General features: G+C 38.6%; 2 protein-coding genes and 1 non-coding gene across 5 annotated transcripts; 1 reads left to right on the top strand and 2 right to left on the bottom strand.

The window, feature by feature from the left end:
* Nucleotides 1–11,178: 11,178 nt before the first annotated feature.
* On the bottom strand, nucleotides 11,179–93,165 carry IQUB (IQ motif and ubiquitin domain containing). 2 transcript variants are annotated; one of them, NM_001206949.1, is made up of 14 exons: nucleotides 93,033–93,156; nucleotides 90,994–91,097; nucleotides 86,064–86,476; nucleotides 82,447–82,581; nucleotides 77,940–78,101; nucleotides 77,681–77,853; nucleotides 77,323–77,478; nucleotides 65,804–66,014; nucleotides 47,888–48,063; nucleotides 36,670–36,840; nucleotides 31,769–31,945; nucleotides 21,734–21,982; nucleotides 20,273–20,458; nucleotides 14,137–14,544 (listed from the first exon to the last, which is right to left on the bottom strand). In NM_001206949.1, the coding sequence occupies exons 3-14, from the start codon at nucleotides 86,470–86,472 to the stop codon at nucleotides 14,362–14,364; spliced, it is 2,388 nt and encodes a 795-aa protein (NP_001193878.1). In that variant the 5' UTR covers nucleotides 86,473–86,476; nucleotides 90,994–91,097; nucleotides 93,033–93,156; the 3' UTR covers nucleotides 14,137–14,361. The 2 variants fall into 2 exon arrangements, with proteins under 2 accessions (XP_005205701.1, NP_001193878.1); XM_005205644.5 differs by lacking the exon at nucleotides 90,994–91,097 and having other exon boundaries at nucleotides 11,179–14,544; nucleotides 93,033–93,165.
* Nucleotides 67,410–67,472, top strand: LOC112446488 (U7 small nuclear RNA). Its single transcript, XR_003034498.1, has one exon. It is a non-coding gene; the product is annotated as a U7 small nuclear RNA (small nuclear RNA).
* A 5,708-nt stretch (nucleotides 93,166–98,873) lies between the features above and the next one.
* Nucleotides 98,874–117,072, bottom strand: NDUFA5 (NADH:ubiquinone oxidoreductase subunit A5). Of its 2 annotated transcripts, NM_175829.2 has the most exons (5): nucleotides 117,043–117,066; nucleotides 116,695–116,739; nucleotides 114,442–114,558; nucleotides 107,094–107,159; nucleotides 101,115–101,414 (listed from the first exon to the last, which is right to left on the bottom strand). In NM_175829.2, exons 1-5 carry the CDS (start codon nucleotides 117,061–117,063, stop codon nucleotides 101,313–101,315), a joined length of 351 nt encoding a protein of 116 aa, NP_787023.1. In that variant the 5' UTR covers nucleotides 117,064–117,066; the 3' UTR covers nucleotides 101,115–101,312. The 2 variants fall into 2 exon arrangements, with proteins under 2 accessions (XP_059741398.1, NP_787023.1); XM_059885415.1 differs by lacking the exon at nucleotides 116,695–116,739 and having other exon boundaries at nucleotides 98,874–101,414; nucleotides 117,043–117,072.
* Nucleotides 117,073–120,358: the final 3,286 nt, after the last annotated feature.

Below are 120,358 nucleotides of genomic sequence, written 5' to 3' on the forward strand. Positions count from 1 at the left end.
CTACAGGCCAATATCACTGATGAACATAGATGCAAAAATCCTTAACAAAATTCTAGCAAACAGAATCCAACAAGACATTAAAAAGATCATATATCATGACCAAATGGGCTTTATCCCAGGGATGCAAGGATTCTCCAATATCCACAAATCAATCAATGTAATACACCACATTAACAAACTGAAAAATAAAACCCATATGATTATCTTAATAGATGCAGAGAAAGCCTTTGACAATATTCAACATCCATTTATGATTAAAAAAAAAAAAAAAAAAAAAACACAACCCTCCAGAAAACAGGAATAGAAGGAACATACCTCAACATAATAAAAGCTATATATGACAAACCCACAGCAAACATTATCCTCAATGGTGAAAAATTGAAAGCATTTCCCCTAAAGTCAGGAACAAGGCAAGGGTGCCCACTCTCACCACTACTATTCAACATAGTTTGGAAGTTTTGGCCACAGCAATCAGAGCAGAAAAAGAAATAAAAGGAATCCAAACTTTAAAAGAAGTAAAACTCGCACTGTTAGCAGATGACATGATCCTCTACATAGAAAACCCTAAAGACTCCACCAGAAAAATTACTAGAGCTAATCAATGAATATAGTAAAGTTGCAGGATATAAAATCAACACACAGAAATCCCTTGCATTCCTATATACTAATAATGAGAAAATAGAAAGAGAAATTAAGGAAACAATTCCATTCACCATTGCAATGAAAAAGAATAAACTACTGAGGAATATATCTACCTAAAGAAACTAAAGACCTATATATAGAAAACTATAAAACACTGGTGAAAGAAATAAAAGAAGACACTAATAGATGGAGAAATATACCATGTTCATGGATCGGAAGAATCAATATAGTGAAAATGAGTATACTACCCAAAGTAATCTATAGATTCAATGCAATCCCTATCAAGCTACCAATGGTATTTTTTACAGAGCTAGAACACATAATTTCACAATTTGTATGGAAATACAAAAAACCTCAAATAGCCAAAGCAATCTTGAGAAAGAAGAATGGAACTGGAGGAATCAACCTGCCGGACTTCAGGCTCTACTACAAAGCCACAGTCATCAAGACAGTATGGTACCAGCACAAAGACAGAAATATAGATCAATGGAACAAAATAGAAAGCCCAGAGATAAATCCATGCACCTACGGACACCTTATCTTCGACAAAGGAGGCAAGAATATACAATGGAGAAAAGACAATCTTTTTAACAAGTGGTGCTGGGAAATCTGGTCAACCACTTGTAAAAGAATGAAACTAGAACACTTTCTAACACCATACACAAAAGTAAACTCAAAATGTATTAAAGATCTAAACATAAGACCAGAAACTATAAAACTCCTAGAGGAGAACATAGGCAAAACACTCTCTGACATAAATCACAGCAGGATCCTCTATGATCCACCTCCCAGAATATTGGAAATAAAAGCAAAAATAAACAAATGGGACCTAATTAAAATTAAAAGCTTCTGCACAACAAAGGGAACTATAAGCAAGGTAAAAAGACAGCCTTCAGAATGGGAGAAAATAATAGCAAATGAAGCAACTGACAAAGAATTAATCTCAAAACTACACAAGCAACTCCTGCAGATCAATTCCAGAAAAATAAATGACCCAATCAAAAAGTGGGCCAAAGAACTAAACAGACATTTCTCCAAAGAAGACATACAGATGGCTAACAAACACATGAAAAGATGCTCAACATCACTCATTATCAGAGAAATGCAAATCAAAACCACAATAAGGTATCATTTCATGCCAGTCAGAATGGCTGCTATCCAAAAGTCTACAAGCAATAAATGCTGGAGAGGGTGTAGAGAAAAGGGAACCCTCTGACACTGTTGGTGGGAATGCAAACTAGTACAGCCACTATGGAGAACAGTGTGGAGATTCCTTAAAAAAACTGGAAATAGAACTGCCATACGACCCAGCAATCCCACTTCTGGGCATACACTCCAAGGAAACCAGAATTGAAAGAGACACGTGTACCCCAATGTTCATCGCAGCACTGTTTATAATAGCCAGGATATGGAAGCAACCTAGATGTCCATCAGCAGATGAATGGATAAGAAGGCTGTGGTACATATACACAATGGAGTGTTACTCAGCCATTAAAAAGAATACATTTGAATCACTTCTAATGAGGTGGATGAAACTGGAGCCTATTAAACAGAGTGAAGTAAGCCAGAAAGAAAAACACCAATACAGTATACTAACGCATATATATGGAATTTAGAAAGATGGTAACGATAACCCTGTATGCAAGATAGCAAAAGAGACACAGATGTATAGAACAGTCTTTTGGACTCTGGGAGAGGGCAAGGGTGGGATGATTTGGGAGAATGGTATTGAAACATGTATATTATCATATGTGAAATGAATTGCCAGCCCAGGTTTGATGCATGATACAGGATGCTCGGGGCTGGTGCACTGGAATGACCCAGAAGGATGGTATGGGGATGGGGGTGGGAGGAGGGTTCAGGATGGGTAACACATGTACACCTGTGGCGGATTCATGTCAATGTATGGTAAAATCAATACAATATTTTAAAGTAAAGAAAAAATATATATATAATTCATGGGACCAAATCATCAGAGATATCCACATTTTTGTTAAGTTTTATTTCCTGGAGCTTTACAAGATTCTCACAATGAACACCAGAGAAAAATCCCCTCATGCTTCTAGAAAGCTGCATGGGGAAATGAATCATTTCACAATATGCCAGATTATTCTGTTCTTCTGAACATAGTCTGCCCTGTGGAGAAACTAACTGAGACAAATCTACTAGGACTTTATCAGAGCCTAACTGACCAGGGAGAAGGGAGATGCCCAATTTCGTCTCACTCTAGTCCATCCTGTCCCACTAAGTGAAAAAGAAAAACAGAAACCAGTGAGTACCTGTGAAGTCACAAACCAGACTCACTAAAAGATTGACACTCAATCGTGGAACTAGAGAACACTTCCCCTCCCCCCACACCTTATCACCACATTACTGAAGTCTTACATTACAGCAGTTCTTTTTACCCAATTAGTGCCCCGTTACTTAAAAAAAAAAAAAAAAAATTACAACACACACTAAAAGACAAAAAACACAGTTTGAAGAGATACAGCAAGCATCAAGACCAGACCCAGATATGGCAGGGATATTGAAATTATGAGACCAGGAACCTAACACAGCTCTAAATAATATGCTAAGGGCTCTAGTGGATAAAGTAGACAATACGCACAAATAGATGGGCAATGTAAGGAGAGAGATGGAAATCCTAACAGAACCAAAACAAAATGCTAGAGGTAAAAACACTATAATAAGTGCAGATAAAATCAAAACTTTTGTTTTTCTTGTTCTTAATCTAACAGATAAATTTGTTAGATTAGTTAAGATTAATTAATTAGCAAAATGTATTAACTATACACACATATATATGCTTATGTGTACTTATATACATAATACCTACTACTTATATACATAATACCTAGATACATTATATCTACTACTGTGGGCAGGAATCCCTTGAAGAAATGGAGTAGCCATCATGGTCAACAAAAGAGTCTGAAACGCAGTACTTGGATGCAGTCTCAAAAACAACAGAATAATCTTTGCTCATTTCCAAGGCAAACCATTCAATATCACAGTAATCCAAGCCTATGCCCCAACCAGTAATGCTGAAGAAGCAGAAGTTGAAAGGTTCTATGAAAACCTATAAGACCTTTTAGAACTAACACCCAAAAAAGGATGTCCTTTTCATTATAGGGGACTGGAATGCAAAAGCAGGAAGTCAAGAAACACCTGGAGTACGGAATGAAGCAGGGCAAAGACTAACAGAGTTTTGCCAAGGAAATGCACTGGTCATAGCAAATACCCTCTTCCAACAACACAAGAGAAGACTCTGCACATGGATATCACCAGACGGTCAACAATGAAATCAGATTGATTATATTCTTTGCAGCCAAACATGGAGAATCTCTATACAGTCAGCAAAACAAGACCGGGAGCTGGTTGTGGCTCAGATCATGAACTCCTTATTACAAAATTTAGACTTAAATTGAAGAAAGTAGGAGAAACCACTAGACCATTCAGGTATGACCTAAATCAAATCCCTTATGATTATACAGTGGAAGTGAGAAATAGATTTAAGGGACTAGATATGATAGACAGAGTGCCTGATGAACTATGGACGGAAGTTTGTGACATTGTACAGGAGACAGGGATCAAGAGCATCCCCATGGAAAAGAAATGCAAAAAAGCAAAATGGCTGTCTGGGAAGGCCTTACAAATAGCTGTGAAAAGAAGAGAAGTTAAAAGCGAAAGAGATAAGGAAAGATACAAGCATCTGAATGCAGAGTTCCAAAGAACTGCAAGGAGAGATAAGAAAGCCTTCCTCAGCAATCAATGCAAAGAAATAGAGGAAAACAACAGAATGGGAAAGACTAGAGATCTCTTCAAGAAAATTAGAGATACCAAGGGAACATTTCATGCAAAGATGGGCTCAATAAAGGACAGAAATGGTATAGACCTAACAGAAGCAGAAGATATTAAGAAGATGTGGCAAGAATACACAGAAGAACTGTACAAAAAAGAGCTTCACGACCCAGATAATCATGATGGTGTGATCACTCACCTAGAGCCAGACATCCTGGAATGTGAAGTCAAGTGGGCCTTAGAAAGCATCACTATGAACAAAGTTAGTGGAGGTGATGGAATTCCAGTTGAGCTATTTCAAAACCTGAAAGATGATGCTGTGAAAGTGCTGCACTCAATATGCCAGCACATTTGGAAAACTCAGCAGTGGCCACAGGACTGGAAAAGGTCAGTTTTCATTCCAATCCCAAAGGAAGGCAATGTCAAAGAATGCTCAAACTACTGCACAATTGGACTCATCACACATGATAGTAAAGTCATGCTCAAAATTCTCTAAGCCAGGCTTCAGCAATGCATGAACCGTGGACTTCCAGATGTTGAAGCTGGTTTTAGAAAAGGCAGAGGAACCAGAGATCAAATTGCCAACATCCACTGGATCATCAAAAAAGCAAGAGAGTTCCAGAAAAACATCTATTTCTGCTTTATTGACTATGCCAAAGCCTTTGACTGTCTGGAAAATTCTGAAAGAGATGGGAATACCAGACCACCCGACCTGCCTCTTGAGAAACCTATATGCAGGTCAGAAAGCAACAGTTAGAACTGGACATGGAACCACAGACTGGTTCCAAATAGGAAAAGAGTGCATCAAGGCTGTATATTGTTACCCTGCTTATTTAACTTATATGCAGAGTACTTCATGAGAAACGCTGGGCTGGAAGAAGCACAAGCTGGAATCAAGATTGCCAGGAGAAATATCAATAACCTCAGATATGCAGATGACACCACCCTTATGGCAGAAAGTGAAGAGGAACTAAAGAGCCTCTTGATGAAAGTGAAAGAGGAGAGTGAAAAAGTTGGCTTAAAGCTCAACATTCAGAAAACGAAGATCATGGCATCCGGTCCCATCACTTCATGGGAAATAGATGGGGAAACAATGGACACAGTGTCAGACTTTATTTTTCTGGGCTCCAAAATCACTGCAGATGGTGATTTCAGCCATGAAATTGAAAGACGCGTACTTCTTGGTAGGAAAGTTATGACCAACCTAGATAGCATATTCAAAAGTAGAGACATTACTTTGCCCACAAAGGTCCATCTAATCAAGGCTATGGTATTTGCAGTGGTCATGTATGGATGTGAGAGTTGGACTGTGAAGAAAGCTGAGTGCCGAAGAATTGATGCTTTTGAACTGTGGTGTTGGAGAAGACTCTTGGGAGTCCCTTGGACTGCAAGGAGATCCAACCGGTCCATTCTAAAGGAGATCAGTTCTGGGTGTTCATTGGAAGGACTGATGCTAAGACTGAAACTCCAATACTTTAGCCACCTCATGCGAAGAGTTGACTCATTGGAAAAGACCCTGACTCTGGGAGGGATTCGGGGCAGGAGGAGAAGGGGACGACAGAGGATGAGATGGCTGGATGGTATCACCAACTTGATGGACATGGGTTTGGGTAGACTCCGGGAGTTGGTGATGGACAGGGAGTCCTGGCATGCTGCAATTCATGGGGTTGCAAAGAGTCGGACACAACTGAGCGACTGAAATGAACTGAACTGAACTGATACTTATATAAGGGAAACAAATGACAGCTGCAATACACGGGATGGAAGGGAGGAAATAGGATTATTTTGTTGTTATAAGTCACTACGACTACCTGTGAAGTGGTACAGTGGTATTTGAAAGTGGCCTCAAATTAGTTGTAAAGGTATATTGCCAACTCTAGGGTAATCACTAAAGTGTGAAAAGGTTAGTTACTCAGTCATGTCTGACTCTTTGCAGTCCCATGGAATGTAGCCCATCCAGCTCCTCTTGTATATGAAATTTTCCAGGTAGGAATACTGGAGTGGGTAGCCTTTCCCTTCTCCAGGGGATCTTCCCAACCCAGGGATCAAACCTGGGTTCCCTGCATTGAAGGCAGAATCTTTGCTGCTAAATAGGGAAGTCAACAACTAAATAATATGGGAACTATGAGAAAATTTAAAAAACAAGTATATCTGATGAGACCATAAGAATATTAGAGTAAATATAACTAAGAAAGGAGATACAATAGATTCATATAAAATACTAAATTAAAACCAAAAATAGCAGAAAAAGAACAGAAAACAGAGTAAGAACAAAGAACTTATGTAACAGAAAGAAGGTAGTAACAAACATGAAAGATATTAAAATTATTCCAGCTATATTAACCATCACTTTGAAAGTCACTGTTTTAAATGCACCAATTAAAAAACAGAGATTGTCAATGTGTATCGTCAAACAATACCTACCTGTATGTTGCCTCCATAAAGTGAAAGTGAAAGCTGCTCAGTTATGTCCAACTCTTTGCGACCCCATGGTCTGGCTCCTCTGTCCCTGGAATTCTCTAGTCCAGAATACTGGAGTTGGTAGCCATTCCCTTCTCCAGAGGATCTTCCCAACACAGGGATTGCAGGTCTCCTGCATTGCAGGTAGATTCATAAAACTCACCTCCATAAAACTCACTTTAAATACAAAGACAATTTTAATACAGATGAAAAGTAAATGAGTGGAAAGAGATACTCTATGCTAATACTAATCAAAAGAGAGCATGAGTAGCTACATTAATTTCAGATCAAGCAGACATCAGAACAAGGAAAGCTCAGGGATAAAGAGCGGAATTGTGTGTGTGTGCATGCATAATATATGCTCAGTTGTGTCTGACTCTTTGCGACCGTATGGACTGCAGCCTTCCAGGCTCTTCTGTCCATGGGTTTCAGGCAAGAATACTGGAGTGGGTTGCCGTTTCCTACTTCAAGGGATCTTCCTGGCCCAAGGATAGGACCCTTGTCTGCCTGCGTCTCCTGCGTTGCAGGCAGATTCTTTAGCACTGCACCACCTGGGAAGCCCCATAATGAGTGGCGTTACATAATGATAAAGGGGTCAGTTATCCAGGAGGACATAACAGTCCTTAACGTGTATGCACCTAACAACAGAGCCTCAAATTGCATGAGTCAAAAACTGATAGAACTGCAAGAAATAGATGAATCCACTTTCACAGTTGGAGACTTCAATACCCCTCTATTATAAATAGATCCAGTAGGCAGCAATTCAGTAAAGGACGTAACTGAATTCAACAACACCCTCAATCACCTGAATATAATGGATATCTACAGACTATTTTCTCCAACAGGATATACATTTTTCTCAAGCCAAGAACATCCACTACATTATTTTCTTTTCTTTTCTTTTTTTTTTTTGCTAAACTCTTAAAATTTTTAATATGCTACTTTAACTGTGAAATAGTTTAAGTCTGAGAACTCTGTAAGAGTCCATGATGCCTCAGTACTGTACCTTAAATTTTTTTCTGCCCTTCAGAACTAGAATTTTTCTGCTTGTATATGTCAAATGGAACCATAGTAGGCTGCTATAGTGGATTGAATGGTGGTTCCTAAAACCAAGTAAATGTGACTTTATTTGAGCAAAGAATATTTCCAGATGTGATCATGTGCTGATGTGAAGGATCTTGAGATGAGATCATCCCAGATTAGCCAGGTAGGATCTTAATCCAATGACAGGTGTCCTGATAAGAGACAGAAGAGAAGACACAGACACACAAAGAGGAGAAGACAAGGTGACAACAGAGGTATAAATTGGAGTAATGTGGTCAAAACAGCCGAAGAATGCCTGGAGCCAGCAGAAGCCAGAGGAATTCTCCCACAGGACATAGAGAGAGAAAGAGGCTCAGCTTACACCTTGATTTCAGGCCTCTGGCCTCCAGAACTGTGAAAGAAGAAATCCCTGTTGCTTTAAACCACCTAATTCATGATAATTTGTTACAGACTCCCTAAGAAACTATTCAGTAATACAGCTGTCCATTTCATGCCTGTAGATCTGACTGATTACCAATTAACCGTTGTTAATGAATCCTTGCAGGGACTCTGCCCCTAGGGTTCTTATTATAACTCTGCCCACTGTTTTCCTGATGGTTAAGTTTCAACCTGGCTTCTAGCACTGGGGATTGCATTATTCCCTTTAAATCAGGCTGTCAGATATCACTGCAGCCACCACTGTCATCTCCAGTTTTCATGGAACAGCCACCACAAATTTTTCAAGGATGCTAGTAATCCACTTATGCTCATATTTGTTAAAGCCTTGGTGAAGATCCTTTTTTTGTGCAGTGTAGACACCATTAAGACATGTCTGAGAAAGCTGCACATAACACTGCAACAACTCATCTTCCTGAGTAATGTTTTCCAGTGAAGTTCAGGCATTTCAAACTCACTGATACAGGCTGAGTTTTGAGTTTGCTGCTACTGCTGCTAAGTCGCTTCAGTCGTGTCCGACTCTGTGCGACCCCATAGATGACAGCCCACCAGGCTCTGCCATCCCTGGGATTCTGCAGGCAAGAATGCTGGAGTGGGTTGCCATTGAGTTTAGGCTCCAGGTAACATATCCAGCAATTCTCACAGCTTCAAGCCGACACATTAAATCCTGAATTCTAGGCAAGAACTTCAATTTGGCTTGATACAATCTTGTGTTTTACCCCTTTTAGTCTCATACCTTTACAAAAATTCTTGCATGGACACCCCTGGCTCTAAGTAAGAATAAACACAATCCTGCAACTCTTTCGGTATACAGTACAGGCTAACTCATACCAGACTGTACCTTTTTCTTCCTCACTAGTATACTTACCTTAGCAGGAAATCTAACCTAGGTGTACATCTAAGTGACAACTCTACACACCTTACAGTTAGGTTCCAGGCTTAATCCTTACCATCTCTTCTCTCTATAAACAGGAGATAATTTCTTTAAAGTTTTCTTAAGGGCTTTCCAAATTTCTCTCTGGATCTGTGTTGGACATTCAAGATTTTCAATATATCCTTTTCTTTATGGATTCTCTCTAGTGTAAGAAAGACCATCTTATGACACAATCTTTGTTATCAAACTAATTGCCTCAGCCCTTTGACCTCCCTAAGCTTATCTTCCATCTTCACCCCATTCCATGCCTCCACTGGTGATGCACTGAGAAATCATGATGTTATTGCACTCTCCATATTCAGTTCAGTTCAGTCGCTCAGCTGTGTTCAACTATTTGTGACCCCATGGACTGCAGCATGCCAGGCCTCCCTGTCCATCACCAACTCTTGGAGTTTACTCAAACTCCATGTCCATTGAGTCGGTGATGCCATCCAGCCATCTCATCCTCTGTCATCCCCTTATTCTCCCACCTTCAATCTTTCCCAGCATCAGGGTCTTTTCAAATGAGTTAGTTCTTCGCATCAGGTGGCCAAAATAATGGAGTTTCAGCTTCAGCCTCAGTCCTTCCAATGAATATTCAGGACCGATTTCCTTTAGGATTGACTGGTTGGATCTCCTTGCAGTCCAAGGGACTCTCAAGAGTCTTCTCCAACACCACAGTTCAAAAGCATCAATTCTTTGGTGCTCAGCTTTATAGTCTGCATATTCTATATGTTCTATATACTCTGCATATATTCTATATATTCCACATATTACTAGTGTACCATTTCCTGGATGAAGGGTACCTTCATGCTCCTTAAACCTGTGAGCAGCTCAAGCCTAGGATTACATTTTAAAATCCATTTGCTGGGACTACAACTGGTACCAATTACTGTTTTGTTCAGGGTTCAGAAGGAACCTGTTAGCAGACTCAAACTGGCTAATTTGAGAAGTACTTAGTAAAAGGACTATTTACAAAGATGACATGGTTTAAGGAAATAAAAACATGAAGCATCTTAACCTAGCTACAAAAGAATGTCATTATGACCCGTAAGCTGAAGAAGTAAAAAGAAGGAATGATCCCCAGAACTCAGAGAGTTGTAGAATAGGAGGGTTGGCCATCCAACTAGAGCTGGCATCTGGGGGCGATAAAAGAAGTCACTTGCCAACAACTGACCAAAAGCCAGGGGAATAAATATCCCAACCTCTTTCTCTCAGACCTCAAACTTCTTTCTGATGCTTCCTATTGATCAAATCCTACTAAGTGATATTATGTACTCATTGGGGCAGTGCGTAAAGATCAGCATCCGAGGGCACAAAGCTGAGAAGGGAAGGAAGGAGGGAAGAGCTGAAAAGGCACATGAAGACTATCCAGGGAAACCAAATACTATTAAATTTTTTTGGATTTGGTTTGTTAATGTTTTATTTAGGATTTTTGCATCTATATTCAGAGAGAAATTGGCCTATCGTTTTCTTTCTCGTGTTATCCTTGTCCAATTTTGATATCAGGGATACGCTGGTCTCATGAGGTGGGGAGTATTCATTCTTTTTATATATATTAGAAGAATATCTCTTAGAATCAGAATCTTTCATTCCTTCGTTGCTCAAAAGTGACACGAGATGATCTACCTAAATTACATAGAGCAAAAGCATTGTTACATAATCCTGCCTCACTTCAAATGGCTGGAGAATTGCCATCACCCACCCAGTGTTCCTGGAAAGACAAGAGAAACAGTATTTTCTATTTCTTGACTCATTTCTCTCTTTTTTCATTTTGAAGGTTTTCTGAGTCAAGAACTGTGAAGTATCTGAAATGTTACCCTAACCACAAGCTAACAAGGTTGGTGCCGCATGTTCATAAACGATAGGAGAAGACATGAAACTCCTGGGTCAGAGATAAAGCACAATTTATTGTTCACAGAAACAACAGCAGCCAGAATATCAGCATTTTGCCCTAATTCCCTCAGGGTGACACAGGCACACAGTGAGCTGCTTTACAGGTTGAGAAATATAGGGAACGGTAAACAGTATCTCTGTCTTCTAAGACTGTTTGTTTTACAAGTATCCTTGGAAAAAAAGAACTAAGTACTTCTACTCAAAAGACATGCAGAAACGTTAAAAACCTGTGGAGAACTGTTTCCTAATTGACTTTTTGTTTTAAACCTACTTTCATACCTAATGTAGAGATTATTAATTTATATTGTGAAAAGCAATTTACCAAAATAACTTCTTTTGCTCTGTTATTTTTCTTCTCAATTTCATCCTTGATATGAATATTGCCAATTATTTTGGAGTTATCAATTCAGTTCAGTCACTCAGTCGTGTCCGACTCTTTGCGACCACATGAATCGTAGCACGCCAAGCCTCCCTGTCCATCACCAACTCCTGGAGTTCACTCAAACTCATGTCCATCGAGTCGGTGATGCCATCCAGCCATCTCATCCTCTGTTGTCCCCTTCTCCTGCCGCCAATCCCTCCCAGCATCAGGGTCTTTTCCAATGAGTCAACTCTTCGCATGAGGTGGCCAGAGTATTGGAGTTGCAGCTTTAGCATCAGTCCTTCCAGTGAACACCTAGGACTGGAGTTATAGGAGGTGTCTATTTCCATATGACTGATATAGTGTTGCTAAATATCCTTAAATGTCATTTTATTGGGGATACATATCTGGCACACAGCTTGTAATTCACTCCTTTGATACCACATGAGAATAACTGTCCTTTACTAGAATTTTAACCCATTCAAATTTATGCACTGTGATATTTTTAATCTTGTTTTTCTCTCATGTATACCTCCTTCCTCTTAACCTAAAAGACAAACATACACACAAAACCTCTTTATTTCACAATAGTTCTCCTCTTTGCTGCTATTCCCTTGTCTCTCTAGAAATGTGGGGTTTATAATTCCATTTTCATTCTGCTAGGAGTTGCCTTTAAATATTTTAACTACATATTTGAGTATCTTCTTTCCTACCTACTTATCTATTTGCTCATCTCCCCTTGAAAAGATCTGGAACACTTTATCCCCCTGGATCTTCCTACAACAGAATTTAGTTAGAACACTCAGGGTATTTCTGTTGTTTTTGATTCAGATTTTTGTTTTTTGCAGTAGAGACATTTTTTGAAAAATTATTTGTGTTCATTACATTGTTCCATAACCATTTAAGTGATGATCCTTTAGAAAGAATCTTGAAATTTTAATGCTCACCGCCATTTCTCAAACAGACTATCATGCCCAGGTCATTCCTCCACAGTGTCGAGGTCAGCTGGAGCACAGAATGAGTCCATACAGACGGATGACATGCCTCTTGCCTAACAGTGTCTTTCTGTTGTTTTCATCCCCCCGCCCCCCCAAAAAAATTGCCTGAAAGTAAAACTCTCAATTCATTTTTTCACACTCAAAATTCAAAATTCTTCAATAGAAATGTTCCTCCTTTACCTTCTGGTATTTAGCACTGGGGAAGATAAATCTAATGCTATTGTTACTGACTTTGTGTGTGTGTCTGTGGTTTTTCCTCTCCAACTTGAATGTTTATAGAATTTGTCCAAAATTTTTGAAATCCAGAAATGTCATGAAGTTGTGTCTATGTATGTCTCTATATTAATTTTCCCAGTTCTTGGTAGACACTTTATACAGTTAAGGATATATGTCTTTTTAGTTAGGGAAATCAGTTTTAAATCTTCATTAATTGTTTCTCCTTCTATACTCCATTTTAGGCTTATGCTATTTCTGGGGTGGACAAAAAAATCTGTTAAACTTATTGTTTTGCTCATTTACCTCATTTCTCGAAATTTTCCTCTGAATTCCAGGGGACTATCTTATGCTAAATCACCCAATCTCCATGTTAGTTTTAGCTTTCAAGTACCAGATCTGTTCTTCATTGCCATCCGTGTGTTTTTGTGATTCAGCAACTATTTATTTATTATTTAAATAAATAATAAATATTTATCTATTTATTTATTGTAATTATTTAAGTAATAGTAATTTTTCCTAGTGTTTTTCCCAAAGGATGAAAAATGCTATTAAATGTCCTTAACATAGTTAAGAGATTTGTTAAATAAATATGTATTTTCACTCCTCAAAAGGATCTCTTTGATTTTTGAATCTTTGCGCATATGGTGACTCTCCTTTCTTTATCAGCTTGTTTTTGTGATACTGGGATATATCTTTGCTCTGTTCTGTTGTTTAGGCCTTTATCCATATAATACAGTCCTCATAAAGGAGAAGGAAGGAAACCCCTTCTGTGGTTTTTCATTTGTTAGTGGGCTAGGGGAGGCATGCTCATCAGGTAATAAACTAGAAGAATGCAGATACTTTACTTCAAAGGCAGGGGAATTAACTTCTTAGCTAGTTGCTTTCAGGTATCCTGAGACCAGGGTTCTGTAATAGCAGGCCACAAGTGAACTTCTTCCCTGCTGATTGCCCTCCAGCCTGACACCATCTCCCACCCCTTCTGCTGTGGATATTTGGAGATTTGTATAAAAAGACAGCTGTAGTTTTAGCGAGATGAAAAAGAATTTACCAGAAGACCTGACTTTATCAAGGAAAGTCTCTCTGCTGTTGAGCCTATCTTTTTCACTCTTTGTGGTTATTTTCCTAGCCCTAAATTGAGGTGCTGCCCTTTTTCATGTATGATCCAACAGCTCTGGTTGCTCCCCCACCTCAGTTGTACTCCACCATTCTCCCATCACTGTGAGCAAGAGCTATATAGTCAGATGCCTTACTCCAGGGCAACAGAGGAATGCTCACAGTCTTCTACTTGCCCTTCTCTGATTGTTTGTACATTGATTTTACCTTTAATATGATGTACATGAAATTTTAAATAAATTAATGTAGAAAAAGTAAAAATAAAATGTTCTCTTTGAAATATTAATTTCAGTAACAAAATTATATTTAAATTTCACACTAACAATAAAGCAATGGGGATGTTTTCTCCATAAAACTTATGACAGTATAACAATTAAAATCAATAAAAGGATAAAATTCTACTTCTGTATTGTGTGACCTCTGTATTACTCTATTAGCAGTGGACAAAAATTCTGATCATCAAACAAAGAGTCCTGGATCTTCTAAGGACCAGGCCTGTGGACTTCTAAAATCTTAGTTGTTGGTTCTGACTGATGCTTCTTTCTGATTTCCTCTACTTCACCATCATCAAGTAAAAATGAAGCCAGTAGCGGAATTTGAGAAAAATAGTTCTTAGCCAGGAAGTGTTTGTGTTTGATCTTGTGAATAAACAAGGGTTCATATCCCTGAAAAGAAAAAAAGTCAGATTGTATTAAATGTCATTGATAAATCTTGCCAAACGAAAACACGTTTATGCCTCAGTGCCTTTGCTTGTCAGTTCTTTCAGCTCAGGAAACTTTTTTTCCCTCACTTTGTCCATCATTTTACAGGGCTCAGCTTTTGATACTTAAACCTGGAAGTCTTTCTAGATTTTCTCTCTGACCTGAGTCCAAACTAACCCCTCCTTCTTCCATACCTGCAAGCACTTTCATATATTTTTAAATGTATATTTAATTCATTCTGCCTTGGACTTCACTATCTACTTGCAAGTCTCTTCCATGATAATAAAGAAGACTCCTTAAAGATTCAAACTGGGTCTTATTCATACATGTGTCTCTGGTCACCTTAGGTAAACAATCAATATTTTTGTGTGAATGTTCTTGTCACCTTGGTTCTCTTTAAATCTATTTCAATACTGATACAATTACCAACTTGAATTTTTTTCTAAAATTAGTCCTTCCCCTTATATCTCCAGAGTTCAAAATAAAGATCACAATGTACAGCAGAAACTAATACAACATTGTAAAGCAATTATTCTCCAATAATAAAATAAAAATTAAATAAATAAACAATGGTGCTGTGACCATGTAAACTTCTTTTCTGTCACCCTTTTTACTACCACAGATGTGAGTGTCTGCACTATTTCTCTTCTGTCTTCTAAACAGAAAATAATCTTCCTGCCTTTTAACAAATTTTTGTGCGTTTCCATTTTTCTTTGTTACTAACATTTAACACTCCCTGTCTCTCCACAGCTGTAACAGCACTTTGAACGTTCTCTGTTAGGTAGCTTTGCCACATTACAGACAAAGAAAACATCTGTTTTCTAATAAAAGGGGCACACTGCAAGTTGCCAATCCAATATTCATTCTCTCTTCAATTCATATTTAGAGGCCTGATTTTACAGAGGGGCCCGATTGTGTATTCTGTGACATGCTCAGCTTTCTTAGCCTTTATTATAGCTAGGGTTGATCATATGACAAGTTTCTGGCATTCCTTGAGAGCTCAGTTGGTAAAGAATCTGCCTGCAATGCAGGAGACCCAGGTTGGATTCCTGGGTTGGGAAGATCCCCTGGACAAGGGAAAGGCTACCCATTCCAGTATTCTAGCCTAGAGAATGGTGCAAAGAGTCGGACATGGCTGAGCGACTTTCACTTTCATGTATGTGTGTATGTGTATATATATATATATATATATATACACATATATATGCATATATATACACACACATATATCACACACATATATATACATGGCAGAAATATATATATGTGAATATATATACACACACATATGTATATGTGTATATTTTTTAAAAAGAAGTCACTGGATAAAGCTTACAGGGAAGCTCTTCGGGAGTGGGAAGCCTCACCTGTTAAGTACCTTTAGGCTTTTGCTGTATCTAGGAGGTGGGTATAATGCAGGAGGTAAAGCAGCTATCTATCTCTAAGAGTGCACAATCATTAGGATTAAAGCCAAAGTTTAAATATGGCTGTGAAAGACGTCAGAGGGCCTGGATTTTTGAGAACATTGTAGAGCTACCATACAACCACCCTGTCGTTGCCAAACTCTGGATTCCTGTTATATAAGAAAAGCAGCCCCATATTTGGTTAATTTGTTAAGTTAACTTGCTGGCAAATTGCTTAATTTGTTATTTACAGCTAAGCTCAAATGCAACTGAGATGATTAAGAATTGTATCCATTAGATTTCTCTGTTTTTCCTCAAGCACTCATCATAGTAACCCTCAGATTCAAAAGCAAATTATGGTTGAATTAACAAACACCACTTATTTTCTTTATTAATTTTACCTGACTCTTCTTTTCAACCAAATCACAAAGACTACCTGTACCTCCTTCTAAAATTTGTTTTCTGAAAGGTCAGATTATCTCCTTCCTAAAGATGCTTCCACAGTGTTAGGGTAAAGAAAGCCCTGGAGAAAAGGAGCCAGAGGACATGGCATTCTTACAGAAAACATTACATAGAAGTATCCTGGGCTTATTTTAAGGTTTCCTCTCTGGGATATATATACATATACACAATGGAATAATACTCAATTAAAAAAGAAAGAAAAGCTGCCATTAGCAACACAGATGGACGTAGAAAGTATCATGCTTAGAGAAATAAGTCAAAAAGAGAAAGACAAATGCTTTATATTATCACTTACATGTGCAATCCAAAAAATAAAGCAAATATATATAACAAAACAAAACAGAAACAAGTCATAGATACAGAGAACAAACTAGTAACTACTAGTGGGAAAAAGGAAGGTGTGGGGGCAAGATAGGATTAAGCAACACAAACTACTTTGTATAAATAGATAAGCAACAAGAATATATCGTACAGCATAGGTAAATATAGCCATTGTTTTATAATGACTTTAAATAGAATATAATCTATAAAACTATTGAAACATGTTTTACACTTGAAACTAACTATAATGTTATAAATCAACTATACTTTAATAAAAAAAAAATTCTTCTCTACAGACAAATTCACCTAGGGAGTTCACTGGCATTCCAAGGAGGCACAGGTTCAATCCCTGGTCAGGAAACTAAGATCTCACATGATGCACAGTGCGACAAAAAAAAGAAAACAAAAAAACCCTGATCTAACCTCCTCCCAACACTTCTTAGTCCATATTTCATTCAAGGAATACTGACACATTTATGTTATATTAATATTAATACAACATTAAACAATACACATAGATAACCTTATAGATTTTCAAAGTGCATAAACAAAGCCAAATCAATCATTAAAGATGAGAATATCACATTATGTTATATACAATAAAAGGAACAATAAGTAACTCTTAAAGAATAATATAATATGGAAAAATATCTAATATTCATTATCCCCATGTTATATATGAGAAAACTGGGGTATTGAGACAGTAACAAACTTGCCCAACTTCTTGCAACTCATAAGTGATAGAGTCAGAATTCAAGCTAAGGCTACTCTTACCCTCTGTGACTTGCCTGGTGGCTTAGACAGTAAAGAGTCCACCTGCAATGAGGGAGACGTGGGTTCGATCCCTGGGTTAGGTAAATCCCCTGGAGGAGGAAATGGCAATCCACTCCAGCATTCTTGCCTGGAGAATCCCATGGATAGAGGAACCTGACAGGCTACAGTCCATGGGGTCACAAAGAGTCAGACCCGACTGAGCGATTAAGCATAGCACTCTAATCCTCTATACCAGATTCATGTTTTTAGCTAATGTTTATAAAATTTTACAAAGCAAAGAAGGCAGGTCCTAATGTCCTATGGATCCTCAGTGACAGATGGGGAAATACTGGGTCAGGTCTCCTGACTTTAAATCCACCATTTTCCTACTTTGGCCAGTGTACACACTGTGAGAAACTGATCTGCCTCATATACAGTTCAGAGAACAGAAGCCTTTCTCCATGCTTTCCCTACAATTTGTGTCATGACTGACTGTAGGAGTCAAGATTATTTTAATGGTTAAGTATTTTTTTTCTCAATGAGATAGCAAATGTGTGTTAAGCCACTTCAGTAGTGTCCGACTCTTTGCGACCCTAGGGACTGTAGCTCACCAGGCTCTGTCCGTGGGATCCTCCAGGCAGGAATACTGGAGTGGGTTGCCATTTTCTCCTGCAGAGGACTTTCCCAACCCAGGGATCAAACCTGCCTTTCCTATGTCTCCTGGACTGGCAGGCAGGTTCTTTACCACTAGTGCCACCTGGGAAGCCCTTTGATAGCAAATAGCTCTGTGTATCTAGGAAATTCTGGAAATGCTTTACTTTGCCACAAGACATAAACTGTTCTTTAACTAGGATGAATATTAATACTTAAAAATTACACCAGTCCCAAACCATAAAACATCAATTTATTTTGGTTTGTCTGAAATAACAATTATGTTTGAAGTCACTTCTTTATTTACAATAGGCTTACTTAGTGTAAATGGAGCTCTATTTACAGAAATTCAATAAGATCCTGAAATTAGAAACGCATGTGAATAAAACATTTAATTTGATACTGCAGTAACTTGATTAAATACACAAAGGGAGCTTGCGCATTAATTGTAGAAGCAGTGGAATATCACCTTTGGGAATGAACTTCAATTCCACTATGGTTCCTATATGAAATGATTCTGCTAGCATTGGCTAGGCTTCCAGTAATTGAATATTTATGGGGCAGCTTAGTTCACTAAATATAATATTTAACACGGCTTCAGTTTGTTACCCTTTCCTCCAGTCCCTAGAGTGAAATTTTTCTTATCCTGGCATCTACTGGAAAATTATTCAAAAAAGTGAACAATTTAATTACTTCCTCCTCTTTATACCTTCCCCCTCCCCAGTAAAAACACCTACAGGGAAGAGCACGATTCAAAATGACTATTATGTTTGAAGTCATTTCTTTATTTTCCCTTAGCTGACATCTTGCATCAAATAAGTACAGCAATTTAATCAGTGGGAAGCAGAGATTCAGTATCAGCTGTTGGGATCGAAGGTTTACTTAGTGCAAACGGAGCTTTCTGAGAACTCATCAGGGACCCCTCAATTCTGTTCATCAAAACGTTTTACAGATTGCATCTTGTAAGTTACTGAAATTAAATGGTGTTTAATTTTTATAGCACTTTCCCCACTCCTAGCTAGTTGGAAGCAAATGAAAAATTAAGCCTCAGAACTACACCCCATCGGTAGGATTGCCATTTAGGACACAAAATTATGAACAGAATTTATCTGAGAAGTTAGTGTGCTTTTAGGCAGACCTGTAAAGAATAATCAAAGGACAGATTCTAGGTTCCATAATACCTATCTGGTGATAGTATTCATCTATTCACTCAACAAATACATATTAATTATCTACTCTGTGACACTGTTGTAAGTATTAGAGATATAGACACAAAAAAAACTAAATAATATCCCTGGCTCTTGTGAAATTTACTGTGGTACTAATGTGCTTGAACTTGCTATTATTAGGAGGGAGTGGTTTCATGTTAGGTACTTGTAAGACTTCCAAATGTCTTATCTTTATCTCTTATGTGCCTTGCTGCCAAGCTGCTGCCAAGTCACTTCAGTCATGTCCGACTCTGTGTGACCCCATAGACGGCAGCCCACCAGGCTCCCCCGTCCCTGGGATTCTCCAGGCAAGAATACTGGAGTGGGTTGCCATTTCCTTCTCCAATGAATGAAAGTGAAAAGTGAAAGTGAAGTCGCTCAGTCATGTCTGACTCCCAGCAACCCCATGGACTGCAGCCCACCAGGCTCCCCCATCCATGGGATTCTCCAGGCAAGAGCACTGGAGTGGGGTGCCATTGCCTTCTCCCTTTTGTGCCTTAACCTCCTTTAAATTTCAATCTCTGCCATACATACCATCCAGGTATTTGTTACTGTTATCCATGGGTTCTCTGTTGCTTAATCCAATGAAACTATTCAAATTATGCATGGAATGTAGTAAAAGGCAGTCAAGTGAAAGTGAAAGTTGCTCAGTCATGTCCAACCCTTTGCGACCCCGTGGACTATACAGTCTATGAAATTCTCCAGGCCAGAATAGTGGAGTGGGTAACCTTTCCCTTCTCCAGGGGATCTTCCCAACCGAGGGATCAAACCCAGATCTCCTGCATTGTGGGTAGATTCTTTACCAGCTAAGCTATCAGGGAAACCCTAAAAGGCAGTCAAGTTACTTCTAATAATTCCAGTGATCAAACTAAGGTCACAGATTGATTTTCTTACCTCTTCAATACTCTTTAGCTTGAGATGAGTAGCGCCTTCATCTTTGGTAAGAAGAATGCAGTTCCAGGGAGACCATTCCACAGACTTATCCCATCTAACCATGACCAGATCATTGAGATCCTTCCAAGCACTGAGCACAGACTGGGATGCCCAGATATTCTCTGTCAGGTACTGTATATCTTGTAGCTGCATGTCAAAACATATTTTTAAGATAAAAATATTCTAAACATAAAATTTTATTCTAACCATAAAATTTCTTTAAGATTATTATATTCCTTGAAAAAACAAATTGAGTGTATTTTTTAAAGGGAAACAGTATTCATGAGGTTTTCAGCACACATGGTGGTGGTTGTGGTTTAGTCACTAAGTTGTGTCTAACTCTTGGGACTCCATGGACTTAGCCCACCAGGCTCCTCTGTCCATGGAAATTTTCAGGCAACAGTACTGGAGTGGGTCACCATTTTCTTCTCCAGGGGATCTTCCTGATCCAGGGATCAAACCTGGGTCTGCTACATTGCAGGAGATCTTCTGCATTGTAGGCAGATTCTGTACCAACTGAGCCACCAGGGAAGCCTTTCAGTCCCCATGTGTGTGTGCTGTGCTTAGTCGCTCGGTTGTGTCTGGCTCTTTGTGACCTCATGGACTGTAGCCCACCAGGATCCTCTGTCCATGGGGATTCTCTAGGCAAGAATACTGGAGTAGGTTGCCATGCCCTCCTCCAGGGGATCTTCCCAACCCAGGGATCGAACCCAGGCCTCCCGCATTGCAGGCGGATTCCTTACCAGCTGAGCCACCAAGGAAGCCCAAGAATACTAGAGTGGGTAGCCTATCCTTTCTCCAGGGGATCTTCCCAACCAGAGAATTGAACCGGGGTATCCAACAATGCAGATGGATTCTTTACCAACTGAGCTACCTGGGAAGCCCAATCTCTGCTCACTCTGCCGAAACTATGTTACCAATCTCACAGTCATGACTGCATCCAGAGAAAGCAGTGTGTATTTCTTCCAACATGCTAGTTGTACCTTACATTTATATGGTATTAAGTACTTTCTAAAATTCATTAGTAACTTTCAGCTTATCCTCAGGGTTATTTGCAGATCATTTTATTCCCATTTTAGAAATTAGGAAATTAAGATGTGAAAAAGAATAAGCAATTCAGTTAGTGTTATTAAAAACATCATTGTTTTAGTGAAAAAAAAAAAAGAGGGAAAGGGGGGAAATGAAATAACTGCTTATAAACTTTTTAAAAATTTAAAGCATATTAGCTACAGCTCTTGAAATGACTTTTTATCAAGAGGACTGCATATATAAACTTAGGACTGCCAGAGGGGCAAGCTTCAGAAAGCATAAACACAGGAAGAAGAACCATTATTTTAAAGGCTTGGATGGGAAAGAAGAAATCTTTTCTGTAAAATCAATGAACAGGTTTCATCCATGACTGGCAACATTTACTCATCATACCTGTATCAGGAAAGCAATTTCAGAACCATCTTCATAATCAGCTTCTGAACAGTAGAGCCGTTGAAGTAAACATTTGTACTTCAAATATGATTCTCGTTTTCGACTCTCATTGTCAAGGTTAATGCACTGACGACAGTGGTAAATGCGGTGTGAGGTGGATGATACAGCAAACTCTGTAGAAGGCAAATAGAGCTGGCAACTGTGGCAAAAGTAAATTTTCTTATAGAACTTCAATGGGTCCTGAGGGACCTAAACAATAAAAAAAGAGAAAGAAAGAGAAGTTTAATAGCCAGGCAAAATGTTAAGAGCTAACTTATCTTCAGTTCAGTTCAGTTGCTAAGTCGTGTCCGACTCTTTGTGACCCCAAGAATCGCAGCACACCAGGGCTCCCTGTCCATCACCAACTCCCGGAGTTCACTCAGACTCATGACCATCAAGTCAGTGATGCCATCCAGCCATCTCATCCTCTGTCGTCCCCTTCTCCTCCTGCCCCCAATCCCTCCCAGCATCAGAGTCTTTTCCAATGAGTCAACTCTTCGAATGAGGTGGCCAAAGAACTGGACTTTCAGCTTTAGCATCATTCCTTCCAAAGAAATCCCAGGGCTGATCTCCTTCACAATGGAGTGGTTGGATCTCCTTGCAGTCCAAGGGACTCTCAAGAGTCTTCTCCAACACCACAGTTCAAAAGCATCAATTCTTCAGCGCTCAGCCTTCTTCACAGTACAACTCTCACATCCATACATGACCACAGGAAAAACCATAGCCTTGACTAGACGAACCTTTGTTGGCAAAGTAATGTCTCTGCTTTTGAATATGCTATCTAGGTTGGTCATAACTTTCCTTCCAAGGAGTAAGCGTCTTTTAATTTCATGGCTGCAGTCACCATCTGCAGTGATTTTGGAGCCCCCAAAAATAAAGTCTGACACTGTTTCCACTGTTTCCCCATCTGTTTCCCATGAAGTGATGGCACCGGATGCCATGATCTTCATTTTCTGAATGTTGAGCTTTAAGCCAACTTTTTCACTCTCCTCTTTCACTTTCATCAAGAGGCTTTTTAGTTCCTCTTCACTTTCTGCCATAAGGGTGGTGTCATCTGCATATCTGAGGTTATTGATATTTTTCCCAGCAATCTTGATTCCAGCTTGTGCTTCTTCCAGCCCAGAGTTTCTCATGATGTACTCTGCATATAAATTAAATTAAAAAGGGTGACAATATACAGCCTTGATGTACTCCTTTTCCTATTTGTAACCAGTCTGTTGTTCCATGTCCAGTTCTAACTGTTGCTTCCTGATCTGCATACAAATTTCTCAAGAGGCAGGTCAGGTGGTGTGGTATTCCCATCTGTTTCAGAATTTTCCACAGTTTATTGTGATCCACACAGTCAAAGGCTTTGGCATAGTCAATAAAGCAGAAATAGATGTTTTTCTGGAACTCTCTTGCTTTTTCCATGATCCAGCAGATGTTGGCAATTTGATCTCTGGTTCCTCTGCCTTTTCTAAAACCAGCTTGAACATCAGGAAGTTCACAGTTCACATATTACTGAAGCCTGGCTTGGAGAATTTTGAGCATTACTTTACTAGCGTGTGAGATGAGTGCCTCATGTGTGAGACCACCCAACCTGCCTCTTGAGAAATCTGTATGCAGGTCGGGAAGCAACAGTTAGAACTGGACATGGAACAACAGACTGGTTACAAATAGGAAAAGGAGTACATCAAGGCTGTATATTGTTACCCTGTTTATTTAACTTATATGCGGAGTACATCATGAGAAACGCTGGACTGGAAGAAGCACAAGCTGGAATCAAGATTGCTGGGAGAAATATCAATAACCTCAGATATGCAGATGACACCACCCTTATGGCAGAAAGTGAAGAGGAACTAAAAAGCCTCTTGATGAAAGTGAAAGAGGAGAGTGAAAAAGTTGGCTTAAAGCTCAACATTCAGAAAATGAAGATCATGGCATCCGGTGCCATCACTTCATGGGAAACAGATGGGGAAACAGTGGAAACAGTGTCAGACTTTATTTTTGGGGGCTCCAAAATCACTGCAGATGGTGACTGCAGCCATGAAATTAAAAGACGCTTACTCCTTGGAAGGAAAGCTATGACCAACCTAGATAGCATATTCAAAAGCAGAGACATTACTTTGCCAACAAAGGTTCGTCTAGTCAAGGCTATGGTTTTTCCTGTGGTCATGTATGGATGTGAGAGTTGTACTGTGAAGAAGGCTGAGCGCTGAAGAATTGATGCCTTTGAACTGTGGTGTTGGAGAAGACTCTTGAGAGTCCCTTGGACTGCGAGGAGATTCAACCAGTCCATTCTGAAGGAGATCAGCCCTGGGATTTCTTTGGAAGGAATGATGCTAAAGCTGAAACTCCAGTACTTTGGCCACCTCATGCAAAGAGTTGACTCATTGGAAAAGACTCTGATGCTGGGAGGGATTGGGGGCAGGAGGAGAAGGGGACGACAGAGGATGAGATGGCTGGATGGCATCACTGACTTGATGGTCATGAGTCTGAGTGAACTCCGGGAGTTGGTGATGGACAGGGAGCCCTGGTGTGCTGCGATTCTTGGGGTCGCAAAGAGTCGGACATGACTGAGCAACTGATCTGATCTGAGATGAGTGCAATTATGCGGTAGTTTGAGCATTCTTTGGCATTGCCTTTCTTTGGGATTGGATTGAAAACTGACCTTTTCCAGCCCTGTGGCCACTGCTGAGTTTTCCAAATTTGCTGGCATATTGAGTGCAGCACTTTCACAGCATCATCTTTCAGGATTTGAAATAGCTCAACTGGAATTCCATCACCTCCACTAGCTTTGTTCGTAGTGATGCTTTCTAAGGCCCACTTGACCTGACCGGCACACTAAGTGCAGGCAAAGCGCGGCCGAGTGGAGATACCCAACATCCGAGGTCAGGGGCAGAAGCCGGGAGGACCCCATGCCCGAAAGGCGGTGGCCAAGAGGAGTTACCCCATGTCCAAGGTCAGGGGCAGTGGCTGAGAGTGCCAGGCTGCGACAGTGCAGAAATGGTGGAGGTGAGCTACCCCATGTCTGAGGTTGGGGGGTGGCTGAGAGGAGCTACCCCGCGTCCGAGGTCAGGGGCAGCGGCCGAGAGGAGCTTCCCCACGCCGGAGGCCAGGGGTGGCGGCCGGGAGGACCAGCCCCACTTCTAAGGAGCCGTGGCTGCACGGGCGCAGGAGGGCCTAGAGGAGCTATCCCACGTTGAAGATCAGGAAGGGCGGCGGTGAGGAGATACCCCTTGTCCAAGGTAAGGTGCAGCGGCTGTGCTTTGCTGGAGCAGCCATGAAGAGATAGCCCACGCCCAAGGTAAGAGAAACCCAAGTAAGACTGTAGGTGTTGCAAGAGGGCATCAGAGGGCAGACACACTGAAACCATACTCACAGAAAACTAGTCAATCTAATCACACTAGGACCACAGCCTTGTCTAACTTATCTTAGAATGAGATAAATAGTTGGTTAATCTTAAAGTTATATTTTTCCCTAACTTTCTATTCTACGAAAAATTTAAATTTCAAGTCATATTCATTCGCTCTGTCAAAATGTTAAAACTCTATTGTTCATCAACTTTTAGATACATGTGGTAAAATCACCTAGAAAATTAACTTGCTGAAAAAAATGAGTAGGTAGAGGCTTTGAGTTGCAATAGCAAGAAAACTTTCCAAAAAGAAGGGGGAAAAAAGTCCTTTGACACTTATTTTTAAGAAGAATTTAGATTTTTGGTGCTATTCTGTATTAATTTTTCTTACAGGCAATAGATAAATTCATATATAAATAAAAGCCCACTAAAACAAGTGTTCTCATTTCATTCCAACTTCACACTAAATTTGGGTTGGCTCATTCATCAGTGTTCAAATTCTGAAATTCTGCATTTTTATATAGTAGTTCTATTTCTAATTTTTTGAGGAACCTCCATAATGGCAGTATGAATTTCCATTTCCACTAACAGTACACAAGGATTCCCTTTTTTTCACATCCTTGCCAATACTTGTTATCTTCTGTTATTTTAATAACAGACATTTTAACATTGAGGGGGTGATATTTCATTGTGGTTTTGATTTGCATTTCTCTGATGATTAGTGATAATGAGTGACAACTTTTCATATACATGTTAACTATTTGTATGCCTTCTTCAGGAAAGTGTTTGTTCAGGTCCTTTGCCCATTTTTAAATTGGATTAAAATTATTTTGCTATTGAGTTGTATAAGTTGTTTTGGATATTACCTCATCTGATACATTAATTAAAAGTACTCTTACTCAAAGATGCTATCATCTGAGTCTTCTTTTTTCTGGTGGGAGGACTTGTATTTATTATATTTTTTAAGTATTGAAATATATTACTTGATGTACAATATTATGTTAGTTTCAGATGTTCTACACAATGATTTGACAAAATGATTTGGTGAGAACTGCCAATACCATGTTGAATAAAAGTGGCAAGAGTGGGCATCCTTTTTTTGTTCCTGATCATAGAGAAAATGCTTTCAGCTGTATACTATTGAGTATTATGTTGGCTGTAGGTTTGTCATATATGGCCTTTATTATGTTGAAGTGTGTTCCCTCTATATCCACTTTGTTGAGAAATTTTAATCACAAATAAACATTGAAGACTGTCAAAACTTTACCTGCATCTATTGAAATGATCATATAATTTTCATTCTTCAATTTGTTAATGTGGTATATGATACTGAATTGCAGTGTTGAAACATTCTTGCATCCCAGAGATGTCTCTCTTGATCATGGTGCATGATCCTTTTAGTGTGTTGTTGAATTCAGTTTGCTAACCTTTTGTTGAGTACTTAAGCATGTATGTTCATCAGTGATATTTGTATGTAATTTTCTGTGTTGTCTTTGGTTTCAGTATCATGGTGATGCTGTCCTCAAAGAGTGAGTTTGAAAATATTCTTTCCCCTTCAGCTTTTTGGAGTAGTTTGGGAAGGATAAATGCTAATTCTTCTTTAAATGTTTAATACCATTTCCTGTGAAGCAGTCTGGTCATGAGCTTTTGTTTGTTGGGAATTTTTGATTACTGATTCAATTTCATTACTGGTAATTGGTCTGTTCACTATTTCTATTTCTTCCAGATTCATTCTGGGAGACTGTATATTTGTAAGATTTTATCTATCTCTTGTAGTTTGTCTACTTTATTGGTATATAAACTGTTCATAGTAAAATCTCTTATAATCCTCTGTATTTCTGTAGTGTTGGTTGTAACTTTATTTCCTTTTTTATTTCTGATTTTATTGACTTGGTACCTCTATTTTTCTTGATGAGTCTGTCTAATTTTGTTTATCTTTTCAAAGAACCAGCTCTTAGATTTATTATTAATCTCTATTTTATTTATTTCTGCTCTGATTTGTATTATTTCTTTCCTTCTACTAATTTTGTGTTTTGTTTGTTCTTCTTTTTCTAATTTGCATAGGTGTAATGTTAGGTGGCTTATTCTTTTCTTATTTCCTGAAGTAGGTTTGTATCACTATCAACTGTCCTCTTAGAACTGCTTTTACTGCATCTCATTAGTTTTGGATCATTGTCTTTTCATTTTTATTTGTCACCAGGTATTTTTTTAATTTTCTGTTTGATTTATTCAGTGAACCATTGGTCATTTAGTGCACATTGCTTAACCTCCCAATGTTTGTGTTTTTTGCAGTTTTTTTTTTTTTCTTGTAGCTGATTTCTATTCTTAAATGGTTTGAAAAGATGACTGATAGATTTCAGTCTTCTTAAATTTATTGAGACTTGTTTTGTGGCCTAGCATGAGATCTATACTGGAGAATGTTCCATGAGCACTTGAAAGGATTGTGTATTTCACTGCTTTTGGAGGGGATGTTTCATATACAATATCTATTAAGTCATTTGGTCTACAATGTCATTTAAGGCCACTGTTTCCTTATTGATTTTCTGTTTCAATGATCTGTCCATTGATGAAAGTGGGGTGTTAAAATTCCCTACTATTATTGTGTTACTGTCAATTTTTTCCTTTATGTTTGTTGCATTTCCTTTGTATATTTAGCTAATCCTGGTTTGGTACATATATATTCACAGTTGCTATCTTCTTGTTGGATTGATCACTTTATAATTATGTAATGTCCTTCTTTGTCTTAGCACAGTCTTTGTTTTAAAGTCTATCTTTTCCCTGGTGGTTCAGACATTAAAGAATCCACCTGCAATGGAGGAGACCTGGGTTTGATCCCTGGGTTGGGAAGGTCCCCTGGAGGAGGGCATGGCAACACACTCCAGTATTCTTGCCTGGAGAATCCCCATGGACAGAGGAGCCTGGTGGGCTACAGTCCATGGAGTCACAAAGAGTCAGACATGACTGAGCAAATAAGCACAACTAAGCATGCACTCCAGTTTTCTTTTTGCTTTCATTTGCATGGAATACCTTTTTCCATCCCTTCACTCTCAGTCTGTCTGTTTCTTTAGATCTGAAGAAAGTCTCCTGTAGGCAACATATACATGGCTCTTGTATTTTTTTTATCCATTCAGCCATTCTATATCTTTTATTTGGAGCATTTAGTCCATTTACATTTAAAGAAATTATTGATAGGGATGTACTTATAACCATTTTGTTTATTGTTTTCTGGTTGGTTTATGGTTTTTTATTATTGTTTTTGTTGCTCCTTTCTTCTTTTGTTCTCTTCCTCTTATGATTTGATGACTTTCTTTAGTGTTATGTTTGGATTTTCTCTTTTGTGTGTATATCTATTACAGGTTTTGGCTTGTGGTTACCATGAGGTTAATATACAACAACATATATTATTTTTAAGTTGATGTTCCCTTAAGTTCAAACATGTTCTAATATCCCTGTATCTTTATTCCACCAGCCACCAATGCCATTTTTAATATTTCTGACATTATATTTTACATCTTTTGTTTTTTGTATCCTTTAATTACTTATTGTGGATAGATGATTTTACTACTTTTGTCTTTTAACCTTCCTACTAGTTGTCTAAGTGGTTGATCTACTATCTTTACTGTATGTTTGCCTTTACTAATAAGATCTTTGCTTTCATAACTTTCTTATTTCTAGCTGTAGTCTTTTCTGCTTAGAGTAGTCCTTTAAAATTTCTTGTACAGGTGGTTTAGTGATGCTGAATTATTTAAGCTTTGGTTGTTAGTAAAACTCTATCTCCCTTTCAAATCTGAATGATAGCCTTGCTAGGTAGAATATTCTTGATGGTAGTTTTTTTTTTCCCCCTTTTCTCACTTTGAATATATTATGCCAATCGTTTTCAGCCTGCAAAGTTTCTGTTGAAAAGTCAGCTGATAGTCTTAAGAGTTTCCTTATATGCTACTAGTTGCTTTTCTCTTTTTGTTTTGAATGGAATCTTTTTTTTTTTTTTTTTGAGCAGTAAGTCTCAACAGTGTGCTTAAAATATTAACATTAACTAAACCATGGTTGGAAAAAGATGTGCTGTTATATAAACTTTTGTTTTTCCATTTACAGAGCACAAGCAGAACAGCTTGGTAATAAATCTTAAGGGACCCTAGTATTTTCAGAATAGTAAATGAGCACTGGCTTAAACTTAAAGTCACCAGCTGCATTAGCTGAGAGAGTCAGTCTGTCCTTTAAGGCTTTGAAGTTAGGAATTTGACTTCTTTCTAGCTATGAAAGTCCTAGATATCATCTTCTTCCAGTATAAGGCCATTTCATCTATACTAAAAATCTGTTGTGTAGTGTAGCCATCTTCATTAATTATCTTGGCAAGATCTTCTGGATAACTTGTTGCTTCTACGTTTATGTTATGGAGGGCTCTTTTCCCTAAATCTCATGAACCAACTGCTGTGAGCTTCAAACTTTTCTACTGCAGCTTTCTTACCTCTCTCAGCCTTCAAGAAAATGAAGAGCATTAGAGCCTTGCTCTGGACCAGGCTTTGGCTTATGGAAATGTTATGGTAGGTCTGATCTTCTATCCAGACGACTCAAACTCTCTCCACACCAGCAACAGGGCTGTTTCAATTTCTTATCACTCATGTGGTCACTGGAGTAGCACTTTTAATTTCCTTCAAGAACTTGTCCTTTGCATTCACAAGTTGGCTAACTGGTGCAAGAGGCTTAGCTTTTGGCCTATTCTCATTAAGTTTAATCATTTCCAGCTTTTGATTTAAAGGTAGAGGTGTGCAACTCTTCTTTTCATTTAAACCATTAGAGGCTTTTCTAAGGTTATTAACTTGCCTAATTTCAATAATGTGTCTCAAGGAATAGGGGTTGTCTGAGGAGGAGGCCTGGTGTGCTGCAATTCATGGGGTCACAAAGAATTGGACACGACTGAGCAACTGAACTGAACTGAGAAGAGGAAGAGAGAAGGAAGCACCACCAGTTGGTAGAGCAGTCAGAACACACACATCAGTTAAATTTGCTGTCTTATATGGGCAAAGTTTATGATGTCCCAAAACAATTATAATAGCAACATCAAAGATCAACAACCACAAATCACTGTAAGAAACTTAATAAACATGAGAAAGTGTGAAACATTCTAAGAATTACCAAAATGTGACACAGAGACACAAAGTGAGCAAAAGCTGTTGGAAAAATTGTGCCAATAGATTTGCTCAATGAAGGGTTGCCACAATCTTCAACTTATTTAAAAAAAGGAAGAAAGAAAAACAGCATCTGCAAAGTTCAATAAAGTGAAGTGCAATAAAACATGGTATGCTTGTACATATCATATGATTCCATTTATATGACAGGGTTAGGTATAACTACAGAAATAAAATGCTGAACAGTGTTTACCAAGGGTTAGGCATCCTGGGGGACTGATTATAAAGTAGCATAATGAGGGAATTTCAGGGAGGTGAAAGACTATTTTATCTTGATTGTGCTATTGGCTGTTGATTACACAACACTGTATTTGTCAAAACTTATCAAAAACATTGGATTTTACCAAAGATAAATTTAAAAAGTGAATAAAATGGTATAATGTTATGTGAATGTATAGAACACTGAATTCTATTATACTGCCACGAGCATATGAAAATTGTGTAAGTCCATAGAAGACTAAAAAGTAGTTTGGAAAAATAGAACAATGATAAATAATTTGATGGTCAACTTTTCTCTTGGGCTTTTGTTATATTTTAAAGTTCTCCTGCAATATAATTAAGTTTCAAAAATTCATTAAAAGAAACAATATAAAAATCAAACAATTTTACTTTTTCTAAAAGATTCTACTGAGATTTTTGCTTATGTTAAGAAAAATAGATGTTTGGTCAGCTTCTCAAATTATTAGAGATTATTACTCTAAAAATAATCATTGGAACAACATTATTAATATTTCAAACTCTTTAACAAGCCCCTCAAAAAATTTACTAAAGGTGTTTTAAATAGTCTTGCAAAGTAAGACGGCAAAGCTTTTAGAAAGAAAAATCTCCAAAGATGGCTAAGCATATTGGAGTTGGAAAAAGTAATTTAATTCAAATATTACATTTGAAGTTCTTGCAGGATATCTATGTGAATCACTTCAGTAATAATTATAACTATGTGGTAAGTATTATAAAGGAACACAAAGGTGCATGTAGAATCTCAGAAATGAAGAGTTTAACTCTCTCTGAGGCCTAATGAAGAAGAGTGCATGTGAACTGAGTCCTAAAAAATAAAGAGGAGCTGGCTGGGTAAAGTCAGGGACAACATTCCAGGTGGAAGCAACAGAATGTGCAAAAGCTGGAAGGTGTGAGAGATTGTGAGGTATTCAATACAGTACAGCATTCAACTGGACACTTGATCCAGAGAGTAGGAGAGAATTCAAGGTTGGAAATACAAACAGAAAACGTTAAATGGTTCATTTATCAACATAAAAAATATCATTCAAAGAAAATTTCATCAATAAGATGATCTTCCACATGGACCCCTAGTAAAGTATTAAAGAAAATTTGAATATACCTCATTTTACTATAGCATGAAAAGTGAAGTCGCTCAGTCATATCCGACTCTTTGCTACCCCATGGACAGTAGCCTGCACCAGGCTCCTCCAAGCATAGAATTCTAATAAAGGAATACAGGGGGGAAAAAAGATAGAGTACCTTAAGGTGTCTTGCAACTTCTGGATTAAACAGAGGTGTTTTGATGTAATGAAAAAAGAGTGTTGCGATCCTTTTTCTGAGTCCTTCAAGATTCTGATGTTTGACTCCTCTCATCATAAGGTCAACCTCCCTGTCAATCAATTCCAGGATTTCCTGAGTCAGTTTACATTCATGTTCCTGTGTAAAATACACACACATATTTTGTATAGAACATTAAATATCATCAAGTTAGCTTTTAAAGTTATCACCCAAACAAGCTAAATCTAGATTCCAAAAGTAATGAACCATTGCTAATGTGAGTATAGATGAAAGTGAAAGTGAAAGTCACTCAATCATGTCCAACTCTTTGCAACCCCATGGATACTCCATGGAATTCTGCAGGCCAGAATACTGGAATGGGTAGCTGTTCCCTTCTCCAGGGGGTCTTTCCAACCCAGGGATTGAACCCAGGTCTCTCACATTGCAGGTGGATTCTTTATCAGCTGAACCACCAGGAAATCCCATAAGTATAGATGGATACCACTAATTTGGAAAAGAAATTGACATTATCTACTGGAATTTAAGATATCCATAATCTACAACCCAGCAACTCTACTAAAGTGCTTTAAAGAAATGTGCACGGAGCCATTGTTCAAACCAGTTCAAAATCAGAAATAACCAAATATCCACAAATAAATTGATCACATAAATAAGTGAAAAAGTAGGTGGCTCAGATGGTAAAGAATCCACTACAACACAGGAGACGGAGGTTCAATCCCTGGGTCATGAAGATCGCACGGAGAAGGGAATGGCTACCCATTCCAGTTTTTCTGCATGGAGAATTCCATGAACAGAGAAGCCTGATGGACTACAGTCCATGGGTTCACAAAGAGTCAGACACAACTGAGTGACTGTGAGTGATTAACACTTTTGTTCATACAATAAAGTATTATCTAATATATAGAAATGAATTAACTAGAGTTATATACAATAATAAATTTAAATATTACCAATTAATGTTTATCAAATGAAGCAAGGCACAAAATAATACTTACTGTCTCATTGCATTTAAATAAAATTCAAAAATAAGCAACACTACAGTATATTACTTAGAGATGTATCAGTTCAGTTTAGTTGCTAGTCGTGTCTGACTCTTTGCAATCCCACGAATCACAGCACACCAGGCCTCCCTGTCCATCACCAACTCCCGGACTTTACCCAAACTCATGTCCATTGAGTTGGTGATGGCATCCAACCATCTCATCCTCTGTCGTCCCTTTCTCCTCCTGCCCTCAATCTTTCCCAGCATCAGGGTCTTTTCAAATGAGTCAGCTCTTCGCATTAGGTGGCCAAAGTTTTGGAGTTTCAGTTTCAACATCAGTTCTTCCAATGAACACCCAGGATTGATCTCCTTTAGGATGGACTGGTTGGATCTCCTTGCAGTCCAAGGGACTCTCAAGAGTCTTCTCCAACACCACAGTTCAAAAGCATCAATTATTTGGCGCTCAGCTTTCTTTATAGTCCAACTCTCACATCCATACATGACTACTGGAAAAACCACAGCTTTGACTAGATGGACCTTTATTGACAAAGTAATGTCTCTGCTTCTTAATATGCTGTCTAAGTTGGTCATAGCTTTTCTTCCAAGGAGTAAGCATCTTTTAATTTCATGGCTGCAATCACCATCTGCAGTGATTTTTGAGCCCCAAAAAATAAAGTCTGACACTGTTTCCCCTTCTATTTGCCGTGCAGTGATGGGACTGGATGCCATGGTCTTAGTTTTCTGAATGTTGAGCTTTAAGCCAACTTTTTCACTCTCCTCTTTCACTTTCATCAAGAGGCTCTTTAGTTCTTCTTCACTTTCTGCCATAAGGGTGGTGTCATCTGCCTATCTGAGGTTATTGATGTTTCTCCCGGCAATCTTGATTCCAGCTTGTGCTTCTTCCAGCCCAGCGTTTCTCTTGATGTACTCTGCATATTAGTTAAATAAGCAGGGTGACAATATACAGCCTTGATGTACTCCTTTTCCTATTTGGAACCAGTCTGTTGTTCCATGTCCAGTTCTACCTGTTGCTTCCTGACCTGCATACAGGTTTCTCAAGAGGCAGGTCAGGTGGTGTGGTATTCCCATCTCTTTCAGAATTTTCCACAGTTGATTGTGATCCACACAGTCAAAGGCTTTGACATAGTCAATAAAGCAGAAATAGATGTTTTTCTGGAACTCTCTTGCTTTTTCAATGATCCAGCAGATGTTGGCAATTTGATCTCTGGTTCTGCCTTTTCTAAAACCAGCTTGAACATCTGGAAGTTCACAGTTCATGTATTGCTGAAGCCTGGCTTGGAGAATTTTGAGCATTACTTTACTAGTGTGTGAGATGAGTGCAATTGTGTGGTAGTTTGAACATTCTTTGCATTGCCTTTCTTTGGGATTGGAATGACAACGGACCTTTTCCAGTCCTGTGGCCACTCCTGAGTTTTCCAAATTTGCTGGCATATTGTGTGCAGCACTTTCACAGCATCATCTTTCAGGATTTGAAATAGCTCAACTGGAATTCCATCACCTCCACTAGCTTTGTTCGTAGTGATGCTTTCTAAGGCCCACTTGACTTCACATTCCAGGATGTCTGGCTCTAGGTGAGTGATCACACCATTGTGATTATCTGGGTCATAAAGACCTTTTTTGTACAGTTCTTCTGTGTAGTCTTGCCACCTCTTCTTAATATCTTCTGCTTCTGTTAAGTCCATACTATTTCTGTCTTTTACTGTATCCATCTTTGCATGAAATATTCCCTTGGTATCTCTAATTTTCTTGAAAAGATCTCTAGTCTTTCCCATTCTACTGTTTGGTAACTATGAAGAAAAATCAAGGAAATGACTACCATGAAAAGTAAGTATGGGATTTCTCTGGTTGTCCAGTAGTTGAGAATCTGCCTGCCAATGCAGGGGACACTGGCTTGATCCTTGGTCCAGACGGATTCCATAAATTGCAGGGCAAGTACGCCCCCACACTTAGAGCCTATGTTCCTCAACAAAAGAAGTCACCGTAATGAGAAGCCTGCATACCTCAACTAGAGAGTATCCCCCGCTTGCCGCAACTAAAGAAAGCCTACATGTAGCAACAAAGATCCAGAACAACTATAAATAAATAAATAAACAACATTTTTTTTTTAAATGAAAAAGAAAGCATGGTAATTATTTTTAGAGGATGAGAAGGTAAATTGAAAATATGAAGAGAAAGGAAGATGATGACAAAATCCTGTTTTGGGCCCAGGGGGATGGCAACAGGGTTGGTAGTTTTACATTTGCAGATATATACTTGATATGTTTATTTCTGTATATTTATATAATTCACAATCATTTTAAATAAAATACTTGAAATGATTGAATAAGAAAGGCCAAATAAGAGTTAAGTGATTAAAGTAGAAGTATTTAGAAGTAATCAAATAGAATTAAGTTGCTCCAACTTCCCAAGAGGGACTACAAGAAACATAGTTTGAAGACAAGAATCAGAAGGTAAAGTCAGTAATTATAAAATAATGTTCTTCTTTTTTAATGCATACTTGGTATGGCTAATAAAAGAATCTGCATTGGTGGTCTTTGAGAGCACATTATAATGACCTGGAATGATTTTAAAAAATCTTAACATTGCTATCACACTTGAGGATCTGATTGACCTGTTCTGAAATGGGGTCTAGATATCATTCCTATTAATTTATTCTCATATTCTCTCTCCCCATTTCTCTATATAACTCTTTATCTCTTTCAAGCTGTCCAGATGATTCTAATGTATATTCAAGTTCAAGATTCACTGGTCTGTATGAGCCATTGTCATCAAAATAATACCTCTTATTTATTGAGGGCTCCCTATTTGTAAATATTGAGACATACAAATTATATATTTTATATTGTATATACAGATGTATGTAGAAGTATATACACAGGTATATATTTATATCCTCAAAGCAACTAATTTTACAGATAACAATAGTTTCAGAAATATTCAATAACTTATCTAAGGTTGTACAGCCACAATAAATAGAATCAGAATTTGAGTTATGCTTAAAGGCCTTGATCCCTCATCAAATATCATTCAGTAAATGTGTGTGTGGTTATGTTAGGTTAAATGTATTAAGATATGCACAACTTATCTTTTATGAGTCTATCCTTTGACTCTTTTAATTAACCAGCTAATGGTCCTAATTACATCAGGTAAGAGGATTTCTACTGTACTCCCTACCAGAACTCTCTTTTTTCCAGTCTGGTCATTTTATTGCCCTCTAGAGATATCATGTTTATTTCCTACCTCTGAACCTACTGCTTCTCCCTCTCCTCCTAACCATCTCTAACTTCAAAGACATAGTTACGAGACACACATCTCTGAAAAGGCAGCCAATACCTACTTGAGTTCATGCCTTTGCTTTCAAGATGGGCAGTAATGTGAAAGAACTATGGAGACTGACCTTCCAATCAGAACCATTTACTCAACTACTTAATGTGCCTTAAGTCAATAACTGATAAGGAAAAAGAAATAAAAATACTTATACAAATGCTGCTTTAAAATGGATAAAAATAAAATTTTCATCACGTGTCAAAATATATAGACAATAATTTCTGTTTTATTGAGTATTAATCTCATGTTATATATATCTGCATTCATTAGAGAGACATTTATATTTAGACTATTCACTGTGTGATATTTACATTAGTATGTACCATAATACATAGTTTGAGAACTTTTAGATAAATACTAATGCATAAACTATATCCTCCCCAAATTGTACCCAAATGATATACTGTTGACAAAATAAAATTAATAATTTATTATCTTTATAATTACTTAATAAAAAACATCTTATTTATTTTAGTATTCAATATTTTTACTGATGATGTGACACCCAAAAACTAAGAGAAAGTTAATGTACCTTTACTGTATGTTTAAGCGTTAAGAGTACATCCAGCCTTTCATCTTGAGAGACATTCTTCAGCATGATGCAGTTATAGATGTTTTGCAGCTCTCTGGCTCTGATGGTAAATTGTGTATCCATGTCAATTATTTTGCCATCAAATCTTCTCCATGTCTTTGGAGCTGAACACTTAAAAAATAATATTATAACTATCAGTTAATTAAAGTTTCAAAAATAATTTTATTATGTCTACTGTAAGTTAACCTTATTATTGGGTGATTTATGATTAAAAATATCACTAAAACTTTGTTGTTCAGTCACTAAGTCGGCTCTAATTAGAAAATTAATTAAAGAATTTGTAGACCACGGGAAAGTAAAACAATTTAGGGGAAAAAATATGACAGAGCTTCAGTCTACAGAAGTGCAAATATTTTCTCAAGATTCAGAATTTGCTACTAATTTGTACTAACTAGTATGATCGCTGGGTTTCCCTGGTAGCTCAGTGCTAAAGAATCCGCCTGCTAACGTAGGAGACACAGGAGGCTCAGGTTTGATCCCTGGGTCTGGAAGATGCCCTGGAGGAGGCAATGGCAACCCACACTAGTACTTATGCCTAGGAAATGCCATAGATGGAGCAGCCTGGTGGGCTACAGTCCATAGGGTTGCAAAAGGGTTGGACGCAACTGAGTGACTAAACAACAACAAAGTATGATGGTTAGTTTGATGGATTTGTGAAATAACTCATTAGCCCCTTGGGAAAAACATGCTATTTAGAATGCTAAAAAGATAATCTACTTGGTTCAATTATATTGAATTGGATGAATGTGCCTCGACAATTGAGAAAAACCTTTGTGGAACAATTGTTACAATCCTCAATGTGTCAGACCTACAACTATAGTGAAATGGAACTCAGTTATAGTTCTGTTTCCCATAAAAATAAATCCATAACAAGTTCACAGCTCTTTACAAAGCAGATGTCCACAGTAAAACATCTGTATTTAGCTATCTTAGCAGTGCTTTGGCCCCTGCCTTCCTCATGATCAGTAAGATTCTCACTTTCTATTTCCAGATCTGGCTTGGTGCATCTCAACCTAGCCCACCTCCTGAACTGAGGGTCAAAGATGGAGTTAATTTGTCCTGAAGCCAGTATAGGGAGTCCCACTCTAAGAATTCAGAGACAGGAAATAGTGAGTCCTAGCTGACTCAGGACACCAACAGAATATTTAAAGACTATGTTTGCCAGTGCTATTGTTCCCTCCTGCCAAGACTACCAGAACTTTAAGAGAAGATTTGTTGACCTAGAAAGAGCACAGTGAAAACTCAGTGACTCTTCTACTTTAAGGTATAAAGCTGCTGAGTTTCTTTCCCTGATTATAATTTATCAAAAAAGGTGACTACGTTGATCAGGTCTTCTAACCATTCAATGCTGTATTTTTTGTAGACTGATAATTTGAGGCTTGGGAGACCTGTAGTTCAATTTATGCCATACTTGCAATCATTTCAATCTCAAATTTGATACAGTTTAAAGCTTAAAGAGAAGCCCACATATTGGAACAAATCATCAGGAATGTAGAATAGCCAGATAGAGAAACTATACAAGCCTATATTTATTTAGTATGACAACAGTATGAGGAATTCTTAGTTACAGCCTCAATTTACCTTTTTTTGTACATTTCATATTATCTCAGTTATACTGAAAACTACCAAACTACTATTTAATAACAAATGTATTTCATATGTTTTCAAAGTAATGGCATCATTTTCTTTTTTTTTTTAATTCTTTATTTATTTTTTAATTTTATTTTATTTTTAAACTTTACATAATTGTATTAGTTTTGCCAAATATCAAAATGAATCCATCACAGGTATACATGTGCTCCCCATCCTGAACCCTCCTCCCTCCTCCCTCCCCATACCATCCCTCTGGGTCGTCCCAGTGCACTAGCCCCAAGCATCCAGTATCGTGCATTGAACCTGGACTGGCATCTCGTTTCATACATGATATTTTACATGTTTCAATGAATGGCATCATTTTCTGATCAAAGATAAAGTGGATGTTGCACAGAGCTAGGAATCTTCATTAGAAACTTTAGATCCTCAGTTCTAGTTTTAATCTAGCAAATGAAAGCTGCAGCTCTCTGATTAATTTCTATTTTTAGAGCATAAATATAATATTAAATAGTGTAAAGTTAATTATCAGACTGATAGAATTAATAAGATTTATTAAGATTATAAGAGGGAAATAGCTCAATAAAAATATTTTATGATTTAATTATTATCACTTGGAAATTTTAAAATATATTGTTTTCATGGATATACTCTTGTTTGGGGTAGATCTCAGAGTGTTATTGAAATGTAATATTTATTGCAAAGCTCTTTTTGAAACTTCTAAGGAATAAGCAATCTTAGGCTACATTTCATATAGCAATCTTCTAAAGTCTAAAGCCTTAATCTGCAGTTTTCCTCAGGGAAATGCTATTAAATGTAATTTCTTTTCTTTTCTTCCAGAAATGTGAACAATACCTTCAGCTCTGCAGGCTGATAAGTTATTTCATTTGTAATAATCCAAGTACAATAACCTTTTAATGAAATGCTTAGTTCATCTACTCTATTGTGGTTCTTCTCAGCTGTGGTGTTGATTTAATTCTACCTTTCCTCCAAGTTTTTGGTCCCATTTAAGATACTACAATATAGTAATACCTTGTATTTTTTCCAAATATATTCAACATCAAATCCTTTCTACCCTTCAATTTTTAAACCACTGAAATCACTACTACCCAAAGTTTTATTGTATTTGTTAAAAACAAACACACAAACACACACACAGAATATGCAGTATCTATATTTCAATAACTCTGGGAAATGCAATTTGGGTCCAAATAGTTATATAATTATTTTGCTTGCTAATTCTATTTCTCCTTACAGAGTATAAGAAATCAATTTCTTATGTAGTTGTATGTATTTCACAGGGCCTACAATATTCATTCATTCAAGAAATATTTACTGTGTTTACTGTATATTGTTCCATGTACTAGGTAGCAAGTAGATAAATCCCAATTTCATGAACTCCAGTCTAAGGGCATAGAAAAATTTAAAAATAATTGAAATAAAAGTTGATTATACTTCTGATGCAGGTAAACAGGTAACTTCAAGTTGATATGAAGCACTTAACTGGTGAAAAGAAAATAATATCTAAGATAAAACTGAAGAATAACTAAGAATTAGCCAGATTAGAAGTAAACTGAGTGATACAATCAAAGAGTCCTAGATTCAAAGTTTGAGTTCCCTAGTGTCAACACTGAAAAGATATATAAAAAAAAAAAAATCTGTTTGCTACTTGGATATATTACTGTCAACACGGATAATATGGTCTTCAAGTCTAAGCTTTTTTGATTTCAGTCTTTAAGGTATTTTTTTTATTACTCTGATGCAGGAAAATGTCAACTTTGCTTACTTCTCTTTTCTATTTTTTTCTTCCTTTGAATGCTGTGGCTGTAATAACAGATGTACAATAGTCATGTTCTTAAATTGCTTCAGAAAACAAGAACATAATAAATTCCATTTAGGTGCCAACAGATGAGACAGCATAGATTCTGGAGGAGAGAAACGGAAGAACAGCAGGAAGACACACTTTGAGGATGGGCAGGCGGTGAGATAACAAAAACCCTGAGTGCAGCAAGCTTCCACCAAAGAGAAGAAATGGCTACACTATGAGAGGAGGCCTTTACTTTTCCCTAAATTAATACTCTAGTCCCTCAGGGCACACATTAAGAATAACACTAACCCCCAGAGCTACTGGGTAGTGATCAACTTTGCTTTTACACAGCCAAGGGATTTTGTTCATCCACAGAGGACACCCCTGTGTACTGTGGTGCTGAGAGAGAGGCAAGAGTGGGTTGCATTTTTCCATCCCATTAGCTGCTGGCCACCTGAGTAAGGAGAAAAACAAAACTAAATGACACAGCTAACACAGACCGCAGCTTTTTAGCTTGTGATTGTGAGACGCGGTATGTGAATCAAAGAGATTCAAAGAAATAAATGGCCTTGACCCCAGGGAAAACCTCTTGCAGAAATTCAAATTCAAATTGTCTCTTTACACAGTTTGGATAAGCAGCACCCAAGATATATTAGAAACTGGTTGATGATTTTTCTTTAAAATTTCTGACCTGAATTTCTTCACCTCTGTCAATTTGTGAGTTTTTAACATTTGACAACCTGTGGCTGTCAATGTTTGATAGGATAAAATTAGACTCTTTAAATAATGTTTCAAAAATCTTAAAGGGCTAAATAGATTAACCCTTTTATGGAGAATATAGGCTTAGTATAGAACCCCTAATAACTGATTAGTTCAGTGCTTTTATTGGACTAATTCAAAACAACAGTCATTCATTACTCAAGAGAAATTCTGTGTCCTTGACAAAATATAACTATTAATTCAATATACTATATAACACTTAGACACATTGAAATTAAACTACAACCAAACCATGAAATTTTATTTTCCAAAGTTATTTCCAAATTATAGGAAAGTAAATATTCTCTTTATATATCCATATGTCATGGCACTAAGTGTGGATCTTAAAATCCACATCATGGCCCTGGTTGTGAGTATTCACATTTCAAAATGGTCTAGCCTTAAGGATTAATTCAAGCTACTTTTTTCTTAGCAATCAAAAAAACCTATAGAATAAGTTACTTCAAATTTTATGAAATCAGTGCTGACACCTCCTGAATACTTATTAGAGACATTGCCAGGCATGGGTAGGGTTGGGTGGGAAGAGACAGACAGGCATGAAAAGGAAGAGAACTGGTATTAGAATTTATAACAAAGGACTAACTATAAAATCTACCTTAACTGTTTTCTACGATGTTCATTACGGCACCATATACAAAAAGGTAATTTAAATTAATTTTGTGTTAAATTTAACAAATTTAACACAAAAACATTCCAGAAATAACAAAGATTTCACAATTTACTATAGGAGGTTAAAAGCAGGCCAAAAGCCACCATTAGTCAATATTTTTAGAGAATGGATGAATTATGTTATCTCATCAAATGAGGACTGACTTCAAGTGTAGTTGCTCCAGTCCATGGTTGTGTTCCTCTTGCCCTGTGTAACATTTTGGTCAAAACTGAGGCAAAATTCTCTTGTATCAGCTAAAACATCCATTTCTTCTGAGTCTTAGCCTGGAGATTGGTGAGATTAAGTGGTTTATCAGCTGGGGTAACCGTAGGTTCAGGACCCCAATTCTAAAACCTCCAACCCACAAAAAACCTTTTTTGTGATTTCTACAAGTTCTTGTGGCCAACTTTTTAATCCTTTTTGCAATCTTCTGATCTTGCACCTTTGTGTGTTGCCCTGAATCAGTCTGGATGTTAAGGCCTAGTCATTTCTCTTGTTCCTTTTCCTCTTACATTAAAAAAAAAAAAAGAATCCTCTTGCACTAAATACTTCTGTTAGTGATATAATTAATGAAATTACAGTAGGCACACTGTGCCCCACTGACTTCTAACTGTGTTCTCCCCTTCCTATCTCTCCAGCAACACTCAAAGACCTGCATGTTTCTGGCACAATTATCTGGCAATTCTTCCTACACTCAGGATCATTGAGGGTCTCAGATGTTACGCCTAAACTAATCAACATACTTACCAAACAAAAAAACAAAACAAAACAAACGACAACAAAATAACTTCTTCTTCACAGGAATTCTCATGAACAAAATGGCCCCATCTCATTTTTTTGGGAGAAATTTAAAGAATTTCTTAGCTATACTTGACAACAGGAGTAACCATCATCAACTGGCTCCAGAAGCTCAGATCATGAACTCCTTGTTGCCAAATTCAGACTTAAATTGAAGAAAGTAGGGAAAACCACTACACCATTCAGGTATGACCTAAATCAAATCCCTTATGATAATACAGTGGAAGTGAGAAATAGATTTAAGGGACTAGATCTGATAGACAGAGTGCCTGATGAACTATGGACAGAGGTTCATGACATTGTACAGGAGACAGGGATCAAGACCATCCCCATGGAAAAGAAATGCAAAAAAGCAAAATGGCTATCTGAGGAGGCCTTACAAATAGCTGTGAAAAGAAGAGAAGCGAAAAGCAAAGGAGAAAAGGAAAGATATTCCCATTTGAATGCAGAGTTCCAAAGAATAGCAAGGAGAGATAAGAAAGCCTTCCTCAGCAATCAATGCAAAGAAATAGAGGAAAACAACAAAATGGGAAAGACTAGAGATCTCTTCAAGAAAATTAGAGATGCCAAGGGAACATTTCATGCAAAGATGGGCTCGATAAAGGACAGAAATGCTATGGACCTAACAGAAGCAGACGATACTAAGAAGAGGTGGCAAGAATACACAGAAGAATTGTACAAATAAGATCTTCATGACCCAGATAATCATGATGGTGTGATCACTCACCTAGAGCCAGACATCCTGGAATGTGAAGTCAAGTGGGCCTTAGAAAGCATCACTACGAACAAAGCTAGTGGAGGTGATGGAATTCCAGTTGAGCTATTCCAAATCCTGAAAGATGATGCTGTGAAAGTGCTGCACTCAATATACCAGCACATTTGGAAAACTCAGCAGTGGCCACAGGACTGGAAAAGGTCAGTTTTCATTCCAGTCCCAAAGAAAGGCAATGCCAAAGAATGCTCAAACTACCGTACAATTGCACTCATCTCATATGCCAGTAAAGTAATGCTCAAAATTCTCCAAGCCAGGCTTCAGCAATATGTGAACCGTGAACTTCCAGATGTTGAAGCTGGCTTTAGAAAAGGCAGAGGAACCAGAGATCAAAGTGCCAACATCTGCTGGATCATTGAAAAAGCAAGAGAGTTCCAGAAAAACATCTATTTCCGCTTTATTGACTATGCCAAAGCCTTTGACTGTGTGGATCACTATCAACTGTGGAAAATTCTGAAAGAGATGGGAATACCACACCACCTGACCTGCCTCTTGAGAAACCTATATGCAGGTCAGGAAGCAACAGGTAGAACTGGACATGGAACGACAGACTGGTTCCAAATAGGAAAAGGAGTATGTCAAGGCTGTATACTGTCACTCTGCTTATTTAACTTCTATGCAGAGTACTTCATGAGAAATGCTGGGTTGGAGGAAGCACAAGCTGGAATCAAGATTGCCGGGAGAAACATCAATAACCTCAGATATGCAGATGACACCACCCTTATGGCAGAAAGTGAAGAGAAACTCAAAAGCCTCTTGATGAAAGTGAAAGAGGAGAGTGAAAAAGTTGGCTTAAAGCTCAACATTCAGAAAACGAAGATCATGGCATCTGGTCCCATCACTTCATGGGAAATAGATGGGGAAACAGTGGAAACAGTGTCAGACTTTATTTTGGGGGGCTCCAAAATCACTGCAGATGGTGAGTGCAGCCATGAAATTAAAAGACACTTACTCCTTGGAAGGAAAGTTATGACCAACCTAGATAGCATATTCAAAAGCAGAGACATTACTTTGCCAACAAAGTTTCGTCTAGTCAAGGCTATGGTTTTTCCAGTGGTCATGTATGGATGTGAGAGTTGAACTGTGAAGAAGGCTGAGCGCCGAAGAATTGATGCTTTTGAACTGTGGTGTTGGAGAAGACTCTTGGGAGTCCCTTGGACTGCAAGGAGATCCAACCAGTCCATCCTAAAGGAGATAAGTCCTGGGTGTTCATTGGAAGGACTGATGCTAAAGCTGAAACTCCAATACTTTGGCCACCTCATGTGAAGGGTTGACTCATTGGAAGACCCTGATGCTGGGAAGGATTAGGGGCAGGAGGAGAAGGGGACGACAGAGGATGAGATGGCTGGATGGCATCACCGACTCGATGGACATGAGTTTGAGTAAACTCCAGGAGTTGGTGATGGACAGGGAGGCCTGGTGTGCTGTGATTCATGGGGTCGCAAAGAGTCAGACATGACTGAGTGACTGAACTGAACTGAACTGAAAGGAAACAAAGCAGCAGATAAAGCACAAGCAGGAAATCCTGCACAAGGGTCAGTCTTAAACAAGGCAGGTAAGTGTCACCCTCTTCCCAGTCCACTGGCACTTCAGAGGCCTCCAGCTCCTTCTTGAGCCCTGGTTTCATGCTGTCTTCTTACAGTTAACAATCAGATACATAAGGAACACAGTGCCCAGTGATGAAGTTGGTTTCAACAAAAGCAACGTGCCAAAAGGAATTATGTTTAGTTCAAAATATGACTCAGCAGAAGTGTGAATATTATGGCTTCCATACAGTAGGATTCATCGTTTCTAGAATGAAGATATTTAAGCATTTGAAACGATAGCATCTACATTGTGTATTTTCTTATAGTACCTGAAATATAAAATTACAAAAGGATTATTTCTGTTCCTTATTTTTCCTCCCTACCTTCCTCCACAAGCACTTATTGATACTCTGTGATGAGCACTGAGCAAGGATATGAGGATATGGAGATAAAGATAGCTCTTGCCTTAAGAAGCTCAGATCCAGGAGGATTCAGACATAATCCTGACGATAAAACTGACCACTATGCACTAAGACAGAAGTGAAACCAAGTCTTATGAAGGTATATGCATGCAAGTGTGCTAAGTCGCTTCAGTCATACCTGACTCTTTGCAACTCTATGGTTGTAGCCTGCCAGGCTCCTCTGTCCATGGGATTCTCCAGGCAAGAATACTGGAGTGGGTTGTCATTTCCTTCTCCAGGGCATCTTCCCAACCCCCAGGACAGAACATGTGTCTCTTATGTCTGCTGCATTGGCAGATGGATTTGTCACCACTAGCGCCACTGGGGAAGCCCATGAAGGTATACAGTACAGGCTAAAGGAGGAGGGTCAGTAGTCTTTTTTGGAAGAAGTGGTATCTGAGCTTGTTTTGAAGGGTGAGTAGCTGGTTACTGAGGAAGGAAGGAAAGGATGCTACATGCAGAGCCCATAGAAGAAGCAAAAGCACTGAGAGCACGCAGTTTTTTCGTGAATGTGCAACTGAGTGTAACTGGAACAGTCTGGCTGTGGTGCGTGAGCAGGGATGATGGGATGGGTCAAGTGTGCCAAGAATGGATTATAAAAGTCCTTGTTCCTGGAGGGCAGGGGAGAGCTGTGTGGGATGAGGTCCCTATGGCAGCAATATGGAGGATCGGGGAGGGAATTAAGAAGTGAACCTGGATGTTGAAAGCCTCATTTGGGGACATAAAGGAATCCAGATGGGAAGAAAACCCAGATCCAATTAAATCAGTGTCCAGCTCTCACAGCCAAGGTGAGACCTTCTCATGACAGCCTCCTAGGGAGAGAGAGGGAAGCAGGAAAGCCGAGGTGCTCCATAACATCTCAGAAGCTTCCCACCTTCTAGAGTTCCAGAGGAGCACAAGGCATTCCACTAAGACTCACATTAGCTGTGATTCAAGTCTCTGCCTACATGGCCTATTTGAAGACATGCAAGGTCCTCAATGTGTCATGGCAGAGCCACCTCCCTGTAGGCAGTGGTATGCAGTTTGTAAGGAAGAAGTAAAGAATTGAGGCAGTGATTAAACTAATAGAACAGAGAGGATGGTGGCTAAGTAGGACATCAAGAATAATGCCCAGGTTTCTGCCTGAAGCAACTTAAGTGCATGATGAAACATTCATGGAGATAAACTATGTGAGTGCTACAGAATAGGAGCCTCAGTTTGGAGGTGAGGGGACAAGGAATGGTAAGACGAGATGAAGTAGGGGTTGACATGTCAGCTTGAGTTGTACTGTGGGACATCCAAGGAGCAAGAGAGTAGGCAATTTAGTACATGATTTGCAAGCTCCTAAAAAGGACACTTACTCCTTGGAAGGAAAGTTATGACCAACTTAGATACATATTCAAAAGCAGAGACATTACTTTGCCAACAAAGGTCCATCTAGTCAAGGCTATGGTTTTTCCAGTGGTCATGTATGGATGTTAGAGTTGGACTATGAAGAAAGCTGAGTGCCGAAGAATTGATGCTTTGGAACTGTGGTGTTGGAGAAGACTCTTGAGAGTTCAATGGACTGCAAGGAGATCCAACCGGTCCATCCTAAAAGAGATCAGTCCTGGGTGTTCACTGGAAGAACTGATGCTAAAGCTGAAACTCCAATACTTTGGCTACCTCATGTGAAGAGTTGACTCATTGGAAAAGACCCTGATGCTGGGAGGGATTGGGGGCAGGAGGAGAAGGGGACGACAGAGGATGAGATGGCTGGATGGCATCACTGACTCGATGGACTTGAGTCTGAGTGAACTCCGGGAGTTGGTGACGGACAGGGAGGCCTGGTGTGCTGTGATTCATAGGGTCACAAAGAGTCGGACACAACTGAGCAACTGAACTGAACTTAACTGAAGAGAGTTCTGGCCTGAAACTGTAGGGAGCTCCGGGATGCAGGTAGGAGTTAAAGCCACAAGAAAAACTGAGATCAAACAGGAGAGCATACAAGATGAGTAGGAGGCATTTATAATATCAAAAATTATGGTTTTAAAAAATAAATGTTCTCAAATAACAAGAATCGCATAACTATTAGAATCATTACCAGCAAATATTTTAAAGAACTCCATCCCTTTTCTTCTTGTGGCTGGATAGGCTTTTAATTGTTTGGAGAGATCAAGTTTATAAAAGGAAATTGGTCACTATGGAAACAGGCTATCCAATATCAAACAGGCAGTTTTACCACAAAAGGGTAATTACTTTAGTTTTTCCTTTAATTGTATGTTTTCATGGTTTTCAATAATCACATATCCTTTTGGTTAGAAAATTTCAGTCAGTTAATGACCTGATAAGCAAAAGCAGAAGCACTAACCCATAGCTCTTTGCCCAGGTTGCTTACTATGGGCACCGCGGATCCATACGGTCCCAGATGACTGCTATGGTCTAGATTTCAGTGGGGTGTGCAATTCACCTAATTTCTGTAGGCAGCCTAAGTCTAAATGAACAGAGTCACACAGATGGTGTCTCCATGTTCTCCTTCACGGCCAAAGCTCTTTTGTTAAGAACATGTTAATTTCATGTTACTTATCAATCATTATTCTAGGCTGCAGTGAAAATCTAAAGCTGTGTAAGAAAAGAAGAAAAATTATACAAAATTTCAATAATTTCAAAACTATACAAAATTTCAAAAATTATGTCACCAAAAATACTAAACAAAACTCATGAGAATTCTTACAATGTAATTGTCTTCTTTAGTTCATTTGTCTATATTTTTAAACTCAGGACACATTCATATTTAAATAATGTTACTTCACTAACCTTATCCAAAAAACTTTGTATCTCTGCTTCCTGGTTCTCTGTGTAAGTGATATATCTATGTCTCCCAATGGAAGCAATTATCTGCGTCTCTTTTTCCAGAAGTTCACACAAAGCAGCTTTCCTTTCAGCTCCAGTGAAAAACTGGTTAATGCGTGTGAGTTCTTCTTGCCGCCAGACTAGAGGAATAACATGAAAGACTCTGAGTTTTTAAACACCCACATCTTTACAGAGCATTTTTTACTATCACATCCTCACAAGCAGTATTTTATTTTTATATCAATTTAAATAAAATTATACATGAATAGCATCACTCATACTGTACACTTGATACATGAAAAAACAGGATGAAATGGAAGCTGAGACACAGCAATAAAAACAGAGTCAAGCAAACACAAGTCATAAGACATCAGTACAGATGATGTCAAATTATGCCTCCAGGTAAGCATACACACACCCCCAGTATTGGGAAAAATACGGCCTGGATTTAAAGCAGCCATGAACGTGTCCTGCTCAGCTTCCCTCTAAGAGAGTGACTGTAGCTAAGAGGCCAGGTGGCTGACAGTACCAGCTACAGCATTTCAGATCTGCAACCATGTTGGAGCAGAGACCACACTCTTCTCACTAAGCTGTCAGTCAAAAAAGGAAGAAGCACGGGAGAAGGGCCTGGCCATGGCTGCCCAAGAGTGGCATCTTCCGCGGCCAGTTATTATATCAGAGCTGACCACCTGCTGGCTCAGATTGCCTCAGAGTTCTGTCTGTCTGAGGATCTCCATCCCGCATCCTTTTTCGTTCCCTCTCTCAACTTTCACAGGTGTCAACTCCTATCTCAATCTGAAGACTCTCTATCTTTCCCTGCTCTCTCTTCCCTTTATCTTTACTTCAAACTCCATCCTGGTGTCTGCTTCTGCCAGTACCCAAATTGACAGTTTTATGTAGAATTGTTGACTTCAACTGTTTTCTTCATTACTAGCACTTTTAGTACCATTTTCCATCTCTTCACAAAATCCTAATTGTATCAGCAAATGTTATAAAATAATTACATTTACACTTAACTCAAACCAATGAATTAAGTTAAAATAATATTTACGACATTTTAAAGTGCGGGTTTGAGGACTTCTCTGGTGGCTCACTCAGTAAAAAGCAAACCTGCAAAGCAGGGTTTGATCCCTGGGTTAGAAAGACCTCCTGGAGAAGGAAATGGCAACACACCGCAGTATTCTTGCCTGGGAGATCCCATGGACAGAGACCCTGGTGGGTTACAGTTCATGCGGACACAAGAGTTGGACACGACTTAGTGTTGGACACCACCAAGTGTTGTTGTTGTTATCCAGTCCCTCAGTTGAGTACAATTTTTTGCAACCACATGGACTGCAGCATGCCAGGATTCCCTGTCCTTCACCATCTCCCAGAGTTTGCTCAAACTCATGTTCATGGAGTTGGTGGTGATACCATCCAGTCATCTCATCCTCTGTCGTCCCCTTCTCCTCCCACCTGCAATCTTTCCCAGCATCAGGATCTTTTCAAATGAGTCAGCTCTTCACATCAGGTGACCAAAGTATTGGAGCTTCAGCTTCAGCATGTCCTTCCAATGAATATTCAGAGTTGATTTCCCTTAGGATTGACTGGTTTGATCTCCTAGCAGTCCAAGGGACTCCAAGAGTATTCTCCAATACCACAGTTCAAAGGCATCAATTCTTCAGCATTCTGCTTCTTTATGGTCCACCTCTCATATCCATACATGACTAATGGAAAAACTATAGCTTTGACTATACTTGGTTGGCAAAATGATGTCTCTACATTTTAACACACTGTCTAGGTTTGTCATAGCTTTTCTTCCAAGGAGCAAGCGTCTTTTAATTTCATGGCTGCAGTCACCATCTGCAGTGATTTTGGAGCCCCCAAAAATAAAGTCTCTCACTGTTTCCATCGTTTCCCCATCTATTTGCCATGAAGTGATGGGACCAAATGCCATGATCTTAGTTTTCTGAATGTTGAGTTTTAAGCGAGCTTCTTCACTCTCCTCTTTCATCTTCATCAAGAGGCTCTTTAGTTCCTTTTTGCTTTCTGCCAAAGGATGGTGTCATCTGAATATCTGAGGTTATTAATATTTCTCCCCGCAATCTTAATTCCAGCTTGTGCTTCATCCAGCCCAGCATTTCACGTGATGTACTCTTCACAGAAGTTAAATTAGTAGGGTGACAATATACAGCCTTGACATACTCCGTTCCCAGTTTGGAACCAGTCTGTTGTTCCACGTCTGGTTCTAACTGTTGTTTCTTGACCCGCATACAGGTTTCTCAGGAGGCAGGTAAGGTGGTGTGGTATTCCCATCTCTTTAAGTATTTTCCACAGCTTGTTATGATCCACACATTTAAAGTCTTTAGCTTAGGCAGTGAAGCAGAAGTAGCTGTTTTTCTGGAATTCTCTTGCTTTCTTTATGATCCAGTGGACGTTGGCAATTTGATCTCTGGTTCCTCTGCCTTGTCTAAATCCAGCTTATACATCGGGAAGTTCTTGGTGCACATGCTGTTGAAGCCTAGCTTGAAGGATTTTGAGCATTACCTTGCTAGCATGTGAAAAGAGTGCAATTGTAAAGTAGTTTGAACATTGCTTGGCATTGCCCTTCTTTGGGATTGGAATGAAAACTGACCTTTTCTAGTCCTGTGGCCACTGCTCAGTTTTCCAAATTTGCTGGCATATTGAGTGCAGCACTTTAACAGCATCATCTTTTCGAATTTAAAATGACTCAACTACAATTCCATAACCTCCACCAGCTTTGTGCATAATGATGGTTACTATCAATAAAAAATATGTCGCACACTACAAAGTATTGATTATTATCAACAAAGAATGTGTTGCACACTACAATATATAAAATAGATAATCAACAAGGACCTACTGCATAGCAGAGGTAATTGAACTCAGTACTCTATAATAACCTATAGGGGAAAAGAATCTGAAAAAGAATATATATATATGTGTGTGTGTGTGTGTGTATAAATCACTTTGCTGTATACCTGAAACTCACACAGCATTGCTTCCCTGATAGCTCAGTTGGTAAAGAATCTGCCTGCAATGCAGGAGACCCTGGTTCAATTCCTGGGTTGGGAAGGTCCCCTGGAGAAGGGAGAGGCTACCCACGCCAGTATTCTTGGGCCTCCCTTGTGGCTCAGCTGGTAAAGAATCCGCCTGCAATGTGAGAGACCTGGGTTTGATCCCTGAGTTGGGAAAATCCCCTGGAGAAGGGAAAGGCTACCCACTCAGACATGACTGAGCCACTTTCACACAACATTGTGAATCAATTATACTCCAAAAAATTTTAAAAAAGAATGTGTTACATGAAATACACTCTAAAAGCAAATCATAAAATGCCAAAGAATAGCATTTTTATAAACTTAATTTACCTAAAGATTATGCTATATTCTTAAAATTAACCCGAGAAAATACAGAGTACTAGAGCCTACCCCAAACTTAAACAAATCAAAATTTCTGGGCTCAGATATACTTATTTTAACAAGCACTACATTCATTTCTTATATATGCTAAATTTGGGGAAGAAAACTGTTTTATATCCAACATTGCAAAAAATGTCAAACTTACATTAAAGGAAAAGCAGCGTTGGAAAGAACCTTAGAAGTTAAACAGTTCAACACTCGTCCCCATTTAAGATGGATTCTCCTCCTAGCAGTGCGGAGGAGACCTAGCTCACCCTGGTCCTGGTCCTAGCCTGTGAGGCAAAACATAGTCAGTCTACTCTGCACGACATGGCACCAAAGATAACTGTCACAGTCCACTTAGATTTTCTCTTGTCCAGATAAAAACACTTCCCTTTATTAAACTGTATATAATTTGACATAATTTCATGTCCCATCCAGGTCTAGTTACTTTTTAATATATGACATGCCAAGTTTCTGACAAGATGAAGGTTTGTATACAGGCTGCTAGCTGCCCTCTCCTACGTTCTTCTAGAAATGATACAAGAAATATGAAATAGGGGGAGGAGAAGGAGAGACTGGAAGCAATACTACAAATCAGAGAGAGGTGTGATCCATGTGGTAGAAACTTTCAGGCAAGTTCTTTAAGACATAGTTGCAGCTACCACTGGAAGACACTCAAGGAGGCACAAGTGTCGTCCCTCAAACAGCTGCTGTCTCATCTCAGAAAGTGAACGCTCTAGCAGAAGGTAGTAAACCTTAATTCAAGGACTCAGAACTAGAGAAAAGGGTGGGCTATAAATCCATCTGATAGTTTACCTCTTTTAAGAACATCTTTGACAAACTTTAAGAAGGAATAAAAAAAGAATGCTTACATTTCAAATCATTGCAGAAAATATTAACAATCATAAATGTTTGTGCAGAAAAAGACCAAAAAATTAGAAACAAAATGCATAAAGCAAGATGAGAGAAGCAAAATCAGGCATAATGATTACATTTAAAAATATGAAATGGCTCAATTTTTGCTGACAATAAAATGTTATATTTTTTTAAAAATCCAATGACATAATATTTTCCAAAGGTATACTTAAAGTGATGCCAAAGACTAAGCTTAAGCACAAAAGGATGATAAATATGAACAACAAAAAAAATAGATGCAGCTATATTAATATTTTGAAAATAGGAGGGAAAAGACTAAATATTCAAACCTTGGAGTAGAAGATAATTTTATGATGAAAGGTATGACTTTCATCAATTTTATGACGAATGTCATGAATATTTATACTGAAAATCACAGCCCATCAAGCCATATAAAGCAAAACTTCTAACAGTTATAAACACTACTGTGGTGAGTATATTTTATTTTATATAAACAATACAAATGAGTTACTCTATGAGAGTCAAACAAAGAGTTAAAAATCAAATTGCCACAGTATGATTAACAAGTTGAAATTAATATACATCAAGCTCTAAACATCAAAGATGAAAGTATATCTTATTTTCAAAGCTCTATGAAGCATTTATACAAATTTAAATAAATTCTATAAATTTAACTAAATTTAAAGAAAATCAACCTTGAATATTCACCGGAAGGACTGATGGCTGAAGCTCCAATACTTTGGCCACCTGATGTGAAGAGCCAACTCACTGGAAAAGACCCTGATGCTGGAAAAGACTGATGTCAGGAGAAGAAGGGGCAACAGAGGATGAGATGGTTGGATGACATCATCAACACAATGGATATGAGTCTGAGCAAACTCCAGGAGATAGTGAAGTACAGGTAAGCCTGGTATGCTGCAGTCCAAAGAGTCACAAAGAGTCAGACATGACTCTGAACAACAAGAAGAAATAAATTCTAGGAGTAGGAATGGAAGAAAACATAAACCCCCCCAAATCAGAAATGACAAAGACTGCATTTTTTTGGACACAGTGCAATTCAACTACAATTAATAACAAAGTTTAAAAAAGAAATACATTCCTATCTGCTTAGAAATGTAATAAATTCTATCAAAAATAATACTTAATCAAAAAAGGTATGATTATCAACCATTTTGGAAATAAAGGGGCTTCTCTGGTGGCTTAGATGGTAAAGAATCTGCCTACAAAACAGGAGACCCAGGTTGGATCCTTGGGTCAGGAATATTCCCTGGAGAAGGGATGGCTACCCATTTCAGTATTCTTGCCTGGAGAATTCTAAGGTGATAATTTAAAAAAAAAAAAACACTACATATCACAATGCATGGGATGAAATAAAAATTGCAGTAAGGCCAGTTTGGGGGGATTTTATATAATTAAGCCTCAAATTTAAATCGGGCTTCCCCAGTGGTTCAGATGATAAAGAATCCACCTGCAATGTGGAAGATCCCCTGGAGGAGGGCATGGCAACCCACTCCAGCATACTTGCCTGGAGAATCCCATGGATAGAAGTACCTGGTGGGCTACAGTCCATGGGGTTTCAAAGAGTTGGACATGACTGAGCAACTAAGCACAACACAGAACAAATTTAAATCAGGCACCTGAACATTGTGTATTAGGATAGGGAGGATGGTGAGAGACTCAATTCCTAGCCAGGCTGATAAGAAGTCTGGGGGTCCCCAAGGAGAGAGGGGTCTGGGGTTCTCAAGGAGAAGATAGGGGTCTGGAATTCACAAGCAGGAGGAAAGGACAAACTTTTTTTTTAATCTCTACATTCCTTAGTCTTAGTCACATAAAACTTTTTTCTTTAAACTCTGAACTGATGATTACACAACAAACAACTCAGTTTAAACTCTGTACTAAGGATTATATGTTAGGTCCATGTTAGGCCCATGAATATTAGGTCCATGAATCAAGGCAAATTGGAAGTGGTCAAACAGGAGATGGCAAGAGTGAACGCTGACATTCTATGAATCCGCAAACTAAAATGGACTGGAATGGTTGAATTTAACTCAGATGACCATTATATCTACTACTGTGACCAGGAATCCCTTAGAAGAAATGGAGTAGCCATCATGGTCAACAAAAGAGTCCAAAATGCAGTACTTGGATGCGATCTCAAAAACAACAGAATGATCTCTGTTCGTTTCCAAGGTACACTATTCAATATCACGGTAATCCAAGCCTATGGGCCTCCCTGGTGGCTCAGCTGGTAAAGATTCCGCCTGCAATGTGGGAGACCTGGGTTCGATCCCTGGGTTGGGAAGATCCCATGGAGAAGGGAAAGGCTACCCACCCCAGTGGCTCAGAGGTTAAAGCGTCTGGCTGTGATGCGGGAGATGTGGGTTTGATCCCTGGGTCGGGAAGATCCCCTGGAGAAGGAAATGGCAACCCACTCCAGTATTCTTGCCTGGAGAATCCCATGGACGGACAAGCCTGGTAGGCTACAGTCCACGGGTCGCAGAGTCAGACAAAGCTACTTCACTTTTACTTTCCAAGTCTATGCCCCAACAAGTAACACTGAAGAAGCTGAAGTTGAATGGTTCTATGAAGACCTATAAGACCTTTTAGAACTAATGCCCAAAAAGATGTCCTTTTTATTATAGGGGACTGGAATGCAAAAGTAGGAAGTCAAGAAACACCTGGAGTAACCGGCAGATTTGGCCTTGGAGTACAGAATGAAGCAGGGCAAAGGCTAACAGAGTTTTGCCAAGAGAATGCACTGGTCATAGCAAACACTCTCTTCCAACAACACAAGAGAAGACTCTACACATGGACATCACCAGATGGTTAACACAGATATCAGATTGATTATATTCTTTGCAGCCAAAGATGGAGAAGCACTATACAGTCAGCAAAAACAAGACCAGGAGCTGACTGTGACTCAGATCATGAACTTCTTATTGCCAAATTCAGACTTAAAATGAACAAAGTAGGTTCAGATATGACTAAATCAAATCCCTTATGATTATACAGTGGAAGTGAGAAATAGATTTAAGGGACTAGATCTGATAGATAGAGTGCCTGATGAACTACAGACGGAGGTTCGTGACATTGTACAGGAGACAGGGATCAAGACCATCCCCATGGAAAAGAAATGCAAAAAAGAAAAATGGCTGTCTGAGGAGGGCTTACAAATAGCTGTGAAAAGAAGAGAAGCGAAAAGCAAAGGAGAAAAGGAAAGATATAAGCATCTGAATGCAGAGTTCCAAAGAATTGCAAGGAGAGATAAGAAAGCCTTCCTCAGCAATCAATGCAAAGAAATAGAGGAAAACAACAGAATGGGAAAGACTAGAGATCTCTTCAAGAAAATTAGAGATTCCAAGGGAACATTTCATGCAAAGATAGGCTCAATAAAGGACAGAAATGATATGGACCTAACAGAAGCAGAATATATTAAGAAGAGGTGGCAAGAATACACAAAATTGTACAAAAAAATCTTCATGACCAAGATAATTATGATGCTGTGATCACTCACCTAGAGCCAGACATCCTGGAATGTGAAGTCAAGTGGGCCTTAGAAAGCATCAATATGAACAAAGCTGGTGGAGGTGATGGAATTCCAGTTGAGCTATTTCAAAACCTGAAAGATGATGCTGTGAAAGTGCTGCAGTCAATATGCCAGCAAATTTGGAAAACTCAGCAGTGGCCACAGCACTGGAAAAGGTCAGTTTTCATTCCAATCCCAAAGAAAGGCAATGTCATAGAATGCTCAAACTACCGCACAATTGCACTCATCTCACACGCTAGTAAAGTAATGCTCAAAATTCTTAAGCAGGCTTCAGGAATACATGAACCGTGAACTTCCAGATGTTCAAGCCGGTTTTAGAAAAGGCAGAGGAACCAGAGATCAAATTGCCACCATCCACCGGATCATCAAAAAAGCAAGAGAGTTCCAGAAAAATATCTATTTCTGCTTTATTGACTATGCTAAAGCCTTTGACCATGTGTATAACAACAAACTGTGGAAAATTCTTCAAGAGATGGGACTACCAGACCACCTGACCTGCCTTTGAGAAACCTATATGCAGGTCAGGAAGCAACACTTAGAACTGGACATGGAACAACAGACTTGTTCCAAATAGGAAAAGGAGTATGTCAAGGCTGTATATTGTCACCCTGCTAATTTAACCGATATGCAGAGTACATCATGAGAAACGCTGGGCTGGAAGAAGCACAAGCTGGAATCAAGATTGCTGGGAGACATATCAATAAGCTCAGATATGCAGATGACACCACCCTTATGGCAGAAAGTGAAGAAGAACTAAAAAGCCTCTGGATGAAAGTGAAAGAGGAGAGTGAAAAAGTTGGCATAAAGCTCAACATTAGGAAAACTAAGATCATGGCATCTGGTTCCATCACTTCATGGGAAATAGATGGGGAAACAGTGTCAGACTTTATTTTTGGGGCTCCAAAATCACTGCATATGGTGATTGCAGCCATGAAATTAAAAGACACTTACTCCTTGGAAGGAAAGTTATGACCAACCTAGATAGCATATTAAAAAGCAGAGACATTACTTTGCCAACAAAGGTCCATCTAGTCAAGGCTATGGTTTTTCCAGTAGTCATGTATGGATGTGAGAGTTGGACTGTGAAGAAAGCTGAGTGCTGAAGAATTGATGATTTTGAACTGTGGTGTTGGAGAAGACTCTTGAGAGACCCTTGGACTGCAAGGATATCCAACCAGTCCATTCTAAAGGAGATCAGTCCTGGGTGTTCTTTGGAAGGACTGATGCTGAAGCTGAAACTCCAATACTTTGGCCACCTGAAGCGAAGAGTTGACTCATTGGAAAAGACTCTGATGCTGGGAGGGATTGGGGGCAGGAGGAGAAGGGGACAACAGCGGATGAGATGGCTGGATGGTATTACCGACTCAATGGATATGAGTTTTGGTAAACTCCGGGAGTTGGTGATGGACAGGGAGGCCCGGCACGCTGCGATTCATGGGGTCGCAAAGAGTCGGACCTGACTAAGAGACTGTACTGAACTGAAGGATTATATACCAACAATGTATCCTGCTTGAGGACAGTTTCTTCTTCCTGAAAACCTTCTGGCTAATCCTGTTATCTTAAAATGTAAATTATGGGAGTGGTTCTAGTAAGATCTTTAGGACCTCCAGACATTCTTTTGATTTATTGTAATAACTAATTTTAAAAGTATATAATCTCCCTGCTAACATGCAATTCTTTTCATTTACATAGAGATGATTTATTACTTTATTGTCAGAATGATGAAGCTTCAGAATCTCATGAACTGCACTCTGGCCATAGAGTCAAACTTATTTTTCCTCTGAACTTCAAAAACCTAGTTCCCTGATCTGGTATTATACTTGCCAAAATGCTATCATTTCCTTGCCAATTCAAAATACTCAACAGTAATTTTTGAACAATTATTATCTGAAAGGAACCATATAAGGTTTGATGGTACATACAAAAGTGAGAAAGGCATAATGCCTTCTCAAAAGAAGTGAACATTTCTCTTTGCCTGTCCCTCGTTGGACAGACCATAAAATCCTTCCACTGGAACAGAATTTTTGCTTTTCATTTCAGTTACCTTTACCCAAAAGCCTATCATTTTTCATCCTTAGGTTTAAAGACTTCCTTTGGGTAAATATCCTTTGACATAAGGTTACTTCCTCTTACATTCTATTACATATAATTCAATCAAGTAAAATGTACTCTCAGTTGTTACATTACAAGCATGATTATTACTCACTTGTTACATTGCAGGGTTATTTCAGAATACATTACATTTATATATAACTTACATAATTAGAATTTACACTTTCCTTTCATTAAAATTTTAGGTTTACTTTTAACACTAGTCTCTGCATTGAAAGGTTAAGTATCTGAAGCCATAAGTGTTGTTTGTGGCCTTCTTCTGTTATAACCACTAACTTTCATGATATCCAATTTACAGTTTTGTCAGATTATTTCTTCCTCCTCTCAAATTTCGATTTGAAATCATCCTGCTAAGGTCAAAGATTTGTCAGTCATGCTCTTTATAAGAATCCATTCTGTCCTTTACCAGGAATACATTATTCAGATACTGTACAGCTTGGTCTATTTGTGAATTTAAAAGCTAAATTGTATTCAGCAAAAGGGTTGTAAATTTAAGAACTAAATTATGTTATGAAAGTCCAGAAAATCCATGATTGATGAGTATACCATTTAAGAGTAGTTTTACTAACCAAAAAATTTTTTAAATTTGACAATATCTATATACTAAAAGGCAGTATATGAATAAAGATGAAAATTGCTTGCTTGTGGAAATAATAACTGAGAATATTTACCTCATGGGATTATATGGATGTTCCCGGAAAGCAAATAAAAACTGAATGATATTAGTAAGCATATTTTACTTCCTAGTTTTACATTAGAAATTTTTGGTACTGGTAATAAATTTAAGCCACTAGAATATTAAACTATTTTGCAAACCTCAAAAAGCAATATACTGGTCGGTTAGATTAACTAGGTGAATCTATACCTATATATAGTGTTTTCAAATACTTTTATATCCATATATATTCAGGTTTTACGTTTTGTTTAAATTATTAGTATGACTTTAAAAAAGAAACAACCCAATGAGGCTAATTAGAACCATGAAAATAATGGACCTTATTTCCAATAAAATTCTCTATTAGATGAAGAACCTCCATGTAAAGGTTACAACATGGCATAAGGAAAATACTATCACTCAACTACCAATAAGGAACAGAAAAACACAGGAACCAGGAACAGCTATAAAAAGCTGATTTTATAACTGATTTGACAGTTTCTAGAACTATACACAGAAGACAATGAAAAGATGAGAGAGTCTTCCTACTCTCATAAAATATATCCTCCCTGGGAATGAAAAGAAAAGCAAACAACAACAAAAAAGCCTGGAATCCTGCATTAGTTTGCTAGGGCTGTCATAACAAAGCACCACAGTCTGGGTGGCTTAAACAACAGAAATTTATTTTCTCACAGTTCTGAGGGATAGGAGTTCAGGATCAAGGTGACAGCAGAATCAGTCTCTCCTGAGGGCCTCGCTCCCAGGCTCGTAAAGGGGCACCTCCCTCCAGTGGCTCCACATGGTCATCCCTCTGTGCAAGAGTGTCCTTATGGCCTCTTCTTAAAGTCATACTGGGTCCAGGTCCCATATGACCCCACATTTTCTTCATTAGTTCTTTAAAGAACCTATTTCCAAATATTGTCACATTCTGAGAACTGAAGTTAGCTTCAACATTTGAATTTGAGGGGAACACAATGCAGCCCATAACAATGTCAGTAACCTCCAGTATTCTTAAAGAAAAAGATATTAAAGCAACTGGTTCACTTGAAAGAATACAATTATTTTCCTGGGCCTCAAGTTCAACTATAAAATGAAAGGGCAATAATAAAATATAAAGTCAATACACATTCTAAAATTTCTAATATAGAATAAACTTGCTATTTCCAAGCAAGAAACAGCAGAACATACAATATTGTCCCCATCACCAGCAATTTCTATGCATTTGCTTTTAAAATTCTCATGACAGACTGGAACCCTGAATGGAAAGAACCAAGAGAGAGTCATACTGAATCCCAGGGTCAGATCTGCCAATAGATGGAGCCCATGGAGTCGCCAGAGGCTAGAAGTCAAGGGACCTTTAGATCAAGAGGTAATAATTAAAAAAGAGAACACCATTAGCACAAGTTCAAGCAAAACAAAGGGTCACTTCAGTTCAGTTCAGGCGCTCAGTTGTGTCCAAGTCTTTGCAACCCCATGGACTGCAACACACCAGAGGCCTCCCTGTCCATCACCAGCTCCCGGAGTTTACCCAAATTCATGTCCACTGAGTCGGTGATACCATCCAACCATATCATTCCTGTTGTCCCCTTTTCCTCCTGCTCTCAATCTTTCCCAGCATCACAGTCTTTTAAAATGAGTCAACATTTCGCAGCAGGTGGCCAAGGTACTGGAGTTCCAGTTTCAACATCAGTCCTTCCAATGAACAATCAGGACTGATCTCCTTTAGGATGGACTGGTTGGATCCCTTGCAGTTCAAGGCACTCTCAAGAGTCTTCTCCAACACCACAGTTCAAAAGCATCAATTCTTTTGCACTCAGCTTTCTTTATAGGCCAACTCTCACATCCATACATGACTACTGGAAAAACCATAGCCTTGACTAGACGGACCTTTGTTGACAAAGTAATGTCTCTGCTTCTTAATATGCCATCTAGGTTAGTCATAGCTTTCCTTCCAAGAAGTAAGTGTCTTTTAATTTCATGGCTGCAGTCACCATCTGCAGTGATTTTGGTGTCCAAAAAGATAAAGTCATCCGCTATTTCCACTGTGTCCCCATCTATTTGCCATGAAGTGATGGGGCCAGATGCCATGATCTTAGTTTTCTGAATGTTGAGCTTTATGCCAACTTTTTCACTCTCCTCTTTCACTTTAATCAAGAGGCTCTTTAGTTCTTCTTCACTTTCTGCCATAAGGTTGGTGTCATCTGTATATCTGAGATAACTGATATTTCTCCCAGCAATCTTGATTCCAACTTGTACTACATCCAGCCTGAAGTTTCTCGTGATATACTCTGTATAGAAGTTAAATAAGCAAGGTGACAACATACAGCTGCTCTCCCTATTTGGAACCAGTCTGTTTTTCCATGTCCAGTTCTAACTGTTGTTTCCTGACCTGTATACAGATTTCTCAAGAGGCAGGTCAGGTGGTCTGGTAGTCCCATCTCTTGAAGAATTTTCCACAGTTTGTTGTTATCCACATGGTCAAAGGCTTTAGCATAGTCAATAAAGCAGAAATAGATGTTTTTCTGGAACTCTCTTGCTATTTCCATGATCCGGTGGATGGTGGCAATTTGATCTCTGGTTCCTCTGCCTTTTCTAAAACCAGCTTGAACATCTGGAAGTTCACGGTTCACATATCGCTGAAGCCTGGCTTGGAGAATTTTGAGCATTACTTTACTGGCGTGTGAGATGAGTGCAGTTGTGCAGTAGTTTGAGCATTCTTTGGCATTGCCTTTCTCTGGGATTGGAATGAAAACTGACCTTTTCCAGTGCTGTGGCCACTGCTGAGTTTTCCAAATTTGCTGGCATATTGAGTGCAGCACTTTCACAGCATCATCTTTCAGGTTTTGAAATGGCTCAACTGGAATTCCATCACCTCCACTAGCTTTGTTCATATTGATGCTTTCTAAGGCCCACTTGACTTCACATTCCAGGATGTCTGGCTCTAGGTGAGTGATTACACCATCGTGACTATCTTGGTCATGAAGATCTTTTTTGCACAGTTCTTCTGTGTATTCTTGCTACCTCTTCTTAATATCTTCTGCTTCTGTTGGTCCATACCATTTCTGTCCTTTATCGAGCCCATCTTTGCATGAAATGTTCCCTTGGTATCTCTAATTTTCTTGAAGAGATCTCTAGTCTTTCCCATTCTGTTGTTTTCCTCTATTTCTTTGCATTGATCGCTGAGGAAGGCTTTCTTATCTCTCCTTGCAATTCTTTGGAACTCTGCATTCAGATGCTTATATCTTTCCTTTTCTCCTTTGCTTTTCATTTCTCTTCTTTTCACAGCTATTTGTAAGGCCTCCTCAGACAGCTGTTTTGCTTTTTTGCATTTCTTTTCATGGGGATGGTGTTGATCCCTGTCTCCTGTACAATGTCACGAACCTCCATCCGTAGTTCATCAGGCACTCTATCTATCAGATCTAGTCCCTTAAATCTATTTCTCCCTTCCACTGTATAACCATAAGGGATTTGTTTAGGTCATACCTGAATGGTCTAGTGGTTTTCCCCACTTTCTTCAATTTCAGTCTGAATTTGGCATAAGGAGTTCATGATCTGAGCCACAGTCAACTCCTGGTCTTGTTTTTGCTGACTGTATAGAGCTTCTCCATCTTTGGTTGCAAAGAATATCATCAACCTGATTTTGGTGTTGGCCATCTAGGGATGTCCATGTGTAGAGTTTTTTCTTGTGTCATTGGAAGAGCATGTTTGCTACGACCAGTGCATTCTCTTGGCAAAACTCTATTAGCCTTTTCCCTGCTTCATTCTGTACTCCAAGGCCAAATCTGCCTGCTACTTCAGGTGTTTCTTGACTTCCTACTTTTGCATTCCAGTCCCCTATAACGAAAAGGACATCTTTTTTTGGGTGTTAGTTCTAAAAGGTCTTGTAGGTCTTCATAGAACCATTCAATTTCAGCTAATTGTTGGGGCATAGACTTCGATTACCCTGATACTGAATGGTTTGCCTTGGAAACGAACAGAGATCATCTGTCATTTTTGAGATTGCATCCAAGTACTGCATTTTGGACTCTTTTGTTGACTATGATGGCTACCCCATTTCTTCTAAGGGATTCCTGCCCACAGTAGTAAATATAATGGTCATCTGAGTTAATTCAGCCATTCCAGTCCATTTTAGCTCGCGGGTTCTTAGAATGTCAACGTTCACTCTTGCCATCTTCTATTTGACCACTTCCAATTTGCCTTGATTCATGGACCTAACATTCCAGGTTCCTATGCAATATTGCTCTTTAAAGCTTCGGACCTTTCTTCTATCACCAAAGGGTAGAAGAGTCAATTCAACAAACATTGCCCAGACCTAATGAGCAAGGTCCTATCTGGTGCCCTAAAGTATGGACATGGACAGTTAAGAGAACAGTATGTACAGAGAATCACGGGGCAAGGAAAAGATCTCTGAGCACAAGCCATGCTGTTAATTTCCTCAGGATGATGTCTACAAGTCTGAGATGACAGTGTCAGTTCAGATAACAAAAGAAGTCACCCTCAACATACCGCTATATATATTTTTAAAAAAGACATAAAAATCAAATGTTGCCTGAAGATAGTCTTGTCTTTGATATAGCATATTATCTTACATAGTTAAAATCATTCTCCTAAATTGACTTATTTTGCTTTTATTACTGAGGAGCAGGTTATCTGGAGAAAAAGTTAAACTTTGTTATCAGTTTTACAAAACTATGCAATTGTTACTATGAACCACAAGAGGGCAACAGTTTCAAAGACCGGAGTAAAGAATATAGAATGAAAATTATTATTATAAATTACTTAGCTTGTGAACCAGAATTTTAATTCCCCCCAAAAAGCAGAACTTTAACAATATTATTCTTGAGGTTCTTATTCAGAATTTTAGGCCTAGAAGAAAACTAAAAGATGTCTCTTTTTGTGTAAGAAATTCCATTTTCATTTTCTTCCATATAAATCATCTAAGTCGTGTCCAACCCTTGTAACCCCATTGACTATAGCCCGCCAGGCTCCTCTATCCATGGAATTGTCCAGGCAAGAATACTGGAGTGGGCTGCCATTTTAGCCATATAAAATATCTCTGTTCTTCTTTAATTTAGAAAATTTATATAAAATTATTTACTGTATAACAGTAACTTACACATGCATATATCTTTGTATTTTTAAGTACCATCATAAATGTAATATTTTGTATTTTTTACTTATAAAGCCCTCTGAAGTAGATATGCCAGAAATTATTAAGTCCTTTTATAGATAAAGAAACTGAGGCTTAGGAGAAAGGAGTAACTTGTCCAAGTAAATACCATTAATAAGTAGAAAAGGTAGAATCTCATTAAGCATATTTTCCACTAGTTTACACAGCTGCCTGTTAACCAAACAAGATAACAATGATACCTTTGGTCTATCCATATAAATTTAGAATATTATTTAAATAGAGCTCTGCTATAATCCAACTTTACTTCTCTACTTGTCAATAAGACCTTCACAGACAACCTGCAAGCAGTGCTCACTATTTAACTATTAACACTAAGAAACAAGCTTTGCTTTCATCTGAGAGAAGATGGAAATAGAAGTGACATTTAAAATGAAACAGTATTTGCAGAGGTCAGTGATTAGGAGAAAGGGAAAGCAGACACAGAAACCTCAGGAGCAAGTTTAACTGTTACCTCCAAATACTATCACTTTCCCAAAGCCATTCAATTTTGCAGGTTATAAAAGAGACAGATATATTAATACTATTGCTTTGTTAAACTTGGTGTTTAATTGTTTCATCTTCAGGAAATAGCACAGTACCAGAGAGCTACTTAAATAGACTCAACATCTGACACCTAAAATTGTATTCGATTAGAAAGGAAAGGATGACATGAGTAACAAAACACATAATAACATCCACAAACACACAGTATATAAAGAAACAAAGTGACAGTATGAAAATTTTCTTGAAGTTGGTATTATGAGCAATTACAGAGATGTCAGACTATTATTTCTTTAGATAAAAAGGTTGTGTTCAACTAAAAAAAAAAAACTTGAGGCTATTTTTAATTTTTTTAATTCTTATCTATTATCCCAAGAGCACAACTTTACTTTCCAGTATCTAAGGTAATAAATAACTCTTCTGGTTACTTCCACTTTAGAGGTACTCCTGGGAAAGCAGAAGCTAGAGACAGCTGAATTGCTACATCCATGGGTTCCCCCTCATTCATTCATTTAATCATTCTACCAATATTTGTTGAGGTAAGTACAAAAAAAGAGATCATCCAAAAAAAATAAATGAGTCATTTGCTTATGGAGCTGACAATCCAGTGGTAAAAATTAACATTAAAAAATGTATTGTTACTAATTGTGGTATTATAAAGTAAAATTGGGGGTGCAATGAGAACCGTGATATGATAATTTGGATATCCAAGATGTACTGTCTGTCACAGAAGGCTTTGTGTAGGTGACATTTAAGATGAGATTAGAAGCTGGGCACTGAGAAAAGGCTTCAAGAAAAATAGTGTATCCTGCTCAAAGTAGTGATTGATTGGCTTGTACAAATAACTGAGGCTTTTTAACTGTGTCAAGACTAGCACACATCCTGTGGAAGAAATAAGCCATAAAAATCCAATGTGCAGACAATACATATGTGTGTGTGTGTGTGTGTGTGCTGAGTCGCTTCAGTTGTGTCCAACTCTCTGTGACCCTATGGACTGTTTGTTACCCACCAGGCTCCTCAGTCCATGGGATTCTCCAGGCAAGGATACTGGAGTGGGTTGTCATGCCCTCCCCCAGGACTTCTTCACACACAGGAATCAAACCCGTGTCTCTTACATCTGCTTCATTGCAGGTGGTTTCTTTACTGTTAGTGCCACCTAGGAAGCCCTATGTATGTGTATACACACATATATATTAATATTTATAATCATTGTAGAGGGGAATAAAAAAGGTGTCTCCTCTGAAGAGGAGAATCAGAGGCAGGGTGCTGGACTGAGGGCTTCAAGACAGTCCAATTCTGAGTTCACAGATTTCTAAGACCATTAAGAGAATCAGACTGGACAATACTTTCTCTTTTTATCTCACAGGGATAAGGATCAAATGAGATAATACACTAAAACTGAATAGTTTATCTTTTGTTAATATAAAAGCATTTTCAATTTTACTCTGGCCTTAATTCCTGTCCCAAATCTAAGACACTATTCATATTTTAAAATTTTCTAGTCCAGATTCTCCAGACAACTTCTTAAAATAACAAGGTCTTCCTTTTGTCTTTAGTAAACTCGTTTTTCCTACTAATGAAAAATTAATATTTTATGCAAAGCCTATTTCAAACTTACGTTCTAGTGCATTATAAAGAAGTTCAAAATCTTCTTTTCTTTGAGGATTATGCCTCCGGTAATAATCCAGTTTCATCCACTCTTCTTTTTCTCTTATCTTCCTGTGTTCTTCCTCTGCTTCCCACTGCAACCTGAACATTTTCTGTCTTCTTAAACCCTCTACCACAACTTTAGCATGCCATCGTCTGTAGTAAGTCTGTATCACAATTATCTATAGTTAAATTAAAGAAAATAAAATATGGTCAACCTTACTAGACAAGGAAAAGAAACAATGATTATTTCTATTGCAATTCAACAACTACTAAAAAATACTGAGTGTCCAGCTTTAGCTCTATGCCATAAACTCTCACATACATTCTAACAGAAATACAATAGCTATCTGACTTTGAAATCTAGTAGCAGGTATACTATAGGAGACAGTTAGTATGATGTTAAGAGCACAGACTCTGGAACAAAAATTAGTTTAAATCTTCCCTGTTCCTACTACTCACTAGTTAGTTAATTTTTAGTAAGTTACCTGCCATCTCTGTGATTTAGTACCCTCATGTGCAAAAGAGTGATAATGACAGTATTATGCATGTAAGTGCTTAGCTCAAGCCTGGTACACCACAGGTCCTCAATAAATACTACTCTTGTTATGAATATTAATTTATCTCTAGTTTTTCTTGTCATTAGCTTAGGCTCATATTTTTAAAAAATGGTGCAATCCTAAAGGAAATCAATCCTGAATCTTCACTGGAAGGACTGATGCTGAAGCTGACATTCCAATACTTTGGTCACCTGATGCAAAGAACTGACTCACTGGAAAAGACCCTGATGCTGGGAAAGACTGAAGGCAGGAGGAGAAGGGGATGACAGAGGACAAGATCATTGGATGGCATCACCAACTCAATGGACATGAGTTTGAGCAAGCTCTGGAAGGTGGTGAGGGACAGGAAGACCTGGTGTGCTACAGTCCATGGGGTCACAAGGAGTCAGACATGACTGAGCGACTGAACAGCAACCACATAGCAGGGCTTCCTAGGTGGCGCTAGTGGTAAAGAAACCACCTGTCAATACAGGAGACCTGAGAGACATGCGTTCAATTCCTGGGTCAGGAAGATCCCCTGGGGAGGGCAGGGCAACTCACTCCAGTGTTCTTGCCTGGAGAATCCCATGGACAGAGGAGCCTGGAGAGCTTCAGTCCATGCGGTTGCAAAGAGTCAGACACGACTGAAGTGACTTAGCACACAACCACACAGCACATAAGTTACACGTGGAAACCACCAAAGCAAACATGGATTATTAAATTGTGAGAAAAATAAATATATATATATAGTACTAGAGTCTAAAAAAGCTTGTGACATAAGTGAGAGTTTTTGTTTTTTATTTACTAAACTAATTTTTAAAAAAGTAAAATATAGAGAGGTTAGATCAAGATTGAGGGTAAAGAATAGGCTGACACATCCTTTCCCTTCATCCTAATCCCTAATAATTACATAAAAATTATAGAAGCAGAAAACAGTAAAGACACTGGATCATACTGAAGGAGTCCTCCAACAGAACAGAAACTGTGAAAAAAATCCCTTTAAGAAAGGAGACAAGTGGAATAAATTGAAGAAGGAATTAGTGTTATGGCTCTTTTAGAATTTTTCTAGCAGGATTTCCAATCTGTACTGGAAAATCCCCCATGGAGAGAAAACACTGAAGGAATCTACAGCCTAATTATGTACCGGAGAGGCTAGCTAGAAAAAGTGTCTCTAAAATGTTTCAGTCCCAGAATTGGTGGATCCTGTGAGGAGAAGGGCAACTAAAAAGATGACTGTTTGATAAATGCAAAAGAGACAGGCTCCTCTAAAGCAATTCAGACAAAGATCACCAGAGGTATTTGCCTCTAAGTTAGGAAAGAGTGGGCTTCCCTGGTGGCTCGCATGGTAAAGACTCTACCTGCAATGAAGGAGATGTGAGTTCGATCCCTGAGTCTGGAAGATTGCCTGGAGAAGGGAATGGCTACCCACTCCAGTATTCTTGGGAATTCCATGGACAGAGGAGCCTGGTGGGCTACAGTCCATGCGGTTGTGAAGAGTTGAACACGACCAAGTGACCAGCATACACAAGAGTGGTTAGGGTCCCAGAAGGCTGGTGACCAGAAGCCTCCTCTCCAGAAAACTAGATGCCTTCCAGAATTAAGCCTTGCCAATCCCCTAAACCCACTGGGGTTAGTTAGGCTACAGTAAAAAAATATGTTATAACACACTGGACATCAGGAATTTCAAATACTCTGTAGTACACCTCCAAGAGTAGACAAAGATTTGAAAGGAAACAACAAAATAAAAGGTTCTTCATTTAATGTAGAAGAAATTACATTTGTGTGCAAGAGAATCACTAAAACGAAGGTTCTCAAAGTATGGTGACCAGAGTACCAGCAGCAGCAGAAACTGGAAAATTGTTAGAAAAAAAAATTGTTGGGCCCCACCCCAGAGTTACTGAATTGGGAACTCTGGGGTAGGCATGGATTCTGTGTATTCACACATTTTCCAGATGTTCTGATGCCTGCTAAAGGTTTAGAACCATTCTTAAAGAGTAAAATGAAACAAAAAACAAGACCAGACTAGACAGAGTTAACATTTTCAGAGGGAAAGGAAAGGCCATTGAATCAACAAAAAGGAAGCAACAAAAAACTGTGACCAAAGTTTATTTTTTGAAATTAAAAAAAAAAAAATCAGTATAGTGAGTTCAGGTTGGGGGCTGTTAAACTTATTGAACTTATTAAAAATACTAAGACCCAGTTGTTTAAACAGCTTTTCCCTTCTCATGTGATAATCTAGGGATTGGGCCTGGATTGGCAAACGGTTTAGGGCCAGTAGGAAGCTCTGTGTGAATATTACAGGTCGCTTCCTCCTTGAATATCTTAGGGGTTGGTCAACTTATCATCATCTTCTAGCCTGTCGAAAGGGGGAAAAGACAAAAGAACTGCAACCCAATCACTTCAACAGCAGTATCCAGAAGGGGCACACATCATTTCCACTCCCATTTCTTTCCCCAGGCCTCATCAACATAGAAAAGAGGTTGTAAAATGTAGTTTTCAATGTTATGGCCTCTTTTGTGCTGTGCTGTGCTCAGTCGTGTCCAATTCTTTGTGACCCCATGGACTACAGCCTGCCAGGCTCCTCTGTCCATGGGATTCTCCAGGAAAGAATACTGGAGTGGGTTGCCATTTCCTCCTCCAGGGGATCTTCCCAACCCAGCAACTGAATCCGCATATCTTGTGTCTCCTACACTGGCAGGTGGATTCTTTATCATTAGCTTCAAATGGGAAGCCTGTTCTTGTCTCATGCCCAGCTAAAGATTTACTACAATGAGAAGAATGAGTATCAGCCAATAACTATTAATAGAAGTTTATTCTGCTAATCTGCAGAATATGTGGAGTCTAAGAGGGAATCAGTAAGCAAGAAACTTAGGCAAAAAAATCTTTTAGAACACAGGGTGAAAGACTGCAAAAATTAGAAAGAATGGAGAAAAATTGAGAAACATGGAAGATAAATGCAGACGTTCCAAAATATGTCTGATACAAGTTTCAGACAGAACAAGGAAAATTGGATTAGAGAAATAGTTCAAAATATAAGAACATTTCACCAAACTAAAGAAAGACCCAGACAGAAAGGAACCATCACCAGATCAAAAGCACATCGCAATAAGATTACTTTATGCTCATTCAGTTATATCCAAATCTTTGCGACCCCACAGACTGTAGCCCGCCCAGTTCCTCTGTCCATGGGATTCTTCAGGCAAGAATACTGGAATGGATTGCCATTTCCTTTTCCGGGGGTTCTTCCTAACCCAGGAATCAAACCTGTGTCTCCTGCATCACAGGCAAATACTTTACCCACTGAGCCATTGGGGAGGCCTACAGATTAAAATCCTAAAAGCTTCCACAAAGAGGAAACAAAGAACTGAGAATCCCATTTCCATCAGATACACTATCTTTGTACCTGTTTTAATCAAAAACTGCTACAAAGGTATAAAAGAAAATAATTCTGAAAATAAGTTTGAATCTAACCTACTATACCCACTCAAACTAAAACCCAAAATGAGGTTAATTCAATAGGACTTACATGGTTCACCTCAAATGCATAATAATCTCTGAAATAATTACTAGAGATTATGCACTAAGAAGAACAATAAGTTGAAGATGAAAAATTAAAGAAGTGAACAAAAACTTTCAAAAAAGTTTTAAGCTATAACCTTTATTATTTGAAAAAATCATATATAATAACAATGTAAATATATAAGAATAATCTGAAGTCATAATTATATAGTAAATTATAATGACATATATAATTGTAATTCCAATATCAACCCTCACTGAATGGGAAGGGTGAAGGAGGAGGATAAAGAAATGAAAAAAAGCCAGCTAGGGTCCTTGACTTATTCATGGAAAAAAATATACAGCCCGATTAAGTATGCATTTGGTATAAAAAATCAGGGCTTCCCTGGTGGCTCAGATAGTAAAGAATCTGCCTGTAATACAGGAGACCTGGGTTTGATCCTGTGTTGGAAAGATCCACTGGAGAAGGGAATGGCTATCCACTCCAGTATTCTTGCCTGGAGAATTCCATGGACAGAGGACCCAGGCAGGCTACGGTCCATGGGGTTGCAAAGAGTTAGACACGACTGAGCGACCAACACTTTCACTTTTCATAAAAATTTTAAGTGCATTAAAAAATTTTATGAATAGCCACTAAAAAAATAGAAACAAAGTACCTACTTCTAAACTATTAAAGAACAAAAACATGAAAAGTTTAGTCAAATCAAAAAAGTTAGTAAACTAAGTCACTAAGTCAAGTCAAAAAAGGTAATAAACAAACAAGAATAAATAAATAAAAAGCAAAATGATATAAATGGAAGGAATGACTAGAGAAATATCAGTAGTCACACATAATATAATCTTATTCACAACAAGAAAGATTTAAAATAAATACTAAGCATTTAGCTTAGTATTAGAAGTTCAAGAATAAAATAAACATGACAAAAAATAGAAAGGAATCAATCAAGATGGTAGAATTTATTAAATGGAAATTTACTCCTTACACTGGCTTTTAACCAATCCCTCTGTCTACAGCTCACATCTCAATTCTTTCTTGCACAGAACCTCCAATTCACTTTCAAGATTCTATGGGACAAATTAATTTGGTTTTTGATGCCATCCCCTTGGCAGGCATTTAGATTTTCACTTTCTCTGCTCAAGTAAGTCAAGTTAACACTTCTCCATCTGCTTTATATAACTTTAAAAAATCGACTGGCATTTACTGTTCTCTCTTTTCATATATTCTTTGTTCCTGTATGTTTATAATTTTCTTATTCCTTTAATATCACTTTATCGGAGTCTGAAAAGTGTTGGAGTGAAAACCCGTAGAGAAAACCTAACAGCTTTTCTCTCCTATTTCCATATAAACCTCAATCTTACTCGGGAGCAACAACATACATCTTTAAAAATGTAATTATCACATACTCCCAACATGGACAGTCACATGACCCAGTTCAGGCCAATGAGCTATAACTTGAATCACTGGCTTTCCGGGGAAATTGCTGAATGGCCTCCATGAGACATGCTCCATGACTTTTCCCTTCTTCTTGCAGATGCAGACATTATGCTGAAGGTTGATAAATCATTTTATCATCACAATAGTGACAAGCTCATGATAATAAGGTGTGTGTGTGTGTGTGTATGTGCGCATGCACACGTGCGCGTGCATTCCATTGTGTCTGACTCTTTGTGACCCCATGGACTGGGGCCTCCAAGCTCCTCTGTCCATGGAATCTTCCAGGCAAGAATACTTGAACAGGTTGCCATTTCCTACTCCAGAGGACCTTCCCAACCCAGGGATCAAACCCACGTCTCTTGCATCTCCTACATTGGCAGGCGGATTTTTTACCACTGTGCTGTCTGGGAAGCAATAATAGGATTAATGGATTGGAAAGGTTAACAGGAGTTCAGGTTCCTAATGACATCACAGAGCCACCAGCCAGGCCTCGTACAGCCAAAAATTAATAATTAGTTCAGACTGAGAAAATAAGAATATATCGAGCTCAAATACCAAACATGAGTAAAGTCAGCTACAAAGTTAATAGGAAATAATATTTCTCCCAAGGACACTCTGCAGCTATAAAATGTCATAACAAACCCCTTCTTTGAGTGACTATGATTTTCTTATTCTGAGAAACTTTGTTTCCTAAAATCATAATCTATCACAAACTTTGTCTGAAATTAGATCACTAAGGATGAAACGTCCCACTCTTGCCTGGGGGATCTACATTATTTTGACAGAAAGAAGCAGCCTTGATTCACAACCAACGTGCTGAACTTCAGAGAAGAAACAACATTCCATATCTCCCTCCTAACTTTGTTACGAAAGCAATAGGACTCTGGTCCATGTCTCAGTCCAGACCTGACGTTGATCCATCTACACACAACTTTGTTTTATACCAAAACAGTATATCAAAATACTGTATCACTTAAATTTCACCAAAACGTCACTCCTCCCCAAAACTCTATAATAGCTCCATCTTCTCCTTTTGTGAGAATTAGTTTCGACTGAAAAAATAAAAATTATTCAGGCTGAAATAACTTCAGGCACTGATAAAGTCAGCTACAAAGTTAGCCCCGTGGTCCCCCTGGTGAGCAGTCTCCCTCAGTGCAGTGAGTCAACAGACACCAGTAAAGGCTCATCTCTCAAGGTCCTGGGCTAATTGGGCTAGAACAGCAGTCTAGATCCAGGTTTCTTGTCACACAAAAAACAAAATCACTGCTTTCAATTCTTTCTACTGAAGCAAAATGATGCTAGGAGGTAACACAGATAAAATGTATCTGCTTCATATGTCACGTTTAACTGAAATTCCAAATGTTTAATAGGGTAAAGATGTCAGTTTTTAAAAATACAGATACACAAATTTGTGTGTACACAAATACACACAAACTTTAAAACAAAGTTATATTTATGACTATTGGGTGATACAGCCTTCTGTAACAATATATAAAATGCAAAACCATAAAAGGGAATATTATTAATAATAAATTTTACAATAAAGACATCATAAAGTAAGTATGATTGATAGGTTGAGATAAAATATAAAAACATATGTAATATTATAATATCTATAAGGAGACAAAAAATTTTTAATGTTATGTGCTACTATGAAGGGTACTCCAGTACCCTTGCCTGGAAAATCCCATGGATGGAGGAGTGTTATAGACTCCTCCATGGGGTCGCAAAGAGTTGGACACAACTGAGCAACTTCACTTCACTTCACTATGAAGTCAGCACGGAATGGTTTCTGGTCATATAATTTGGTACAATATTTCTGAAAAACACTGGAAATATCTTAAGACTTTTAAAAAGTCATCATTTTTCTCCTACTAATTCAACTTCTAACATCTCTAAGTATTTTTAAATGCACACTACAATTTATAGAGCATTAAAACATGTCTACATGTCCTACAAAACAAAGTAATTACACTGTTTATATTGTGGCATAATATAATGCCATTAAATCATTTATAATAAAAAAGAAAAGGTAGAGAAATGTTTATGATATAATGCTATGTGTACAAGAAACTTCTTTAAAATTCTATGCATAATTATCTCCCAATGGAAAGTAAGAAAAAGAAAAATCTGAGTGAGAAATTTTCTGCTTTTTTTTTAAATGATTAATGCCATTTGCAGGGCTTCCCAGGTGGCACAAGTGGTAAAGAACATGCCTACCATCGCAGGAGACATGAGATGCAGGTTTGACCCCTGGGTCAGGAATATTCTTGCCTGGAGAATTCCATGGATAAAGGAGCCTGGCAGGCTACAGTTCATAGGGCTGCAAAGAGTCGGACACAACTTATCATGCAATGCCATTTGGAAAAACAGAAGGAAAATACCGTATTGACTACGTTCAGGGTTAGAGTCAGATATGAATAAATTTTTGTTTAAAATATATTGTCAGGGAATATCAATAAAGACACAGGAAAAAAAAAAACAAGTAGAAATTTGGGGTTTGACAGTAAAACAACTGAAATGAAAACACAAAAAAACATGCTCAACAGCAGAGTTTAACTGGCAAAAGAAAGAATGAATTTAATAATAAATCATTAGAAATTATCCACTCTGAAGAAAAGGGGGAAAAGATAAAGTAAAAGAGACTCAGAGACCTTTAGGATACCATCAACTAAACCAGGGTACTTAAATATAGAGGAAAGTCTTCAAACTGAAAGAAAATTATATGAAATATTAATTTTAACTCAAGCGAGATGTAGGTGATTGCTATTTGCTTTTCTTATTTTTAATAAGCATGTTTAAACAAATATATACATTTAAAACTTAAAAAATAAAAGTCAACTGCATAAAAACAATAATTATAAAAGGAATTATAAGACTTAGAACATACAAAGAACATACATGTTTGTATGATGATAGCACAGATAGCCAAAAGAAGGGATAAACAGAGTTCTATTGAAGCAAAGTTTCAATTTGTATTGAATTTCAGTTAGTATTAATATGAAGTATGTTGCTATAAAACGAGATATATATTCTAATGCCTAAATTACACTTGGAGCAACCACTTAGCAAATGATTTTTTTAAATTCTTAAACAATAAAGCAGTAATGAAAAAAACTTCATTAAAATTGGGCAAAGTATCTGAATATACATTTCTCCTAAAAGTATATATGCAAGTTGTTTATAAGTACATGAAATATATTCTGTATCATTAGCCACAGCATATGCAAATCAAAACCACAATGAGATACCACTTCAAACTCACTAGGATGGCAATAATCCAAAAGTGTTGATAAGGATATGGAGAAATTGGAATCCTTACACACTGATGGTGGGACATAAATACGGTGAAACTGCTTTGGAAAACAGCCTGGAAGTTCCTCAAAAAGTTACAGGAAATTACCATTTGATCTAGCAGTTACATTCCTAGCCATATACCCAAGAGAAATGAAAATACATATCTGTATAAAAATTTTTATGTGAATGATTATAGCAGTTTTATTCCTAATAGCCAACAGGTGGAAAAAAATCAAATGTCCATCAACTGAAAAATGGATAAACAAAATGTGGTGTATATATATTGACCTACCTACAGTAGGTATATACAATTGGGTATATATCATGTGCGTGTGTTAGTCGCTAGTCATGTCTGAATCTTTGCGACCCCATGGACTCTAGCCCACCAGGCTCCTCTATCCATGGCAAGAATACGGGAGTGGATTGCCATTTCCTTCTCCAGGGGATTTTCCTGACCCAGGATCGAACCCGGGTCTCCTGTATTGCAGGCAGATTCTTTACCATCTGAGCTATACGTGTTGCAACACGGAGACTATACATTGTATGATTACATGCATATGAAATATCCAGAATGGGCAAATCAACAGAGGCAGAGAGTATATGAGTGGTTGTCTAAAGCAGAAAGGACTAGGGAAACAGGGTCTGGCTACTGTTAGATGCGGTCTTTCTTTCTGGGATGATGAGTTGTTTAGTCACTAAGTTGTGTCTGACTCTTTTGCAACCCCATGGACTATAGCCCACCAGTCTCCTCTGTTCATGGTATTCTCCAGGCAAGAATACTGGAGTGGGTTGCCATTTCCTTCTCCTGGGGATGTTCCCAACCCATGGATCAAAGTCGCGTCTCCTGCATTGGCAGGTGGATTCTTAACCACTGAGTCACCAGGGAAGTTCTCCAGGATGATGAGAATATTCTAAAATTGATGTGGTAATGGTTGCATAACTCTATTTCCATAGTAAAAAAAAAATTTTTTTAATCACTGAATTGTACACTTTTTTAAAAAGTACACATTGTATGGAAAATGAAAATTTTAATTTAAAAAAAAAGGATTAAGATGGTACTATAAAACACTTATTTAACATAAAAGAAGGCACTAAATGAACAGGGGAACCAGACAGCCACACAACATATAGAAAACAAATAGCTGATATACTCTAGTCTTATCAATAGTCACATTATAAATATAAATTTATTAAACAGTCCAATCAAAAGGCAGAGAGTATCAGATTGGATAAAGAAACATGATCCAATTATATGCTCTCTAAAAGAAATATACTCTATATTCAAAGCCTCAAATAGATTGAATGCAAAAGGATAAAAAAAGAAAAACAGGTCATATAAACAATAATATAAAAGTGATGGAGTGACTTTATTAATATCAGATAAAATTGATTTTAATATCCAATTGATCTATTAGTTTGGAAAGTTCCATATAGGTGATTCAAATGTCAGAGGGTTCAGGCCAAAGGACAGAAGATTGAAGCCAAGGGACAGAGAGGACAAAGCTAATAAAAAGAAAAGGGATTTACCAAAGGAAAGGGAAGGATTAGGAACATTTAGGATTCTGGTTCCTTATCTCGGGGTGTGACTGGAGACAGTGACTGCTTTTTAGTAGCAATAAAACTTAACTCACACTGGACTTTCCAGGTGGTGCTAGTGGTAAGAAAAAAACACTCTCCAACACAGGTGGTTTTAAGACGGGAGTTCAATCCCTGGGTTGGGAAGACAGGAGGAGCCAGTATTGTGGATCAACCCACTCCAGTATTCTTGCCTGGAGAACCCTACGGACAGAGAAGCCTGGCAGGCTATAGTCCATAGGGTCATAAAGAGTAGGACAAGACTGAAGCAAGTTAGCGTGCACATACACACACACACACACACACACACACACACTGACAAACTTTCTCTTCTTGATCTAATTCTAATTAAGTTCCTTTGAGCTTTTTTTCCAGCTAGGCCTTGACTTTTGGGCTTCTCTATTCATCAATGAATTGTCCAGTTTTAGAAAGAGCCCAGCTAAATTGGGCTTCCCAGGTGGCGCTAGTGGTAAAGAACCCGCCTGCCAATGCAGGACACATAAGATATGTGAGTTGGATCCCTAGGTCAGGAAGATTCCCCTGGAGGAGGGCATGACAACCCACTCCAGTATTCTTGCCTGAAGAATCCCTTGGACAGAAGAGCCTGGCAAGCTACAGTCCACAGGGTCTCAGAAGAGTCAGACACAATGAAGCAACTTAGTATGCACACAGGTACCAACTAAATCAGTTTAACCAGAAATCCCACCTTTGACATCTGATTACCCTTAATTGACTAATCACTCTGGCCTGCCTTTACCACAAACGCTGTTAGACTGGTTTAGCCAGGATTCCCCCATACCCCAGATGTTTTCTCTTTGTAATTTTCCATTCACTGACCCCCTCCTACCCTGTTCCTTGATTATATTTTCCCCCTTTTCCTTATTGCATTCAAAGTTGAGCTTAATCTCTCTTCCCTATTTCAAAACTCCATTGTAGTATTCCCTTTTGAATCGTCTGCTTACCATCGTTCACAAAGTGTTTAGAATAATTTTTTCTTGAACAACAACAACACTCATGTGAGTTCTGTAAGCAAGTGTGCTTAGGGAAATACACACAGAGACACACAAAGAACAATTGGCTTATAAATTTACTTTTTAGTATTTCCCTTTTAACAAGTTACCTTACCGCCTGTAATCTCTTAGCATGGTATTCTGCTGCTGAGACATATTTTCCTGGTTTTACCAGCTTATCAGTAATATTTGAAACATACACACCAATTTTAGTCATCTGTGTGGACGTTGTATTTGTAGTTTGCTGGAGCCTTCCTTTCTGAAAAACTGTCTAAAATAAAAACAAAAAAATTAAGTATACACTACACATAAATTGAGTAAAGAGCATATTTTGTACATATTTAATGTACTATTTTTCATTATTTTAATCACCATATAATTCCTTAGAAGATTTTAATTTTAGAGAGCTACACAATATAACCTGTGCTGATTCTGCAGCTTCAAAAATCTGTATGGAAAAATAAAACAATTACCTGCGTATCCCTACAAAATGCATTCGGTTTTTCAGGAATCTTTTTAGGTACAGTTTGTGTTCCAGCATTGTGATATTCTATTCCTGTTATTTTATGTCTGAATCCACCAAGAAATGGTTTGTGAAAATCAGATTTTATCATCTCAACAGCTACTTCCTGGTACTGATCAATGCCTGAGGAGATAAAACCAAGTTTAAATGGAAGTTCAACTACAAACAGACTCTAAAATTATTTATCTAAAAGATATCAAATGACAAACCAGTTTGTACTCTGACTGTTATGATCTGAGAGCCTTCAGCTGGTCTAGCTATTCTTCTGACTGGATATAGATCTGGATGTAAAGAAAACATTTCCACTTGCACAACATCCTGGGGCTTAATTCCATGTTGTAGTAGCGTCTCATGATTTTTAAGAACTGTTCCTAAAAATGAGATAAAATTATAAGAAATATTATGATAAAGAAACAATTATATGTACTCATTTTAAGGAATGTTAAACATCAAAGGTGTCTATATGAATGTATATTGTTTAATTACCAAATAAAAATATTGATGATCTCCATCTCTTGCTGTATTGTTAGCATGGAAAACTCCGCAATGGAAAAAATTAAGGTGGTATTCCTGACCAAGAATTCAGCATTAAAAGGAAAGTAAAATTACAACTCTCAAATCATCAGAAATACAAATATACAATAACCATGCAACTATAAACATTTAAAAATTAAAAACGCATTCTATAATATGAGAAAAATCATATTCTAAGCAATGATTCTCTAAAAAGAATCACAATGTGTTATACATTAAGCATGGATCATATCCATACCAGGGAAAGCCTGATTAGTTTAATATACACCCTTCTCTTGAATGCAGAAAAGTATACACTCAGAGTCTAAAGAATCCCTTCTTTTCTGTTTCTATTATCAGAAATTCATATAAATTAATTCATGCCAAGGTGGAGCTAAGCCTGTTTCTTGCTGAAAAAAGGGGGTATGTGATCACTTTATTTTTATGCTTATTGCTTGAACTTATACCTTCAATCCACTGGTTTAGTTCATAAATTCACTGTAAATTTATTTCTATATTTTAAGGTATACAGAAATACATACAATGTTACTGGCTGCTGCTTTGTATAATGACAGGATCTATATCTTTCCAATGTATGTTCATCCTAAATTACAATTAGGAATTTAACATAGCAAAGGGCTGTTTTACTCATTCTTAGAAATATGTCAGATACCACTAGTCTATTTTAGCTATGTTCAAGAAAGCACATTCAAAAATTTTTGAGTTTCAATTTCACCTTAAATTCTTAATTTAATAAAATTAACATTATAGGGATTTTGTGATAGGTTGAATAATGGCCCTAAAATATATCCATGTACTAATTCCCAGAATCTATGAAGGGTAGATTATCCTGAGATGATGATATGACCAGTAGAGAGAGGTTTAAATATGCTATGCTGCCGGGTTTGAAAATGAGGAAACTCAAGAATGCAAGAAGTACAACTCTAGAAGATGGAAAAGGCAAGGAAACAGATTCTCCCCAGAACCTCCAGAGAGAGAAAATCACTGCTGACACCTTGACTTTATCCAAGCGAAATTGATTTAGGATATTTGGACCCCAGAACTGTAACCAAAATTAATGTGTTGCTTTAAGCCAATAATTTTGTCAATTGTTACAACAGCCATAGAAAATTAATAGAGAATCCTCTTCAAACTAATACAGAGCTCTCTTCATTCTTCTCATTGTTTCTAGAATAGGCTTAGCCCCACCAAACCTGAACTTCAGTTCTAGTACTAGAAGAAAGTACCTATCTTAGAGTATGGTTGGCACAGAATCAAGCTCTTTTTTTATTGCTGCTGGCATAAGTCTGTTATCCAGTGGCGATGTGCAGTGCTATGCTGAGCTTAATTGCTCAGTCATGTCTTACTCTTTGCGACCCAATAGACGCCCACCAGACTGCTCTGTCTATGAGGACTCTTCAGGCAAGAATACTGGAGTGGGTTGTCATGACCTCCTCCAAGGATTTTCCTAACCCGGGGATCGAAGCCTGGTGTCCCGCATTGTAGGCAGATTCTTTACCATCTAAGCCACCAGGAAAGCCCAGTGATGCATGGTACTTACACATAAAGACGAAAGGTCATGAAATGCAAAGAAAGAGATCCTTAGGTACCACTGGCCAGCTACTCCAGTCTCAAAACACTCTTCTCCAGTTTTGAATTTCACCTTATAGTTAATGCCAAGCAGTTCCAAATTCCCTTTTTGGAATCATGCCTACAAATTAAGTTCAGACTCTGACATTCATAAGCTGTGGGAATTTGTACAAGTTCCTTAAGCTTTAGCTTCCATCTCCCTTCAAAAAGTTAACAGTAACATCTACCTCAAGGGATTGTTGTGTAGATCGAATGATAGTGTGATAATGTAGATAGAACATTTTGTAAAAGGACTAGCACATGCTGCTGCTGCTGCTAAGTCACTTTAGTCATGTCCGACTCTGTGCGACCCCATAGATGGCAGCCCACCAGGCTCCCCCGTCCCTGGGATTCTCTAGGCAAGAACACTGGAGTAGGTTGCCATTTCCTTCTCCAATGCATGAAAGTGAAAAGTGAAAGTGAAGTCGCTAAGTCGTGTCCAACTCTTCCCAACCCCATGAACCACAACACGCCAGGCTTTCCTGTCCATCAACAACTCCCAGAGTCCATCCAAACCCATGTCCATTGAGCTGATGATGCCATCCAACCATCTCATCCTCTGTCATCCCCTTCTCCTCCTGCCCCCAATCTTTTCCAGCATCACGGTCTTTTCAAATGAGGCAGCTCTTTGCATCAGGTGGCCAAAGTATTGGAGTTTCAGCTTCAGCATCAGTCCTTCCAATGAATATTCAGGACTGATTTTCTTTAGGATGGAATGGTTGGATCTCCTCGCAGTCCAAGGGACTCTCAAGAGTCTTCTCCTACACCATAGTTCAAAAGCATCAATTCTTCGGCACTCAGCTTTCTTTATAGTCCAACTCTCACATCCATACATGACCACTGGAAAAACCATAGCCTTGACTAGATGGACCTTTGTTGACAAAGTAATGTCTCTGCTTTTTAATATGCTGTGTAGGTTGGTCATAACTTTCTTTCCAAGGAGTAAGCATCTTTCAATTTCATGGCTGCAATCACCATCTGCAGTAATTTTGGAGCCCAGAAAAATAAAGTCAGCCACTGTGTCCACTGTTTCCCCGTCTATTTGCCACGAAGTGATGGGACTGGATGCCATGATCTTCGTTTTCTGAATGTTGAGTTTTAAGCCAACTTTTTCACTCTCCTCTTTCACTTTCATCAAGAGGCTCTTTAGTTCTTCTTCACTTTCTGCCATAAGGGTGGTGTCATCTGCATATCTGAGGTTATTGATATTTCTCCCAGAAATCTTGATTCCAGCTTGTGCTTCCTCCAGCCCAGAGTTTCTCATGATGTACTCTGCATATAAGTTAAATAAGCAGGGTGACAATATACAGCCTTGACGTACTCCTTTTCCTATTTGGAACCAGTCTGTGTTCCATGTCCAGTTTTAACAGCTGCTTCCTGACCTGCATACAGGTTTCTCAAGAGGCAGGTCAGGTGGTCTGGTATTCCCATCTCTTTCAGAATTTTCCACAGTTTATTGTGATGCAAAGCTCATTAAATTAGCTATCATCATCAATATCATCTTCATCAGTATCATCGTTACAGTAACCATTTAAATTTTAGCTTTGTTTCCTCTGTCAAACTTTAATAACCAGTTGTTTGAATACACTGACATCTTACTATTGGAGCACATTCATTATAATAGTTTTCTAAAAATAACCTTGAAATTTCTCTGATTTGGCAAGGAGGAAGAACTTAATAGGTATGGCTTATTACTATTTAGCACTTAGAATTTCCCCCCAAAAAATGTTCTTATTTTTGCCCTAGAAACTTTGTGGCATCTTTTAAGTTAATATGAAAATTTTTAAAAAAACAAAATGTCATGATCTGTATAGGCATAATCTACAGAAACATTTACTGAGCTTTGCCAGTCTGTTTAATTCTATCACAGTTATTAAGACTACAGCCTGTCATGATACAAGGGTAATATAAGGCGTGGTACTCCATATTGCCCACAAAATATAAATAAATTTGAACATCATCAGAACCTAAATTGACCTTAATGTACAGAAGACTGATAGATAAACCATTTTCAGTCCTCTTCTCTTTCTATACATGCTCATTCATCATTTATTTTTCTAACCTCATTTCCTCCTACTCTCCAAAAATAATTTACTTCTAGTACCTCTAAACTTCTTACCATTTCCTCAAAGACCCAGGTTTTCTCACCTCTTTTGGACTTAACACAAGTATTATCACTGTAATTAGATGAAGCTTTCTAGAATCTCCCAGTTTTTTTCTTCCTTGTTCTCACAGATTTTTTTGAGCACATCTCCATTAAAACATTTGCACATTAAAACAAATGCAAAACTACATTTGTGTAGTAACCACTGCATACGTCTTCTTCCTTCCTAGTCTACGAGCAACTTGAAAATAGGGATTTTATTTCATGTTTCTTTCTATCTTTGGTTCTTAGCAAAGTATTTAGAACTTTGTCCTCAGTAATAATTCATTGACTGAAAGAATGTATATAACAGCAGTATAATGTTCAAACAGTAAACATCGAGATATTTAGTTTTACAAATCAAAGATCTTGCTTATTTACATGTTAAGACTAAAGAAGTCATTGTAAGTTTTATTAGCCTCCAAGCTTACCTGCACATCTTATCTGCAGGACAAAAGCTGGGACACCTAGCAGGGGTGAAAAATGATCCTTCAGGCATCTTAGAACAGTGTCAACTTTAAAGGGAATTACAATTTCCTGGCCCACAGGAAGAAGTATGACTTTTACTGTAGATAAAAAGAGAAAAGAAAGAGTAGTAGTTAAATGCAAGGGTCAGCATCATATAGTATACACGCAGATAGAGAATTATGGGACAATTTGTTATCAAAGGAATGCAAGTTGCTTCCGCATGTCTCCCATCATGCCTCCACGATAAGAGTTAGTTTTCATTTTCTAGGAGGAGAAGTGACAAACATTCATTTGCAATGTTTTTGCTTTGAAAATCAATCCATTATCTCAAGAAATAGCATCACTGGTCAATGCCTGCTCCCGCAGCTCCAGCTCAAAGTTCAGCTCTCTCTTCCACTGCCTACTATGAGGATCTGTGCATGTTTGAGATTACCTCCTCACCTAGAATACCATGAGAAATAGGAAATGAGATTAAAATGCTTTTAAAGATTCTTTTAAAATCATTTAAGATTTTTAAAGATTCCCAATATCTGGTACATATTATTCAGATATCAACATAGAGAATATCTCAGAAAAATCAAGCGTTTTTGTGTGGTATTACAAAGGGAGAACCTGAGACCTGAACTTAGAAATGTACATGCTTTGATTACATATTGATAACAGGCATCAGGAAATCAATGCGTATTCATGAAGTTAAGAAAAACCAATAGGGAAATTTTCAGAGAAAATGTTCTTTGACCTTGCAATGACAAAAGATCATCTAAGTCCATTCTTCTTTCCATAATTGATCTATGTCTGTAGCTGGCAGAATGCAAAACAGAAAATCACTGTTTATTATAAATATCTGGAATAACTATGCACAAATCTACTTGTCACAAAAAAATAGACATTATGTGGTTTACTTCTGACTCTAAAATAAAAATCAAGCTACTTACGTGTCAAAAATTGAGAAAAATTGTTACTATAAAATGATTATCTGTTCACAAAATGTAGGAAGGAAATAAAGTACAGAAATTATTATGATGTAAACTGTTTATTTTTACATCTACAAACTTTATATGTTAATAGGGAAGATGTAATAAGTAAGATGGAATGAAGAGTACACATTTCAAACCAAAACAGTTTTGTATATTTCTAGATGCCTGACATGACAGTTCTCATAAAGGTCTGTGAGACATTTATCTGTAATACTAGCATGAAATGTATCAAGGTATTGTTGATGCTAAGGTTCTTTAAGCTTATTTTCACAGCTCTTTCTCAAGAACACTCTTACAGATGTTAAATTATCAGAAGGCTATTTTAATTGTTTCCTGGGTTCAAAGTTCTACAATTAATATATGTTAAACTTTTATTTCCAGATGTTCAAGCTGGTTTTAGAAAAGGCAAAGGAACCAGAGATCAAATTGCCAACATCTGCTGGATCATCGAAAAAGCAAGAGAGTTCCAGAAAAACATCTATTTCCGCTTTATTGACTATGCCAAAGCCTTTGACTGTGTGGATCACAATAAACTGTGGAAAATTCTGAAAGAGATAGGAATACCACATCACCTGACCTGCCTCTTGAGAAACCTATAGGCAGGTCAGGAAGCAACAGTTAGAACTGGACATGGAACAACAGACTGGTTCCAAATAGGAAAAGGAGTATGTCAAGGCTGTACATTGTCACCCTGCTTATTTAACTTATATGCAGAGTACATCATGAGAAACGCTGGGCTGGAAGAAGCACAAGCTGGAATCAAGATTGCCAGGAGAAATAACAATAACCTCAGATATGCAGATGACACCACCCTTATGGCAGAAAGTCAAGAGGAACTAAAGAGCCTCTTGATGAAAATGAAAGAGGAGAGTGAAAAAGTTGGCTTAAAGCTCAACATTCAGAAAACAAAGATCATGGCATCTGGTCCCATCACTTCATGGGAAATAGATGGGGATACAGTGGAAACAGTGTCAGACATTATTTTGGGGGGCTCCAAAATCACTGCAGATGGTGACTGCAGCCATAAAATTAAAAGATGTTTACTCGTTGGAAGAAAAGTTATGACCAACCTAGATAGCATATTTAAAAGCAGAGACATTACTTTGCCAATTAAGGTACGTCTAGTCAAGGCTATGGTTTTTCCAGTGGTCATGTATGGATGTGAGAGTTGGACTGTGAAGAAAGCTGAGTGCCGAAGAATTGATGCTTTTGAACTGTGGTGTTGGAGAAAACTCTTGAGAGTCCCATGGACTGCGAGGAGATCCAACCAGTCCATTTTAAAGGAGATCAGCCCTGGGTGTTCTTTGGAAGGAATGATGCTAAAGCTGAAACTCCAGTACTTTGGCCACCTGAAGCGAAGAGTTGACCCATTGGAAAAGACTCTGATGCTGGGAGGGATTGGGGGCAGGAGGAAGAGGGGACGACAGAGGATGAGATGGCTGGATGGCATCACCAACTCGATGGAAGTGTTTGAGTGAACTCCGGGAGATGGTGATGGACAGGGAAGCCTGGCATGCTGTGACTCATGGGGTCGCAAAGAGTCAGACACGACTGGGGGACTGAACTGAACTGAACTGAACCGAAACTTTTCATGGCAGTGATTTCCTAAGCTTTGGGAAGGGAAACTGTTCAGGAATCTATGAGCCTCAGAAAGTACAGGACCAAGACCACTTCTTTAAAGCACCATGTGTTTGTTATAAACTATAATCATAATTGAAGAAATATCAAAAAATGATGCCCAAATTTATACCAAATAATGAAATTGGGGGATAACAGCATCAATTAGGTATAAATGAGCTTGATTACTTTGTCCTCCTCCTCCTTTATATTCTTTACTTGAGGGATACACCACCCAAGAGCTAATACTTCCCTGGAAGCCACATTTTACCAGCCAGACTAAGCTGCTGTTATTGTTAAGTGATGGCCCATATTCTCCACTCTATGGATGGAAACTTTCTCAAAACTTATGAACAATGAGGAGAAGGAGATGTCAGTTTTACCACCCAAGTAGAATTCTCTGTGTAACCCACCTTCTTGCTGCTCCCCTTCTGCTTTGCTACCAGCAATGTAGTAATAACTTCTAAATGCCATGCCATCAACATTATGTCTTTAATATTAATCCATAATGAAATACAACAATGACTTTTCTGAAGCTGAATATAAAGTTAACACTAAGAAATATGGAAATACATAAGAGCAACAAGATATATGGAATGAGCACTATAGAAGAAACTAGAAAAATATGGTGTCAAGTTCCCATCCCACCTGTTGCTAGCTATGTAGAATGAATTCCAAAATGGCACACAAAAGAATTACAATTATACTCAAAAATTTCTCCCTAAACATTTAAAGAATCTATTTTATTTGGGAAAAACAGATTAACGATTACTTTAGAATTTATTGATTTTCCTTTATTTAAGGAAAGTAAATACTGCAGCACAGAGGAGAAGCTTCACACAAAATTAAAAGATTCGTGTGGCTCAGCCACAGAATAGGATATGGGAGTGGGAAAGTAATATCAAGTATAAAATAAGTCAACAAGCAAAAAACAAAAACAAAAATCAAGGCAAAAAAAAAAATAGTCTGTCTTCCCTAGGTAATACCTGTTGCTAAAGAATCTTTCGTTGATATTCTCAGAGATTCCTTCACAGCCTTTACTTTTTCCATAAATGTCAGAGACGCTTCTGAATATGGTCTGGCTGACTGCACTACACTCCCAGATTTCGCTAGAGAGCCTCCACCATCTTCAGCTTGTTTAGCTGTCATAACGTCGTCCATGAGTTGCCCGACATCGTTCAGTTCCAGGCTTGAAACGCTCTGGTCACTCAGGTCAACACGTTTTCCACGGCCTCCACTAGATGGATCTAGTTCAGATCCATAGTCTTCAGTTCGATCTGACTCCAGAACCTCTTCCAAGGGAACTGGAATACTGATAGACCCCAGAGCATCCTCTCTTTCTTCTGATGAGTCAACAGCATTCTGAGAATCAGCTTCTTCCTCCTGGTCAGACATTGTCCTGAATTGAAAAAATAAATAAATAAATATATTCACTACACACAAAACTTCTACACCAAATATAAAATTAATTGCTGGTATACAGTATATATATATGTATATATATATACAGTATAATATATATATATATATTATATACTTATAATATACTACAATGTGGCTCATTATATATTTAAATATTCTCTTAGTAATGGCATTAGGTAAAAAACATTGGTGAATTTTTAATTAAAACACCACAGAAAGTAAAAATGTATACCAAAAAGAGAACCTCAAAACACAATAAATGTGAGAGAAATCTTCTGTGAAGAAAATAATTTTAAAACATTCTAAAATATACTGTCATCTCTTATTCAATGACCAATCAATTCTTGTGAAAATTTTTTTCAGTAACTTTTTCTAAAATATTCATTTATTTATTTGGCAGCACTGGGTCTTAGTTGTGGCATGTGGGATCTTTTAGCTGTGGCATTCGAACTCTTAGTTGTAGCAGGCAGGATCTAGGTCCCCGACCAGGCATCAGACCCAGGCCCTGTGCACTGGGGGCATAGAGTCTCCGCCACTGGATCACCAGTGAGGTCTCTATAACATTTTTTTGTTGTTGTTGTTAACACAAAGCTAACATAGGATTTATGCTTCTGCCTTACAATTGAATAGAAGCATCAAGAAACCTGTTATCTCCATATCAACTATATGCTGGAAAGTATACACTGGGCTTCCCTCGTAGCTCATATGGTAAGCAATCTGCCTGCAATGCGGGAGACCTGGGTTCGATCCCTGGGTTGGGAAGACCCTTAGAGAAGGGAATGGTAACCCACTCCAGTATTCCTGCCTAGAGAATTCCATGGACAGACCATGGGGTCGCAAAAAATTGGACACAACTGAGCGACTAACACACACACACACACACACTCTATACAGCTTTGCTCTCACAAACTCTAGCAGAGGTGTCCAGTGACCTCTGCCCACAAAACACACATCAACAAACAAATGTGGGTTGATCTTGGAGCTCACTAAGGCCTTAGCCACAGCCACCAAGGGCTTTGGCTTGAGAGTCAGTGTGACAGTATACAGAAGGTTGGGCCAGGGTGGGCCAGAGCCTCCCAGAGCCAGGCTTCAGAGGCAGGAGCTGAGCACTGAGGCCCCAGGGTGGCCAGGAGCCTGCCTACAGACGCTGCCAGGAAGAGGGGATAGGAAGGTGGACTTGAGGCTGATTGCTGTGGCAGCAGCACAGGGAAGATTACAACTTGAAACAGTAGTGAGATGGGAAAGCTGTGTTTGGAACTCCTACTTTAAACATAGATCTTTATGCAGAGAAAATTTTTTTTAAAAGAAAAATTAAAAAAACAAAAGAATACCTAGAATAAAAATGTATACTTGTTGAATTTAATGAATACAGCATTAAAGCTGAAGAGAGAATCAGTAAACTGAAAGATAAATGAAAAGATTTTATGTAGAATATTGCAAAGAGATATGATATGAAAAATATGAGACATTAAGGGCCATGAAAAAAAGAAAGAAACAAAGTCTAGCATATATTTCTAAGCATTTATTAATATCTTGCTTTGAGCTAAGAATAGCTTTGTACTATTAAAATAAAAAACAAAAAAGAGTGTAAAACAGAGACTGCCTGTGGCCTGTGAAGCCCTTTTCAGAAAAAGTCTGCCAGCCCCTGATCTGGCATATGGCAAATTGGAGTCCTAGAAGAAAACAAAGAAAGAAAATATTTTAAAAGCTAATGGCTGAAAAAAATTTTAAACTAATTAAAAATATGAATCTACAGGTCCAGGAAGCACAATATAAAAATATACCTAACAAGATAAATAGAAATAATTCATAGCAATGTTATATAACATTGCCATAATTATGTATATAGTTATGTGTTATAACTTACAGAATAACAAAGACAAGATCTGAAAAACAAACAGTGATAGAGGACATATCATCTTCTTTTTGAGTCATATTAATCTGGCAGCATTAATGAAAAGGATAGAAAAATGAAATCATTACAAATTTCTCATCAGAAAAATAGAAGTCAAGGCAATAATGGACTAATTAAAAGAAGGAAAATACCAACCCAGAACTGTACACACAGCAAAACTACCTTTAAAGGAGAAAAACAGAAACATTACAAGCAAGTTATCACCAAGATATCTGCTGCAAAGGAACTTTTACAGGATATGCTTGAGGAGGAGTAAAACGGGCCAAGTGTAAGTCTGAAGTGCAAGAAGGAAAGGCAAACAAATAAATCATAAACCCATGGGTAAACCCGGGCTTCCCTGGTGGCTCAGAAGTTAAAGCGTCTGCCCCCAATGAGGGAGATCCCGGTTCGATCCCTGGGTCGGGAAGATCCTCTGGATGAAGGAAATGGTAATCCACTCCAGCATTCTTGCCTGGAAATTCCCATGGACGGAGGAGCCTGGTAGGCTACAGTGCACGGGTCGCAAAGAGTCGGACACGACTGGGCGACTTCACCACTACTATGGGTGAAAGAGAAGTCGCTCAGTCGTGTCCGACTCTTTGCGACCCGTGGACTGTAGCCTACCAGGCTCCTCCGTCCATGGGATTTTCCAGGCAAGAGTGCTGGAGTGGACTGCCATTTCCTTCTCCAGGGGATCTTCCAGACCCAGGCATCGAACCCGTGTCTCCCACATTGCGGGCAGACGCTTTACCGTCTGAGCCACCAGGAAAGCCCAAGTAAATACTGTCAACACAAAATAAAAACAGCTGAAAATTAAAATATGAGACAATAATAACAGGTAACTGGGAAGGGAAAGATGAGGATAAACTATTATCAATTCCTTATATTGTTTACAAAATTGAGATATGATAGTCTTAATCCTAGATACTGTTAAATTAAATATGCATAGTTAAATTTCAAGAACCAATAAACGAACTGAAATAAAGTTTTAAAATTCCAGAAAATTAAGGAGGAAAAAAATGAAATGAGACAAAGTTGAACAAGTTTTTAAGAAGTTTAAGAAAACTCTTTAGGCTGTCACCCATACACACACAAAATCTTCCTTTGGATTTTTTTTTTTTTTTCCCTCCTATAACAAAGTTTAGTTCCCTGATTAGAAAGAAAGCAGCATAAAGAAGGCTTAACTCCTAGCAACATAATTATTTGCCCTTTTTGGAGAATCTGAGGTAATGCTTTCTATCCGGTGGGTCATTCTCCCTACAAAAAATGGCCAATATGGCATCTTCTAAATGGCAATAGTAACAAATCAATAACTTCTGCTATTCAAAAAAGACAACTAGAAGAATCAAGTCAAACCATATACTCAGATGTAATTTTTTGCAAAACTCATATTTCATAAAAGACTCATATCCAGAATATATGGGGGCATCCCTCGTGGTTCAGATGGTAAAGAATCCACCTGCAGTGCAGGAGACACGCACTAGGTCAGGAAGATCCCCTGGAGAAGGGAATGGCTACCCACTCTAGCATTCTTGCCTGGGAAATTCCATGGACAGAGGAGACACAGTCCATGGAGTCACAAAGAGTTGGACATGACTAAGCGACTAACCACGAGCATGATCCAGAATAAATACAGAATTCTCAAAACTCAATAGTAAGGAAAAAAAAAAAACCAGTGGAAAAAAATGAATAAAAGATTTAAACAGATCAGTCACCAAAGAATATACACAAAAACACAAAGAAGCAGGGCCAGGACAAGACTGAGACAAATGAGGCATCTGCTCTGCCCTATATGTATTTTTGTGCCTGAGAATAAATGCCACCTAAAATTTTCAATCTAATTGCCTCAGTTTCCTCACTCTAATCCTGACCCCAAGGACAACCACATGAAAAGATGCTCCATATCATTAGTCAGTGGAGAAATGAAACTTCAAAACACAATGAGATTCCAAATTATTCCAAAAATAATTTCAGCTCAACAATAACCAGTGAGTATAAATATGAGTGGAAAACTCTTGTATCTTGATAGTGAAAATGAAAATGGATATAGCATTTGAGGTAACCGTCAGCTTTCTTGTAAAATTAAACACATATTAATCATATGACCCAGCAATTCTGTATCCTTTACTCACGTGGAATGAAAACCTACAACCACTCAAAATGTCCATATGCGTGCGTGCTCAGTCGTGTCCGATTCTTTGCGACCCCATGGACTGTAGCCTGCCAGGCTCCTCTGTCCATGGGATTCTCCAGGCAAAAATACTGGAGTGGGTTGCCATGCCCTCCTCCAGAGGATCTTCTCCACCCCAGGATCAGCTGAACTCTGATCTCCAGCAGCTCCTGCATTGAGGCCGATTCTTTACCCCTGAGGCACCAAGGAAGCCCCAACACAAAAGTTATTAAAGGTTTTATTTTTAATCACCAAAGACAGGAAACAATACAAACATTCCTTAGCTGAGGAATGAATAAACGTACTATGATGCATTCATAAAATGGAATATACCCCATCAATAAAAAGGAATAAACCACTGATACAACAACATGGGTGACTCTCCAGTGAATTATGCTAAATTAAGAAGCCAGTTCTAACGGCTACTTACTGTATGGTTCCCTTAGGTGGAAAAAACAAAGCTCTTGGTTCGAAAGCTCTAGAATTCTCTGGGTAAAGTACAAAGTGAGCCCGGTACACAGCAGGTAAGGATAACTGAAGAAAGAGGAAGACCACTTCAGACTGTTAAGTAGCAAGGAAACTTACAAAGAGGATTGACTTGGACAGCCTAAAGAGAGTAAATCTCAACATCCACCGCCAAAATTCTAAGAGTTTATGAGACCTTAACTGGGTTCAGCCATAGTATACACTTTCGTTGGTCTCAGTAACACATCCCTCATTGAGGAGCAATGGGGGAAGGTACATTCCAAGGACTGGAGGGGGAAAGAGTCTCCAACTGCCCACTTGGGTAGTGAGTAAACCCCCGGTCATGTCCTTTCAATGACTTCCAACAAAAGCACATGCCACTATATACAATGTTACAGACACAACTACATATTTGTATATGCTCAGAACACTCTGGAAGGTGAACTGGAGGGCAGGGAGTTGGGGAACATGGGTGGAAAGCAGATTTTCACTGTTCATTCTCTTTACTGTTTAAACTTTTAATCATTCTCTTTACTGTTTGAACTTTTTCTTTACTGTATTATTATGTATTCAAGCGTAAATGTTATCATCTTTTAAAAACTGTTTAAAAAGAAAAAATACTCTGACTGCATACAAAAACGTTCCCCTTTCACCTACAATGTATATTTCGTTGCTATATCTAAGCTTAAGTAGTAAGACAAGGATCCAGCTTTCAGTTCAGTTCAATTCAGTCGCTCAGTCATGTCCGACTCTTTGCGACTCCATGAATTGCAGCACGCCAGGCCTCCCTGTTCATCACCAACTCCCAGAGTTCACCCAAATCCACGTCCATCTAGTTGGTGATGCCATCCAGCCATCTCATCCTCTGTCGTCCCCTTTTCCTCCTGCCCCCAATCCCTCCCAGCATCAGAGACTTTTCCAAAGAGTCAACTCTTCGCATGAGGTGGCCAAAGTACTGGAGTTTCAGCCATAACATCACTCCTTCCAAAGAACACCCAGGACTGATCTCCTTTAGAATGGACAGGTTGGATCTCCTTGCAGTCCAAGGGACTCTCAAGACTTTTCTCCAACACCACAGTTCAAAAGCATCAATTCTTCGGCGCTCAGCTTTCTTCACAGTCCAACTCTCACATCCATACATGACTACTGGAAAAACCATAGCCTTGACTAGATGGACCTTTGTTGGCAAAGTAATGTCTCTGCTTTTGAATATGCTATCTAGGTTGGTCATAACCTTCTACCACATAGCCTTGTTGCGTTTTTAAATTTTTTAAGAGGTGCAGCAAAGACCTTAGATGGAGAGAAGTGAAAGAGGAGAGTCTGGAAGCGCTGCTGCTGCTGCTGCTGCTGCTGCTGCTAAGTCGCTTCAGTCGTGTCCGACTCTGTGCGACCCCATAGACGGCAGCCCACCAGGCTCCCCTGTCCCTGGGATTCTCCAGGCAAGAGCACTGGAGTGGGTTGCCATTTCCTTCTCCAATGCATGAAAGTGAAAAGTGAAAGTGAAGTCCCTCAGTCGTATCCGACTCTTAGCTACCCCACGGACTGCAGCCTACCAGGCTCCTCCGTCCATGGGATTTTCCAGGCAAGAGTACTGGAGTGGGGTGCCATTGCCTTCTCCGTCTGGAAGCACTCTACTTACTAAAAACTGTAAATGGCCACAAAGATGGCTAAACGGTTTCTAATACGAAACCTGGGTTGCACACACGTCTTGCTTCTCTATTATTAACCATGATAAGCACTTGGGGTTGGAGGTGAGGTAACCTCCTAGACTGATGCTGCTACTTCCATTCCCAAATTATAGATCCGGAGCCAGAAAAGGAACCAAGTGATGGGATGCTTTGCACAGTTTTTTAGGCAAAGGTGGAACATTCCGGACTGGCCAGTCCCCATGGCCCAGTCTGCTTCACCCCTCACAGAGCCCTCAGAGTCCGGCGCCTTAGCCACCGGCTCAGAGTTGGTCTAGGGATCGGGCCAGTAGAGGGCAGCCAGAACCTATCCTCCTACCTGACCAACAAACGCAGTTACTCGAGTGGAAGCGGTTCCCCCGGCTCCTAGAAAGCAGAGTCCACATCTGCGGAATTCTGTTACCGGCCGTTTCCTAGCAACGGTCCTGGTACCACCCCCTCCCACTAGGACACAGTTCCCGCGAGAAGAGGCGGTGCCCGAGCTGGAAGGGTGGGGGTTTGGGGGAAGACAGGGAGGAGGGGCGGAGCCAGGGAGAGAAGGGGCGGGGAGAGGGACTGAGGCCGAGGGAGGGGCGGGGTGAGGGAGCGAAGGGGTTTGTTACCTACTCATACTTTAATGTGTTGGAGAAGGAAATGGCAACCCACTCCAGTGTTCTTGCCTGGAGAATCCCAGGGACGGAGGAGCCTGATGGGCTGCCATCTATGGGGTCGCACAGAGTCGGACACGACTGAAGTGACAACAGCAGCAGCATTACCTAGATACTAAACTGGTTCTGACAGTAACCACTCTCTTAGATGTCTTTTCATACTTGTGATATGGCACGATTCTCCAAAACAAATACTGACATCAATCTGCCCTTTATGAAAAATCAAGGTTAGAGGAAATATAACTATGAAATGAAGTGAAGACCTAGGCAGGTACAATAGCAGGTGCCTACTTGCTTTTGTTAAACTTGGAACTTGGCTCTTGCTTCCCTGGCAGCCAAAGACAAAAGGGAGATAGGCGCTATTAAATAATTCCTCTTTTAAGTCTGAAGAAGCAAAGCTATTGTTAATCACTGGATTATAAAAGAATTATTTTCTATCACTATAAATTCCTTCAGTTGAACTTATAGGTTTTTAAAGAAGCACATATCATCGAGGGAAAGGATCAATTTTATTTCTAATGTAAATTTAGCAAAAAATACCTCATGTGCTTCATAATAGCTAGCATTTATTGTGTTATTTGTTGCTAAATACTTTACCTATACTTCTAATTTAATTTTTACAAAGATTTTATTAAGGAAGAACTGCAATCAGCTTCCTTTTTCTAAGAAGGAAACTAAGGCCCAGAGATGTTTGCTGGAGGAGCCAGAAATAAACCCAAGCAGTCTGACAGCACAACCTCCATTTTAAACCACTATTCTATGCTGCCTTTGACATAACACTGTTTATATTTAAAAAGGATGTAAGATTACATATGACCCAGATAATCATAATGGTGTGATCACTCACCTAGAGCCAGACATCCTGGTTTGTGAAGTCAAGTGGGCCTTAGGAAGCATCACTATGAACAAAGCTAGTGGAGGTGATGGAATTCCAGTTGAGCTATTTCAAATCCTAAATGATGATGCTGTGAAAGTGCTGCACTCAATATGCCAGCAAATTTGGAAAACTCAGCAGTGGCCACAGGACTGGAAAAGGTCAGTTTTCATTCCAATCCCAAAGAAAGGCAATGCCAAAGAATGCTCAAACTACTGCACAATTGCGCTCATCTCACACGCTAGTAAAGTAATGCTTAAAATTCTCCAAGCCAGGCTTCAGCAATAGGTGAACCGTGAACTTTCAGACATTCAAGCTGGTTTTAGAAAAGGCAGAGGAACCAGAGATCAAATTGCCAACATCCACTGGAAAAGCAACAGAGTTCCAGAAAAACATCTATTTCTGCTTTATTGACTATGCTAAAGCTTTTGACTGTGTGGATCACAATAAATTGTGGAAAATTCTTCAAGAGATGGGAATACCAGACCACCTGACCTGCCTCTTGAGAAACCTGTATAACTGGACATGGAACAACAGACTGGTTCCAAATAGGAAAAGGAGTACGTCAAGGCTGAATATTGTCACCCTGCTTATTTAACTTCTATGCAGAGTACATCATGAGAAACGCTGGGCTGGATGAAACACAAGCTGGAATCAAGATTGCCGGGAGAAATATCAATAAGCTCAGATATACAGATGACACCACCCTTATGGCAGAAAGTGAAGAACTAAAGAGCCTCTTGATGAAAGTGAAAGAGGAGAGTGAAAAAGTTGGCTTAAAATTCAACATTCATAAAACTAAGATCATGGCATCCAGTCCCATCACTTCATGGCAAATAGATGGGGAAACAGTAGCTGACTATTTTTGAGGGCTCCAAAATCACTGCAGATGGTGATCGCAGCCATGAAATTAAAAGATGCTTACTCCTTGGAAGGAAAGTTATGACCAATCTAGACAGCATATTAAAAAGCAGAGACATTACGTTGTCAACAAAGGTCCGTCTAATCAAGGCTATGGTTTTTCCAGTGATCATGTATGGATGTGAGAGCTGGACTCTAAAGCTGAGCGCCGAAGAATTGATGCTTTTGAACTGTGGTGTTGGAGAAGACTCTTGAGAGTCCCTGGGACTACAAGCAGGTCCAACTAGTCCATCCTAAAGGAGATCAGTCCTGGGTGTTCATTGGTAGGACTGATGTTGAAGTTGAAACTCCAATACTTTGGCCACCTGATGTGAAGACCTGACTCATTTGAAAAGACCCTAATGCTGGGAAAGATTGGGGGCAGGAGGAGAAGGGGATGACAGAGGATGAGATGGTTGGATGGCATCACCGACTCAATGGACATGGCTTTGGATGGACCCCGAGAGTTAGTGATGGACAGGGGGGCCTGGCGAGCTTCGGTTCATGGGGTCGCAAAGAGTCGGACACAACTGAGCAACTGAACTGATGGAGGCAATCTTATACAACTCAGTTTTACAATATAAGCCTAACTTAATTGGTAGGCTTCCCAGGTAGTCTACATAGGTTGCAAAGCACATCAAAATCACACACATACACATACATATATTTGTGTGTGTGTGTGTGTGTATATATATATATATATATATATATATATATATATATATATGAGCTTCCCTGGTGGCTCAGATGGTAAAGCGTCTACCTGCAGTGCAGGAGACCCAGGTTCGATCCGTGGGTTGGGATGATCCCCTGGAGAAGGAAATAGCAACCCACTCCAGTACTCTTGCCTAGAAAATTCCATGGACTGAGGAGCCTGGTAAGCTACAGTCCATGGGATCGCAGAGTTGGACAGGACTGAGCGACTTCACTTTCACTTTCATGTATATATACACACACATAGATACACAAGTATATGATTGTTTGGTTATACAAAATAAATGTAAATGCAAGCTGAAAATAACCAATCAGAAAAAAGACCCTCAGTTCTGGAGATGGAAAGGTAATTCAAAATACCATTTTCCATTTTACTTTTCACAATAAATCTATGCAGTTTTCTCAGGATTTATTGCCCAAAATAACTTACCACTGTTTCTTGTGAAATAGGAATCCGCTTTTATCTCAGCCTTTATTTATTCAATAAACATTTCTTTTAGTTTTACAAAGATGCCATCTAGTGGCTTTATGAAATCAAGCATTTCCAAATATTCCCATTGTTATGTCAGGCTAAAATACAGTTTGATGTAAATGATTGAATTAGAGAAAAAAAGCATTACAAGAATTTAGGCCAAGGACCTGAAAATTATTCTTTGGAAATTACCATTATGAACTGAATTTGGATCATAATACCTTCATGAGCTTAAGAGGCTAGAAATACATAGTCCCTTTTCTGAAACCTTAAGGGACAGATGTGTTTGAAATCTGGTTCTTTCAGATTTTTGGTGTGCTCAGTTGTGTCTGATTCTTGGGGCCCTATGGACTGCAGCCTGCCAGGCTCCTCTGCCAATGGAGTTTTCCAGGCAAGAATACTGGAGTGGGGTTCCATTTCCTACTCTATTTTGAATGGTAATATGAATATATACTGGGCTTCCCTGGTGGCTCAGATGGAAAAGAATCTGCCTGCCATGCAGGATACCCAGATTCGATCCCTGGGTCGGGAAGATCCTCTGGAGAAGGGAATGGCAACACACTCCAGTATTCCTGACTGAAATATTCCATGGACAGAGGAGCCTGGTGGCGGGCTACAGTCCACAGGGTAGCAAAGAATCAGACACAACTGAGTGACTAAAACACACACAGATATATACTGTATATTCTCTAAAACGTTCAACGGGTCTGGGGAAATACTCCTGAATCAAATATATTAATACTTCTGTGGCAAAATATATTCATAATCACATTAAAGTGCCATAAAGACCATAAACAGCCTCCTATCAATGCAATCAGGTTTTACTTGCAAATGAGTTATGAAAAAACTTTCCATTTTTAAAAATTTTTGTAGTTTATAATTTAGACAGGGAATTTACCCTAAGAAAATGAATTAAGCCTCCTTTTCTTATTGAAGAAGTTAAATGAAATGTTCTATCATAATAGTAATGTTTATCTTTAAAAATGGCTAAAATGTTCACTTGAAAAAGAAACCAACATATTTGAAGATTATGAGAAATCCCTAAGATACTTTTCAGCTAGTTGTGTATAGAAGGAAGCTAATCCACTATACATTTCATGTAAGCACACAACAAAAATTGAGCAGCTAATGTAAGCTGAAAGACCATTTGGAAAATTCATTAGTATGCATAGCAAGCTAAACTTGATCTTTATAGTATGTTCCGAATTTTTTTAATTTTTTCTATCTCATGTTTCTATATGTGCTTTGCATGTTCCCGTTCCTCTGTCTCTGTGTTTATAAAAAGCATGTGTTGAAATGTCCTTATTTTCAGCCTGGTCCCTTGTGTGACTCTCGAGCACTGCCATTCCATGTCATGTCATTTTAAGTCTTAGACCAGTCAGAAGAACCTAGAAGACCAGAGGAAAATGTCTTCCTCCTTGACAAAGTCAAAGTGGGAATGTAATACAGGAATTCAATTATTGATGGGGACTGGAGAAATTTATTTGTATGTTTTTATTTAGAAGTTATTAGCCACTTCTTATTGGAGAAGGAAATGGCAACCCACTCCAGTGTTCTTACCTGGAGAATCCCAGGGACAGGGGAGCCTGGTGGGCGGCCGTCTATGGGGTCACACAGAGTCGGACACGACTGAAGCGACTTAGCAGCAGCAGCCACTTCTTAGTGAAGGAAATCATGAGAAAAATAGTGAATTGGAATAGGTTTTCCTTAAATCCTAATTGTCTTAATACAATAAGTTTGTTTTCTTATGGGGTGGCAGTGCTCAAGAGACACACAAGGGATTCAAGCTGAAAATAATGACATTTCAACATATGAACATATGCTTTTATAAACAGAGGCAGGGGAACGGGAACATGGCTGGCTTAAAACATTCAAAAAACAAAGATCATGGAATCCAGTCCTATCACTTCACGGCAAATAGATGGGGAAGCAATGGAAGCAGTGTCAGACTTTATTTTCTTGGGCTCCAAAATAACTGCAGATGGTGACTGCAGCCATGAAATTAAAAGATGCTTGCTACTTGGAAGAAAAGCTATGACAAACCTAGACAGCATATTAAAAAGCAGAGACATTACTTTGCCAACAAAGGTCTGTCTAGTCAAAGCTATGGTTTTTCCAGTAGTCATGTACGGATGTGAGAGTTGGACTATGAAGAAAGCTGAGTGCCAAAGAATTGATGTTTTTGAACTGTGGCATTGGAGAATACTCGAGAGTCCCTTGGACAGCAAGATTAAACCAGTCAATCCTAAAAGAAATCAGTCCTGAATATTCATTGGAAGGACTGATGCTGAAACTGAAGCTCCAATACTTTGGCCACCTGATGTAAAGAACTGACTCACTGGAAAAGACCTTGATACTGGGAAAGATTGAAGGCAGGAGGAGAAAGGGACAACAGAGGATGAGATGGTTGGATGGCATCACTGACTCGATGGACATGAGTCTGAGCAGGCTCCAGGAGCTGGTGATGGACAGAGAAGCCTGGCCTGCTGCAGTCCATGGGCTTGCAAAGAGTCAGACACAACTGAGCTACTAAACTGACTGAAGACACAAGAGAAAAATCAGACACATTTTAATAATATGTATTCATGGAAATGACCCAGAAACACCCAATTAACTCAACCAAAATGGCTAAAAACCTGACATTGCATACCATCTTCACCTAAAGACAAAAGAGAATACTGCAGGTGTGGGTTGGGAATTCATGGGGAAGACAGCATTTCACAAGTATATAGAAAAACAAATGTTTGGTAAATGTTTGTTAGGCCACAGAGAGTAGGACACTGGAATTTTAACAGACTTTGCTAGGTTCCTCCCTGTCTGCACACCTAGTTTGTATTATAGTTATGTATGGTGATAGCTTCCTTCAGAATTTCTTCCCGAGTCTTTAGGCCTTGTTTTCAGCTCAAAATAATCAGCATACCAAAGAGACTTAGTGGGGTAGCATGTTTTACTCCTCTACAATTTGTGACTTCTATTTTAAATAAACCTCTTCATCCTCCTCTAAACCAACTCTTACCTTCTCATTTACTTTTCTCATAAAATTACTGTAATTGTATTTTAGGCTGTAATCCCACTGAGTACTGAGCTTCAAAGGAAATTCTGCCCTCAAATGCAAAATACTCATGGTATGTTCAATGATTTGCTGTTCTACCCTAGACCCCAGAACATGCTTGCACCGGTGGTTTCTTTAACTTCTATTTGTTGATATAACCATAGAAGCTGGAAGAAAAAGAAAAGGCTGATATTAGCCTACATGTGGGAATTTTCTTCTACGGAGCACTGTTGATTTTCTCCCTTAGAAGAATAAAAAAAAAAAAAAAAGTGAGATTAGCAACTACCTTCCAGTGATTGAGGTCTGATATATTAATAGATAACTGGGGAATTGGCAAGGGTTCAAGATCTAATGTCCTCTTTCTGCAGTTAAAGAACATTAAGTCCTGCAAGACCTAAAGATTTTGGCCTCTTGAGAATAATGAAAATGATCTTCAATTTATGGAAGAGTACCTTGTGAAACAGGACACAGACTCTCCGGAATACCATCTTGCTTGTCAGAAGGCATTAGAAGAGCTGGTCCTGTGGGAAGGCTCATTTGAAAAGCCTGCTGAAGCACCAGGTAAAGGACCTTAACATCTGAAGGCAACCCAACAAGTCTTGCCCTTGTAGTATAGGTCCCCAAATCTGCTACGGGAAGAATCTGGTGACAAGACCAAGGTGGACCTGAAGGAGTAGCCCGTAGCAAGTGAGAGGCAGGCCCACAGCTGGGTTGACCACAGAGAAGACGGTCAACTTCTTGTTGACCCACTTGTGCCCCACTTTGCAAATGTGGACCAGGCAGCCCTCAGGGAAGCCAGCTCAGACATGGAGGCCAACAGGCTGCTCACTCCTGGCCCCACCAGCAGCACTGAATAATGTTAGCTGCCTTCGATGGTGAAAAAAAATAAAAATAAAAATACTACTTTTGAAGGTAAGAACTACCAAATTTAAGTATTTAGACATGAGAGGCAGCTATTAACAAAAACAAAAGGTGAGGACAAATGAAAAGTAATTTTATTTTTGTTTAACCTTAAACTTACCAAACTGCTTCTTTCTTTGAACAGCAGTTATCTTCTGTTTGATATCCAACTGCACTTACACTGAAAAGTAGTGAAAACTACTTAACGATTCCACTTTGAAGTTATAAGCATACAACTAAGATGTTTTGAATATAAGCCTATCTGTATGTCATTTCCTTGCAGAAGGAAATGGCAACCCACTCCAGTGTTTTTGCCTGAAGAATCCCAGGGACGGGGGAGCCTGGTGGGCTGCCGTCTATGGGTCACACAGAGTCGGACATGACTGAAGCAACTTAGCAGTAGCAGTAGCAGTATGTCAGATAAACTTTAGGAACTCTTAGTGTCTCTTCTTTTACAGAAATTCTCCCTCTATCCTGATATATTTTGGTTATCAAGAAAACTAAAGACTAAGGGCCAGAAAACTAATTTCCTTAAATGAGACAAAAGTTTTTCCAACTACTACTATAAATAAAAATCTTTCTTTCAAATACAAAATCAATTTTCCCAAGTGTACAATGAATTCTAATTTGATGGTTTCTTCCTTACTACTTCACTTTAAACAGTGACCTGTTAATTTGTTTAAACAACAATAATAATTATGTTTTTCCAGAATAAAAATTAAATCATCTGTTGAAGATACTACTAAAAATACTTCACCTTTCGAATACAGCCCCTACACTATGATCTATAGGAATTTTTCCAATTAAGTTTCAATCTTCCCACAACCTGTTTTTTTTTTTAATTACCTTTGAAATAACTTGAATGCTCTACAAATCAAAAACTGAATTCACAAATTACCATCATCAACTTTAACAAGTCGCTTAAATGTGTTTTGTATCAGTTATCTTGATGATAAGATAATAAGGAAACATTTTTTAACATATAACAGAATATTTAATTACATCAGTCTCCTATCAACAGATAAGTTAGTTAATGCTGTTTATATTGGCCATTTCCATTGGCTGGCTGGAGGCTCTTCCACTAAAGGCTCCCATGGTTTCCACTGGATCATTTTTCTTGCCAGACTTAGTTCGTTTTCAGCCTGTTAATAAAAGATTTTTAAAAGATCATTTGATTATATTGTTTAGTAGGTATTTACCATAGCTAATAACTGAAATATAACCATTTAGAACTACTTCATACATGTTAATACCTAATAAGCTGTTTCATCATCAAATGTGGAACATACTTAAATAAATTACCTTCATCATGAGTGAGAAAGGATGGCATTTGATTTTTCTGTTTAATTAAAATTTGCTTTTACAGTGTTCAAAATTTAGTTGGTGAGTAAAGGATCCATGACATACACATATAACTAAAACAAAACTAAAAATATCATTACCTTTACTAGCTGTCATACTCAATTTTCTGATGAATGTAAAAAAAAAAAAAAAAACTAGTCACAGTCTACCTAACTGATTTCATGATCCATAATAACGTTAGACCAACAATATGTAAAGCAGAGATCTACAGAATATAATAATAGAACAGTTATATTTTTATTCATCAATTCAGTTTCCTTAATCAGATTATGCTACATTTATTTTCCTTTTAAACACAATTATAACATATTTAACAAATATATTTTAGTTATCTTTTTGCTTCACATTATTTTCTATAGCAAAAGATCTATGACAACTCTGGCCACTAGAAGAACACTGGAGAAGGCAATGGCACCCCACTCCAGTACTCTTGCCAGGAAAATCCCATGGATGGAGGAGCCTGGAAGGCTGCAGTCCATGGGGTTGCTGAGGGTCGGACACGACTGAGCGACTTCACTTTCACTTTTCACACATTGGAGAAGGAAATGGCAACCCACTCCAGTGTTCTTGGCTGGAGAATCCCAGGGACGGGGGAGCCTGGTGGGCGGCCGTCTATGGGGTCACACAGAGTTGGACACGTCTGAAGTGACTTAGCAGCAGCAGCAGAACACTGCTGAACACTTGTCAGAATATGAGAGAAGGAATTCAAACACAGAACGAGTGCTTAGTTTCTATGCCAGTGATGTAGAACAGGCAAATACATTTAGTGGTAATACATTTAGTGGTAACAGTCTAAAATGTATACAAACAATGAGTTAAAGAATCAGTTCAGCTCAGTCACTCAGTTGTGTCCAAATCTTTGCAACCCCATGGAGTGCAGCACAGCGGGCCTCCCTGTCCTTCACCAACTCCCGGAGTTCACTCAAACTCATGTCCATCAAGTCGGTGATGCCATCCAATCATCTCATCCTCTGTCGTCCCCTTCTCCTCCTGCCCTCAATCTTTCCCTTCATCTTTTCCAGTGAGTCAGTTCTTCGCATCAGGTGGCCAAAGTATTGGAGTTTCAGCTTCAGTATCAGTCCTTCCAATGAATATTCAGGTATTGATTTCCTTTAGGATGGATGGTTCAATCTCCTTGGAGTCCAAGGAGTCTTCCCCAACACCAAAGTTCAAAAGCATCAATTCTTCAGTGCTCAGCTTTCTTTATATTCCAACTCTCACATCCATACAGGACTGGTGGAAAAATCATAGCTTTGACTAGACGGACCTTTGTCGGCAAGGTCATGTCTCTGCTTTCTAATATACTGTCTAGGTTTGTCATAGCTTTTCTTCCAAGAAGCAAGCGTCTTTTAATTTCATGACTGCAGTCACCATCTGTGTGATTTTGGAGCTGCTGCTGCTACTGCTGCTGCTAAGTCGCTTCAGTCGTGTCCGACTGTGCGACCCCACAGACGGCAGCTCACCAGGCTCTGCCGTCCCTGCGATTCTCCAGGAAAGAACACTGGAGTGGGTTGCCATTTCCTTTTCCAATGCATGAAAGTGAAAAGTGAAAGTGAAGTCGCTCAGTAAGTGTCTGACTCTTCGTGACCCCATGGACTGCAGCCTATTAGGCTCCTCCGTCCATGGGATTTTCCAGGCAAGAGTACTGGAGTGGGTTGCCATTGCCTTCTCTGATTTTGGAGCACCCCACCCCACAAAAAAATAAATTTTCTCATTGTTTCCATTGTTTCCCCTCTATTTTCCATGAAGTAATGAGACTGGATGCAATTATCTTTTTTTGAATGTTGAGTTTTAAGCCAGCTTTTTCACTCCCCTCTTTCACTTTCAAGAGGCTCTTTAGTTCCTCTTCACTTTCTGCCATAAGAATGGTATCATCTGCATATCTGAGGTTATTGATATTTCTCCTGGCAATCTTGATTCCAGTTTGCACTTCATCCAGCCCGATATTATGCATGATGTACTCTGCATAAGAGTTAAACAAACAGGGTGACAACATACAGCCTTGGCATACTCCTTTCCCGATTTGGAACCAGTCTGTTGTTCCATGTCCGGCTCTAACTGTTGCTTCCTGACCTGCATACAGATTTCTCAGGAGGCAGGTCAGGTGGTCTGGTATTCCCTTCTCTTTAAGAATTTTCCACAGTTTGTTGTGATTCACACAAAGGCTTTGGCGTAGTCCATAAAGCAGAAGTAGATGTTTTTCTGGAATTCTGTTTTTTCGATCATCCAACGGATGTTGGCAATTTGATATCTGGTTCCTCTGCTTTTTCTAAATCCAGCTTGAACATCTGGAAGTTGATGGTTGAAGCCTGGCTTGGAGAATTTTAAACATTACTTAACTAGTGAGTGAAATGATTGCAACTGTGCAGTGGTTGAACATTCTCTGGTATTGCCCTTCTTTGGGACTGGAATGAAAACTGACCTTTTCCAGTCCTATGGCCACTGCTGAGTTTTCCAAATTTGCTGGCATACTGAGTGCAGCACTTTCACAGCATCATCTTTCAGGATCTGAAATAGCTCAACTGGAATTCTATCACCTCCACTAACTTTGTTCATAGTGATGTTCCCTAAGGCCTATTTGACTTGACATTCCAGGATGTCTGGCTCTAGGTGAGTGATCACATCATCATGAAGATCTTTTCTGTATAGTTCTTCTGTGTATTCTTGCCACTCTTCTTAATACCTTCTGCTTCTATTAGGTCCATACCATTTCTGTCCTTTATTGAGCCCATCTTTGCATGAAATATTCCCTTGTATCTCTAATTTTCTTGAAGAGATCTCTAGTCTTTCCCAGTCTATTGTTTTCCTCTATTTTTTTGCATTGATTGCTGAGGAAGGCTTTCTTATCTCTCCTTGCTATTCTCTGGAACTCTGCATTCAAATGGGTATATCTTTCCTTTTCTCCTTTGCATTTCACTTCTCTTCTTTTCTCAGCTATTTGTAAGGCCTTCTCAAACAACCATTTTGCCCTTTTGCATTTCTTTTTCTTGGGGATGATTTTGATCACTGCTTCCAATACAATGTCAGAAACCTCCATCCATAGTTCTTCAGGTACTCTTGTCTATCAGATCTGATCTCTTGAATCTATTTGTCATTTCCACTGTATAATCATAAGGGGTTTGATTTAGGTCATACTTGAATGGTCTAGTGGTTTTCCTGACTTTCTTCAATTTAAGTCTGAATTTGGCAATAAGAAGTTCATGATCTGAGCCACAGTCAACTCGCAGTGTTGTTTTTGCTGACTGTACAGAGCTTCTCCATCTTTGGCCACAAAGAATATAATCAATCTGATTTCAGTATTAACCATCTGGTGATGTTCATGTGTAGTTTTCTCCTGTGTTGTTGGAAGAGGGTGTTTGCTATGAGCAGTGCGTTCTCTTGGCAGAATCTGTTAGCCTTTGCCCTGCTTCATTTTGTACTCCAAGGCCAAATTTGTCTTGTTATTCCAGGCATCTTTTGAGTTCCTCCTTCTGCAATCCAGTCCCCTATGATGAAAAGAACATCTTTCTTGGGTGTTAGTTCTAGAACGTCTTATAGGTCTTCACAGAACTCCAGAGTTATCAGGGATCAGAGGTATTTATTGCTGAAATTGGGAAAATACTGATTAAAAATGTCCCTTATTAAAAATATCCTTTATTAAAAATAAAAGAGTGCTCTTTTTCTGACTGCCCTGTAGCCTGTTTCTCTTGAACACTCATCTTTCTCTATTTCCCCAAGTGACAGCAGGCTGGGAAAGGTTGTTGTTGATTAGTAGAGAAGTTGTCTCCAATTCTGTTGCAAACCCATGAGCTGTGGCCCACCACGCTCCTCTGTCCATGGGATTTTCCAGGCAAGAATATGGAGTGGGTTGCCATTTCCTTCTTCAGAGGATCTTCCCAAGCCAGGGATTGAACCTGTGTTTCCTACATTGGCAGGTGGTTTCTTTGCCACCGAGCCACTTGGGAAGCCCAGGCTGGGGAAGGTCCATGTCCTTAAATATAACTGAGGTCAGCCCTATCTCATGGAGCTCAACTCAGCTACATGTAGCTCCACTCCCTCCCTCTTCTCCGGCCTTCTTATTTTTCTCATACTGGCCCTCTAGAAATGGGCTGTCCAATAACGTAGCCACTTCCTACCTATGACTATTGAGAGAGTACTAAAAATATAGCTAGTTCAAATTCAGATGTGCTGAGAGTATAAAATACATCCCAGATTTTAAACACTCAGTATTCAAAAAACTTTTTCAGTGTCTTACTTTCTATATTGATGATATGTTTCAATGATATTTTAGATCTCTTAGGTTAAATAAAACATTATTAAAATGAATTTGACCCTAATATTGCCCATGAAGATGTAAGACTTATACAGCTAACTTAAAAATACTTAGTGTACCCTAAGACTTTAATTACATGATAAATTAATGTATCAACTAAACTAAAGTCAAGATCCAAGTGAAATCAGATATAAAAGAGGAACAGGAGGAAAACAGTAAGTGTGCAGCAAGTTCCCACAATACTGTATCTAGTGCCATATTCCACCCAGCAAAGAAATAGAAAGGCCAAGAAGACAGACCTTTGAGTGACTGAAACAGTCTCCATTCATAGAAAGCTATCTGAATGCTCCATTCCTCTTTTAGGAGAGACCTCCAACAATTCTTTTGAATTTGTGTATCATTGGTAAATCATTGTATATCACGTATATCACTGTACAATTGTATATATGTCATTGGTAATATACTTTGATAAAAAGGAAGAAAAAATAAGAAATGGTTACAGTTTTTAAAAATATTAAATGAAACACAGTTGAATGTTTATTAGATTCTTATAAGGGGAAGACATTCTAAACCTATAATATTGGCAAAGAGAGCAGATTGTAGGGGAAGTGAGAAAGGGGAAGGTGATTTTACCAAATAAAAAATTTTAAAATCTCTAAATATGGGAGAAAATATTCAACTAAAGTCAAAAGGCAAAGATAGACTTTAAAAAAAAAAAAAAACAGATAATATAGCAAAAATTAAAGGCTAATATTTTATTACAAAAAAAAAGCTTGGGACTTCCCTGGCCTTCCAGTGATTGGGATTTCATGATTCTACTGGACGGGGTGCAGGTTTGATCCCTGGTTGGGGAATTAAGATACCTTCATGCCATGCAACACAGTCAAAAAAAAAAAAACTCAAAAAGAAAATATAAAGAGAAACACAGTAAAAACATTAAAGATATAATTTACAAAATATGAAATACAAAACAAAGACATGCAGTATAAAAATTTAACCTTCAATAGTCAAAATGATAATAAATATTTAACTGACAAGCATGTCAGAAGTATGTATTTGCTTATGTGACTAGTCTTATATTTGATGAGTTGATATAAATTAAAAATTTTAGTTTTCCTTTCTTTCTGGAAAGTCAGTTTTATACCTCTATACATTGTGCCTTTGAACACTTAAAGCCAAATATCTGAATGCTCAATTTTTTCTTTACCTGAAGAATAACCTCTTCTATTTGGCCACCCTGCAGTCGCTCTTCTAGTTTTTTAACATCAGGTTCCTATAATTTAAGGAGAAAAGAGAAAAACATATTTAAACAAAGCAGCACAAAAAGCAATTAATGTGACAGACATAATTAACTTTTCTTTCACTGTACCGTTGCTACTTTTTACCAAATATCTGGTGAAAAGCCATTTTGTCTCTCTACTATTTTATTGCTTTTCTGTCTTAATATTAAAAGGGTTAAACATTTAATGATATGCTTATCAAGGGTAAGAATACGATGTTTAATTCAGTTTTTCTGAAATAGAGATTTTAAATAATGCTTTATTCTCTGAGTATTTCCTATCCCTTAAACATTAGCATTAAAAATAAATGCTACCCTATGACCCAGAACTCTACTCCTAGATAGATATCAAACAGAAATGCATAGTACATTAATCAAATGACAGGTTCAAGAATGTTCAAAGTAGCACAAATTACAGCTCCAAACTAAAAACAATCCAAATGACCATAAATAATAGAATAAATTATTATATTTGAATATAATACCATAGAGCAAGAGGATGAACAAACTAAAACTGTTCACAACACAGATAATTCTCTCAAACATAATATTAAGCAAAAGAAACCAAATACATAATGATGATTCCACTCATAAAAAGTTCAAAACCAGGCAAAATGAATTTGTGGTATTAGAGGTAAGAAGAGTAGCTATCTTTAGGAGGGTAATAACCTTGAGGGTAAAGAGAGGGTTTGGGCATTCTGGAATTGTTCTCTTTTTTGATTTGGTGTTGACACGTGGATTGCTTTGTGAAAATACATCAAGTTCTATACTTATGACTTCTGCACATTGATTTCTGTATATTATTCAATAAAAGGTTTTGTAAAGAGAGATGTTAATATAGTAACTAGAACATTCAATAACATATATTTATTTTCTAGTAGACTACACTTTTTGAGAGTCAGAAACCATGTCCTATATATACATGTGCAAATGTAAACAGGGTATTTTCTTGGCTTAATAAATAGAATGAAAAGAGGGAGGGGAAAAAAAAGTTATTTTCTATAGGAACTGGCATCTGTCTCAGGGCGTCTGCTGGCTGACCCAAGGCATCTGTATGCCATGTTCCTCCACTTTCATCAAAGTCTTCACTCATACATCTTAATGGGGAGTACTCTGATAATGTATACAGTGGTAGGCTGGAACAATGCCACACAAAATGCACGTGAACTAGTCCCTGGAATCAGTGAATGTTACCTTATATGGCAAATACTTTGCAGATATGAGTACAGATCTTGGAATGGGGAGATTATCCTAGATTATCTGAATGGGCCCTAAATATGAATACAATCATATGTATCCTTGTAAGATAGAGGCAGAGAAGAAAGTAATGTGGCCACAAAGGCAAAGACTGGAATGACTTAGTCATAAGCCAAGGAATACCAAAAGTCCACCACTCCTTAAAGAGGCAAGGAATGAATTCTGTCCTAGAACCTCCAAAGGGAGTGCAGGCCTGCTGACACCTTGACTTGGGCCCTAATACTACCCATTTTAGACTTCTGGCTTCCAGAAATGCAAGACAATACATTTCTGTTGTTTTAACTCACCAAGGTTGTTGTAATTTGTTATAGCAGTCATAGGAAACTAATACATACTGTAACACCCCTCATCACCCTAGTACCTCCTATACATCATTCTTCCTTCCTTAATTTCCTTCACTTTATACTACATTCTAACATACTATGTATGCAATGTACTTCTTTATTCACTTATTTATTTACTTGCCTCCCATCATTAGTGTATAATCTCCAAGGCAGGAATTTTTATGTTTTGTTCATTGCCATGTAGGCACTAGCTTCCATGCCCAGAACCATATGTGGTATGTGACAGACATGCAGTAAGTGTCTCCTGAATACATACAAAATAGAAAAGGAAAAAGAGAGCAGATGAATGGTTTGATTAAGACTGTTTTAACTCAAAATGACTGAGCTATGAAGCCTAAAAAGGGAAGCTGGTCATTACTGTAAAGACCTAAGAGGAAGAATATAAAGAAGAAAAGGAATATTCAACATTATTTTCAACTCAGGAAAAACTTGTTTTGGGAAAAACAATTGAAAATTTGTCTTACTTGAGTCAATAATGTGATTTTTATTTACTAACAGTGTAATGCCACCAAGCTTAATAAGGTACCATGGACTGAATGCTCCCTATATGCTTGCAACTGTGTTAAGAAACTGTACATATATCACCCATTCAGTGCTAACAAGTGATGAATGAAGGTATTATTATACCTGTTATAGATGAAATTGAGACAGAAAATGGGCCATATGCCAATTCACCAAGTAAGTATTAGACCTGAGATGAAAATTTTGCAAAGGCCACAAACCAATGCTTTTCACCACTATGCTATTACCATCTCCCTAGTATAATCTGGGGGAAAAAATTTATTTTTATTTTAAATTTAGTAAATATAAACTTTATAATCATCATAACAGTCAGTGAAGATTCTATGGCTCTATTGGGGGGTGTAAAATCTGTGCTGATTTTATCAAACAGGTTTCAGCAATACAGATATTATTAATACACAGTGCTTGATGTTCTTAAAAAATATTTGTAATAGGCACTTTGGATAAACAAACATTTCTAAGAAACTTATTAAATGTCAGGCATTAAGCTAGATTTTTGAGATAAAAAGAAAAATGCAATCTACAAGTAGCTTATAGACTACTGCTGCTGCTGCTAAGTCACTTCAGTCGTGTCCGACTCTGTGTGATCCCATAGACAGCAGCCCACCAGGCTCCCCCGTCCCTGGGATTCTTCAGGCAAGAACACTGGAGTGGGTTGTCATTTCCTTCTCCAATGCATGAAAAGTGAAAAATGAAAGGGAAGTCACTCAGTCGTGTCCAACTCTTAGCGACCCCATGGACGGCAGCCTACCAGGCTCCTCCGTCCATGGGATTTTCCAGGCAAGAGGACCGGAGTGGGTTGCCATTGCTACAGACGTTATAAAAGGCTTCACAGAGGAAGCAACAGATCTTGAGAGCTGAGCAAGAACTGCCTGGCAGAGAAAGTAAGGTTATTACAGGAAGGAGGAACAGAAAATACAAAGAAACCAAAAATAAAATCACATGGAATTCATATAACTGTCAACAGGCTTGCGTTAGTGAAGCATAGTGTACAAAACAGGAAACGATAAGGTAAGATTGAGAAGATAACTGACAGCCAGATCTTAGGGGGCTTCCAAACGATGATAAGAGCTTTATTCCCTATGCCACTGGTTCCCAAACCTGGCTGTACAGCAACATCATGCAGATAAAGGTAGCTAGATGGTTAAACAGGCCAAGCATAAATTCTTAAACTCAGCCTTTGAGAAAACACCAAACAGGAAACCAAAATAAAATATGATGGAACTACACACAGCCAATTTAGTTATAAGACAACTGAAATAAGACAACAGTCAGAGAAAAGAATTTTAGAACTAAATGAAAGCAGTAATAGTGAACTATTCTTTGCCTGACACTGGCAAAAGTAAAGGGAACAAAAGGATAAGTTTTCTTTTAAGGTAAGAAAAAGCTGAATACATTTTGAGGTTAATTGAAAGATGATGATAAAATGGAGACTAAAAGAAAAACAAAGAAATAATTAAAGGGGGAAAAGGTTACAGGGAAAAACAAAAGATAAGACTCTACACATGGACATCACCAGACGGTCAATACCAAAATCAGATCAATTATATTCTTTGCGGCCAAAGATGAAGAAGCTCTATACAGTCAACAAAAACAAGACTGTGAGCTGACTGTGGCTCATCAGATCATGAACTCCTTATTGCCAAATTCAGACTTAAATTGAAGAAAGTCAGGAAAACCACTAGACCATTCAGGTATGACCTAAATCAAACCCCTTATGATTATACAGTGGAAATGACAAGTAGATTCAAGGGATCAGATCTGATAGACAGAGTGCCTGAAGAACTATAGATGGAGGTTTTGACACTGCACAGGAGGCAGTGATCAAAACCATCCCCAAGAAAAAGAAATGCAAAAGGGCAAAATGGTTGTTTGAGAAGGCCTTACAAATAGCTGAGAAAAGAAGAGAAGTGAAAGGCAAAGGAGAAAAGGAAAGATATACCCATTTGAATGCAGAGTTTCAGAGAATAGCAAGGAGAGATAAGAAAGCCTTCCTCAGCAATCAATGAAAAGAAATAGAGGAAAACAATAGAATGGGAAAGACCAGAGATCTCTTCAAGAAAATTAGAGATACAAGGGAATATTTCATGCAAAGATGGGCTCAATAAAGGACAGAAATGGTATGGACCTAATATAAGCAAAAGGTATTAAGAAGAGGTGGCAAGAATACACAGAAGAACTATACAAAAAAATCTTCACGACCCAGATAATCACGATGGGGTGATACTCACCTAGAGCCAGACATCCTGGAATGCCAAGTCAAGTGGGCCTTAGGAAGTATCACTACGAACAAAGCTAGTAGACGTGATGAAATTCCAGGTGAGCTATTTCAGATCCTGAAAGATGATGCTGTGAAAGTGCTGCACTCAATATGCCAGAAAATTTGGACAACTCAGCAGTGGCCACAGGACTGGAAAAGGTCAGTTTTCATTCCAGTCCCAAACAAAGGCAACGCCAAAGAATGCTCAAACTACTGCACAATTGCACTCATCTCACATGCTACCAAAGTAATGCTTAAAATTCTCCAAGCCAGGCTTCAACAGTACGTGAACCGTGAACTTCCAGATGCTCAAGCTATATTTAGAAAAGACAGAGGAACCAGAGATCAAATTGCCAACATCCGTTGGATCATCGAAAAAGCAAGAGAGTTTCAGAAAAACATCTACTTCTGCTTTATGGACTACGCCAAAGCCTTTGACTGTGTAGATGACAACAAACTGTGGAAAATTCTTAAAGAGAAGGGAATACCAGACCACCTGACCTGCCTCCTGAGAAATCTGTATGCAGGTCAAGAAGCAATAGTTAGAACTGGACATGGAACAATAGACTGGTTCCAAATAGGAAAAGGAGTACGTCAAGGCTGTATATTGTCACATTGCTTATTTAACTTACATGCAGAGTATATCATGAGAAACGCTGGGCTGGATGAAGCACAAGCTAGAATCAAGACTGCTGGGAGAAATAACAATAACCTCAGATATGACACCACCCTTATAGCAGAAAGCGAAGAAGAACTAAAGAGCCTCTTGATGAAAGTGAAAGTGGAGAATGACAAAGTTGTCTTAAAACTCAACATTCAGAAAACTAAGATCATGGCATCAGGCCCCATCACTTCATGGCAAACATATGGGGAAAAAATGGAAAAAGTGACTGACTTTATTTTTTTTGGCTCCAAATCACTGCAGATGATGACTGCAGCCATGAAATTAAAAGATGTTTGCTCCTTGGAAGAAAAGTTATGACCAATCTAGACAGCATATTAAAAAGCAGAGACATTACTTTGCCAACAAAGCTCTGTCTAGTCAAAACTATGGTTTTTCCAGTAGTCATGTACAGATGTGAGAGTTGGACCATAAAGAAAGCTGAGGGCCAAGAATTTATGCTTGTGAACTGTGGTGTTGAAGAAGACTCTTGAGAATTCCTTGGACTGCGAGGAGGAGATCCAATCAGTCCATTCTAAAGGAAATCAGTCCTGAATACTCATTGGAAGGACTGATGTTGAAGCTGAAACTCCAATACTTTAGCCACCTGATGCAAAGAACTGACTCATTGGAAAAGGCCCTGATGATGGGAAAGATTGAAAGTGGGAAGAGAAGGGGTGACAGAGGATGAGATGGTTGGATGGCATCACCAACTCAATGAACATGAGTCTGAGTAAATTCCGGGAGTTGGTGATTGACAGGGAGGCCTAACGTGCTGCAGGCCATGGGGTCGCAAAGAGTCAGACACAATTGAGCAACTGAACTGAACTGAAGGTTATGGAGAAGGAAAAGCAGAGAAAGAGTAGAATACACAGATGAAGAGGTTCACCTCATGAAAAAAAAAAAAAAAAAAGTGAAATTTCTTATTTAGAGATGGGAGAAAATGCATCAGCCCGTTTTCCTTAAAGAGGAATTGAAAAGAAATGTTAATATCTCCCTTAGATACATAAAATCTGCAAATTACTTCCAGATCTGCCAAGATAAGAACAGAAGTTCCAAATCAAATTGCACTGTTTTGCCATATACCTGCAGAAAATATAAGAATTTCCTCTGGACTACAGAGGTTGGTGATCTAATAATAAGAAAACTTTATTAGGGCCACTTACTACATACATGTAAATTACTTTGGGGATTTATGGACACTACTTTGGATAATAACAAAAGTCCATGAAATAACTGCTAGTGTGGAAATTTACCAAGAGTGCAATATAGTTTGTTCTAAAAGAAGTGGCAGCAGTCTATTGTGTGCCTGTCTAGGGTCTACGATCCAGAAGCTGTAAAATGCTTCTATTAGTCTACCTGGGCTGCCATAACAAAATACCATACATACCATACACAGACTGGATGGCTCAAATGAGAAAAATTTATTTTCTCACAATTCTGGAGACTGGAGTCCAAGGCCAAGGTACAACAGAGTCAGTTTCTGGTGGGAGCTCTCTTCATGGCTTATACACATTGACCTTCTTGCTGTGTCCTTACATGGCAAAGAATGCCAACTCTCTGGTGTCTCTTCTTCAAACAAGAACTCTCTGGTGTCTCTTCTTATAAGGACACTAATCCTATTGGATCAGGAACCACTCTTATGCTCTCATTAATCTTAATTACTCCGCACTGGAGGTTGGGGCTTCAAAATATGAATCTGGGAGGACACATTCAGTCCATAACAATGCTCAATATAATTTCTGGCAGTTAAGAAACTAACTTGGTCCTCTTTTTTTTTGGTAACAAAACACTTTTTAAAATAGCTAGTCCTGACAGGTGTTAAACACAACATACATATTTTTTTTTCCATTTTGCTTTCACTCTTCTCTACTCTTAAAACTAGAAAAATGAAATAAAGATTGATGTATCGATATATAAGAGGTAAAGATCAATAAAGGACTTGACAGGTAACAGAGATAAAAGAAAGTTATGTTAATGTAAGGAAGGGACTTGATCTTATTCTTTCAATCCTGTGTTTAGTAGTGCTTGTGATATAAAAAGTATTCAGGTAGACAGGAGTCTGATGAATGAAAGGGAGAAACAATGGAAGAAACACATGAAAGGAAGGAGATTAGAAATGAGAGAGGAAAGTGTGCAGAAAATGCAAAAAGTAATCAAGTGAATTTGCTTTGTTAAATCCTGCACTGCATACCAAAAATCCTAGAAAAACAAACCAAGTTAGCTACTTACCGCTTTAACCATACTCAGCTTCTCATTTGTAATCTGTTCTGTATACTTTCTATATGCTGCATTTTTAGGGATGTGTCCAAGAACATCAAGAATTTTTGTATACAATATTTTTAGCCTCTGAAAAGACAACATACATATTTCCAGTTTAAAATATCACCAAAGATTTAAAAGTTTCACAGATGATATTTAAAAAAAAAAAAAAAAATTCACACCTGTTTTTAAAGAAAGCATTATTCCTTGCTGCAATTTCTTATTTATGCTTATCTACCCCCTTTCGCTGCTGCCACTTAGTCACTCAGGTGTGTCCAACTCCTTGCGACCCTTTGGACTGTAGCCCACAGTCTGCTGTATCCATGGGATTTCCCAGGTAATACTAGGGTGGGTTGCCATTTACTCCTCCAGGGGATCTTCCCCATCCAGGGATCAAACCCTGGTCTCCTGCATTGGCAGATGGATTCTTTATCACTGAGCCACAGGAAAGTTAATTTAGCAGATCTGAATTCACAACAGTACATTAATAGTAAGTATAATCATAAACATACCAACTAATGAAGAATTTTTCCTTATTATTTCTTTGTATTTGAAATTTGTTTTAAAGTGTATAACACCATAGGTGCAATATCTAATTTCATTCATATATATTCACCATATATATGAATAAACAAAACCAATCTTGAGGGCCTCTAAGAACCATTTTTATTAAAAAGTACTCTGCATATTTAGACTTTATACTTGACGATGATGTTCCATAATAGAGAGTATTTTACTATACTAATGTAGAGCTTGTCAGATAACATATAATCTGAATTGTGTGTGAGGGGGGTGGTTTAACCTCATTTTTTAATTTAAAGGTATGAAAATACAAGGTCTTGTAAGAGACTTAGGTTCTAAAATGGGGGTGTTAATAACATCAATTTCAAAGGATCCTGTATAACTTAGAACAGTACCTGGCACATGTAAGTTTCAATAAATAATAGCATTATTATTCTATTGGGGAAAGAGAGTCCATCAGCAGATATCAGAGAAGGTTTCCTAGAAAAGGCAGCATCTGAGACAGACTGGAGGGATGGCAGGACTGAGACACTTGAAGATGTTAGAAAAGGCAATCTTACACACCGACTTCCCTCGTGGCTCAGACAGTAAAGCCTCTGTCTACAATGTGGGAGACCTGGGTTCGATCCCTGGGTTGGGAAGATCCCCTGGAGAAGGAAGTGGCTACTCACTCCCTTCTGGCCTGGAGAATTCCATGGACAGAGGAGCCTGACAGGTCCCGGGCGGCGCAAAGAGTTGGACATGACTGAGCAAATAACACACACACACACACACACACACACATTGAAATGGTAATATTTTGATGTGTTGGTTAAAATATATATATTATCCTTTCTTTATTAAAAAAGTAATTCCTAGAAAATTTTGAACTATTAATACAAACATAGTTTACATTTATGACTCACATTTTATTTTCATTGGACAGCATGAGGCTAGAGTTTAGTACACATAAGAAATGCTTAGGAGATAAGTTTAGAGGAAAAGCAAATCAGGTTGTATGTGGGTTCTGCATGTCAAAGAAAGCATTTGGGCTTTATTCTGTGGGCAATTAAAAGATTTATGGAAATTCTGATTAGATGTGTGCCTCAGAAAAATTAATCTGGCAGTAGCCAGTTAAAAAAATGATAAAGGAGCAAGACCAGTAACAAAGTTGTTGCAATTCTCTAAACAAGAACAAAGGACTAAACTGTGGTAATGACAGTAGGAAAAGGAAAAAGAGAGCGAGATGGCGTGATTATGCAGGGAGGGAAAAGATCAAGGGAGGGTTTTTGTTTTTTTATGGAAGCATGACAATATTAGCGGTAAAGTCCCACTAGAAGGGAAAACTGATGACAAAAGGGGGCAACTCTTGGAGAACTATCTTAGTAATCCAAAGTGTATAGAATCCAAGGCACTTAAGAAAAGTGAGGCAGGGGAGAAAGGTGGAAAAATGGGGAGAACACTCACAAAAGTACAAGTGACAACACGAGAATGCCTCGGGAAAAAATCAACAAGAAAAGTGATTTGAGAAAGAGATCATGGCAACAAAAACATAAAAAGTGGCACCAAATCAACTTAGTACTAAATAGCGCTATTGTCTTAAGAGCTCACGCCGACTTGAAATCCGGAGCCGGAAACATCCGTATTCCGTTAACCACTCAAAAAACAAGGTCGCGGGGCTCTAGGCTTCCTTGGAAACTCAGGAAGGAAAGAGGTACATACCTCATGTGGAGTTTCACAAACAGCCAATCCCACCAGGCCAGTGGTCTGTTCAAAAACCAAGCAAGATTCAGGCTGTTAACTACAATTCCGACGGTTCCCACGTTAAGAAAAGCAAAACCATCACTGTCTTGGCTAAAACTGGCCTAAAACCAGCTACCGGTGTCTCAGAACCTCTGGTTCGGAGTTTTTCCTGCCTCTCCAATCGAGGCCCCTAAACTGGTCACCCCTAGGGGCACAGCAAAATGAGTCTCCAAGAATTACCGTTACCCGCACCAGTTCAGGCCACCACCCGCGGACTGACTCCATTCCCGCAGTCTAAACTACAGCAGTGACCTCCACCCGTCTCACCTTCTTCAGCAAGCCCGCCATGACAGCGCCGAGAAGCCGGGACGCGCAGCCCTCTGGGAGCCTCTCTCAGACCCGCTCAATCCACCGCCGAGGCCGCCTCTCCGTCACCTTGGAAACAGCTTGGCCCCGCCCGCTGAGGCTCTGCCGGGGAGCAAAAGGCGTTGCACCGCCCACTCCTATGCGAAAAATTGATGTCTGAGCAAGGAGTGCACAAGTCTCTCAATCAAGCACAATCAGGGAAAGAGTTCTCTTAGATGTCTCTCGTCTCAGTTCCTGTACCTTTACAAAGATCTATTGAACATCCATTGTGTGTTAGTTTCTGGGACAGAATTTGTACGACAGGATCTCACATCCCGGAATTCACAGAACAATGACCGAAACTCGCGTTAATAAGTAATGGGGTAAGAGTTCCAAAAGAGGTTTGTGCCAAGTGCAGTGGTAGCAGGTAGACTAAAAATCGTGGGGCTACTGTTGTTAAAAAGGGGCATTTGCTTAAAAAGTCAATGAGAGAAGAGCACAAAAAATTGAGACTACATGTAGCTTAAGCATCAGTAATACACAGCCCACAGAATGGGAGAAGATATTTGCAACCACATATAATCACCAAACGGAGAAGGCAATGGCACCCCACTCCAGTACTCTTGCCTGGAAAATCCCATGGATGGAGCAGTCCATGGGGTTGCTAGGAGTCGGACACGACTGAGCTTTTGACTTCACTTTCACTTTTCACTTTAATGCATTGGAGAAGGAAATGGCAACCCACTCCAGTGTTCTTGCCTGGAGAATCCCAGGGACGGGGGAGCCTGGTGGGCTGCCGTCTATGGGGTCGCACAGAGTCGGACACGACTGGAGCGACTTAGCAGCAGCAGCAGCATAATCACCAAAAGATAAGTGGTGCCTAGAATATATAAGGAATTTTCTTCAATCAGTAAGAAAAGAACTAAATAACCAGAACAAGTCTTCCTGCTTCAGTTCTTGCCTCTCTTTCTGAGATATATCAAATGAGTTTGTAAATATGTAAAGGGCCTGGCTCAATGCATGGAACATAGCAATACACAGGTGGCTGTGTTATTTTTTGTTTTGCTGTTATTATTCTCAACCCAGTAGCTAGACTAATCCTTTTGCTCTTCTGTGATTTTTCACTCAAAGTGTAGAAACCAAAGTCCTTACATCTGCCTGCATTGTCCGGTACTGTTGCCTCCTCTGCCTCTCTCCCCTCAGACCTAACCTCCTATTCCCCTCTCGCTTCCCAGATAGCTGCTCTTCTAACCCTTTTCTTGGGAAACTCTTGCACTAGATGGGTGCCTGGTTCATTCTCTCACCTCTTTCAAATATTTGCACAGTTACCTTCCCAATGTGTCCTGCCGTGGCTTTGAGATTTAAAATTGCAAATCATCACAAAGACACTCTTTACCCTCTTCTCTGTTGCAGTCTTCTTCGTAGCCCTTGTCACCCTCTAATATGCTGTCTAGTTATCTTATATTGTGTTTATGTATCATCATTTTCTAAAATATAAGCCATGTATGGGTGGAAATTTTTTTTCCTACCATATCTCAAGGGCCTGAAATAGTACCTAATGGACACCCAGTTAATACAGGTTTAGTGAATACAATAGAAATACAGGCAAGAGAAATAAATAAGCCATTGGCAGAAATGGAAACAGGAACAGTCAATAAACATGAAAAGGAATCAACCTCCCTATTAAGAAAAGAAATGCAAAGTAATAATTTTAAAAATTTAAAATTAAATTAAAATTAAATTTAAATAAAAAATTTAAAAAATTTAAAAAATGCAAAGTAGTAATACTGCTGTCTTATGGGCAAAAGTTAAGGATTGACAATACCAATTGTTAACTAGGATGTGGAGCAACAGGAATACTCATACACTGCCGATGGGAGTGAATTAGTATAATCACTTTGGGGAATAATTTTGCAGGACTTAGTTGAAGATATGCAAAAACCTATGATTGAGAGCTATTGGTGAATCTGAATTGTGTCCCCTCAAAATTCTGTTGGAAGTCCTAACCCCCACAACATCAGAATGTGACCTTAGGTGGAAATAGGGTCAATGAAGATGTAAATTAGTTAAGCTGAGGTCGTGGGAGTGGGCCCTGGTCCCATATGACTGATGTCTTTATTAAAAGGGGAAATTTGGACACAAGTGATACACACAGGGAGAACATCATGCAAAGATGAAAGCAAAGACTGAGACGATGTTTCTACAAGCCAAGGAACACCAAAGATTTCCAGAAAACCACTAGAAGTTAGGGGAGAGGCCAGGAATGAATTCTCTCTCTTAGCCCTTGGAGGAAACTAACCCTGCTGACTCCTTGATCTTGGACTTCATCCTCCAGTTCAGTTGAGTTCAGTCACTCAGTCATGTCCGACTCTGTGACCTCACGGACTGCAGCACACCAGGCCTCCCTGTCCATTACCAACTCCCGCAGTTTACTCAAACTTACGTCCATTGAGTCAGTGATGCCATCCAACCATCTAATCCTCTGTCTCCCCTTCTCCTCCCACCTTCAATCTTTCCCAGCACAGGGTCTTTTCCAATGAGTCATTTCTTCACATCAGGTGGCCAAAGTATTGGAGTTTCAGCTTCAACATCAGTCCTTCCAATGAACACTCAGGACCAATTTCCTTTAGGATAGACTGGTTGGATCTCCTTGCAGTGCAAGGGACTCTCAAGAATCTTCTCCAACACCATAGTTCAAAAGCATCAATTCTTCAATGCTCAGCTTTCTTTATAGTCCAACTCTCACATCCATACATGACTACTGGAAAAACAATAGCTTTGACTAGATGGACCTTTGTTGGCAAAGTAATGCCTCTGCTTTTTAATATGTTGTCTAGGTTGGTCATAACTTTCCTTCCAAGGAGCCTCCAGATGGCTGAGCAAATAATTTTTATTCTGTTTAAGCCATTCAGTTTGTGGTATTTTGTTACAGCAACCCTACAAACTGAGTAATAGATTAGTTTAATCCTATGTTCCTCTCTTCTCTTAAAGGATAGCTGCTCCTAGACATATGAGCTATGGGGATATAATCTTTCTAGTTCAGATTACCCAATAATTTGTTATTTTGTTGTTTAATTGCTAAATTGTATCCAACTCTTTTGCATCCCCATGGACTGTAGCTCACCAGGCTCCTCTGTCCATGAGATTTCCCAGGCAAGAATACTGGAGTGGGTTGCCATTTCCTTCTCCAGGGGATCTTCCAGACCCAGGGATCAAACTCGCATCTCCTGCATTGTGGGTGGTTTCTTTACCACTGAGCCACCAGGGAAGCACCCAAGAATTAGGCTTTACCATAACT

Source organism: Bos taurus, chromosome 4 (assembly GCF_002263795.3).
Source record: "Bos taurus isolate L1 Dominette 01449 registration number 42190680 breed Hereford chromosome 4, ARS-UCD2.0, whole genome shotgun sequence".
NCBI classification, from domain to species: Eukaryota; Metazoa; Chordata; class Mammalia; order Artiodactyla; family Bovidae; genus Bos; species Bos taurus.

Excerpts from the sequence above, each read along its gene's own strand:
- IQUB (XM_005205644.5), bottom strand. The coding sequence starts at position 86,472 with ATGTCTGACCAGGAGGAAGAAGCTGATTCTCAGAATGCTGTTGACTCA. Across the intron at positions 66,015-77,322 it reads ATGCTAAGAGATTACAGGCG|ATAATTGTGATACAGACTTA; the intron begins GTAAGGTAACTT and ends ATTTAACTATAG. Across the intron at positions 31,946-36,669 it reads CGCTTAAACATACAGTAAAG|GAACATGAATGTAAACTGAC; the intron begins GTACATTAACTT and ends TATTTTACACAG.
- NDUFA5 (NM_175829.2), bottom strand. The coding sequence starts at position 117,063 with ATGGCGGGCTTGCTGAAGAAG. Across the intron at positions 116,740-117,042 it reads TGGCGGGCTTGCTGAAGAAG|ACCACTGGCCTGGTGGGATT; the intron begins GTGAGACGGGTG and ends GTTTTTGAACAG. Across the intron at positions 101,415-107,093 it reads TAGAAGAGGTTATTCTTCAG|GCTGAAAACGAACTAAGTCT; the intron begins GTAAAGAAAAAA and ends TTTTATTAACAG.